Here is a 144,179-nt window from a genome sequence, read left to right as displayed (position 1 = left end):
CTGCTGTTACCTTTATAGATACAATATATCATATTAAATTCCATATAACTCGGTGCTATGTTTATGGGCACATCGAACTTCTTGAGGAACAAGATTTGGAGGTTTATGAGAAGCTATCCATTCCAGTCACAGCTACCTCGCCCAGACCTTTCCGTTTCTCTCGTTTTCCAGCCCCCCTGTTCCTAGCACTTCGCCAATCTAACTCCCTCCACTCTCACATCTCATCTGATCTCTCACTGCTCAACATCCTTCTGTTCTCATCCTGTGCCCCCCGGTTCCCTTACAGGCTCCCTCTCAGCTCTCGGTTCTCCGTTCCTTTCCTCTCCCCCTTTCTTTTTCCTTTCCCTCATCAGTTTATTGGATACTCTTGGATCAGGCAGGCCCTGACCTCTCCCTCTACCCCTGTCCTTTTATTTCTTCAAAAGTCATTCAGCTCCATTTTTCCCTCCTCTCAATCTTTTTGCAATGACCAAGAACTTTTGTGGATGGCGAAAGTAGATGGTAGAAAGTAGAAAGTAGCTCTTACTAGCCACTGAGAGTAAAGATGATAAGAGAAATTGTGAAAATAACTATGAAAGCAATTATAATCCCCTTTTTATTAGCTGCCCTTATTCCTCATTTTCTGCAGTTAATGCTGATGTGACTGGAATCACCTTTCAGGCTCCCAGGACGCAGCAAGCAAGAACCGGGACAGAGTCAACATCCAACACCAGCTGAGCCAGCAGGTGGGAAAATAAAGCCCCTTCTTGAAGAAAATCATCAAACACTCTCTGCATCTTGGAGAAAATGCACAGGGGATTTCTGTATGTCAGCTGGGGCCCAGATGCTAGGGCACATGACAAGGGATGTATGTCAAATACAGCCAATAACGTCCCAATATTTTCATAAGCTGGTCTTATCACGAGGCTCAGAATCAACACTTTTTGAAAAGGAGTTTGTTAAATGCAAGGGTATGGCACTGAACTGTTCATGAGAAATACCACTACCACATACCATGTCCAAAGGGCTAGGGCTACCGAAAAGAAGCCGTGCACAGATTCCTGTTGTGACATTGATTTGTAGATGACAGGCTAGTTTTCAGCTACACAGCTGGTAGTCTTGTCTTCTCCTCACTGAAAGGATCTCACTATCTCCTTATCCAGGTGTTCTGACATTTAATATGCTCTCCATAAAAGCAGCTGCTACCTTATACCAAAGCAGTTACGTGACCTGCCCAGGCCTGCTTCTCTGAAGTCCCCATGTACTAGAAAGTAGCTCTAGGAGCTGTATTAGTGCACCTGGCCAAACGCAAACCAAGAAGCAAGGCATTTGTGGTTGGAAGGTTGCAGTTCTTCCATGCCACATACTGCCATAGCCCCCATAGACTGCAGGGATGCCACCTCTTCGCTCCGAGGGTATTGCCTCTCTTCTAGAGGCTGCCAGCAGTTCTCAGGGCTTCACGGTCAACACACCTTATGGCTGCAGAGATTTCTTACAGTTAGCCCTTCAGAAGCCACTAAAATAGGTAAATTAAGCCCTGGGAATGAAATGTTAAAGTATGTGAAGGTTCTTTGCCTTTGGATGACTTTGGTCCCCTTCATAACTGTGGGCAAAGTCAGAGATCTGAATATCAACAGGAGCACAACTGATCAATGTGGATGTATACCATTCGTGTTCGGGATGGTCAGTCAACCAGACAATCATCGTGACAGCACAAGGAGATTAGACTACAAGGACTTTGTTGCATATTTTCCAGAAGACTATACTGGAGACATCTTTTTGGAGCTATGAAGCATAAAACTTTGCTTTGTTAAGAGTTGCATTTCCTGATGATGGATCATATCAAATGCAAAATAGCATATTCTCCTGCATAGCCCTTCTCAAAAGGACTCCCTTTGAAACAGATGTGTTGCACAAAGCGTACACTATGTGAAAGATACCAGAAGTCCTCCAGAGGTATGGAAGGACAGTTGATTGATAGCAGCATTTTTGGCTGAAGATCGGGTTTTAAAGAGTCCTACAGGCAACAGGCTACAGGGGTCCTATATGGAGGTGGAATGCTGACTGTATAGAGAAAAGCGTGGGGGTTTTAATCAGCCCTCATAAAATACAGACAATGCTGTAGAGCACCAGAAGGCCACACCATGCACTACCCTCTTTCCCAAGCAGGCAGAGCAGAAAGCTCTCATTCCTCCTGCCAACAATAACCTCACCCATAGCACGGGAAATCACAACTCACCGTCTTGAAAGTGTCTTTCCAGCCAACACTCCTTTGCCTTCCCCTTTTTACTCGCAGGCAGATTTCTGCATCCTTTTGTTGTGAAAAACCTCCTGGAGAAATAAAAGGACTTTCTCAGTTTTCCAAGGGATTCATAACTGACATTTTTCCTACCTGTATGTCTGGTCCCTCTCACATTGCACAAGTTTTCCACTAAGTCACGGGAGTCCTTTAGTACTGGAGACTCCTTCAACCATCTCATTTACATTCATGCAATGAGTATGGTGTAAACTGCCTTTGTCATATTATACATTTTTATTCTTTGTCATATGCCTTAATATTTTTTTTCTTCTGGTTGGTAAATCCCAAAATGTGTCTGGCTAATACATTATTGAAATAGCCACTTCTATGACAGGCATGCCCTGAGAACCCACCCAGGCTGTGCTTCCCTCAATACCATAGAAGTGCTCAGGAGGAGGCAACCTATAAATCAGAATCTCTAAATTTAGGTGAAGACAACACTAATGAAGATGGGAATTCTGAGAAGAGAGAATGAGCGTCATAAGGCCAAGAGAGGGTGCATATCTGCAGTCGTCCATAATTGACATGTTCAAAGTCTCTATTCTCTAAGATACACACAGAAAATATGAACAAGATCTGTATTGCCTGCAGAAAACTTGTATCATGTTTGCTAATTTTCGGGCAGCCAATTAAATCTGCATGTGAACTGAACACAACAGGGTCACTAATTTATTTGTGAAGTTTATGTAACTATTTGTATTCTCACTGAGCAAGCCAAAAGAATGAGTGATTTAATGTAAAAGCTGTGTTCAGATGAAATGTACAGTCACTGTACATACAAAATCATTGCCAGTGGAAACAACCCACACAGTGAACCTGCTAATTGCCCTAACTTCATAAACCCAACACGGCATCCAAGGTCTCCATGCTCAAACAGCTTGGCTTGGCTGCTCCACCACAGGTCATCTGACACGGATTGCGGCAAGGCCAACGCCGTGGCCGTGTCAGGCAGCTACAGGCACAGGCTCCCCTGCCACACAGCAGGTAAAGCTGGGGCCTTGTTTTCCACCGGAGGTGTCAAAAAGCTCTCAGGGAGGCTGGGGTCCCTTCAGAGAACAATGCTACCACGGACGGAGGTGCTGGGTCTCACCTGCCTGGCTTCCCTCTCTGCTCACTGGAGGGATGGGTACGCTCCCAGGGACCAGACCAACCACCCTGTGCAGTTACCCAGGGAACTCACACCACTGGTTTCTCTTCAGACACATGAAATCAATCACACGGGCCTGGATCCAAAACAGGACGGACACACCACGATTCTTATCTCTGCAACACGTCGTGTTTGAGGCACCTGAGTCCAGCATTGGCGCTCCTGAGTCGGACCTGCTTCTCCGAGCAGGTACCCCGGCAGCCAGCGCTGCACGCAAGAGACTGCCCAGGAAATGCACAGAAAAGCCACCTCCTCTCTCCCCAGTCCGGGCTGCCTGTTTGCTGTGAGGAGGATGTGGGGCTAATGCATCCTTAATCTCAAGTCCTGAAATTTTTGAGTAGTTGAGGATCTGTGTAAATTTATACCGGGTAAGTCCCAAACACTCCCAGATATTACCTTTGATGGGTGCCTACTCCTGATATGAATAATAAAGAGATAGGAAAATTAATATAAAATGACTGTTGACTTGCTATCAATAAAGATGTGTCTCTTAGACAAAGGTGTGAAATTGCTTTATAAATGTAAACAGTTCCAGTACCCTGAGAGGGCGCCAGGCTTACTTGATTTACCTAAGCGTCAGAAGCAATAAAAATATTTAAATGTTACCCCAATGTAGCCATTGATTTAATTACCAACTTAGTCCATTATATGTGAAAAGTGAGCTCAAATATTTCAAACAAAAAGTAGGAAAGGTTATTACTTATTTATACATTGAGGAGCAGTGGTAAAGGAAACCTGGACTTCATACGATGTTGTACCAAATAAACATCTAATGATTAATCTGTGCTATGAGTGTTCTTAAAAGCCTAGAGAGTTGCACACAGCAAATGCATCTGCTGTAATATGGCAAATACTCACTAAAACATTCTAGTAAATAATAAGGAAAAATTCAGAACAAGTAGATAGACCAGATACTGTATGGATGACATACATATATGACTTCGGTGTATTTCATTCTGTCTCTACTTCAATTTTTCTATCAGAGAGTGCAAATGAATAGAGTACGCCCCCCTTCTTACAATTGCTTGAAACAGATAAAAAGATAAATACAGGGGCTAAATATCACAATATTTATTTCACAGAAAAATTCAAAAGCTTTAGTTAATGACTCTGAGATGCATCTCGCCATTTGGATACGCTGGTTTGCTTTTTATTAGTAAATCAAGTTCATCTTGTCCAGGTTGTATTTCTATCCTACAGATAAATTCGTCAGAAGACAAGGAATATATAGCCATGCACTGGGCTAGTAGAAAAGCCTAGCACAAAAATAAGGAAAGAGTCAAAAAGAAGATTTATTTCAAAAGACGGCACTAAGCGGAAGAAACAACCGTATATCTTCACTCTTTCTCAGGAGCATGATGACTAGACAGTGTGTGTGTCTTATGCTTTTCAGGGTCTTGCAAAGAGGAATAATTCAGGAAAAAAAGTGCTGTGCAGTGAAATGAACTGCTGGTGGTTCAGGTTTTGTGCTCGGTACTCTGCATGCTAAGCTTTCACTTTTTATTGTAAAGATGAAGCACCAAGAGGGAGATTTGGATTGATTTTCCCAAAAACAGCAGCTGTGAGCAACAAAACTGGGCCAAATCCTGTCATCATATATACGTAACCAGCAAGATTCAAGCCCTACTTTCAGTTTGGTTGTAAACTCCTATAGGAGTGTTTGTGTTTGAGCCTCCCAGCCTTAAAGGACACGGGCTTTTCCCCATATAAGGAATATGAGCAGAGAAGGGGATTGCAAGCCAGATATTAAAAACTACTCAGCTAATTTGCTAAGAGGTTGTCAAGTTAGTAAGATTAAAGTTCATGCTGTCAACTTCATATTTGCACATTCTCCAAGTTTAATATTCAGTTGGATTCTAAAAATCATTCAGATTTTTTTCTCTTAATTGTAAGCGGTATATCCTTCTCTCACAGAAGTCCGGAAGCATCTTACAGTTGACATCCCAGCAACAACACGGGATCCTGACGTCAACTGCAAAAAAGCAATTTGAAGGCTGAGTGTTGCAGCAGTCGCTTACATGAGATCCCTCCCGAAATGCATGGAGAAATCCTACTAGGAACTTGTTTTAGAGATGTACGACAGTCACCTACTGTGTAGCTATGGTTACATTCACTTGGAAATAAATTGTTATTATTTAAGAAATAAAGTCAAAATCTGTTCAAGAGGAGACGACCTGAGAATTTCCTTAAAAACCAGCAAGTTGTCCAGGACATGTTTATGTGCCGTTGCTGCACAGCCAGAGAGGAGCACAGCCGAGGTAAAAACCATGAACCGAATCATCCCCATCACCGACAGAGTGACAGGGGATTAAAATTCCTTATAGGAAAGAAGCACTGTTTGTACCATCGCTGTCTTCCACCTAAGGCCCTGGAAGACCTGGCAGGAGACTCTGCAAGTATTTGCACCACTCTGTGTGTATCAGGAGGAAAACTAAGAACAAGTTTGGGGAGACAGCTTCCATCTCGGAAAAAAATATCACCTCTAATTAGGTATGGCAAAGGTATTACCTACCACCATGTGGGCTTTGGGAAGTGCTGTGAAGATGGCTACAGTGTGAGGCAGCCCTGGGCCATGCCTGCCTGCCTCTTTGGCCTGCCTCGGAGATGAGTTGGGACAGAAGTGGGACTGAGCCAGCCTGGCTCTGCCCTGGGAGCTGGTGCATGGTGGCTACATCACTAATTAATTTCCCATACTGGGCAAATCCTACCCTGAAGGAAAGGTTATAACATTTCCTTTTTCCCAGTGCAAGCTACTCCCTCCCAGGGGACCATCTGGGTCTGTTAATAGAACAGTCTATATTGTATAAAAAGTGTGTGCTCTTCACGAAGGCTTTTTTAAGGTTTTGCTGCCACTTTTGTGTACGTGTGCGTCCTCTTTCACGTGTTTATCTGATATTTTTATAAGATGCCCATGAAGCAGAACACATCCTTCCCTCTTCCATCGCCTCATGCACTATATGCAGTGCTTCTGTGAGCGAGTTCCCTCACACCTGGAAAGAAAAACCTCTCGGGTGACTGCAAGAAGCCACCTCACGCTGCAGCCAGCCAGGCTCCGCTCCCGCTTCCCCAGCCCGCACCGGGCATTGGCACTGGATACTGGGACAAGGCACTGGTGTCCTCACACGGGGTGGCCTTGCCCTGGCCCACCACGGTCCCCGATGTCCCCACGGACCCGCCGGGCGGCCGATGCCGGGCAGTGCGGCGGGGACGCCTCTAGGTGGGGCAGCCCGGCTGCCGGCCCCGCCGCTGCCGGTAACGGACGGGCGAGAGAGCCTCCTCCGCGGGGTGTCGGATACCCCAGCCGGGGGGGGTGGTGTCTCTGGTGAGCGCACGGAGAGGCACTTTACGGGGCACGGCGGGGTTTGGGGTTTCCCCGCTGCAACGTTGCACACGGCTGGAAAACGGCAGATCCGACACAATTATATGGGGTTTCGGCGGCTTCCAAACAGCGGGGAATAGGGGGAGGGGGGGAGGGGGGGGGGAGGGATGCGGAGCCCTTATCAGGGGTGGGGGCAACGTGGAAATCGTGCGGACATCCCCGTTTCAGGCGCTGCCCTGCCCGCTCGGCTGCCTCTCCCCCGACCGCCCCCCTCCCTCCCCCCCCGCCGGCCCGAGCCTTTTCCTGCGGGGAGGGTTTGCGACCAGTTTACACCACCAGCAGCACCACCCACGCTCGGAGGGAGCCCTGTGCCCGCCGCACGCTGTGGCCGGGCAGCCCTTGCCCCCCCCCCGCCGCGGGGCTGCCCCAGCTGCGGGCGGCGGGGAGCCGGCTGCGAGCCCTCCACCGGGGCGGCCGGTGCGGAGCGATGCCGGGCCGCCGCTCTGCCCCGCATCCATCCATCCATCCCTCCCTCCCTCCCTCCCGCTGCCCGTCTCCCCCGGCGGGGGCTGGAGGGCGGGCGCGGCGGGACCACCCAGCTGGCCCCCGGCCGCCGCAGCCCCGGCACCGCCGGCCCTGCCCGGCCTCCCTCCGCCGCCGCTGCTCGCTCTCCTCCCGGCCTCTTCCCCAGGCATTTCCTCCCCCCAAACAGTAGTTTTCTGCTGGGGAAGAAGGCGCAGAGATCGCCCCGGGAGGCGGGAGAAGGGAAAAAAAAAAAAAAAAAGAGAGAGAAAAAAAGAAGAAGAAGAGAGAAAATGAGGTGGCTGGGAGGGAGCTGGGTAAATTAGCGAAGAATTACAGCCATTGTAAACTAACCGCAGGTATTTCCAAGAGCTTGGACGCGAAACTTTGTAAATCAGGGACTTCGCGGGCTGGAAACTGGCTGTGCCGGAGCTCGGAGGGCGGCTGCGCCGGGGGGAGCGCCTTGTCCTCCCTCCCCCCCGCCGCTCCCCCGGCCCCAAAGCAGCCGCCTGTTCTGCCTCCTGCCCGGCGCTCTGCAGCACCTGAGCAGAGCCCCCCCCCCCCCCAAAAAAAAAGAAGAGGACGCCGGAGAGCTGCCCCGGCCAGTCCTGCCCGTCTCCGCCGTGCCCACAGCCCCGCTCCGGCCGTCAAGCCCCAGCCCTGCTCCCGCGACCCGCACCTCCAGCCTTTCCCCTTGGAAGCGCGGAGCCCTTCCCCTCTCCCCGCCTCTCCACCTACTCGTGTCCTCTGACCCCCCAAATTTCATCTCTCGGCTGTTTAGCACCCTTTAAAATGCCCGCCCAGGGCAGCCTTCCCACACCTCCTGTACATCGCCTCGTAAGTTGATTACTCGCAGCTTCCTCAAATGCCTTTTATTTCCCTTCAATTCCTAAAAAAAAAAAAAAAAAAATAATAAAATATATATATATATACCCTTTGGCTATCTCCTGAGTGTATCGTGGCACCTAAGTCTCGGGTGGCAGAAGCGATGGCTTTCCGGGGAAATACCTGGGTGGGAGAAAGGGATAATAAGTGAGCCCAAGCGAGGTTATTAAAACGGGCTGAATTCGTTCAAAAGGATAAAGCCTGTTCTCGCTCAGTCAAGCAAAGGTGCTCTCCGGCTTCGTGCTGCGTATGAAAGCGGGATTGTTTATTTTATTAATTTATTTTCCGCGCAAGAATGACGATTGAAAACGTTTAATTCGCGCCAGAGTCGTTGATAATCAATTACGGTGGCTTCGTGGTCTGCTGCGAACAGGCGCCCGTCTCCGTGGGATCGAGTAAGGAAATGTTGGAGGTGGCCGCTCGCCCGTGAAGGAGCAGGTTGCCACCCTGGGAATCGGGCTCGCCGAGCAGAGCCGAGTTTGGGGCTACCATTTTGATAAACCCCCCGTTGTCGCCTCCCCCCAGCAACTAATATATATATATATATAATTCAGGGCGGTTGAAGCGCGGGCATTTAATTTCTCGTGGAGCAGCTCGGCGCCCTCGCCGGGATTTTACTGTCAGCTCTGAGAATGGCAATAACGGCTAAAATAAAGACAAGCGTGACGCCTGCGGGCACGTTGGTGTTTTGGCGACGGGTCGCATTTATACCCTTCACGTGCGCGCGATAGGTTTCCCAAAGCTCCTCGTTCAGGGCCGTTTTCTTTCCGGGAAAGGATGGGTCCGGGGACGGCGGTCTGCCCTCCCGAGAGCGGTCTTTTAAAAGCCCCGTGGGCCGAAAGACCGTCCCTAATATAAAACTGGCCGCGCTTTTAAACAAACCGGGCGGTGAAAAGCCTGTTTTGTCACAACCGCTCATGGCGCTTTTTATATATTTTTTTTTAATATATATTTTATTTTGGCATTTACACCCGCAGAGCGGGCGGCCGACGGGGCTGGCTGGGCGCTTTCCCCCGCCGAGCCCACCATCCCGGCGCGGCGTCGCCGTCCCCTCGACAGACCCTGCCGTAAGCCGTGTCCCGAGGCTCAGCCTGCAGCGTTGTGTGTGTGTCGTGTCCCCCCCCTCCCCGCCACGTTTTCCGCCGTGACCGGACCCTTCCCCGCCGCCGCCGGGCTGCAGCCCTCATTGCCCGCGGCCAGAGGGGAAAGCACCCTGGAACTCTTATCCTTCGTTCTCCGGATGGGAACCACGGCTCTCCGCCGAGGAGCGGGACACTCGCTTCGAGGCGACCGGCGGGGAACGGGGAAACGTGGGCAGCCCCGCGGGCCACAAGGGGTTAAAGCGCGGCGCGCCCCCGCGGAGGCGCATCGCTCCGCGGCGCGGCGGAGGTGGGGGAGGAGGAAGGAGCCAATGGGCGGGCGGGCCGCGCGGGGGCTGCCCAATGGGAAGGCGCGGGGCCGGCGCTGTCACGGCGGCGTTGAGGGATGACAGCGCCGCCGGCAGAAAAAGGCAGAGGGCGGTCCGGGGCGGGACAGAGCGGGGCGGAGGCAGCGCCCGCGCCGCAGGGAGGGACCGGCGGTGGCGGCGCCCGCGCCCGGCCGAGCGCAGCGCGGCGCAGCGCGGCGCGGCGGCCCCGGCCCTATGGGCGGGCGGGCCGGCGGCGTAGAGAGGCTGCCCCCGCTGGCGCCCGCCCTCCAGGCGGCAGAGAAGGGCCCGGCACTGGCACTGGCACTGGCACCGGCACCGGCGCGGCCGCGGCCGGCGATGCGGTCGCCCAGCTGAAAAGGCGCGGCGCGGGACCCGCTGCTCGCCCGCCTGGCCGCCCGCCGCCGGGACATGGCCGTCCGCGGCGGCAACGCCCTGACGCCTTTCTCCATCCAGGCCATCCTCAACAAGAAGGAGGAGCGCGCCCGCCACGCCGCGGGGCGGCCGCCCCCACCCCCGGGGCCGGCCGGCGGCTGGCGGCTGTGCGGCGCCGTCGCCGAGGGCCCGCCGCTCCCTTCGCCCGCCGCCGCCGCCTCCCGCGCCCCAGCCCCGCGGACCCCGGCGGGCTGGGATTCGGACTCCGCGCTCAGCGAGGACCCCGAGGGCGAGCGGCGCTCCGAGGAGGAGGGCGCCGGTGGTAGCGCCCGCCCCGCCGAAGCCGGTGGCGGCGGGGGTCGGCCGGCGGCGGAGGAGGAGGAGGAGGAGGAGGCGCAGCCCCCGGAGGCGGCGGAGCGGGACGCCGCCGGACTCAGTGACAGCGAGATGTCGGCCGCCGTCTCAGGTAGGGGCGGCCCCGGCGGCGGCCCCTCTGCACCCGCGCGGGGAGGGCGGGAGGATCCCGTTGCGGGGATGGGAGGCTGAGAACGGGGGACATGGGGGCTTTCCGTCGGCCCCGCGGGCCTGTGCGACGGGGCCGGGCTGTGCCAGGAGAAAAAAAGCCCCCGAAACGCGTCCCGCGGGGCGAGGGGAGGCCGGAGCGGGTTGGGCCCTTTGCCAAGCAGAGGCCGCAGCCCGGGAGGGCGCCCGGAGGAGAGCGAGAAACCCCGGCTGCCATCGGCGGCTATCCCGATGGGGGGGCGCGAAGCGGCTCGGCGGGGCCTCCGCCCGCCCCGTCGCTGCAGGCGGGCGGCGAGGAGCGCGCGCGGCCGGGTTTGGGGCCTCGTAGGAGCGGGGGAAGGCGGGTATCCCGGTGCCTGCCGGCCCTGACCGCCGTGCTCTCGCCCTGCCCCGCAGATCGCAGCCCCCCGGAGGAGGAGGACGGAGCGGGCAAGTGCGGGAAGCTGCTGCCGGCGGAGGAGGAGGCGGCGGCGCCGAAGCCGCGGAAGAAGCGCTCCCGCGCAGCGTTTTCCCACGCGCAGGTCTTCGAGCTGGAGCGGCGCTTCAACCACCAGCGGTACCTGTCGGGGCCCGAGCGGGCCGACCTGGCCGCCTCCTTGAAGCTCACCGAGACGCAGGTGAAGATCTGGTTCCAGAACCGGCGCTACAAGACCAAGCGGCGGCAGATGGCCGCCGACCTGCTGGCCGCCGCCCCCGCCGCCAAGAAGGTGGCCGTCAAGGTGCTGGTGCGCGACGACCAGAGACAGTACCACCCCGGCGAGGTGCTGCGGCCCCCCTCGCTGCTCTCCCTCCAGCCCTCCTACTACTATCCCTACTACTGCCTGCCCGGGTGGGCTCTCTCCACCTGCGCCGCAGCCGCCGGCACCCAGTGAGGGGCACACACACATCCCCCCCGCTCCTCCCCAGCCCCCCCACCACACACACTGGCAGCCAGGAAACCCATCTCCCCTCTGCCACCTCCCCATCCAGCTTCTCAAATCCAGAGCCCCAGCTGCAGCTCTCAGTGCCTCGGACAGTATTTATTATTATTTTTATTGGTATTTTTATTATTAATATTATTTGGATGGTTCCTCACCCTCTCTTCTTCCAACGTAGGACTTCTCGGCCACCCCCGCCCCAACCCTCACCCCGTCCCCACCCTGCCAGCCGAGGACTCTCGCAATTCGGCACGACTAGTTCATGGTATCCATGTTGTCAGTGTATTTGGTGTAGACTTTTTGTTTGTTTTATTTTGCTTCGGATTGGTAGAGACTCGATCTTGTGTGGGAGAGAGAAAAAGAGAGGGGGAAAAAAAAAAAGAGAGGAAAAAAACCAACCAACCCTCAAAACCAAATGCAGCTCAGAAGAGGAGATCAAGGACTCTCTCGGTGGATTGTAAGGAAGATGATTTTTGACGTCTGTTTGAGCCCTTGGTCTTCCAACTCGTTGCAAACTGAGTGTGCCTTGTATGGTGCTGAATGTAAGGAAGCCTCTTTCAGATCCCCCCTGCTCTTGTTGCCCATGTTATTCCTGTACTCCATGATCCCTGGCAAAGGATAAATATGTCACAAAAGGGTGAGACTTATATCGAAACTCCCGACTTCTTCTTTTCCTTGTTTCCTGAGATCTTTCCGTGTTTGGGGAGGGAAGAGTTACGGATTTTTCGCACTTTCCAGTTGTATTAAAGTTGTTGTTGTTGGTATTATTTTTATATTCAATGTGAATATTTCTAGTCAGGCTTTTTAAGAAATCGATGTAACGGGAAACTTTAATACCATCAGTGCCTTTTACAGTTCTTCTGCAGACCTCTCCTTCAGGGGCGGGGATTTCTGATCTGCTCGGCAATGTAATTACAGTCTCTTTCTTTCAAGGTAACTCATTGCTTTTTTTCTTCTCCCCCCCCCCCCCCTTTCTCTTTTAATGGCACTGTGCACTCAACTAGATTATTTACTTCAAATGAATTGTGAATGTTTGTAAGCTACCCGCTGTACTTTTTTTTTTTTTTTTAATTTATAAACTTTAGTTTAACACTTAGCTCTGCCGCGTGTGTTGTTTCTGAGAGCGGACACGGATTTCCCCAGTGACTTTTTCCCCGCAGCAGACTTCGGGCTGTAGTTCAGACCACGTCCCTCCTTTTCCCACTCGCACGGAGGCTGGCAGTGGGCTCTGGTGGGAGATGGCAGCTCCGGCGGTGGGGATGGTGGGACCTGGCGGAGCTCTCGCCCTCCTGTCCCCGGGGCCGCTTTGCCCGTGGCGCAGCGCCGGTGCCGGTTCCCTGCTTGGGAAGCGAAGGGGCTATTTGATAACGCGTGCCGAGGCGGGAGCCATCCCCTCTTCAGCGGGAGAGCCGCGATCGCCGGTTTAATTTTCGGCTGCCTGGGTCACGGTGAGGATGCGGTGCGCTCGGAGGAACCGCGGGGACATCAAGTCGTTTTTCCCGGGCGAGGGCGGCCTCGCTGCGCGGGATGCCACGGGCGGCCCGGCAGTTGCCCGCTTCCACGGGCCGTGTCAGCTTAAAATCTTGGCAGCTCCCGGGGAAAGTGCGTGGATGGGCGGCCTTTTTTCTCTCGGCTGGGGGGGAGGCCGGGGCCGGGGGCCGCGGGCGGGTGGAGGCGCTCTGACCGGGGCTAGCGGAGATGGGGCTTCGCCGTCGCCGGCGCAAGGGCCGAGGCCGTTTGTATCCCGACACAGCCGTGATAGCCGCTTGGGGCAGCCTCCCGCCTTGGACCGAATCGCCTCCAAGCCTCCGCGGCCAGCCCGGGCCCTCGGCGCGGTGCCGGCAGCGCATCCCCGCCGCTGCCTGCCGTCCTCCGGCCCCCACCCGCCGGGGCCAGCGCTGCCAGGCGGGGCGGGCAGCTCCACCCGGGGGGCCGGGGCCGGACCCGGTGGTGGCTGCGGTAGATTTTCCACGACGATGGAGCCCTGCCGGGGGCCCCCCTTTCACAGGCGGCCGCGTTGCCTGGGCGCCGCCGATTCTCCGTCGCCGCCGGCTTCTTTCCTTCTCCGCTGGGTCGTACCGGCGTCCCTCTGGCTCAGAGGAAGCCCCTGCTGCCCCATCGCCCCCCGGCCGCTGTCCCTACGAGCCGCCCCAAGAGGCAACCGGGCTGTTTCTTCGTCAGCCCCCTCGCCCCGGCCCGCCCCGCTTGTTATTTCGCTCTCCCCAGGCTCGGGTGAGATGCACCCTCGGCGGAGAGAAGGGGGGCCGCGGCGGCGGCTTCCCGGGGACTGTCCCGGCCCCAGCGTGGGCTCGGGACGAGCTCTCCGCTCCTAAAGTCGTCAGGGCATCGGGGGGAATGCTTTGGGTTTGGTTGTGTTCCGCCCAGCGGGTCGGCAGTCCTGCCGGCGAAAGGAGCGCTCCAGATGTTGCGGTCCTGGCGGGAAGGGTCCTCGATAGAGCAGACCTTGGCAGATGCGGGAGGATTGACATTTATTAAGCCCGATCCTGAAACCCTTTTCTTTTTTTTTTTTTCTTTTCTTTCTTTTTTTTATTTTTTTTTTTTAATAAACTATTTCCTTCCGCCTTTCCCACCGCTTTCCCTCCTGGGAAAATGAACGTTTTGGATGGCAGGAGCAGGGCCCCACGCACTTGGGAAGGTGACAAGGAGCCCTTGCTGTCCCGCAGACAGCTCCGTTTTCTCCTTTTCTTGCTCCTGGGGATGTTTCTCTTGCCTGCGGCCCCGTGTGAGGTTTGCAACCCCACACAAGCCCTAAAACCGCTGATCCCCATCCCAGCTTCGATGGGACGCTTTACACCAGCGGGGGGGTTTGGCCCTGGTGGGGATGGGGAGGCAAGGAGGCGGGGGTGGATTTCGGGAAAGCTGGTTCTGGTTCCTATCGGGCTCTCTGTTCGAGAAAGAGGATTTTTTCGAAACCTTCTTTTTCCCGTAGGACACCGTGTTTTATTATTTTGCTTCGCGCTCGCTGACGGACGTAGCGCGGTTGGGAACCTCCTGATATGAAGAGTAAGCGTCGGTCATTAGAGCTTCCCCGGGGTTCCCCCGGCTGTAACTGGATGACACACGCAGGATAGAGCGTCGAACTATTTTCCTTTGAATCCGGTAAAACTAAGGTGCATTTTACTCGAGACAGAAGTTGCTGCAAAGGGTGATCCGAGTGAAGTTACTCGGAATTTTATTTATTGTGTTTAATATCGAATATTTACGCGCCGAGAGTTTCTTCGTTTGACGTTGACAAAATCCGATATTTGAGAAACGTCAGTATTTTGCATGGGGAAAATTTAATCGATAATTTAATGGAATTTTACGGGAAATTGGAGGCGTTTCTATTCCCGTTTTTATTGATAATTTTACGATTTGAAATATAAAGCAAACGCTCTGAAACTTTTTGTCTTTTCTTAATTAACTGTACCAAGGCCAAAGAAATCAGTCTGGATTTTCGGCATTTAAGTAATCACCAAAACCTGGGCTCTAACGCTCTCTCCGTCCCTCCCAAACACACATTCAGCTCATCCACGGCTGCAACATGAAAATAATCTCCCTAACGATATGTCCCAACTTCGGCCGCTCTCCCAAACCCCGAATCCATACGGGAGCCGTGAGAATCATTTTCCATCCGGCCATGGACAAGCTCCAGCCTTAAAGAGAAAACAGTCGCAAGAGAAAGAGGGAGAGAGAGAAAGAGAAACCACGGCAGCTACAAGACATTCGGCTGTTGAAATGTAATGTAAATTGTGTATATCTTCGCATATGTCTCCATAGGCGCTTGTGTTTGTGTATTAAACACTCGCACAGACGCAGACACCGACTCTGCAACTGGGAGACTGACTATATTTAGATACCTCCCGCTCGCTCGCAGGGTAATAAAACAGGAAACCACGTAGATTTCCAACACAACCTCCCCCTCCCCCCACACACACTTGCTTGTCAGGTAACCAGCGACGCTTCCCCGGGAGGAGGAGAAACGGCAGAAGATGCCGGAGCACCGGCAGTTTCCCCCCCCCCAGCCCCCGCCGGGGCAGCGCAGCACCTGCCCGGCCTCCCAGGGGGTCCCGGCAGCCGGGGGGCAAAGGTGGCCCGGAGGTTAAGGGCCTCTCCCCGGCAAGCCCGGGAGCTTTGGCAGGCACTTTTCCGCTCTGCTTCTCCTTCTCAGGGGGAAAAGCGACGCGCCCGGAGGGCGACCCCTGGGCTGGGGAAGCCCCGCTGCCCTCCTGCCGGCGGCTCCCCCGGGGCTGCAGCACCGAACGGCCGGAGCACCCAGCTCCGTTCGGAGGGCCCCGCAGCCCGAGGCAGGGATGCTCCTGCCAAAGTGGAGCCCGAAGCACGGATGCTCCGGCCGCGGCGGGCCGGGAGCGCTGGGAGCCCTGCCGAGAGCCAGGGCTGACCCAGGCGGCCGAAAAGCCCCGCGGCCAGGGGAGCCCTACGGCGGTGGGCAGCAGTGGCTCCAGCGAGGAGCCTGGTTTTTCCTCAGGTGATGGGGGGGGGGGGGGCAAGAAGAAAAAAAAAGGGAGGTCTTTCAGCCCCGGCCACATCCTCGAGGATGCTACTACTTCTCGCCTGTCCGAAAGCCTTCCCAAAGCAGGGTCTGCTTTCGGGTTGTTCGCTGCTGCGGGGAACAACGTGGTTAACCGTGGAGCAAATGAAACATTTCCCAGCCGAGGCGCAGCGCATTCAGCGCCGGGACCCCGCACCGCTCCCGCCTGGGCCAGCGCTCCTTCCTCCGGGGGCGAGCAGAGCCGCTGGTGGGCGCGGAGGCTCTGCCCGGAGACCCCGGCTGCGCCGGGCCCCCCGCACCGCCCGGTCCCCGGGGAACCGCCGTTCCCCCGCACCGCTGCAGCTCCTCACGGCGGCTGGCCGGTGCCTTGCTGCGGGATCGCGGGCGGGCTCTCACCCACAAGTGGGACTTGTCCTTTTTTTTTTTTTTTTTTTTACGTGGTTTGTGTTTTTTTTTTTTATTATTTTTAAAGGGAAGGAGAGAATTTCGGCAATCCGCACGCAAACCCTCGCTTTCTCCCCGGAGGGATGGAGCGGAGCGGGAGGGCAAGGCGAGTTCACGCCCGGGCCCGCCCGGGGTGGGGGATGTCGCGGTGCCCGGCGAGGGCCGGTACCAGCCCGGGGCCGGCCAGGGACGAGGGCTGCCCTCCTCCCGCCGCTATCGCAGACACCGCCCGGCCCAGCGCCCAGCCGGGTCCCACGGGCCCGAGGGGTAAGCCCTGGCCAGATGATGAGGGTTTTGACTCCTTGGGGCGGCTGAAGAACCATTCCCTCCTTTTTCCCCGGCTGTTTCCCCAGCCCTGTACTGGAGCTGGGAGAGGTGTTAGCCACAAGGCTGGTCCCAGGTGATGCTGGCGATGAGTGCAATTGTCGGGGCACTACTTGAAAAAAATAGCAGCGGGGAGTGGTGGCTGCAGAGCCGCAGGTTACGCCGGTTTGGGGCTCTCAGGTGCGCCCGTGGCTTTTTGCCTTAATAAAGATATAGATCTAGGTAATAGCGCTTGTAGGTATTTCAAACAATTTTGGTTTTCTTTCTTAAAAAAAATAAAAAAGCGTGGGAGCTGAAAAGGCTACATGCAGCCTTTTCATGCACGGCCGATTGACAACCAAAACAGTGCTTCCACATCAGCAAGAACAGCCAGAAAACCATAAAACGGGTGGAAAGGCAAAGAGGGGTCTGATTTTCAGCTTCCCGGGGCTGGACGGCACCGGCCTGCGAGCGGGGGAACAGGCGGGCCGGGGTGGCGGGAGAGGGTTGGGGGGCGGGTGGCCGCCGGGCCGGGGCCGGGGCAAGCACCCACGGGGCAGGAGTCGGCTGCTCGGAGGAGGGGAGGGGGAAGGGGGACTGACGGCTTACTGCTTTTATTGCTCTGCGGGGAAAGCAAATCCCGCGAGCCGTGATGGCTCTGAAGGACACTGTCTTCCCTGCCCGCTGCTTCAGAGCCCGACCTTACCTCTCGGCTCTGGCGGTTTGAGGACCCTGCTCGGCACCGATGATCTGCTCCCCGTTAAAGCCGCCCGACAGCGAGACACCCCCCCCCACCCGCTTTTTTCCCGGGTCGGGGTAAAATCATTTTGCCCATGGTCTTTGCGCTGCGCTTAAACCGGCCGGGGAAACTCTTTGTGTCGCAGAGGACTCGAGTGATAATTAGGGACGAAATGCGCGTGGAGAGGACTAATATTATTTTTGGCTTGTGCGGGAATAATACAGATTTGCAAATCGCACGAATAAAGCCGGGGTAGGCTGGGAGGGGATGGGGGGGGGAGGCAGTTCTGCTGGCTGCCGGCAGCACTCGAGCTTGATGCAGGCGAGGTTTGTGGAGGGCTTTTCTTCTCGGGACAGCGAAAACGAGGGACGGGGTCGTGTCCGGGATTTGTCTTTTGGCACTCGCGGGCGGTACCGGGCGGCGGCGGCGGTGTGTGCGGGGGCGATGCGGGAGACGGCAGGGGGGTTGGCGGGTGTGCAGCCCGACAGGCAGCCTCCGAGGAGCCGCGGGGCCGTGTTCCTCCGTGGGGGATGTCGTGAGCGGTTTTACCGGGGTGGCGGCGTCGCCACTCTGCTCTGCACGGTGGCACAGTATTTCTAAATGAACGTAATTTTTACTCGGCTAATTAAAAAAAAAAAAAAAAAAAAGATAATTCCAGCTTCTTTTATTCAGTTAAGTATTAAAAATAATCGGAAACGAGGAACTTCTACGGACATACTACATTTTCCCAGCGACCGCAACAAGAAAAGAATATATCTGCTTATTCGCTGGTTATGAACACCACTGTGTACCAGTGCAGGCTGTCATTTTGTCAAGTGACTCTGAAGGTTTCTTTCATTTGTCTAAAATTTTACTAATTTATCGGATTAAAAAAAAAATAACACGCCTGGAAGAAACTGAAGATTTTTCTCGCTTTTATGGAAAACGCTTTTGCGTGTTGCTGTAAAAAGTGCGGTCTGCGCCGAGGATTCGCGGATCCCGGAAATTTGTACTTAGATGTCTGTATCAGGCTATGGTCCGGGTGATCACAATGGCATAGTTTTACCAAAAATACCTCCAGAAGATGCGGAAATATCCGCTTCGTTTTTGGGAACAAATGATTTCGCTGAAGAACAATAGGGAACAAAGGGAGAGAGGGCAGAAAAAAATTATCTATCGCAAGCCCTCGCCGTAATGGGCGAACTCTAAGAGGAAAAAACGACATTTTATCTTAGAAAAAAATATATGCAATCTTTGCAACGTGGAAATTACTTGTAAACCGATCTCGCCTCGGGAAGAATCTCGTTTCCAGAGCGGTGGCAAAGCCCTTTTGCCAGGCTGGCGCGGCGGGGGTGAGCGGGGGCTTGCGGCGGGGCAGGGGCGCGCTGCCCCCCCACAGGAGCGGGGGAATCGTGTCCCCGGACGTCCCCTCCTGCCGAGGACTGGTGTAACTACGGGACATGGAGACGTGTTCCTTGCAGAGGGCAGCTTCCGGAATCCTCCCCCCCTCCCTTCCCCATCACTTGTCTCCTCCGGGAGGTGCTCGGGTAACCGCCCGCCGCCGCAGCATCCCGCCCGGCTCCCTGCCCCTCGCCTCCCTCTCCCTGCAAAACCTTCTCTGAACGACCGAGCGCCTCTCCCCTGTCCCCCCACCGTCAGCAGGGCCAGGCAGGCTCGGGACAGAGCCCTCGCCACGGGCCACCGCGGGCAGCGGAGCGGCATCGCCCGGCGGCCCGGCTCCGGCGGCGCGGTCGCCCCGGCGCCTCTCCCGGGCCCTGCCAGCGCCCCACCGGGCTGCTCCCGGCCTCCCGCGGCCCGGCAGGGAGGGTCTCCTCAATGCCAGGCCTGTGTATTTGTAGTTTGATTTCGCACGTCAAGGATAATTTCTTCATACAACTTAATGGACGCGGCTTGACATTCATAATGATCGCTAATCATTCAAATTATTTTTGCTAGCGCCCAGACATGTTCCAGTTGTTGTGATAGATCGCGTTTCACCCATAATGACGGACAATTACCATTTCTAATTCGCCGGCTTTTGACACCTAAATCCACCCACCATATGTGGCTGAAACGCGCCGGGCTCGGCGGCGAGGCCCTGATGACATTTGCAGCAAGCCCCTCTCCTCTGAGAGGGGCACCTGGGATGCCACCCCCCAATCTCTTCTTCCCCCCCCTCCCCCCCCCCCCCCCCCCCCCCGGCACCCTCGGCCCTTCCCCAGGCCGCTGGAGCTCGGCAGTTTGCCATCGCCAGCCCCCGGACGGCAGCTCGGTGGCCGTGGGCGTGAGTGGGGCGAGCCGGCGGGGACAGAAGTGAGCCCCCTGCGGAGGGGTTAGTCCCGCCGCTCGCCGCCCCGCCGCCCGCCCGGGGCTGGGCCCGGACTCGGGGGGTCACACACCTCGGAGAAGGCTCCGGCGGGGGAAGCGGCTCGATTCGGGAGCCCGAGGCGTCTCTGCGGGCTGTTCCCTTCCCGCTGCCCTCCCTTGGGCTCCCAAGGCGGCCAGGGAAACCCCTGCATTTATGGTGCTCTCAGCGCAGGCGAAAAGCCCCCATCCTCCTCGACGTGGGGACATACGGCCTTGAACCGAGCTCTATGGGACAGACAGAAAAGGGGGGGGGGAGTGGGCTCAGCTGTAAAAAGGGCGCGGAGCGCTTTCCGTCACATTCATCAGCTTTCCAGGGTCATTCACCTCCGCGGTTCCCCTGGAAATCCGATGCACCCGATGGAAGGTGTCTCTGCGGGACCTGGTGCACCCGATGGAAGCAGGACCGACAGCTCCGCCGCCGCCGCAGCCCCGCTGTGCCGGCCCGCCTCCGGCCGTCGGGGCCCCCTTCCCGCTGCGCCCCGGTGCCGCCGCCCCCCCCTTCCTCGCCGGGCCGGGTTTTGCCAAAAGCCACCTTGTGAGGATTTACCCTGGCTGATTCCTTTTTTAAATTTTGAACGAATGTAGCCGTGGTGTTCGGTTTTAACCCCTCCGCACAACGGAAACGCGCCGCAGCTGTCACGACACAACACCCCCGGCACAAGTCCCGGCTCAGCGCTGCAAGGCGACACACTCCGCGTATTCTACACATCGGCCGGCGCCGCTTTCTTTTTTAAGACCTAAACATTCCTGCCGCACTAACGGTTAACGAGCCACGCGAAACCTTTCCTTCGGCGGGGAATAATTCACTGTGGATATCCCCGTCGCCGCTGCAAGGAAGGGTCGAGAGGGAGCGACCAGGGTGGGCTCCTGATGCTGTGCTGCTCTCCCCCTCACTGCAGCGCTCACCGACGCAGCCCAAGGCCTAGTTAGAGCGACAGAGAAGCACAGACAGGGTCACGCGTGTCTCCAGCGGGACAGGCAGATCTGTCCGAGGGCTGGCGATCACCGGTGTGAGGGTCACACGCCCGAGCGAGCATGCCGCGGCATTACCCGGGGTTTTTCAGTGCCTTCATCCCCTTTCTGTGCCCACCTGAGCGCCTCTATAAAACCCACTCGTGAACTCAAGCCTCCCCGCACACAGCCGTTCCCCGCTGCCTTGGACATCGCTTCCCTTCATCGCAAAAGTTTAAAACCCACCCAAAACCGACAGCTCCGGTTTAATACCGTTTAAAAAAATATATTTTTTTTTTCCTGCTGTTTCTTCGCTGGGCACCCACGAAAAAGCTGCCGGCGGCGGCAGGGCGAGAGGATCGCCGTGCCCTCCCGAGGCGGAGCGGCCGGGAGAATGCTGCAGGGATGCGGGCGGGGGAGCTACCAGGCCAGCCGTCGCCGCCGGACACCCCCCGGATCCCCCCCCCCCCATCCCCATCCCCGGTCGGGGCGGCGAGAGGGAACTGTCGGCGGCGGAAAAGTGCTGAATTTGGCCTCACCGCCGCCCCGCACCGCCCCGGCCCCGCTCCTCTGCGGGGGGGATCAAGTCCTCACTCCCCCCCAGGAGTGACCGCAGCCCCGCGAAGAGCAAACACACCGAGCCCCGACTTGGACGGCTGCGGGTGAGGAAATGTGGTTTTCAGAGTCTTTTTAACGGAGAAAGTGGAAGGATTTCTCCATCGAGATGTTTGAAAATTAGGACTAGCGGGGATTGCCCGTCTGAGGTTTTCTCGGTTCCCGGCGAGGTATTTTGATCAGGGGTTTATTTCTAGTTAAACTTCCACAGCATGTCTGAGGTGTTATTGCCGTTTCCCCAAGAACTAAACAAAATACTTTCTCAGCCCTCGATTTCGAGGTAAAGACGACGGAAAAAAACTACCAGCCCACTTACGTGTTAAAAATTAGGGCACTGCGAGTCAGCTAGTACCGACTGACTATCAGGAGCGAGGGCTTCTCGCTTGGGAAAGGAAAGGCTGGTCTGAAACTCCCCCGGTCCTCAGGCGGACCCAAACACACCGCAGGGGAATCCGACGGGGCGGACGGGGAGTTTGGGAGCCGCTCCCTCCTCTGTATCCTCGCTGCCCCCCGCCCCCGGCATGCGGGACTGCAGCCCCGGGTCTTTGCCATCCCTCTCCCCGGGTGCTTTATGCCACCGGCCCTTATGTCCGCAGGGCCCCGAGTACCACCGTGTCTGCACCACCTGGATCCTCAAACACCTTCACATCCTCCCTCCCCTCGCCCCCAAGGATCTGCCCGGTGTTTGGTCAACGGGAGAGTGCTCGACTTGAGTGTTCTTGCTCAAGCAATGACACTCGGTGAACGTTTTGCTTGGTTGCACCTGCAAGGTTGGGGGGGTCCAGAATCACATAATGCAAAGGAATAGACCCTTGTTCCTCAGTGGGAGCAGGACCGGGGCTCGGGCGCTTTGGCAGTGCTAGGAAAGTCATCAAGGACACCACAGTAAGAATCCCCCAAACTCAGCAGAACAATAATTGCTAATGACCTTCACGGAGTTTGGGCATCCTGGTGTGATTAAAAGGTCTTTAAAGTTCCTTTCCCTGCAGAGACTCTGCCAGGTGTCTGGACTCCAGATAGCTCCATTTCTGCCAGGGGCTTTTGCCACGTTTTAGACCACATTCGCACATTCTCTACTCTGACCTTCCCGTGCTCACCCTCATTGATTATAGTGAGCTTCCTAAAACAGGCAACAAGACAAAATCATGGCATTTAAGAATTAATAAATGCATTTTCCTGTATGTCTTTCACAAAGATTAGGCTCTTACTGTATGTGTCACTCTAGCTAGCTACAGAGACTGGTGATAGATGAATTTGGGGCAAAAAAACCCCAACAAAACAACAACCAAACCCGAACAACCTATGTCTCTATTCTCCGTTCGGATAACCCCAGGGAAAGAAAAGCAATGTTCCAGCGACATAAGATCCGTTTTCCTTGACAACTTTGCAAGATACATTTTATGTCTTAACAGACCATCTTAAACGCGGAGATCTCAGAGGTCTGGGTGGGAGCCAGACCTGTCCGCAGAGAGTACAGTTTTTCCGTTCCTTCCGTAGGGTATTTTCGAGGTATTCTGGGAAGACAAAGGTCTCTTCGCTCCCTAGCAAGATTTCCAGAGGGGCATCAAGGAAAGCACGAAAACCTGAGTGCTGCTCGGTTCTGTTTCCCCCTCCCGAGAGATCCAGCTGAACCAGGCTGTAGTCCCCTGCTGCCTTGGTACGCGGTGTCTGACACTGCCATCTTGTGTTCTAGAGTTTCAGCTATTATTTACAAAATCAGAGTCTCTGGCACTACGTTTCAACGGAAAGGCGTAATTTGCAAAGGAAAAGGTGTAGCTGAGTCTGCAGACCGTTTAACACGTGCTCTCAAAAGGAGGTGCCAAGCGCCCGTTTTATTTAAGATGCTAAATCTCAACATTTCAGCTTCTAGCTAAAGAGCAAAGTTTAAGCCTAAGGGAGCCCGTTGGATCTTCTTGAAGGACAGCGGTGTTTTTTGTGTCTATCGTGGTACAACTTAGGCTTTGCTGATCTATCAGGTCTCTCCAGTAGCACTTTCCTTCTAGTTGTGTTTGCCACTCTCTAGGAAGAAACTAGCAGAGTTTATCTATCCTTTGTAGACACAAACATGAAAGTTATGGCAATAGTTTCCTGCATATTTTCTGCCTTTGCTACCACCGCTGTAACTGCAGGCAAATCTCTGCAGACTCACCAGGCAGTTTTGGTGAACGGCTTCACTAGGTAAAACTGCACAAAAGAGAAAAGCTACGGAAAATAATTCAAACGAGGCAGGGCAAGGAAGTTTTACCCTAGTTTAATCATTTGAACTGACTGGCACAGGTGTCTGGACCGTAAGGACAGATGGAGGTGAACCGAAGGTAATATACCTGTTTTATACCCACCAAAAACATAAAAACATTCTGGGGAGATGCAAAGGGAAGGGTAAAATGGAGACAACAGAGACATCTCTGGAAATGCAGAAGGGCTGTCAAACCATATCTTTAATTTTCAATTATCTGTTTTTTTTTTGTCCTTACAGAGAAGGCCTAGTGGCATGTTAAAAGACAATGACCCAAAGCTTATTTAATGTTTCCTGACTTTTTTTTTTTTTTTGGTATGTTATGACCTAGATTACTTAAACATGCTTTTCCTTTTTAATTAAAATAAGTATAGATTGCAAATCACTGTATCCTTTTAAAGTATTAGAGTCATATAAGAATGGTGTAATTAGAGTAAGTGATGAAAACTTTCTGGTCGGGACTTCAAAACATGTCAAATTAATAATGAACAACTTGAGTAAGGTGTTGCAAATAATGTTAATTAAAAATGTCCACGTGCAGTCCCTTTGAGGGCATGTGAATAAATATCTAACAGTTTCTATTGGGGTCTCAGTTTATACTGAAAATGAGGAAGTCTTTATAATTCATAACTATTACAGAGTCTTTATGAATGGTCTTTCTCATATTTCCCACTGGAAACCATTAGATAATCTGTTTTTATTATACAGAGCCAAACATTTGGCTTAATATTTTTGTTTTAGAACAGACCACAGAATCGTGGGGATATTAGCCATCTCATAATTTTTAGGGGTGCCTTAAAACCATGTACATTTATACCTGTCTTGAGAGTTTCTTAAAGTTACAATCTTTGATCCCTGTTCTCCTAAAAATGTTACCCAAGATACATATAAAACAGGCATTAAAGGAGTTTCCTACTCTATGTTTCTTCATTAACCATCTACCTTACCACCCACCGATGCTGTGGATTTAAGAGTCTACATAATTGAGTCCGTAAATTAACAAAAAAATCCAGACAGCTGGAGCAACCAAGCAGTAGATGGTACATTGGCCTTAATGTTCTCATATTAGCACATTAAACAAGCAGAAAGGGAGCTTTTAATTATGCCTGTTTTTTTTTTTTTTTTTTTATGGCAACAAGATACATGTCTTTCCCTGACCTTCCTGCAAAGTCAATACATTTTGGGGCCAAAGCTGAATTAAGAGAGATAACAAAAGTGTGTGGATTGAAGGATTATTCTGAGTATCGAAGAAGATTGTAAGTACAAAGCAATGAACTTCAAGTGCAATCCAAACTGGTGTTCAGTGTTCTAAACTATGAGTTATTCAGCATTTCAAACTGACAGCTTGTAAATGTACATTTTATTAAATGCAGAGTAATAAAATTTTGTAAGTTTCTGTCATTTTGAATTTTAGTGCCTCAGACTGAAGCCTCCAGCCTTTTAAATCACAACTTGTACGAGCACAGCTCTAAAGCATTCACCGTTCTTAAATGTGTGCTTTTCAAAACCTCATTATTGCCTTTGCTCACAAAATGTCCTCATCAGGATCCAGGTATGCATGTCTCATGTCAATGGTAGGCTGACAGGCTCGTGCCCTCTGTTGTGTTTACATTGTATATCGTATAAAGCTTTCTTCTCTTCATTCTCACTAGGCAGAAAATAAAACAGGGTTAGCAGTGATATCACCCTTCAGACCAGCCAGATTTTCTCCTTTGATCTCCAAAATATTTCTTTGCATGCGCATGGCAAGAGTCTGGCTCAAGGATCCTTGTTTAGCACTTGAGACAGACATCGAATGATTCAGGGCAAATGAAAACATTCTAACACCTATCAGTTAAAGCTGAAATCTAGCAGGGAATATTTTGGAAAAATTCTTGCATGACAGAGTGAGATCAGTGGAGATCTCTGGCAACATTTTAATGGATAACAGAGCTTGAGGAGAAAGCAGTTTTGTGTAGGCAAAGGATGGCAGGAACTTGGCTAAACAGCTCAGACATTTATGAGACCATTTTTTTTTTTTTTTCAGAAGATTACAGCTGCCACTGAAGCACCAAAGTGAAGTGACAGAATTGTGCAGCATCCAACAGGTTTGCAAATGCCAGCAGAGATCTAAAATCCAGCCACTTCACTTGATGTGCTCCAGAAGTCACAGATACATACGTCAGTGTGTGTGGCTGGGGGTGTAAGTGTACATTTGACCATTTAAAAGGAACAATATCACCTCAAATATTATATTTTCTTCTAAAAATGTGTACTCTAATTAAAAGTAACCATAGAAAATCAGTCGAAGCATTTCTAATTGTGTTGCACGGTGAGAAAGATTAAAGAGCCAACACATCTAATTGTAAGTCTGAATCTCGGTTCTCATAGATGTGTATTTTTCATAGTATTTCATCAGGTCCATGCAATAAGCTGTGCAAGCTCTTAATTAATTTAATATATTGACAAACTGAACGTGAATTTTAGTCTGTTATTAACCAGCAAGAACTTTGCCTGAGTAAAGTAAAGTAAAACCAATAGGATCTGATCTGATTAGATGCTAACAGGATACGTGGTGGAATCCTCAAGACACTGAAAATAATACCTAATCTCTCATTAGGAATAGTTGCATATTCTCAAAGCCTTAATTGCAAGGTTTCCGCTTGGTCTACTTGAGTACAGAATTAGCTATGCAAATTCTGTCACAGTTGTTGCTTTTAAATTTTCCTGGTGTTCTTCTCCTACCTCTCTCTTCCTTACTATTTTCTATATTTACTGAGTTACTAATACATCTCTATAGTTTGGCTAAACATAGGTCTGAGATAAACATGCCATAAAGCTCCTCCAGCTCCGTCAAGAACACCTATAGTTTTGGCAGCGGTAAATTAACTGCCCTCAAAGATGCAAAATTTCTGGGGAGGAAATTAGTTTGGGAGCACATAGGCTAGCATTGAGCAAAAGCGTTTTGGGTGAGTTGTATCTTTTGATATACATATCAAAAGAAGAAAATCAATACAAAGTAGGGTTTGGAAAATCAGTTATCCTAGATATGTAATTCTGCCGGTCATACTCAGTTATAGGTTACTGTCAGTTAGTTCTGATTTTAGGTCGACTTGTGCAACAAGAAAGATGGACAGGAAAAGTATCTAAAATTTTAGCCGTTTGTCATTCCAGCTGAGACACATTACCAGTGGGTTGTGAGCTTTAGTGTGTTAAATAATATAAGACAGAACAAGAGGGAATGGCTTCAAGCTCCAACAGGGTAGATTTAGACTGAACATTAGGAAAGAATTTTTCACAGAAAGAGTGGTCGGGCACTGGAATAGACTGCCCAGAGAGGTGGTTGAGTCACCATCCCTGGATGTGTTTAAGAGACGTTTAGATGTGGTGTTGGGGGATATGGTGTGGGGAAGAACTTTGTAGAGTAGGGTAGATGGTTGGACTCGATGATCCCAAGGGTCTCTTCCAACCTAGACAATTCTATGATTCTATAATTAATATCCAAGAGAGTACATTTATTAGACCTATGACAGGCCAGCTGCTAAATTGGACCATGATGCCCAACTGCCCAGCCAGGACATCAGCTCTCCAGTTTGCTGGATCTCACAGTAGCAGAAGTGGTAAGCAGGGACTTGTGCCCGGCCTCGCTGCTCATGTCACGGCTTAAGTCACTGATGAAGATGAGTTCACGTGAAGGCAGGAGGCTGTGGTGTGGGCGCACGTTCGTTTCTGCCAAATCTCTTGCTGTGGTGTGGTAGCAAGTAACAGAGGGGATGATAACATCGCAAACTGCTGCAGCTGTGTGCTCTCTGAATGTGAGTCAGAGCCTTCTGCCACACCGGGTAGTGACACGAATGCCCGTCAGGCACAATAGACATTTCAAAGCTGATTAAGACATGCTACATTTAGCTATTCAAACAGGGATCATTTCCTGCCAAAGTACACCAGGGCAGTGAGTGCTTCAGTCATCTCCGCCTTCATGCGCTGATGTGCTGCACTGAAATGGCACAGCTGATGGACGGCGGGCTAGTTTGTGGAGGGAACGCTAGGCTTCATCCTTTCTTACTCTGTATCTTATATAGTCTCTAACAGCAGTACATAGCTGAGTAGGAGGCTACGAAATGACACTTTACAGACATTTCAAATTCATTTTGGACTGGAATAGTTGTCTGCTCAAGAAAATCATGATCGGGTGTCTGCAATCAGTGCAAACCTACCTCTCCCACGAAAGTTTCACAGCAAAGTGTGCGTCCAGCTGAGAAATTCGAGACTGAAGTGTGCACCTGACTGTATGGCTCATATATTCACAGCAGCTAAAATCTGCAGTCAGGCATGAGGCTCTCAGTTCGCCAGGTGATGTACACAGGTATAGCCAATAGATCACATCTGTTCCTTAAAAATTGCAAATTGCCACCTAGGGTTAAAGAAAGAAACAGAAACTTGCCACAGTCACAGGGGAGAACCCAGAAACAATGAGACAGTTTTATTTAATATGACAGACAACTGTACTGGATCATCAATACCTTCCAGCTGCCAAGATACTTATAGACAAGGAGGTTGAGCAATGAAGGAGCGGAGAAGTAGGCTCTTGTCCCTTCACATCTGAGTCCCTGTGTAATCAGACTGGTAATGTTTTTTCCCATACAGTATGGGAGCTCCTTGAAGAGCTATGCAGATGCATAACCAAAATAATTTGAAGTCTAGAGAGATGTCTTTCTGGAAAAAAGCTCCTGGAATGGGGATTCAAGTTTTGCCAGGTGGATCACAACCCAGAATATTTTTCTATGCTATACAGAGACTAGTAAAATAAAGCCTAGGAGTCTGGGGAACTAATTAGGTTTGAGCACTCTGAAAGCATGGTTGGTATGCACTGCAGTGAACACATAGGTATAACAGTCACGACTATAACATCTGCAGCTTAGTGTAGGAGATAAATGTATTTTTGGAGAGGTTGAGGTAGGAAACCCTGAGCTCTAATCTTGCCTTTGAGGCTGATATCATATATGACTTTGAGCAGGTTAGTTAGACTTGGCAGGAGTGGGGGGGATTGCAGTGGGTTTTTCATGTCAAGATTGATTCAACTCATGTATGTGCAGTTCCTTGGATGGAGATCAATAGCGAATGATTATTGTTGGAGAAGCTGATCATAAAAATGCTTTAAGGGATATATTCACTATCATGGGAGTCTTAAAAATAATTTGCAATTAATAATTTATTCAGAAAATTGAGTATGTCTTCTTCTGAATTGTTCACAAGTAGATAATATCTTCACAGATTGATAGATTATATAAAGGCATTTACTGATGTACCTCCAAGGGACTTCTCTTGGCATGAAGTTCAGTGTGAAAAAAGAATAATTAATAAGGACCTCCAGGCAAGTGAAAAACAGGACACATTGCAGCACAGGTTTACTTCATCTGTCAGATTAACATGACAATTTGCTGAAAGATTTTTTAGACAAGGGCGATATTGTAGATACCATCTATGTGGACTTTGATAGAGAGTAGCTACTCTCTATCAGTCAGAAAGGTGGAAATCAGTAGATAAAGTGAAGATGGGAGAACTAGCTAAAGACAAAATGATGATGCATACTACTGAAAGAAGTATCAGGTTGCAGGGGATGGGCTGCCTCTATGATAAGCTTCAGGTGCAACTTGTGTAATGCATTTCTTAATGAGCAGCCCATAAAAAGCAGGATCAGGCTGGTTAACTGGTAAGAGGATGCTGGGAAGGTACAAAGGAGGTTTGAGACATTGGCTGAAAAGAAATGGATGACTGTGGGCTGAAACACTTGATGTGGAATAAGATTCAGCCATATAAAGCGCAAGGTCATACACCTGAAAACTAGTAACTAAATGTTCAGAAGATAAGACGAGACATTATAGCTAACAATTTAAGGGGAGAATGAGATGGCTACTAGATCTATTGGAAATGTGACTTTTTTTTTTTTTTTTGGTGAAAAAAGGCAAATGTAATTGCAGTGGTCAGTAATAAGAGCTGGGGCAAAGGAGGAGGAAGGGGCACACTTGAATGGTTATGCAAACCTGCAGTCCTAGATGCTAGAAAATAGTCCTAGAATTATTTTCCATGTTGTTATAAAAGGAAGAAAAAAATAATGGCTTTTTATTGGACTGGTAACAGGTCAAGACTGTGAGAAAGACAGCTTTCTCCGTTATGCTAACAAGCATTGTGGTTTGGAGACAAGGAACAGGAGTGATCCTCTATGTTCAGGTAGGAAACTTCAAATTTGCGTGGCCCTCTCAGTGGAAGTTGGATGTACTTGGTGTGAATTCCAGTAGCCTCTTCTCTAAATTAGTTCTTGTTCTGAAGGTCTTTTTGACTCTTTCTCTAACTGTTGTTATTCCCCCTGGCTGTTGCTGGATTTTCTACTCCGGCTTGGCTAGTGTGCTTTCCTTCAACATTGAGAAAAAGTGTTTACCACACTGAAAATGCGGTGTGGTTTTACTAGCAGATTCGGCTAGTGGAAACACCAGAGAACTTGTTTGTGCATTCACACAACTGGAGAGCAAGTTTCCAATGTGGGTTTTTCATGTTAGCTGTGGCCAGAATTGCTTTTCATGTCTTAAATACTAGCCAGGTGTCAGTTAGGTTTTTCCTTTTCCACAATGCAAGGAAAATTTAGCACCTTACACAAAGAAAAAAGCTACTACTTATTTTACTCTTCTCTCCACTGTGCAGACAGCGTAGAAGGAGATTGTTGTTTGGGACCATACGCTTTGGTCGCTTCTGCGGCAGGGAGGATGCGGTCAGCGTTCTCTTAAACATTTAGCTTGGCCTCCATAGTCCCGTGCTTGGTGAACCTCACTGGTCCTGTTTTACTGGGTAGTTTGTGGGGAACAGCTGGCTAGCGGTTCTTCCCTGTTTTATTAGGCAATGTAGTTCATAAAAGTTGCGGCCTTCAGTTTAACCATATTCCTATGTGGAAAGTCTTGTTCACTGCAGCGTCTGGGCCAGAGACGTTTACATCACTGTAATCAACAAGCACTTAAAGCAGTTACTCCTTAAATGACCTTAGGTTAGCAGGAAGCAAGATGGAAGCATGCCCTTCCAAAAGTAAGGATTTCCAGCTTGAGTAGGAACTGTTTTTTACATGTATAAAAACAAGTGATTATTTACCGTTTCCACTCAGTTGTCAGTCTCGTCAGCCGCATTAATCACCGAGTCTGACTCAGGGCACAGTAATTGAGCAGTGCAGAAGGAGAGACTATCTGGTAAAGGCATTAGAGATGATACTAATGAAGAAGCAACAGTTTGTTTTTTATTTGCAAATCCCTAGTGCAAGTAAAATTAACAGCTGCTTTCTACTCTGCTCCAGAGCTGAGTGGCAAAATCAACACAGTAATGCAAGCAAATATCTTAATATTTTAATTTTTTTTTTTAATGCACATTCCGCCTTTTTTTTGCAGCAATTTTGCTTTTCTTTTTAAGGACACTTTCCTTGTTCAAACAGATGTAATGGCAATTTCCACCTTGAAGAAGAGGAGGATCTATGGATCCCAGCTACAAAGACTTGAAATAGAAAAGTTGATATGAATGAAACGCAAAAGCAAATGGGTGTGTTTGTGTGAGCACAGGAAGAAACAGCAGAACAGAAGTATTGTTGGGGCTCGTATTGGTAACAGAGGACACAGCTCCTGTCGATCACTCTGAGAAATGTGTTGTTTCCATCAAGTCTTGAAGAGGACAGCAGAGATGACTTGCTAGCTAACGACCCTGCATTCCTGACAAGGATGGCAAAAAGTTTGCAAGCTCTCACACATGCCGTTCTTTTTCCTGTCAGCCCAGAATTCCACCTCATTCTGCTTGATTCACGGTTTTCCCCTGAGCCTGGGAGAAGCATACGTCTATTTCCTATGTAGGTAGTGATTTTTGGCTCTTCTGTAGGTACTTGCATGTAGGAAATGTAACCTTATACTATATTCTAAAAAAATTCATACATTGACAAAGGTTTAGTTTGCATTTGTACAATTTGCTTTTTCAAACATAGTAGATTGTGTATGCTGCAATTATTTAGCCAGGGTAACTTAAGAACAAGGGGGCAAAGGAACCAAAACTGGAACTGTGCTATTTCTTCTTCAAACTGAAACTGATTACCAAAAGTTGTTTTCTAATTAAATTGGAACAAAACAGTGTGGAAAAAAAAAAAAGTATTTCTGATTGCCAGCTCAAAACAACAGCAGAAATAAAAAGCAACGGCTTGCATTGAAAAATGTGACCAGGAGGGTGCAGGGGAAAATATGAGGGAGGGAACTGGTGGCCTCCAAGAGAGGCACAGAAATAAGCAGGGGCCAGGAAGGAAAGTTCTTGTAACCCAGATGAGGAGTGGGCTGGGTAGGTGGCCCTGTCTCCCGTGAGGGAGGAAGATGTTGCACAGGAGGTGTGGACTGCGGAGAGTGAATAAGAAGAGACTCCCACACTTGTCTCTGACCCTCAGAAATTCCCATACATTTTTCCCAGCACCAGCTTCCTACAACACCCACTCGAACCTTCCAGCCCTCTTTCCCTACCTACGTACAACCTCTGACTCCTCCACCGCTGCCTGTCTCCTCTCTTAAACCTCTCTGGCCCCTCCTGTCACGCTCCATTACCTCTGTCCACCCAAATTTACTCTGCAGTTGCAGTGATCCCACTTCAGGGGAGCTGCCAAGCCTTCAAATACTCCAGCCTTTTCTACTAAAACTGAACTGGAACAACTTCAGTAACAATCTGAAGAACCAGACCAAATGAAAACATTTATTAAACTCACTGCCAAGCTGATAAACATGGAATATTTAGTAGTGGCATACAGAGGTCTTATAGATTTACAGACCTTACAGGCATACAAGGTCTTACAGACTCTTAAAAGTCCTCAACTGAAAGTGAAAATCTGCATGGGCTAAATCTAAGTCTTCTGGGTTTGCTTTTCTCAGCACCCTTCCATGGAGTCCTGCAAGGTGTTTTCAAACACCCAAGGCTCCACTGATCAATAACTATTGGTTTAGGAAATTGAAATGAAGCCATATAGCTCTTCCCTCCCTTTATCCGAAGTACAGAGATAGCAAGCTGGCTATACCATTTGGTTTCACATACTAAAAACATTGATTTAATTCAGTAGAAAGTGCTCAAGCCAAGTAATAGGTCAAAACTTGACAGAGCTGGGGATACCATTATCTTCTTACTTAGAGCCTAAATGAAATATGGGGATTTTAAAACTGTTGCTGTCTCCTTTATAATTGACAATATTCTCAGGATTACCAGTGAAATTTCTTCATGGAGAAATAATATAAAGCATATAGAAAACAAAAGAAAAAATATCAAAATTCTGACTGGATGTCCCGTAAACAATATATATTTATTTCCTGTGTCATTGTGTGACCCAGCATTTTTAAGTGAAAGTTCTGTTCAAAGGCACTGTTCAAGGATTTTTTCTTATTATTCTAAAAATGCAGAAGAGTTTCAAATTATTGGCGTACTGTCATCAGTGAAAAAAAGTATTTGACTGCAGTGTGTTCAGTTTGTTAATTCCAGTGCTTTTCAACATGCTTCATATATTTCCTTTACCTTTAAAGTATGAAGTAGTCGGAGACTGACTTTCTTTCATCCATAAAAAGTTGTTCACATTTAGCAAATAACAAACCACTTATGACTGCAATGACAAAAACATTTCAATTTGAAAACCTCCCTGGAAGGGATATGCTGGTACCAACAATCTGTACCACTCCACGTAAAATAAGCACATCACACCACTAATGTGCTTGCTGAACACTGACAAATAAAAAGATTTGTAACCTGATTGTTTGCTCCGTTATGCTAGTATAAAGTGAAATAATGGTAAACAATGCTCTTTTGTATTTTTATTTTTAAACAAAGCTTTAACTCCAATGGACAGCTTTAATCTTGTACACTGATTTTTCATATGGTCAAAAAGGATTTTAGTACATCCCTGTTATCCATACATTTAACAACTGCAAGGAGACTCTCGGGGGTTGAGCTGTCCCGTTACACCACTATGCTGTCTCCTGGGGTAGTTTCCATTCATCCTTCTCGGCAGTCAACAGAGAACATGCATGTTTATCCATATCAAGTATTCTTTGTATTTCCAAAATCATGCCTTAATATATAAGTACTTAAATAGATCAGATATACAGCTTCAAGACAATTTTATGCCCATGAATGCCATATTGGAGATGAAACAGTTCTTTCTATATTTTTCACTCATTTAGATGATGATGATGCTAACTTCTAATAAGCTCAGGTGATTTGTGAAGGAATATTGTCCAAGAGTAAAATTAAGCTTGGGGATGTGCATTATAACACAGATGTTTCTTTGTTGTATTTCAAATGAGAATACATGTAGCCTGGAAACCTGGAACACCTTCCTCTCTGATCATCCTGCTTTTCGTACACAATCTGAAACTCATTACTTATCCTGGGGGGTTGAATAGAACCCTCCTTCTCCCCGGAAGCACTGGGAAGCTTTGAATTCATCTCTTACGTTCCTTCTTAAGGTGACTGAGGCAAAATCGGCAGGAATATGAACAGTTCCATAGATATTTCCAGTGTTTTATGGATTGCGTGTCTGCTCTGATGTCTAATGTCAGTTGTACAACCATTCAGTATGTCAGAAATCTTAAAGGAAAATTCCAAGTTTGTCCTTGTTGCTCTTCCTTCCAAGAAATGCTGTTCAGCTGAGCCCTGATGCTGATCTTGCTGAAGTTCCCAGTTGGGACAACTTGCAGTATAATTAGGCTAAAATATGTTTTGAAGTGGAAAATAGTTGATGAGTAATGTGTTTAATTTGTTTTGAAGCATGAAGAAAGTGACAAAGATGTGTGCCTGGTTTTCCATTAGAATTTAAGGTCATCTGCCTTTTTTTTCTTTTCTTTTTTTTTTTTTTTTTTCAGAATGTCACTGGGAAAGCATTTGGCCTCACTACTGCAAACACTTTAATACATGAGTAATAAAGAATCTTCTTGATTCTGCTGAGGATTGAATAAAACAGTGTAGTTGTAATATCGGAAATTTCTGACATCCATTTCAAAAAGAAAACCTGAGAGACTGAAACAGGAATGATTTCTGTTCCGGCACTATACAAAGCTGTTCTAAAAGTTCTTAGCTTGATACAGTACACCTATAAGATATAGTACATCTATACTTTAAGCAGCTTTAGTTGTCTCTTTTGTTTAAACTGTTGTATAAACTATGCCCAAAGAATTGTTATTGCTCATCCTATGGAAAGGATATGTCAAATAGGGGCTTGCAGAGATCTGGTACTATTGGATATCTTTATTAATGACTTTGGAATAGAGAATATGATTCTTAAAGTTGCAGATATAAGCATGCATTTTGGAGGACAAGACTATAAATAAAATTATATTGAGAAATTGTTCCTGGAATATAGGATGAAATTCGATGGGGACATGCAGAAAACACTACAGTTAAGCAGGAAGAAATACTCAAAGAAATTCTGATAACAGGAGGGGATTCAGAGTTTTTTCAGAAACAGTACGAGTCAGCAATGTCATACCGTGAAGAAAGCAAACATCATACTGGGATATATAAACAGGAGTCTCGTATGTAAGACACATGAAGTAATACTTCCAGTCTACTCAGTACTCCTAAGGCTTCAACCAAAGTACTGTATCCAGTTTTTGGCACACCACTTGGAGAAAGTGGAGAGAGGCCAAAGGAAAGCAACAAGAATAATCAGAAGTCTAGAAAAGACAACCCAGGGAAAGGCTGAACGAAGAAGAGTTGTTTAGTCTACGGAAAAGAAGACCGACTGAAGACATGCTCACGGTTTTCAAATATGTGAACGGCTGCTGCAAAAAAGGAGGTTATAAACTGTTCTCCGTGGTCATTGTACATAATAATGGTTTAAAATTCAGTTAGGGCTATGTACACAAGTTTTCCTACTAGTTGCCTAATTGGATAGAAGTTCTGAGTGGTGTCCCTATCAGGGGGGTTTAGGAGAAGGTTACGCAAAGAGCTGTCAAGAACAGCTGAGCTGCAACCTGGGGAAATTAGGCTGGGCTGGCAGCGGTGCTTGCTACCCCATTTGCTTTCTGTGTTAGCACATTTCTTTAAAAATACTAATGTATCTTGCTGCCGTGCGGAAGCCCAGCCAAAAAAAAAGGGACTTGGCCATGCAGGTGGACGTAGCCAGAATGCAAACACAGCCCCGTGCTGGAAGCGGATCACCCGCTGCCCGGAAGCACCGCAGACCACCGCTGTTACGCCTCCAAAGGAACTCCCTCAGGGAATTTCCCAGGTTTTATTTTCCAAATCTTCAAGCCGCCTGCAGGCCCCGCTTTCCCCGGCGGCCTGCACCCCGCAGCCCACACCCCCGGGAGGGCCCCACGGGGTCCAGAGGGACGGGCGGCCGCCCCTCGGCCGGGCAACCCCACGCCCCGCGGCCGGCGCCTTCGGGATAGCGGCGCGGCCCGCGACGGGCACGGCCGTTGGGGCCGTTAGCCCCGCCCCGCCACCTCTGACCTCCACGTTCCTTAGTTACCGCGCGGGGCGTCACTTCGGGGCCAAACCACCGCTGTGCGGAGCGGAGAGTCGGGCTGAACCATTCGCCCCTCCTCTGGGGGGGGGAAGGGAGGGAGTGGCGGGTCCCCCCTGCTTGCGCCCTTAGCGGCGGTTGGACTTGTTGCTGTAAGCGCCCGCCCGCTCGCTCCCCTCTCCCCCTTCCGCTTGTTGGTTTCGTCCCGTGCGGGCCATAGCGACGGCGGGCGCGCTGAGGGAAGATGGCGGCTCCGGCCTCTGCACCGCTGCCGGCTCTGTGAGCGCGGCGCTCGCTCCTGTCCCCCTTCCCCTCCTCGCTCCTGCACCCCGTCCTTCCCGGCTGCCCTCCGCCTCTTCTCCTTTCCCGCCGCGGGCGTAGGGACCATGTCGGACTCGGAGGAGGAGGAGAGTCCGGACCGCCAGCTCAAGCTAGTGGTGCTGGGGGACGGCACCACTGGCAAGGTCAGTGCCGGCCCCCGCCGGCAGCGCCCCTCTCCTCTCCGTCGCCGCGGTGCCCCGAGCCCCCTTCCTGGCCTTTCCTCTCAGCGCTCCTCCCGCCTCTCCCGCTGAGGAGCCAGCAGCCGGCGGCGGCTTCTAGTCTGTCGCGCTACCGTTGTCGCGATATTCGGCGGCGTGACGCCGACTGACCGCTCCCCCTTCACCACCCCGGCCCAGCACTTCCCCGTTCTCTCCCTCGCTCGTGTGGGGCGGGGGCGTAGCGGAGAGCCGGGACGAGCTCTCGTCGTTTGCCGGCCGGCCGGCAGGCAGAGGCGGGCTCTTCGCTCCGGGGCCGCCCGTGTCCGCTCCCCGCTCGGCAGCGAAACCCTCTCACGGGGTTTCCGTACCCTCGCGCACCCGAAGAGCCTCGGTCGGCAAACCAGGCGTATACGGCTCTAATCCAATTTTCTCCAGCCTTAATAAAAGGGGCGGCTAACAACGTGATTGCTATGGTGCTGCCTGGCATGGCGTTTCCCGCCGATGCCCCGGCGCGGCAGACCGGGCACTGGTGAGGGGGTGGATTGCTTGGCTGGAGCTGCCCTCGGCGGCGCAGGGGATGGGGTGGAGGCCGGGCACGACAATTCGCGGTTCCCGCCGAGACGACGAGCAGGGAAGGTTGCTTAGCTGGGTCTCCAGGCTCTCTTCGTTTCGGCTTCAGAGCTGATAACTTCGTGAGGTGGATAGAACAGTTTGCGTCTATTTAAGTTTCAGAGTTTGGAAGGACACTTCTGGGTCAATTTAGTTATTGTTTGTGACTTTTACGTGTTTTTTTTTAATCATCAATTAAGTACTACTTATAAGCAGTTTGTTTATAAACAAGTTACAACTGTCTCTTTAAAAGAAAAATTTGGACAAATAGAGACCAGAAAGCAAAAGACGCTTTCTTACCCATGGAGATAGTCACTGATCTTTACTTACATGTGTGAACATCTCTATTGTAGTATGTAGCCTGATTCTTTTGTGACATATGTACTAAATTAGTTATTTAATTGTATATTTGGGGAATACAGTTTTTCCTCTATCATTAACTTGAAAACATGTGGAGGCAGAAAATGTGCCTGCCTCGCAGTTCAGATGCAAAGTAGAAGTATTCTTAGACGTGGTGTAAATGAACTGCCTGTCGTTAATAGAAATAAGCTCTTAGTGAAAGTACATACATAGTTTTGCTCACTTATGCAGAGCTCTATGAAGAAACAAAACATCTTTTGTTTCCAGTGATTCTAAACCCAGTCTGAAGTGGTATTGTATTCATCTGAGTAAGTAGATGGACGATTCCAAGTGATTGTGTGATGAGAGCATAATAAATGCACAGGATTGACAGCTGAAGTGCTGTTTCTCTGGTGGCTTTCCTCAGGAGTTTTCCATTCAAACTGAGGAATCCTTTCACTACTGCTGTTCAGCACCTTGTGGCAAGACCTCTCGCCAAACATAGATTTTCAAGCGTTCTTGAGTTTTGATGTATATTCCTGCTGGTTCTTACCTCTCGCACGGGAGCTGCCACTCACTGAATCTCCTGCTGGCTCTAGGAATCCTGTGCTTCAAGTGCAGTTTATTTTGCATAAGCAGCAGCTATGCTGTGGTGGGCTGTTTTTCCTCCTGTCCCCCCTAGATGATGCTGTAATAGAGGCTTCTTCCAGCCATCCTGATGGCCTAGAAGCAAACACTTGAAATAATAGATTTATTGTAAGATCTTGTAAAAATAAAGAAGTGATTGGGTCATGGAATGGAAAGGTAAAATGTACCTAGTGCTATTTCAAGCACCTCAGAAGACTAAATCATTGGGGTTCCTCTCCTTTGTTGGCTACTCGTTCTGCTTACTTGTTGAAACATGGATATGTCTCTATGTTTTCAACTCTAAATAGCCTGCCTCTCACATCTGGTTCACAGCTGGTCTTTACACACGTGCATACTTAGCCTCTTATTTACTGTACAAGACATTGGGTTTTCTCTTCCTCTGTCACTGGGATCGTTGGGCAGGAGGAGTGTAGGAAATAATGGAATATGTCTTTGCAATATCGCACCTCGTGTTTAGTGTGAGATGTTCACATTTGACTTCTTTCCATTGTCTCCCCCCCCCCCCCTTTTCTCCCTGTTGGCCATGTGGGGCTGTCTGTCTTCAGTTCTTCAGGGGGAAAAAAAGTCTGTCTTTGTGAGTCAGCTGGCTGAAGGTGAAAACTTCTTTTTTTTTTTTTTTTCCCCTCACCCATTGTTTAGAAGCGATGTGATTCAGGTTCTGTGCAAGGGTAGCAGTTTAAAAACAAATTAGTGTCAGGTCAAGCTAATGGTAATGTTTGTGTTTTCACTAGCTAGGAATTACTCTATCCATGAGGCAAGGGAGGGACATTGTGTTTCTGTTCATTTGTTTTGTGGTGGTGGAATGAATAATTGGATACCTAGAATTTTAAGGGTAGGAATAAGTACTGCTGGAGCAAGCTCTAAGGAGATGAAGGGTAAAACGGGAAGAAGGAATGAGAGTGAAAGAGTGAGACAGAATAGAGTCTGGAGAAGTATTAAGGTAAAATAAAGACAGTAAGGAAATGGTAAATTGTTGAAAAATAGAGGAGAGCAAGATTGGTTAGTAAGAAGATAATGATAGAGAATTATTTTAATGAACTAGATAAACTAGGAAAAGAATTTGAAAAGAAATTAGAAGTGGTGACAGTGTGAGATGAAAATAAAAAGCAATTATTAACAGTACTTGGCTCTTTGATTTGCATTACGGTAGGGAACATAGATACACACAGCAGCCTTATGCACCTAGGTTTTAAATCAACCCACTCTCCCTGAATCAAAATGGTTTTCCATTAAAATAAACCAGCAGTACTAGTATGGATTGAAAAAAATGGCATTACAATCCAGATTTTTCTACTCTTGCTATGCACAGATTGACTTAATATTGAAGTATATAACGATGCTGATTTGAGCTAGAACTACTCTGATTTGCTACTGTTGAAAAAGGTTTTGCGCCTCTGGAAGCAAATCTTGGAGCTATTCATGGGAAGGGAGGTCCTGAAAAATAAGTGTGTGGGAGGAGCAAAGCAGATGAGGTTCTGTCTTTCTGCCAGCTGTTGCAACTGGGGCTAAAGTACGGTTGCAGAATCATCCTACCTTTTCCTTCTCCTCTTAACAACAAATGATGAGAATGAAAGAGCGAATGCTCAACCTGGTGTGGGAATTTGCAGGAGCTGAAACGTAGGCTGGGATAACAGTTGTGTCCTGCTTGCTTTAGGATTTTTTAGGATGCCAGATTTTTAAGCATTGTGCCAATTCTGGATCTTGTTGTCTCACATGGGCTCAAAAACCCATCAGTGATGACAAAAACATTGTCACTGTTCAGTCTTGCAAATGGAAAATTGCATCAAGTGTCCTGTGCAGATTGGCCTAGCTTCATAGATGCATACCTAGTGTCAAAAAGTCTTGATAATTTTCTCTTTTTCAGTGAACAAAGTTTCATCAGTAGTTAGGAATGGGGTGGAAAGACATCACCTTCAGATGACAGAACTACTTCCTTTGTTTACAAAACAAAGCAAGGCTAGACTGTTCTCAGTGACAAATGCTCTGTTGGACAGTTACGTGGTTTTATGGTAGTTAAAGCATTTTGTTATTTAGCCTAATGTTTCTTTTCATTTTTTTCTGTCTTAAAAACCTTGCCAGTAGGGATAGGACATGACCAAGGGGTGAATGTTGCTGTGCTTGGAGAACAGTATTGGGAGTGAAGGAAGGGATAGGTATGTGTTGCTTTTTGGAAAGTGGTTTCTCAACTGGCAGGTAAAGTTGTATGTGAATGGAAGTACATGTCTTCAAAACTATATGCTTGCATCCCACTGAATTTTCGTTCTAGTTTTTTTCTTACAACTATGATAGTACATTTTGGCATCACTTTCTGAAAGCTTTCTTCTATAGCATTTTACTCAAAGAATTGCCATTAGCAGAGTTTTCTCTATAAGTTTCCATATTGTCCTGGTGAGTAGTCAGTGTCAGTTAGAGCTGGCTATCATTGCTTGTTCTGTTTGACTTGACTGCTACTATTTCATAAATATTATTGGGTTTTTATCTATTTACTCACTACATAGGTACTTAGGAACAGCTTGTCAATTTATACTGTGAGTGGTTGACACTGAAGAATAGAAGCAAGAAATTGTCTTGCCTCATTGTGAGGTTTAATTGCATCTTCATTTGCTCCCCAAAAAACCCTTCCCAAATATGCCATTGTATTTTGCACTTAGAATACTGTAATTTTTATTTTATTATTTTTTTTACTGCTGTCTTGATTTCTGCATGTTAGAACCCAAAGACTTTTTGTTTGTTTGTTTGTCTGAAAGGAGGGAGTTCGTAACACCATCCTTTGATAGTGTATTGCTCTTCAGAACAGGATATACACATTTGCTTTGAAGTATTTAAGACAAATGTGTGAAGCTGCCAAACTGGGTCTAATGGAAAGTCAGCTATGGAAGTTGGTGACTTGGCTGTCTTAGTGCAGATGAGAAGGAACAAGGCTTTCTTGATATCATACTATCATCTGATCTCAAGATTAATGGCTGAAATTTTATGAATGGAGCATAATCTCTCTTTTTTTTTTTTTTTTTAATGGTCACTAATCACTTACTTATTTTTACAACTACAGTTCTACTGAACCGTTATTTAACTTTGGTTATGTTTTACATAGATTGTACTCAACATATCCTTACAAGCAAAACTGTCATGCAGAATCTTTTACGCCAGGCATGGCAGAGCACAATTTTGGGATTGAAGGGAGTATTTGCATTGTAGAGGTACTTGAATATGCGTTGACATAACTTCTCTGTTTACTGTTGTGGAGAAGTTTGAACTGTTGCTCATAGTATTTTGTGGATAAATGCTTGTTCTGTGAATAAATAGAGGATTCTAGTCTGGTAATCTAACACCTTCCTTGAGCTTTAACATTTATTGGAAAAAAAAAAAATTGAAAAGGAGTTAGTCAATGATTTTCTGCTATAAATTCCTTTGCATTCAAGAGCATGGCAGAGGAAAACTGTTTAAGAGAACTTTGCCATGCTGTTGATTACTTACTGCTCTTATTGGTTGGCTGTTAATTGACTGTATGTTGTTTATTTTTACTAACACCCTTAGAAGCCCTTAGGGAATATTGAGTGTCACAGAGTGATAAAGCTAATATTTACTGAACCCTTAAAACAAGAAGGGAGTGGTTGCTTATTTAATGGGGATCTAAATTAGTGTGTTAGAGAACATAGAATACTATGATATAGTCAGATGATATTTTAATCTGTATTTGGGTACTAGTTACTTTTCTGAAAAGGAAAATCTCAGAGAGAAGACTGTGTGGTTTATTCCTGCAATGTTCTTATTCTTATCTATGTATTTAAGGTCATGACAAATTAAAAATAATGTCTTTGTAATCTTGACATCTAACTATTGTGATGAAAATAATCAGTTCTACTGATTATTTATTTTTTTTTTAGTAGTACAGTCTAAATCTGTATTGAATTTTATTTTGTGCATGTTAGTATTATTGTCACATAGCTGTAGGCAGAATGTTCTCACAGTTTATCCTCTGTGGTCTTCACCCTTTCCACAGTGATATAAATATATGAGGATACATGTGCTATTTCTAGTTTACTTGCTTTTTTTCCCAATTATATATTTATTTTTAGTCCTCTTGGGGCTTGAGTTCAATTAAGTACATGAAGGTGTTGCTGTAGTCTTTAATTGATTTTTTTTTTTTTTTTATTACTTCCTAAACATATCTTCTGATATCAAAATATCATTTATTTTATGTATGTATGACAGTGATAGGAGTATAAATGTCATAAGATTTACTGTTTTCTTGTTTCTATGTGTTATTTACTTCACAGGTAGTTTAATAGTTGAATAAAAGTTTGCCTATTCATATTAGAATATTAATGCTGGAGGTCTGGTGATCATGCCGTCATACAAAAAAAAGAGCAAATTACCTTTTCTTTCTGTGTATGTTTGACATTATTAGCATAATTTAGATCTTTATTATAACTGTTCTATTAATCGAACTCACCTATTGTCATTTTTCAGAGCTATTTGCGTTATTTTGCTATGGCATTTTTAACTAAATGTGCTCTAACAATTTCTAATAGCAATTGATGTAACTCAGTTCTTTGGGTCTTGATGAATGAAAAGTTGGCAAAAAAATTCCTTCTTGCCCATTTTGAGTTTTCTCAGTGGAAGGGTTTTGTGTGAGTATTAGGTGTTTTCCCCCTATATATGTAAATGCATATTTAGATTCTTTTTTTTTTCCCTGCAATTACTTTTTTTTTTACATTTTCAGATGTCATGTCAACAAGAGATTTGTAAGTGTGCGCTACTAATTTGATGTAGGATGTATTTTATCTGTGACATTCACTTTTAATATAGTATTTAACTTTTTCCACAATACAAACTTTGTTTTCTTTATAATTGCTCTTATCTTTCCCCCTTTCTTTTTTGAAAATCTTAGACCGTGGGGCTTTTTTTCCTCTTTCTCTCCTATTTCCATTTTTTTTTCTTTTTTTTTGCCTTGCATGGAGAGCTTAAATTGCTAGTGAAAGAATATAAATGCCTTGCTTCGTTACTTTATGTGGGTTAGTTGTGTATCCTTTTAGCAGTATGTAATAAAAGCTGATTCTTTATTAGGTTAATAGTGTATTGGTCTACTTTCATAAATCCACAAAATATAAATTGAAGAAATAAGTTTCCAAAGTTCTGCTTAAAGGAATGATTCTGCAAATGTGCATTCTTGACATGAGTTTAGTTTTTTTCCGTGTACAAGAAATTACTCTTCCTATCTTAGACTTCATGTAATCCCTGATCCTGAAACTTTGATGTATAGTGGCAGGAATCCTGCCACACTTGGGAGCCCCTATGGGACTGTACACTGTGCAGATCTTTGTTCCCTCCCAGAAAGTTGGTCTTGGATCATGCTGTTCTGTACTAGGGAAGGACCCTTGTTTTGGAAATGAACGCTTTTTGAAAATAATAAACTGTTCAGGTATGAATAGTGTCACTTAGGTTTGTGTCAATTTGAGCATACTAATAATACCTTATTCAAATCTGTGTAATATTTTGTAATATGAGTATCTCAGTATCTTAGAAATAAAAAGAAATAAACACACCTTGCTGCTTTTTGCATAATTTAGTAGCCTTTGCCACCTACTTTTATTATGTTGAAGCTGGCTGGAATGCTTGTCAATCCAAATCCATGAATGCTGTCACCATGCATTGATTTAAAAAGTGCTTAATGGTATTTTGTACTTCTGGTTTAACATCAAATTTTTTGGTCTTTAAAATGATAAAATGACAACTTAATTTGATATTGTTCTGTTTTAGACATCCTTAGCCACACGTTTTGCCCAAGAAACATTTGGAAAACAGTACAAACAAACTATAGGACTGGACTTCTTCTTGAAAAGGATAATATTGCCAGGTAAGAGAATAAAAACTAACACTAAAAGGTTGGGCAGCAGTAAGACTTGCAGAAACGGATTCTTCAAAATAATGTATACTAAATAAGCTTAGTATAGTGCTTTTTATAGCAAACTAAATTAGGTTATTCAGAGAAAATCTTGTTAGTACGTTCTTGCCAGGTGACAAGGGTTATGCGTTTGCAACTTCTATCTTTAAATAAAACACTGAATTCAAATAAAAGGAATGCTATCTATATTCGTGACTTTTATTATCTGTGCTTGAGTTTAATTGCTGTCTGTGTAACATACAACAATGAAATGGAACTTTAAATATATTCATTGAAAAATTATGTGTGTTTTGAAAGAAATACTTTTTTTTTTTTTTTTTTTAATGAAATACGCAACCTGTATTTGAGTTGTGTGAGAGAAGCATAATGCAGCTATGGAATTGCAGTGCTCTAATATGTGAATGCTGTTTTATGCAAGGCAGCATGAAATTGCTGGCATTTAATAGACCACTAAAATTTAGGGTCCCTCGGCACTCATAAAAATACAGTTTGAGCATTCAAGATGTTTCACTTCATGACGGCAAAGAAACTATTTAGATGCCAATTGCAGCATACTGCATGGAAAATGCGAAGAAATAATTAAAAAAGAATAGTTGCTGGTAGAAGTTTGTCTCCAAACAATTGGGGCTTTAAAATAAGTCTTTTCATTCATTTGGGGTCACTCAGTTTCTAAATATGACAGTTTGTCATTAAATTCAATTTCTTCTGATTTCAGAAATCTGAAGAAGTTAGAAAAAGTATGTGCAATTATTAAAAGTTGTAGTGAGATTTGATAAAGTTGATGCAAGTTCTGTAGTTCTGTCTTTTTCCTTGTGGAGAGTGGGGAGGGAAACAAACCCAGAAATGAAGAATTTTAGCTATAACCTGAAGTTATAAGAAAATATATAAAGTTCCTGAACTTATTTTGTTAAAATTATATTGCCAATAACTTCTTGATTAGTTTATGTATTTTCTTAAGTGAAACAGAATAATCTCTTCAGACTATTCCTTCATTCACTATTTTGGTTTGGCCATTTTGCAGTACTTTTTTAGTATCTGGTGAGTGATAAAGTACCAAATTTCAGTGCTTATTTCTCCATAAAATCAACAGAATAATTTTTTTATTGTCCTGCTCATGGTTCTAAAAATACCAGTGTGCATAATACTTAACAGCAGTACTTGCAAGTAGAATGTGTACACAAATCATGCAGTGTGCATGCTGAGAACTTGTATTTTGCAAGTTTTTTTTCCAGCTGTTAAACATACAGAAGCTATTAGTACATTACTGGGATTCTAAATATTCTTGTTGAGTAGAAAACTTGGAAAATTATCAACTATTGATTCATTCATGTTTTACTTTCTTCTAGTTTATTTTGTAATAAAATCAGAATGTAGATGAAAATAGCACCAAACAGCAACAAAGTCCAGACCTTGATTTTCCTCATTTATCATTAACAAAATTGTAACATTTGGGGAATGTATTCATATTCAGGAAGAAGCACTTTTCTGTAGATTGTCATTCTGGTTTTGCCTATGCCTACATATGTGTTTAGGTATATATGGATTTCTGTGTTTACAGGTAATCTGCAGTGGTGGTGGGGAGTGAGAGGGAAGGAAGAGAAGGGGGAGGGAGGTAAAATTTCTAAATACTGGAGTGGGAAGCATTACTTAAGTAAGCGGATTTTTCTAATTTCTTGATTAGTTCTGGGTTTGCAGACCTGCTATGTTTACTTGAGAGGTTAACTCATACTACTGCACAGAAATTATAATGTGCATATGAGTAGGAAAAAAAGCCTCAATTTCTCTTATTTGGTAGGAAAATTGGTGAATAACTGTGGTTCATTATATGTATTTTTTCTCTCCTTTAAATGTAAGCGAAGATTTCGACAATTAAAATTACTGATTTCTAGAATTGCCCAGAAGTTTACATTAGGCTGCATTAGAAATGCATTTTAGCTTGTAAAATACAGTAGTTTTTTGTTATTTTTTTTTTCTTTTTAAAAATAAAAGCTGTATTTGTGTCTCGTTGTTTTAATAACTGATGCAGTTTTGGAGAGAAAAAAGTGAATATTTTACATGGCAAAACAATATGTTTTAATACAAATAGTTAATCCTTTAATTTTGAAAAATATGACTGTTCAACTGTTGACAAATTCTCTTCATGCAGTTTGTTCAAAATATTTTTTTCAAATGCAAATCAATTTCGGTGTACTTATTGATGCACTATCTTGTATAGTCTGGATGCAACCACGGCGTCGATTTTACTGCTTAAATAGTGTATCTGTTAGAGGGTCTGCTGATAGAGATTCTTGAGAGACATAGTTGAATGCTTTTAGGAAGGTTGTGGGTGCAGTCCAGTAAACAGGATTCTTCTGTTAAAAAGATTTTTTTAAGTTGTCAATGCAAAAAGTGGGCAGACTCGTGTTTTTAGTTCCATCTTGACTGTGCAGCACTTCAAGTAATGTTAACCAATGCATTGAGTATGCTTCTGCAGGACCACTACTGAATCAGCCCAGTGGCTTTAGTTCATACAAGAAACAGTCTAGATACCTGCACTGTATTCCCTCAGTTATTTTAACTTTGCACTTGTGTGCATTTTCTACAGCGTAAAGAAGTGCTAGTGTTTTCTTGTTCCTTATGAGTGTGTTGTGTATTATTTTCATGGGATTCTTCAGTTATGTTTATTGGTACATTAACCTTGTTTCTAAGAACTGCCTTATGCATAGTTTCTTTTTGTTTTGTTGTTATTCTGCAGCTTGTATGTTCCTCTTAAATCTATGAAAAAATAGAATATTTCAAACTCTTTGCAGAGAACTTCATGTGCTCGTCTCATAGTTGTTAATTAAATATTTGCTAGGCAAATTGTCCGGAGCTTTTCCTTTTGTCAGAACAATCCTAACATCCTTCTTTCTCCCCAAAAATCAATCTGAGTGCAATGCAAATGTTACAAGACCTAATTGAAAAAAAAGGGGAAAATTAAGCATTTTGCACTGGAGATGATCAGTATGGATTTCAGGAGTTAGTGAGGTCTTAATTAAGAACCACTTCACCTTAAATGAACATTCCAACCTTTTTTCCTCAGTTTCTTTTTTCTGTTGTTAGTAAAGGAAAGTAAATAATTCATAATAGTGGATTTTTAAGTTGGACAGACACTGTTAGACCATTTAATTTAACCTCCTGCGTTGAAGTTTCTCAGAAAATTTCATACAGTTATCCAGGTACTAAGCCCAGTATGCTGTGCATGATTATTATTATTAGGAAAAATGAAGTTAGAAACTTTTTAAAGCATTTGAACACACAACTAGGCATCTGAAATTTGTTGAGTTTGAAAGTGATAATATTTATAAAGCTTTTTTTCCAAATATCTGGCATGGATGACATGGTAGATTTCCAGTAGAATACATACAACCAAGTTAGGGATGGAATACTGCAGCATGGTGAGCTTTTGAGCATGTTTAGTTTGTTTACCCACTGAGAATGCATAGTAATTTCAGACTGAGTTCATGTTTATCCACACCAGATGCTTTATGGAAGACTTTTATGCATTGTTTGCAGTCACTTATGTTCTAAGCTTTAAAAATAATTAATTAATACATAGTATATGCACTGTCAAGACAAATAAGCTTTTTATTCTATGAAAGGTTGCCTTTATTGAGCTGGAGTGTTTACGGTGAATTTACGAAGCTCCATGCAGAAATGTTTTATCTTAGTATTCGATAAAAAGTGTAGTTTAAAAGTACTGTGAATAAATTGTCTCGCGTTCATCTCTATGTAAGTAGCAGTTTAGGAAATCTGTGCTTTTAACCAGATTAAAGCAAGATGCATCATTAAAATATAGTGTGGTATATTTAATACCACAAGTAGCATCTATTCAGCTATGTGGTTCTAATTTGCTGCTTACATTCACTGAGGGCTGGGGTGTATTTCCATGGAGCACACTCACTTGCATAACTAATATGAGTGTGTTAGTTATAAATTGGTGGCTGAATAGATCACATTGTGTAAAGTTGTTAGTAACATAAAATAGTTTAATTAAGAGTATGTCTTTGTTAGCAGCCCAAAATAATGTGTTCTTTTTCACTTGACTCAATGGTTGTGATGTGGAATTTGTTGCAATTTTATTTTTTAATCTAGGAATAAAATAAATGGGCAGTTATGGTTATTTGTGAGTATGTAGAATTGTTATTAACATGTAAGTCATGTGAGTTTTATGTAGATGAGAAAAATTTTCATCAGACTACTGATTAGAATTCGGTGCTTCCAGGTAATCTGTACAATTTTGAAAACAGTTCTCACCATGTAAAATGAAGCAAATTATACTTCAATAATGTTTGTATGCATGTGGTGACATACGTTGCTGTGTGTGTATGTTTAGTCTGTGGGTTTCCAAGTTGTTAGCTTGCAGAGTATGTATGACTTGTAGCATAGTAAATATTCTGTGTTTACACTGATTTTTTTGTTACTTTGTTTTTTAGAACCTGTTAACAGTTTCAACATAGCTTAAAGACTGTGTAGAGTAGAAAGATAGATCTATTTTTGGTGTAGATTCTTCAAAAATGAAACTATGTAAATCATGTTCCATTTAGTTCCCTGCTTTGGGGTGGTGGGTGGAGGAAATAATCGTAGTTTGCATCCTCAACTTAGATGTGTGTCAGTATTTCCATGTTTTAATCTGTCAACTATATAATTCTTCAACTGTACAGTACTAAGAGCATCACTACCAAAATTCAGTTACTGTGCAGATTTTCCCCACTTTTAGATTTGTAAAGAAAATTTGGAGGGGAGGGAAAGGACACAGAGTATGAAATAATGTGGTTGACTTGACATTAATTGTATTACCTTTTAGTTCCAAGTACTGCACGATAGAACTTTCTCTGTAAATTTTTACATGTTTCTTCAGTGAAATATGGCATATAATTTCTATTCAGGAATATTAAGCTTTATGCAATTCCAATTCTCTTCTGTTAATACTAAATATGTTAATATTTAGCTATGGTTTTACTGTATCTTACTGACTTAGCTGGACACAGGTGCCTTTTATCCAAATGATACGGTCATGTTTGTGTTGAAATTTAGTTACTATTTATTGTATACTTGTAAAAAGCTATTGCTGTTGATGTGCTAGAGCTGTATTGTCTGCCATGATAATGTGTCTTTAATTTTACTTGTATCTAAATTTTCCTGGTTACACAATATCTGTATCATTTTCTTTTTCAGGAAATCTGAATGTTACTCTTCAAGTGTGGGATGTAGGGGGGCAAACAATGGGAGGAAAAATGCTGGATAAATATATTTATGGAGCTCAGGTACAGTATAAATGATGATAATTGTACCCATAGTAATTACATAAAAATCACTGAATTTTTGTTCTTAAAATTATACATCTTACAGGTTGCTGTTTCGTAGATCTCAAAAATGTTGAATCTCTGCTTAACCTAAACTTAATTGGTGTTAATATGCAAGTCTAATTTTGGTATGTAGTTAGTTTTTTAGAGCTGCTTTAAAAGCAAAGCAAGGGTGCGCATTTGTAGATCTGAATAGCTCTCAAGAACAGATGTATGTTTTCATGCTTTGTGTCTTGAGTTAAGGAAAGCAATCATAGTAAATAGTAAAGGCTATTTGGATATCCACATGGTAGATATAGTGGCTGCTTTTAGAACAGATGCCTCCTGCGGGGAAAAAGTAGAAGGAGGAAATTAAGAGCAATCCTACACCATTAAACTCATACATGCAACTGGGGTTATAAGAGGGCAAACAAAAGGAGGCAACCAGGTAGCTAAATATTTTTGCAGAATTCCTATCCAATGAAAATTATTTCTGAGGTTAACTAAGCAACTTAAAGTGAATGGTTGGATTCAGTAAAAGCTAAATATTATAACAGTATCTTGAGTTATGAGATGGTTTAGGAGGATGTACACCAAACTTCTTAAACACGAGTGATCCTAAAATGTGCTCTGTTTGTTAATTTGGAGTTTGTAATGAGAACAATAGGCATAACGGCATAACATGTTTATTATAGAATGTTATATTTATCTGAAAAGAAAACAAATGCACCTATTTTTTCCCCCAATACTTTTAAGCAATCGGAAAATGGAATCCTAAAACTTTTATTGGACAGAATCTTTGTACTAATAAGTACAGCACAGAAATGGCTAATTAAGGAGATTAGGATTTATTAGTTAATAGGCTAAAGACAAACTTGTTAATTTAACATTTCAAAAAATGTCTGAATGTTCTTAGCTGTTGCATCTGTTTTTATTTTTTAATAAAATACATTTTTGCTGCCTTGTTAAAGACCTATCAAGCAACAGGAGAAAGTGGCTTCCATGACAGAGGAAATTTGATTAATCACAAATTGTTGCCATATGCCCAAAGTAAACTCAATGAAGGAAATAAAAGGCTATTAAGTTTTTCTGTATTTAATTTGGTGATAACTTATGAGTTTCTTATCAGCAATAGCAGGTCAAAAAGTTAATACCAGTGCCCTAAAGTAGTGAAAAATTTGGTGTCAGTAAACCTAAAGTTACAAAAGTTTGATATTTAGTCATTCTGAGCACATTAACAAAAAAACCCGACATCCAATCTCTTCTCCTTTAATCCTCCCCCAGCCCTCATTGTAACCCTAATTTTTTTTAATGAACTAACGGCTGTTCTCTCTCCCATTGTTGGCATATATTTTCTGTGTCTGTAATAGGCTTCTCATCATCAAAGCTGACTTGTAACGCACTTTTCTATTAGCTTTGTAACAGCACCTGTTAAACACACATAAAACTAACTTTATTTTCATCTGTTCATGGAACACCATGCATAATTTGGGATGGCACTGCTTTCAGCTTGTTTCTAGGCAGAAGCTTATTTCATGTTGAACATCTGTAGCTTTGTAGAAGAAAAAGAGGAAAGGTGAAGTAGAACAATTAGGAGTATTTAGAAAGAAAAATCCTTATAAGTACGTATAAAAATTCCTGTGAATGGACAGCAAAGCAGCAAGAAAGTAATTGGGAAGAGCTAGGAAGGAATTAGCAAGGGTAAATTGTGCCCAGCCAACTTGTTTGCCTTCTGTGGTTACATGATTGGCTCTGTGGAGAGGAGAGCAGTGGATGTTGTTTACCTTGACTTCAGCAAGGCTTTTGACATAATCTCCCATAATATTATTACAGACAAAATGTAGAGTTACAGAATGGATGGGCGGGCGATAAGGTGACTGAAAAACTGAATGGATGGCTGTACTTGAAGGGAGATGGTCCATAGCTCAATGTCTTACTGGTGCCTGGTTATAAGCCGTATTACTTAGGGGTTGGTACTGAGTCCTGTCTTTTATTAATTCTTTGTACAATTACAGAATGGTAGGGGTTGGAAGGGACCTTCAGACATCGTCTAGTCCAGCCCCCCTGCCAAAGCAGGTTCACCTACAGCAGGTTGGACAGGAACACATCCAGGTGGGTTTTGAATATCTCCAGAGAAGGAGATGTTGGAACAAAATGGAACAAAACATTGCTTGTAAGTTTGCAGATTACACCAAATTGGGGAGGAATGGTCAACATGCTGGAGAGTAGGGGTGTTATTGAGAGAGACCATGACCAACTGAAGCGATAGACCAACAGGAACCTTTTGAAGTTCACTGAAGACGAATGCAAAGTCCTGCATCTGAGACAGAATAGCCTTATGCAGACTGGGAATCAACTGGAGAGTGTCCAGCAAAGGGCCACAAAGCTGAATAATGTGCTGGAGCATCTCTCCTATGAGGAAAGGCTGAGAGCAGGTATTGTTCAACCTGGAGAAGAGAAGGCTCAGAGGGATCTTATCAATGTATGTAAATACCTGAAGGGAGGGTGCAAAGAAGACTGAGCCAGGCTCTTTTCAGTGGTGCCCAGTGACAGGCTGAGAGGCAGTGGGTACAAACTGAAACACAGGAGGTTCCCTCTGAACATGAGGAAACATTGTTTTTCACTGAGAGAGTGACCAAGTGCTGGCACAAGTTGCCCAGAGAGGTTGTGGAGTCTTGATCCTCAGAGATATTCAAAAGCCATCTGGACATGGTAAAAAAAGCAGCTGGCTTTAGGTGACACTGCTTGAACAGGGGCATTGGACCAAACGACCTCTAGAGGTCCCTTTCAACCTCTGTCATTCTGTGAAATGGCTTTTCAGAAAAGAAGGTGAAGGTCCTACTGGAAAAAAAGCAGTTGAATTGGGAGTCAGCAATGCACCCTTGCAGCAGTAAAAGCTAGCTGAATACTGGGCTGCATTAGTAAGAGTGAAGTAAGCAAATCAAGAAAAGTGATTATAATCCTCTCTGACATTTTTGAGGCTACATTTGGAGTCCTGTGTTCAGTTTTGGGTTCCCCAGTACAAGAAAGCTTTTAAAATATTGACGCAATTCTAGTGAAGGTTGCTACAAGAGGTATGTATAGCTATGGTGTGTTGCACTTGGTCAGCATGTGTGGTGCAACTGGGATTTTAAAGTACCTGTTTGTAAAGTACAAAAGCTGTACATATACACAGAGAGTAGGTGATTTGGACCTGTTGCAGAAATTGTGTTCATCTGCATGTATTCTCCAAATCTAAATTGTTAATTTAAATTAAATTTTAAGTACATGCGTAGAATAGCTTGCAGCATGTCTACAGCATGCGTCATGCTTTTATCCGGTACTGGCAGATGCCCATAGCCTTGAATAGACTTCCATCTGGTTGATCGTCACGAGATTCAGAAATCACGTGTCTGAATTCTTGGTTTTCTGCTCAGAAATCCAAATATATGGTAGAAGTACTTACAAAATACTAAGACCAGCTGGAGATGGAAGTTTTGAGACGCTACAGCAGCTGAAAAGGTTATCTTAACAGCAAGTCTGCAGTTCACTTGATCTTGGTTGAAATTTGATCAGGATACCAGGAGGAGTAAGTGGAGCATCCATCTATACTTTGCTACAAACCGTGCCACTGGAGGTTTCCTTCTGTTTGAATGAGCTCTTTTGATTAAGTTACTGTTAAGGTGCCATTTTTTGACTGAGGTCCCTAATTTCTTGTGCCATGTTTTAAAATGAGAGTGCCAGATTTGAGGATGAGAATATACTTAATTTGCTTATGTGGTTGCAGTTGGAGAAATTGCAATTCACTTGCTGTCTTGAAGCAATTTCTTTTTTTCTCCATTCCCCCCCCCCCCCCGGTGTTGCTCATCCAGAACAATATAGTTGCCGCATCCTATCTTGGTAGCTGAATTTCACTCATTGGTCAGAAGAACTCTGCAAGCTGGGGGTGAAAAGAGCTCTTTGATCGTTATAAATGAAAGGTGCTAATAAACAGCTTTCTCTCAGTATTGATTGAAACTGACACTTTTATCTCAGAATTGGGAGAGGCTAAGAGTAATCATATAGTCAGTTACCACAGTTGAGCTGATAGACAATAGCTCATTCAATTATGGCAACTCAGTTGCATATATTTGAGGGACCGTATCCTCAGCATCAGCAAAGACAACAGTGGTTAAATATATGTAGATTGTAAACTGTTTTCACCTGTAAAAATAGCATTTCTGCAGATGTGCAAGATATCATAATGAAGTTAATCTTTGCTAAAATGAATATTCTGTGACTAGAAAAAAATATTTTAGAATTTTGGTCTGACATTTCATGAATATTAATGAACATTTGAAAATTAATTTGGTTCCTTTGTACTGAAGTCAGTCATAAGTTGAGGGCAGCTGAGGATAAACCTGAAGAAGAAAACGTATGGTTTTAATTAGTGTTTTCTGTAGCTTTTTTTTATTGTGACAAATCTCGACATCAACTTGACACCTTCTAAATGTTGATTGTCTAGTGTGAATATATTGCCTGGTTACAACACTTCCATAATAGCAGTTCTGCTGTTATTTGAATGGTAAATATTTCAAAACTGCTTCCATCTCTTAAGTGTAATTGCTGCCCCTACCCACATATCTAGTTTAAAATATCTTTAAGAGCTGGCGTATGCTACCTCATAAATTGGCTTGTAATAGAATAAGAGTACTGCAAACTCTACCTTCTCCAGAGACCAGCAAATAATTTCTGTAATATTCTCAGTTTCCAGTGATCTGTTTTTGAAAATAATCTGTAATTCCAAAACAAAAAGCACTCACATATGCACTAATGTAGGCAAAATGTCTCGCTTGCCAGAGTACAATTGTGCAAGCAGGGTTTATTTGCCATGTTCCAGGAGACTAGAGAATTAACGTGCTGTTCTCAGCATGTTGTCCTCCATATGTTTCAAACCTTTTTCATATCAGGGAAATGAGCTACTTTTGTGTACAAAGGCCAGTGTTAATTTTCCGCCTTAATTCCTTATGCATGATTGGGAAATAACAGCTTTTATACTTTTGCTGCATTCTATATTCCATATACTGTAAGTTTGTGGAAAATATGATGTATTTTTGTGAAAGCAATGACGTCTATGTTGAATAGAAAAAGGTGAAATAAATTTTAGTTATGGATTTATGACTAGTCCTTCATTAATTATCTGTATCATACTAAGCTGCTTATAGAGTGCTGCTGTGGCAAAAATTTAAACAATAAGTGTTCTTTATGACCTGGATGCCATGCTGCTTTTCTGTTTGCATCTCTGAGATGTCATACCTGCCGTCTTTGCTTCTTAGGCATAGCAAATGTTAACAAGATTCAAAAAAAGAATGGTTAAGAAAAGAATACGCTTCAGAAGCAATGTTTAGTTTACGGAGACAGGGAGCAAATGGAAGTTAGGTGAGCTCTAGTTGCAAACTTTGTTCAATGATTTCTTTCACAGTAAATCCACTGTGAATACTCTTTCTTCCAAAGGTGTAGGTAGGCAGCGGCTGGCTGGAGGACATGTAGCAGAATAGCATTTTGATGAAGAATTAGAAGCAGAGTTGGCCAACCTTAAATGATCAGTTTCTATTAACTTTATCTTACATCTAACTCTGATTAAACTCTTTAGTGCTGAAGATGGTTTAGATAGTCTGCTCTGCTTCTGTAAAAAAGTTTTTTCTGCAAGCTGGTGAGAGAACTTGACCACTAGTGAAAGAAGTGTGCCATGTGCACTCTCATTTACAAATTTCAGCCTTACGTCTGTGTGTTTTTTTTAACCTTTACAATACCTGTCCTTCAGCCTGAGTTTCTTCTTTTCCACTGAGCGTTTAATAACATCAGTGTGTCCTTCCTAGACCAAGGCTTATGTTATGAAAGACATGCACGAGCATTTGGATAGTTATAAAAATAGTCAGGAGAAGTTAACTGAGATGCATAATTCTTAATTTCCTTGAAGGAACTGGTGGAAGCTGCTTCTCAGAAATTGATAGCAGCCATATAAATATAAGGAACAAGAACTCATTTTGCCAAGGAGTTGATGGCGTCAAAGGAAGAGATTTGTATTGCTGTCATATGGAAATCGGAAGTGAAGGGATCTCAGGATCTGTTGCCCTTCTCCAAATGTATACCTGTATAATGCCTATTTCATTTTTATTAACCTTCAGAAATCATTCAGTGTTGGCGTCTCTGCTGTCCTTCAAGGTGGTGTATTTCAGAGCTTCACTATTCTTATTGTTTACATGTGTTTTTTCTAGCATGTACCCTCGCTATAATCTTGCTGTAAGTTAAACCTGTCGCTACATGTTGTGTTGATCAGAGAATTGTAAGGAAGTTCAGGGTGGAAGGGTTCTCAGGAGGTCTTTAGTCAAACCTCCTGCTCAAAGTAGGGTCAGCTGTGAGATGGGACTAGGTTGCTCAAGGCTTTATCCAGTTCCTTCTTGTAAACTTCTAAGGATGGAGGCTGAGCAACCTCTTTGCACAACCTATTCCACTGCTTGAATCTCCTCATGATGAAAAAGCTTTTCCTTTTATCTAGTTTGAATTTCTCGTGTTCCAACTTATGCCCATTGTGTTTCATCCTCCTGCCATGCACTGCTCTAAAGAGCCTGGCTCCACCTCCTCTGTAGCTTCCTCATGTGTTAGAAGGCTGCTTTTAGGTCCTCCCGGGGCCACCTCCTCTCCATGCTGAAGAATTCTGGGTCCCTTAGCTTTTCCTCATAGGACAGACTCTGATCATCTTGGTGGCCCTTTGCTGAACTTACTTCTGTTTATTGATGTCTTGAGGAGCCTAAGACTGGATGTCTTACTTCAGATAAGATTTAACAAGTGCTGAGTAGAAGGGAATAGATACTTGATCTAGTGGCTGTGCCTCTGCTAATACAGCCCAGGATCACATTGGCCACCTTTGCTGCCAGGGAACATTGCAGATTCATATTTGGCTTGCCGTCTACCAAGACCTGCAAGTCATTTGCAGTTGCTCCCCAGCTGCAGGGCTTTGCATTTGTTGAATGTTGAAAAGTTCCCATTTGCCTGTTCCTTGAGCATGTACACATACCTCTGAATGGTAGCCCTGCCCTCAGGCATATTGGCTGGTCCTATGTCTTATAGTTTGCAGTGTCATCTGCAAACTATGTATGAGCATTTAAAAAGAGAACTCCTGTTATCTTCTCTTGAAACTTTTACCAGCATCATCATGCCTGTCATCACTCTTGTGTTTGTTGAAACAGTCCGTTTTTTTCAATTTTCTGATGTCAGTCATGGTTTCTAAACCTCCAATATTGTTGCTGGTCTTTTCTAGTCTAACCTTTTCTTGACATTCAGTGTCCAAAGCTGGATGCATTATTTCACCTAGCGTGTTTCACGCTAGTGTGATATTTTCCTTTTTCCTACAAAATAAGCTTGACATATTCAACTGTGATATATATAATATAACTCCTTGATCCTATTGCATAGAGCTTGTGACAAAGCCAGATGTTTCCTATTGTGCAGTAGATTATTGTTTCCTCTGAACCTGTTGCGGTATTTATTGAATTGCATTCTATTATTTTTAGATTGTTTATCATCATATAATCCAAATTCTCTTCAGATAATCTTGCAGTCTCTACCAGTTTGTTGTCATCTGTGACATTCATTTAACAAGCATGCAAATCTTTTTATGATCTAAGACACTCCTCATGAAACTGTCAAGTAAAGTTGGGCTCAGACAAACGCCTAAAAGAACTGACTTGAAAAAAATCTTTTCTATTGACAGTGGGTCATTGGACCAGCTAATTTTGTATACATTGTGTTGTTTTTTTAGAATATTTGTGAAAATTTCATGTGAAGAACAGTGTGCAGTTGTAGGGATTTTTTCCCCAGATGTGAACACCATGAGAACAAGTGCGACAGAAGCTAATTCTGACTTTATTTCCTCATTTACAAGATGCTTCCTTTATTAGGGTATAGTGGAAAGCAGGGGCAGAAGACTCAATAGTTGAAAGGAGAGTGATTTGTGAGAGCTGATCTTAGATTTATGGAGGAGAGAAGTTGGACATTTGGGCTGTTAATAGGCTGTGCTTCATAATATTGGATATTAGCTGTGAGGAATCCTCAGTAATGTCTGTTTTGAGTATTTGTTACTTTAGCCTAACCGAAAACCTCTGAAATACGTAGGACTCCCTTCTTTCTGACTTTTGACCACATTTTTAGTTTCTCCTTTGAAAGTTTAAACCTTGCCAGTACTTCTTGCTTGTCTTCTACAACAGTGGAGGAAGGGATCTGGCCTTTCTTCCCAAATGTGCAGAAATGTACGATTGAACTGCCTTTTTTTTTTTTTTTCAAAAGGGAACAGTGAAACTACAAATAATATTAGCTAAAATAAAAGTCTTTCTCCAGTGTGATTTTTCTTAATATTGGCCTGAAGTACTTTTTGGGTTTTTCATAAAGCATATGCAGTTTTGAATATTTCTAATATAACTATTGTGCTATTTACTGAATTGCCATTTTTTTTTTTTTCTGCCCTTGTAGTTCAGTTAGCATCTGAATTTAGAACACATGGAATGCAGGAAAAATAATAAAATGTGTTTATTACAGAAGCTTATAATTCCTTTGATAATTCCTCAAAAGAGGCAATGCCGTTATTTGTTAATGCTCTATTTTATGATAACAATAATAATTTAGACTGATGCAAATTTTACCATGTTCAAATATTTTTATAAACTGTAACATTTTAAATATATCTTTTTATTTAGGGTATTCTCTTGGTTTATGATATTACCAACGGCCAGAGCTTTGAAAATTTAGAAGACTGGTATAATGTGGTAAAAAAAGTGAATGAAGAATCAGAAATACAGCCACTTGTGGCCTTGGTTGGAAATAAAAGTAAGTTATTAATACTTAAATATTGATTGAAATACTCTGGACGTTGCTTTCTGTTGAAGAAATGGCACAGGGCATATATCTTTATTAAAATGAAACTACACACTGTCTTGTGTGTTGTTGCTGTGTATAGATGACATATTTGGGTGTACCTCAGGATTCTGGTTCTGGGCAGTTAGGTTAAGGGACTTGCTGCATCATGCTTTGCCTTGCCTGCAGGCTCTCTGCCTGTGTTTTCTTTACTTGGAGAGCAGCACACAGGAGTAGAGAGATCTCTTTCACCCATGTTTGAATTTGATAGGGCTTCAGGATATAGCCATGGCTTGCATCTAGAATGGAGAACTGGGAAACATTCCTGGACCTAATAACAGGTATATTTTGTGGTTCTGTATGCCAAGAGACAGCTAAATTAACTACTTGTGTAAATTATTTAAAATAACTACACTGTGCACTAAGCATAATATTTATATCGAGTTGCTTATTAGGCTTTTTTTGCATGCTATCTGTAGTTTAGCACGAGGTTACTTATTTCCTGTTGTTCTGGGATTTTTTTAACCGGTCCTCTTTTTGATCACGTATGATATAATGATTTTGTTGTGACCACCAAAATATGCCACTTGAAATAACATCACCTAGTTAATTTCCTATTTCCCCCATTTCCAGCTAAGAAATATTACAGAAACATCCTTATTAGCATATCTGAGGTCTTGGTCCTGGCTCTCTTACCTTTTTTCAATTGAAGATGATAAAAGAAACATAAAGCAATTTTAGAAACGAAGTGGTGGAAACAGATACAGAATTTTTAAAGAATCTAAATATGGTTTTTTTTGAACAACAAAAAATAGATTTGATTTTTTTTTTTAACTTTCCAAGTAATTTGTGTCTATGTCGCAATGTCCATATCATGAACAAAACTGAAAAAAAGACCTCATCTAGCAAGGTAGTATTGTTTAAAAGCATTTGAAAACAACATAGAGACAACACTTTCATTCAGAACCTTTAACTCTAGTGTTGCTACTGTGATGCTGTAACATTTTATGATATTAATGATGAAAGACTACTTATTTTCTGGGAAGAAAACAGAAGCTCTTAGAGTTACAATATATAAATAGCACTTCTGAAAGTATAACATAGACAGTGTTGTACTCTAGCAGACTAGAGTCAATAATACAGATTCTGTTGAAATTCAAATGAAAAATATTTTTCACTGATTTATATTTTGCCCCAAAATTGGACTTCCTAGCTGGAGTTCTGCAAATCTCATGGAGTATTTACAGTAAGATACACTGTAACATAGGATAAATAATGTTCTTTTGCTGGAATGACACCGTAGAGGTAGAAAATCAGACACTGGTTTCCATTTGAAGGAGTTTTATCTCTGTTATATACCTTAAGTATATATATCTTTCTGATATACATGCCTGCAATTCTTTAAAATCCAAGTATTTCCTTGGGAGCATCTGCAAGTAGGATATAGTTTCATAGAATCATCGAATGGTTTGGGTTGGAAGGGACCTTAAAGATAGTGTTCCAGCCCCCCTGCCATGAGCAGGGACACCTCCCACTAGACCAGGTTGCTCAAAGCCCCATCCAACCTGTCTTTGACCCACGCCTCCAGGGGAGACTGAGATTTTGTAGGTGAGCTTCCAGATAAAGGCTGACACTGACTAGTGAAAGGGCTTTCATTTTATGAAAATAGCAGGTGAAGGAACAGTGTGCTTGCTACCTTGTTTTCCTTCAGAAGCTGTGTGTAAAGAAAAAAGGCAACCTCTCCAAGGGTAAGTGTAGGGTACTGCATCTGGGGAGGAATAACCCCACGCATCAGTACAGGTTGGGGGCTGACCTCGTGGAGAGCAGCTCTGTGGAAAGGGACCTGGGAGTCCTGGTGGACAACAGGATGACCATGAGTCAGCAATGTGCCCTGGCGGCCAAGAGGGCCAATGGCATCCTGGGGTGCATCAAAAAGTGTGGCCAGCAGGTTGAGGGAGTTCATCCTCCCCCTCTACTCTGCCCTTGTGAGGCCGCATCTGGAGTACTGCGTCCAGTTCTGGGCTCCCCAGTTCAAGAAAGACAGGGATCTGCTGGAGAGGGTCCAGCAAAGGGCTACGAAGATGATTAGGGGATTAGAACATCTTTCATATGAGGAAAGGCTGAGGAACTTGGGTCTCTTTAGAGAAAAGAAGACTGAGGGGGGAATCTTATTAATGCTTTCAAATACTTAAAGGGAGGATGCCAGAGGGATGGGAGGAGTCTTTTTTCAGTGGTGCCCATTGATAGGACGAGGGGTAATGGGCACGAGCTTGAACATGGGAAGTTCCATCTTAACATGAGGAGGAACTTCTTCACTTTGAGGGTAGTGGAGCACTGGAACAGGCTGCCCAGAGAGGTTGTGGAGTCTCCCACTCTGGAGATGTTCAAAACCCGCCTGGACACTGTCCTGTGCGACCTGTTGTAGGTGGCCCTGCTCTGGCAGGGGGGTTGGACTAGATGATCTCCAGAGGTCCCTTCCAACCCTGACTATTCTGTGATTCTTGCTTTCATGTGATCCTAAGCATGTTTGTTGTTGTTGCACATGTCGAGCATGCAGGGGATGCTGCTTACTGAGGTAATTTTTTTGCTCTACTTTTATTTCAGTATGATAAAAATTAATAGCTCAATATAAATAGCTGAACTTCTTTACTCGGTGATAAGACAGTCGTACACAATGCAAGAACAATAATAGCTTTAAAGCCAAGAAAGCCATTTGATGAATTGATGAACGTATTTGACCTCACGCATCATACAGGAGAAATACTTTCAGTCATTAGTTTCTGTTTCAGGATTGTACTTGCTTTTTGAGCTATACATGTCTTTTAGGAAAATATCCAGGTATGCTTACTTAAAAACTAGAAATGTCTATATCCACAAGGAAGTTATTCTAACACTTAACTTTCTTTCTGATGAAAGTTTTTGAAAATTGCCAAGAATGCAGTCATTTTCATTCATAGCAACTGGAAAGCATTGGGCCAGTATTTAGATAAGAATTTGGAAGCCTAGCTGAAACCATTTGCCTACATTTAGTGCTGCTCTGTTAAGTATACTTAGCTTGGGCTTAGGCTCTCATTTGACTGTTTTCACTTACTAATACTGTCTGAAAGAAATGTGTATTTTTTTGTTTTGGAGTAAATACACTTGGGATCTCTGCTGTAGTGCGTCAGAAATAGGAATAAAGCTATAGTTTAAAAAAAAAAAACACTTGGAAGAAAACAATGAAAAATACTTTTCTTCACAATGAAATATAGAAAACTGTACCCATGAATCTTATTAGATGAGAATAATTTCTTTGGATAATTTTGTCATTGAAAGTAAATTACTTCAGGTATAGCAGTATATGGTGCATAATTGTGTACTAGCTGTTAAATTCTATATAAAACTCCATGATTTGTTAGTGGTTTTCTGTATCAATTTGTAGTCATTCTGTTAAATGTCTTAAGTTTGCAGGAATTTCTTCAGTATTCCACCAAACTTGAAGAAATCATTCAGTGCTGATTTAAATGAATCAGTGCTAGTTTTGACTATTCTATTGTACATTGCAATAGATTAGAAGCATGAACACAGTAAGCTACTGCATGTCTGTTTAAAACATGATAATTAACTTTAGAATGGTGGCAATTTATTAAAATGTCCTATTGTGCTTGTAAGAGATTGATTTACTTATGAAACATTGGAAAAGTAATTTCTGCATACAAAGCTCCAATCGGTCTCCAGTCTCTCATCCATCAGAAATTTATATGAAAATAATAGTAGCATGAATTGAGATCTCCTAAAATCTGGACGTCCCCCCTCCCCCCTTTTTTTATTTCTTTTTTTCTTTGGGACTAGCTAACATTAAGGAAGGACTGTAATTGCCTGCTAATTTATTAAAAATAATTGGGACAACAAGAGCTTTAGAGATGCAGTCCTCCTTTGTGAAAGCGGTACTTCATTTAAGGTGACAGTCTTCCTCTTGGGTGCTTAGTTTTATTTTTAATTCTTCCTTCCTTCCCTTAAACTTTTTTTCCATAACCTGACCTGCACATTTGGTTAGAGAGAGTAGAAAACTGATTTAAGTGAAGACCTTGCCCAGACCTGCTTCCTGCACTTATGTCCGATTATCAGTTAATTCTCTGTCTTTCCATATAATTTTGTCCGTGTTTAGTAAACAATAAAAGGAATTGTAAAAATTGATGTAGAATTTTTCTTTTTCATATTAGTTGTAAGTAATAAGATCTTAATAATCCTAAAATTTACAGTTTGCATTGAATCTTAAATTTAACTTTCCTTGTAACTACTTTATGGTATTTTAATCTTATTTAATAAAAGTATATTTGAAATGTGCTTATTTTTTATTTCTAATACCACTTAATTTGCACCAGAAATAAGGGAGTAAACCTTATTCTTAAGATTAACAAATGCTTTTGAGTTTCAATGCAGTAACCTAAAACTTTTATAGACATGTTGCTGTCAAATACTTTGACTTATATTGTATAGGGTAAATTGAACTATAGTTATCAATTGAATGAATTGTGCTTTGTGCACTTAAGGTCTTTGCTTAAATTTGGTATTGACAAAGTTCAGTAATCGTGGTGGATCTTTCAGTTGTTAGTGTGAATTAGAGATTTTACTGTGTTTTGTGTGACTGATGTGCTTCTTTCCTTTCTACCTTGACTACTTTACATATTTTCCTCTGCATTAATCTATAGGCAGACTCCTCAAGTGTTGTACCAACATTTTCAGTGGATATATTGTAAACAGAAAATTAACCCAGGCTGCATGGGAGCTACTCTTATTTTGATTTATAGCTACCAAGATGGTCTTAGGGCGGTGGTTATCTGTAGCTTATATAGGGGGTAGGAATTATCAGGTACCAGTGTATAGTGTATGGATGAATGATTTCTATTCTTAGAGATATTAACCAGATCCACTCCTCAATAAAGACTAATAACTCAGATTTTTAAACAGTCTTCATGACAGATGAGGGCACAGAGGAGAATGCATCAACACTAATGAAGAACGTTGACCGTTTGTTCGTCTTAGCCATGATTAATGGATCTTGGAGTGCTATCTCTGAACAGGAAGTGGTATGTTTTTACATTGGGAAGTTTAAAGGTTACATTTTAGTGTACCCTTTAACTTGCATTTACATACAACGTAAAATGTTTTTACCTATCTTATCTGAGCGCAGAAAGAAACATTTTTCAGCCCCAATACAAATGAATGTTTGGTGTACTGTGTACTAATGTGAATTTGGCTGGTAACAGGACATAACCAGTCTGTTTTGGACTCTGTTACTGCCTTATACACTTAGTCTCCCTGGTTGTACTCAGAAAATTTCTTCATTAATACTCATGCTGAGATTCTGGCTTATTAAAATTCAGAACTATGCATTCGTTCTCTTGTCTCTCCTGACCTCCCCCAGCTGTTTTCTGTTCTTGTTTCCTGTGGGCTTGCACTTGTTAGGTCCTTCACCTGTAATTAAGACAAGTGTTGAGCAGCAACTGCAAAGACCCCTGTTCCTTTGAGTCTTATGCCTGATTAAACTAAAGTTCCTGTATGCTTGACAGCAGGTCCAGTCACCTGAGCCTCACACATGCTCCTGGGATTGGAGGGTAAACTCCTTACATGTAGAGACTCCCTTAAAATGAAAACCTTGTCCTGTGCTACGGTCAATTTACCAACTCATTTGAATAAATGTAGAATGCTACCCTGTTTTAAAATATGTATAGAATGTTTGTCTCAACAAACTTGTAAGATTAATAGAAAATTGCAGTCTTATGGATTTGTTTGTTTCAATGGTCAGGTAACTTTTTAAAAAATTAGTTTTAACAAGAAACTGAAATCAGTGAAAGGGAAAATCACAGGTGAAAATGATCTTTTATTCATCATAATAATATATTTCCAACTCAGTGTCTGAATGTGCCTTATATTACTTTAGGGATGGGAGCAATCCAGAAACATACACATTTTCGAGTGACAAAATTACCTTGCTTGTTTGAGAGTCTGTCTTGCAAGATTTTGATCCTAAATCATGCCTGGCATAATAGAAATAGTGCTGGCTACCATCACTGCCAAGGTGATCTAGTTATGTCTGTTAAGTTACCGTGTGGGCAAGTCTACTAAACTGTGATATATGCCACACAGAGGTACATAAATGGAGCCTGAGCCTCAAGTGTGGTTCTTTAGAAAGTAGCTGAGCTCACAGAAAATTATACAAAACAAAAGAAGGAAGGTTTATTGATGTTGTGTAGTATTTACTTAGACATATCCCATTGGCTGAGAAGGGAAAACACCTGGCAGGATAGATCATCAAGGATCTGGGCATATGTACTCCATTCTGGCCCCAATCTCCATGTAATTCACTGTGATAAATGTATCTGTTGCATCTGGTTGCAAATCAGCCCATGTTTTACTTGGACCCTTCTTTCAGAATCCTTAATAAAATGGTGTCTTGGATGGGAAGTCACAGTAGACAGAGCAGCTGCTAAATAAGCTGGTTAAAGGCAGACTTTTAGACTTCTGGACTTTCTTCCAGTGCTGCAACCATTACTGGAGCATCTATACAGGGCAGATTTTGATGGTGGCTCCCAAAAGCCAAGTGGCCTGTGCCAGAGTACTAACAAATAGAGTAGAAAGGGGAAATCTTGTCTGTCATGCTGCTCAAAAGGTAATTAATGATCATTATCGTAATTTTCTGCCCTGCCTGTCTTAAGACCAGTTTCTGATGTTTGACATAGATAGGATTAGCTAGTAGAGAGCTTGGGTTTTTATTTATGTTCTGCCACAGTATGGGATTCAGTACAGGGATTGAGTAATACAAACAGCTTGCTCACAGAAGATATATTACTGTTATACCATGAGCTTCAGACTTGTACAGCTAGGCAGAGCCCTGATATAAACAGGTGTAATTCTATGAAAATCAATGAATTTGCATTCATTTGAACCAGGACAGATTAGGTATTGTACAAACTGTTTGCTGAAATGAATGTTTTCTCATTCAGATCATATGGTACTTTAACAAGAAAGTGAGGGTAGTTGTGAACTAGTCCAACTGATAGACTCTTCCTATGTTACGCTTTTTTACTTTAGTAAGTGTGAATAACTTGGTTTCTTCTTCCTGCACTTAAAATCTTGAGGCTGCACTTCAGTTTTTTTATTTGCACACATACGTTTTGCCTGCTAAGAGCAACCAAGAACTAAGACCAAGTTCAAGGACCTGGTAGAATATTGTTAGTGTAGTTGGAACTCATATGGCAGTGTGACAGAAGTGTCAGTAAATAATATATTCTCATTCACTAACAGTTATGCTTGAATTCAGAAAAATCTTTAAGGATGTCATTGAAAAATGGAAGTAGAAGTAAACCGTTTAAATACAAAGGTTAGAACAGTATATGTATCCTATTTTTATAATAATACACAAATGAGATGCTGAGAGATCTCTTACTGTTTCCATGGATTTTTTCTGTAGTTTATTTAGCAATGTAGACATAAGTCTAATAAAAAAGATGCTGCATAAACCATAGTCCAGGCTGAATGTGCTTCTGTTTTTGGTTTAGGTAGAAATGTTTTTTCTGGCTGCGTCCTTCATACTTAGGTCTTCTTACAACAAATGGAAAGCCCTTAATTGTACCTAAGGGAATAGTTAATCTACAGTGGACATATGGTGGACAAAAGCTGAGTCTAGTAAATGAAAAAAATTATAAACAGAAAATGTGTGAATGTCTGCACAGTCTGAGAGTCATGGGAGATATTGTACTGTTGAATTGTAGCTTATTTAAGTTAATTTGCTATTCTTTTCTGTTAGTCTATTAACGGAAGTCAGTGCAACGTAAAATATGTAGTTTTAAAACCCAATCAATTTAATGTCTGTTTCATTGGATTGAAAAAAATACCTGTTTTTTAGGCAGAATAGAATTTCTTTTCTTTGCAAGTTGTCCTGCTCCCACCTTTTCCGTATGACATAAATGCAATTTGATTTCATTTGTGGAGTGAAGCGCTCTGAAATTTTTAAAAGTTACAACACTTGATTGGGGGCAGTTAATCAGTGTTAACCCTGAGCAGCTCTTGGGCTTTATGGATTCAAGCATTATATGTGGTTGCACTGCTCCAGCAAAAGGTTAAGTATTAATGGAAAATGTTCACAGCTCTTTTACTCAAAGAAAACATGTTACTTGTAAGTTTTCTTTTGATTTTACTTTTACAGTTGCATTGAATGTCTTCATTCATTTAGCCATCCATAAAGCAAATATTGTTGCACATGCAGTGGATAATAAGTCTTTTTAGGACTACTTGTGTGGTATGTCACAGATCATTAACTGCAAGTAACCACCTGACTTGAGGGAAGTCTGGAAGCATCATTACAGTGAAGTAAGCTTTTATTTCTGTATCACTGCAGCACATTGATTTGTAGGAATGTCTCCATTAGCTACTGTGGAAATATATTCTCATATATTATTATTCAAGGAAGTTGATGAGAGAGGATAACCACATTTCAAGTGTGAATAGGGCATTAGTATTAGAATTTTGGACAAAGTGGGAAAAAGACAAGTGCTATTACAGCATTATTTTCTATTTAAAAGCTAGGTGAGTCAGTAAACTAACCCTTTTGTAGTGCTTCACAGTTTTAGAGTGAGACTAATAAGATATATTAACAGTTGTACAGTATGTGTACACTGCAACTTTGACTGAAATTGAATATGTTTACTACTCTGTACAGGCAGAAAGTGTGGAAGAGAAGTTTCTTCCTAATCAGCAGGGAAAACCTAAGGTTTTTCTATTTATTTCAATGAACATAAAAACGTAAGATTTTTGTTGGAAGTAACCAGTAATTATTTCAGCTCTGTTTAGAGGATGAAGGATAGCCTATGTTAATATGGTAAATAATCATAATGGATAACCTCCATTAACATGATTAAATAGGAGTTTGTAGTATGAAAAATGCAATTCTGAAACATTGTCCTGAAAATATTTTAGAAAATTTGAAGTTCTTACAGAGATTAAAGTTAAGATAATACTGTAGGGTTATCTTGCTGTGTTGCTGTTTTTTTGAAATAATTTGCTGTCAGATCCTTTAAGAGCAAAATACAATAGGAGACCAATAAATGAGTAGAGTGCTCAAATCATCCTCTCTTTGTCGCATAGTATGAACTATGTGCTTGCAGAGTTAAGAATGAAGAAGAGAAAATATGGGGAATGTATTACAAGTATATTTTAAAATTGTATAATTGTCAGGACATTATCGTATTTATTGGAGATTTGCAAGAGAAGAAGTAGAAAGTAACGGTACTGTTTCAAGTTTAGTCCACAGTTATAGCTCCATACACTTGATATAATGAGACATTCTGAGTTTATGAGGCCCATTTCAGTACAGGAGCATGTATACTCTGCTAAATGTGTGGCTTTTTTGATAGATCTTTAAGCATATTAATGTCTTCATGACATTATCACCTCTGGTTATGAAGTCTTCATTGTTTCAGTGTTTGAGATGGTATGTCCTGATGGGGTTCTGAATGAGCTGCAATTTCTTTGTGCTGTGTACTTTGGTTTATTTTATAGGTCATTTTTTTTTTGAGGGGAAAAAAAAGATATTTGAAAAAAGGTATTTCATTATTTGTCTGTGCAATATGAGACTGCGAAGGTGTTACCGTGGGAGTAGCTACTAAGCCAGTATCAAACTATGTTTGGTCTTAATAGTTCACTGAGATAAGCAGATAGTTTATATGCAGACAGCACTGTTATTGTTATTTACACTCTGTGCTTCCAGCTCTCATGGTATGGAGCACAACTTCAAAATATGTTTGTTGTTTTCAAAGGAGAGTTCTAAGATTCTGTACTGCCAAAAAATCAGTTAAAAATCAACTAAGATTTGCTGAAACGTGTTGATTAAGTAGGTGAAGTACAGTGATGGTGAATATTAAATTAGTAAACTAGTTTGTTTATTTAAAATAAGGTTTTAAAAAAGAAAGGCTTTTTATGTACATTGTACGTGTTTCTAATTAAAAAATACTGAGTTCCCTGTGAAATTTTCATGATCTATTTTAGCATTTTTAACTCAATTTTTTGCAGAAGTAGTGCTTTCAAAGCTTTATCTTCATTGTTTAATGATGCAACAGTATATTTGTGCATATGACAAGGGAATTATAAATATGTGCCAGATATGTAATTTCTGCTGTACCCTTTGAGAACGTTCAATTTCATTCTATCCACTGGTCCTTTGATGCTCTGAACACAAGGAGCAACCATCCCCTCTCATCCAGATTTGTATTTTTAACAAGTAAAAATTTTTACAACTGTGAAATGAGCCATATCACATTTGCTGCATTCTTTTGTTCGGTGTGGTGAATCACTGACCTTAAGATAAAAATTTTAGTTGTTTACATAGGTGTAAATTTAGAGTGTGTTTAGTGATTTTGGATGAGCTACTCTAAGTTTTATGCTGGTGTTGTCACGACTAGCCCCTAGATTATAGTATCATTTTGGGTGACATATATATATATATATATATATATATATATATATATATATATATATATATATATATATATACACACCATGTAGTCTTTCTTTTGTGGTAAGTATTGTTCAGTAGTTTTACTTAATTATGTGTGATAATAGGAATATGTCATACTAGTCTAATACTAGTATGTGATGGTAGAATTTGAAATATGTATGCAGAAAGAGGAATAACGTTATCTTATTCTGACTTTGACTAGAGAACTCATTCCTAAGCATTCCTACATAATAGCATTTAAAAACTGCCATCAGGATCATTGCTCTTTTGTTTCAGATGCTAAACAAACACAAATTCAAACAAAGCAACAGAATAAATAGTTGAATGGAACACACAGACTAGTAAAATGTCTTAAAGGCTTGCTTTTTTGAAAAAATACTGGGATATAATAATTATGTATACTGAGGGCAAATTTAACTTGAAAATGCTGGATTTTGCAATCTTAAGCATTTTTTGTGGTAGATAATTTAAAATGAAGGCTGGAAAAAATAAGATTTATACAGATAACACACCTGTGATACTGTTGAGAGACCCTCAGTTACTAAAGACTTACTTTATACGTTTACAGGAAAAGTTTGAAAAGTCATTTGCTGTAGGCATGCAGAAGGAAGAAAGGAGTGTCTAGGAGTTGTTGGTCAGGCTAAGTTGAACTGTTCCAAAAATATTTTTATGTTCTGCTGCCCACATAGAAAATGGTGGCATTTTGGAGTCTACTTTGCAGTCCCCCTTCAAAACCATTATGGAATAACTTGAAGTATTTTGGTTTGGAGGTGCCACTGTGATGTCTCGTGGGAAGTGTAGTGCTGATGCTTCTCTTCTCATTCCCATACAGGCTATGCGCCTGATGCTATGGATATAAAGACTGGTTTTGGTTTATATTTCCCTTTATGTCTTCCATGATGTATCACATCCTCTTAGATATGATAGGCCTTTGTGAGAGTAATACTTCATGGATACTGTCCAACTGGCAAATCCAAACTTGGGAGAAAATAAGAGTGTTAAGACAAACAAAAAATCCCTCTCATTAGGCACCATACTGATCTTTCTGAATCAAACTGCTCTTGGTTGGACTTTTTTTAGGGAGTTAGTTTTATATGGAAAAACGAACCTTTTTGAGCAGAAAAGGCAGTTTTCAGTGTAATAAAAAACCCCCTAGTAGTTCTGACTGATAATTCTGGATTAGTCCAACTGTAGAGAGTTTCCAGAGTTTTTGATTTTGATCCATTGTTCAATTCTAAGATTACTGTTGTAGTAGCTTATTTTAATAACATTACCCTATACTTGCAGATAATAGAGGAAAAAAAGCCTAGTCTGGTTATATTGCAATTCTGTAAGTTTAAAAATGGTTCTGTATGAAGAGTATTGACAGTTCTTTCACAGCAATATTCAGTAAACAATGCTGTAAAGAAATTTTCTAGAAAACACTGTCTAAAGCAGTTGTAAAATATGGAATACAAGTTCAGCCTATAGAAAGGTTCTGGGTTTTCCTAGAAGTTACTTGCTGCATTACTCTGTTAGTCCTTGTCATCCTACAGTAACTTCATGCTATAGTAACTGTAACTTTCTACAACACTACTGATGTCTATCAGGAACAAGCACTGAAAATGTCTGGACTTAATAATGTTTGAACTTACATGTTGTGTTTTCTTTTTTTTTTTTTTAATATGAAGGGTTTTTATTTCTTAAGTTGTCTCAAGCTACACCGTAGAAGTAAAGGATACAACGTAATAAAACAATAAAGAACAGTTATTGTAGAGATCTCTATTGCCAGCTGATGCACTGTCTAATTAATAATTAACAATTTTCTTGGGCTAGCTTTTTAACATACATATGTTAAGATGACTTCCTCTTACACCATAAGTTTTGCAGTTTTATTTTGTGAATGGTGTATCCAAAATGTTTTTAGAGAATAGTTACTAGTGTAGTTGCATGTTTAAGTGGTTGATCACTAGGGCAATAATGCTGGTTTCTGAGCACAGCCAGTACTTTTTCCAGCTGCTTTATAGTGATATCTTGAAGCTTAAAATGTAATCTATATGGGTAAGCCACAAAAGCCACTATATATTAAAGCAGACTCTGACAGTAAATCAAAATTGAACAGCTGGCAACACTACTAAACTCATAAACTTATTTATTAAAAAAACTAAACAGAAGAATTATATTAAAAAGAGAGGAATATGTTCTACAGACCAGTGGATATAGCTTAAAACCTGGAAAGTGCTGCAGATTAAGGACCCAATTTATGAACATCTGTTCTGGCAGTTTCTGTAAGATTCTCATGTTCTTTACAATAAAAGTGTGAAACATGTTTTCCCCCCCCCATACTAATCATGCTTTTCTGCAGTCCATAAAACTTGCATTGAGCCTTATGCAACGGGGCCTGTCTGCTTTACACACTTGCTAGAGTGATTACTATTCATGAAAGAGTAAGTACTCTAGCAATGTCACAGTCCCACAGTATACACTTATCCTGAGTTGTTCTAAGTGCTCTCATTGGCTTCAAAAGCAGTGAAAGAACACTGAAGTTTCCTTCATATACTTAAACTTAAAGTGTGGCAATGAATGGAGAGCAAAACGTACAGAAAAACGTCTTGCATATGGTTTCTCTAAAATTGAAGCATACCTACAGATCTGCTGTTTTGCCCTTTAACAGTCACCAAAACAACTGTTAACACCCCTTGTCTCTTAATTTTGAAATAAATCATCATAGAATGATTATTTTAATGACTATGTTTACGCTGAATAGTACCTTACATTTTTGTCATACTGTCAGGTATGTGGGGATAAGCTTTAGAATGTCTTTGGTCTGCTTTGAGAGGGAACTGAAAAACCCTAAATTCAAAACTGATTGTCTAGCTCCACTGTCAGAGGTACTTTTGCCTTTGACATCAGTGTGACCAAGATTTGGTTTGGAGATTTTAGCCACAAGTCCTGTTTGTACACAGGTCAATCAGGCTTGATCTGCGTGGCACAGGTCATAATATTTTGCTCTCTAACTCTTGCTTCATGTCTAGTAATTCGGACTGAACTGCAATAGATCATTGTGAAAAGGCCATCATTCTTGCTCTCGAGCAGTGCAGACTCTACTAACATCTCAAGCCTTGCTGCCATTAGGAGGCAAAGTCAGTCTCTCAACAAAGTCAGAGATTAGGAAACCAAGGTGCAAAGGAAACCCTGAGCAAATACGCAGTAAAACCACTTTCCTTGTCCTCAGCAGATTATATTGCTTTATGGATGAAAATGGTTACGCTTTCTTTCCGTTTGAATAGTTTCACTGTGTTTTGCCTTTATTTACTAGGTTGCAGAACCATATGCTTTTATAGTTGTTTAACCTGAGGAGAACATTTCCAGCTAAGAATACTCAAGACAGGAAAACCTCTGTTCTTCTTTTGGGAGCTAGCTTCTCATATGTTTAGGGTCATACAGACTGACAGGAGGGAAAAGAAACAGGATTTCTGATATGGACAAAAAAATATCTTCTGGGAAAAAGGCATTTTCTATTTCCAGGCCATCCACTTTTGAACATTTTTTAGTGTGGGTGCATCTCTGTGGTCTTATTTGTAGTGTGCATCAATTTCTGAGATTGCTCGGCAAATTATTTTTCAGCCAACTTGTGGAATATTAAGGAACTGTATTTCTGCCAAATGTATATTTCTCATTGATAGTTCCTTTTGTCTTTTCATTAAGCGATTGTTTATAATTGATTTATGTATATTTGTAGTGCTGAGGACAGTACTATCAGGCAACTAAACAAAAAGCGTCTTATAACCACTTCATAGTTATGGAAGTTGAATTTTCTTTCCGCTCTTGTCTAATATGAAACACGTTTTGTTAGTTGGTGCACTACGAATCATTTTATCTGTCAGTGGTGCACAGTGTATTAATCTCAGTTCTTAAAGCATGATTTTATTTGTAGAAGGTTCAGAAACATTAGTGCTATATTTGCTTTATCAGTGTATTTACCTGTGGTGAACTTTTATTTATTATGGTTGATGTGTTAAAGTGCACAAATGTAATTTATATACACCTGCATAAAATGTTTTACTTGTGCCTTGGGTTTCATTTGTCAAACTGTGCCTTGGATTCAGAAAGGAACTAACCCAACAGAAATCGGGGCTTCATATCATCAAAGGCAATATTAAGTTATGTCCCAGAGGAGCCCTAGGCAGGTATCCAGATTTTCATGTTTTTTTATTGGACCTGACTAGAATATTCTGGATTCCTGGTTTTGATTAGGTCAGATTTTCATATTTGTTATGAGTACTTTATTTCTCATCCTTGAGTCTCTCGCATGTGGGTGGACAAGGGAGGCAAACAGATGACTGTGTCACTAAATTTTCCACCTGCCTCCCTCTATTAGGCTCTGCTGTCCAGGATGGATTATGTCTCTTTTCTTGCACTTTTTTTATTGTCTCCATTCTATTCACACCTAGTCCCTTGTGTTTGGTGCAAAGGGAATGCTCTTAAATGTTGTTGATTTTCTCTTTCATTCATAGATCTTCTGGGAGTGCTGTTTAATCAGCCCGATATGGACACCAGGTTTTTGTTCTTCTTTTCTTTTAAATGGTTACTTTTTGAGAAGTGTGGGTTACTTTGCATACTTTTTCAGTATATTAGACATCTTATTAAAATTCTAGAAGCTTCTCTGGCTGAATAAATTTGATGGATGAACTACTAAGGTCTGGTTTAAATAGTAGCTGTAGTAGTACACTGGAAAAGATTTCTTTTGGAGCTGTTACAGTCTACAGGGTATATAATCCACATGGATTAATGTGGCATTTCCTTCATAATCCTTTGAATTTTCTGCCTTAAAAATACTTTTATGTTTTTCCTAAGCATTTTATTAGAAAGGACCCTTTAAATATGTGGTAATATCTAGAATTATTATATTGTCATTGTGTGCTTTTGTACTTAAAATGTACAAGTAGAAATAAAACGTGGCATTTTTATTCTCCTTTCTTTCTGTGGGTTTTCTGTTTGTTTGCTTGAATTTAGTATCTAGTGCTATGTATTAAGTAATTATGTCAAGAGGGCATAATTTTTGTGAATATGCTGGTGCTTAAAAATGTAGACTGCTGTCTGGTGGGATTTTCAAATGTGGTTAAACCATTGCTTAGTTGCCCAGTAGTTGCTTTGGTACTTTAAAAAGTCCCCCTAGGAATGCCTGCTTGCTTCTTTCAGTATCTCAGTACTATTGTAAATCTGATTCTAAATGTTTTAATTAGTCTAAAAAGACATCTCAATGCAGGGGAAGTTCAATTCTTTTGAGAACCAAAACAATAAATATATGGCAATATTAGTGAGTTAGTTCTGAGTTGTGTCTCTGAGTTTTCTGAGTTCCCGAATGTATTTGGGAATAATATTGGAATCTGTGAAGCCACTTTGTTCTGGAAGTAATTTTAGAATTGCTCTGAGGGAAGAGCATAGTAGATAGCCAAATTCTATTATATTTGCAAAATACAATTTAATTTAATTTTGCAAAACAATTCTCAAGAAACATAGAGTTAACTTCCCATTAGCTAATAAAATCACTTAAGCGTGGTGCATACTTAGTTTTGTGAAACTTGTGTGTTTACTCTACCTCACTTCTTGTTCTGGAATTCTTTTCCCTAGCATCAGCACAGCTGCATCATCCATTTCCACGGTCCTTTTAACCTCCACTTTTAATTAAAAAAAATTTAAATCAGATGCTGTTTAAAGCTTCCCCTTTAGTTTTGGGAAAATAAAAGTTCACATCTAGCTTAGGCGTGTGTGAACAGCTGTTAAAAGCCACAAGCAAAACGATACTTATAAAAGTGGTGCGGGGAATTTTAAGAGCAAGCTGCCAGTTTGACTGTACTTTTCAATAGTTCTTCACTTTCAGCCAAATGGTTTTAACAATAATTTTCTTTGAAAAAACCCTGTGTTTTATAGATGCAGCAGCCCAAGCAGTTAGGGCAGTGGTAATAAGAGGCAACTTGCCGTTTCTTTTTAACTTTTTATGAAAATTTTCTTTGAATCTGGGGAAATTGCTCATTAGAGAGGTTGCAGGGGCTGATGTCCACCCGTGCCCACCCACCATGTAGGTACATCTGTCACCATCTGACTCTAATGAGGGACCTTGTTCATTGAAATTCCCGAGTTCCAAGACTAAGCATAAAAGGATAATACTTCCCTCGCGTCATATTTTGCAGACATTATAGTCGTGCTCAAGATTTGAGATAATAATAGGATTTCTTTTTTGTCTTGATTTACCAAATTTGACTAATTTGTTGGACAGAAACATGCAGAGAATTTTTCAGATGTTGAATATTTAAGAGAAAGAGGAAAGATTTAGACCGTTCCTTGTTCAATCCATCTTCTGTACGGTAAGGAGCTTTTGGAGAAAAAAAAAAAATATAGTTCCTTCAAGAACATTTTGTCTTTACTGATGGGGGAGCTAGAGTATAAAGTGTTCTGTGACCCAATAGCCATGTGTATGTATGTCTGGAATTCATTTGGGCAATTTTCTTTGGGCCTGTCCTAGCTGGTCCATTTCGTAGGTGAGGCCTCATTGCTGCAGCGCCTTCCCAGATGTGTGGTGGCAGTCTGTCTGAACAGGCATGACCAGTCCCAGCAAGTTACCCTGTGGTAGGGGGACAATAAATTTGCTTAGCTCAAGCTTACTGTTTCAGTGTGCAGTAATACTCATTCAGAGCATGCATATGGATGTCTTCATACAGTTTGGAAGTCTGGCAGATACATGGCTGTAGCACAGGCCTGGACTACGTGTGGCATATAGATATAACCTTGTATGTGTGAGTGTGACGGAACAAGCTTTGCATGGTAACTTGTGACGATCCACTGAGGTGAGATGTCCCCTGTGCCACAGTTTCTAATTAAGACTTGACTTTTTTGGGGGGGCAGCAGAATGATATAACCATAAATGCTTTTGAAGTTTCTTCAAAGCTGCAAGTTTTTTAAAAAATAGAGGTTGTTCAGATGTCTGTTATCTTTTAATTTTACCTGGCCTGTATTAACTGGTGCTGTCACTAAAATGGTCCGTCTTGGTATTTGTTGCTTTGTTACACTTCTAACTGCTGTGTTGGGGTTTCCACACTTGGGTTATGCCTTCAGTATTACTTTTGCCCCTAACAGTGCAGCCTGCAGTGTGCAGCCTAATGTTTCGGCTTTGAAGGTTTGATAGACTTTTAGTTGACACACCTCTCTTTGCAACATCCCCGTGTTTTCTTTGCATGGGCAGCTAGTGAAGATGAGTTGTGTAGCCATGTGAATTCTTTTGAAGTTATTTTGTCGTTATTTTCTGCTTATATGCCTAAATATGTTATGACTTCATATTATTAGCAAGCAAGAACCAAAAAGTTTGTAAGTCACTTCCAATTTCTTAGATGTATCATTTTTGTGTTTTTAGTCAGAATTCCCTAAAAAATGTCCCACTATCATTTCTGAAAGAAGAAGAAACAAGGACACCGAAATGCCAAGTGAGTGATTTCCTTCATCACAATATCCCTGGTGCCAAACTGTAAAGGTCTCACAGGACTCTGTCTATGCTGGGACTGTAATTTTGGGTATAAATCACAGAATTATCCTCAAGAATTGGGAAAAGTTTAGGTGGTCCCAGTCTACGTGGTGTATATAGGAGGGCAATAATGACCAGAGGAATGGAAAAGCTTTTATATGAGGAAGGATGAAGTAAATTGACTTCCTTAGCAGTAGAAAAAAGACAAACGGGTGTATAAAACCATGAGACTAGAGAACAATTATATAGCATCTTTTCAATATAAATCCGAGGAAATCTCATGCTGTTTTATTAAAGAGCAAGCTTAAAATAAACAGATGAAATTACTTTTTCACACTGTGAATAATTAAATCCTGGAAGTCCTATTCATTGAGTGTTGTAGAAGCCAAAAGCGTGTATGGGTTCAGAAAGAAACCGCAGAGATTTGTGAAGGGCTGGTGCACCCGTGGCTATGAAACATTTCATCTGTATTTGTTGCAACTTGGAGATGTAGTGTCAGGCTGAGGAATGCAGATTGACTGAAAGTGAGGTGTGTATCAAGGAATGGTTATTGTAGTTGTACTGTTTCTTATTTTCCTGCTTCAATACCTGCTGTTTGACCACTCCTTGAGGTGGCATAGGTTGTACCAGACCTTCAAATACCAGATTTAAAAAAAAAAAAAAAAAATAAAAAAAAAAAAATCCTGAACTTGAGCAGTTACAACTCATGCTCCTCAACTCCACCCTCCAAAAAAATCCCCCAGAACAGTGAATGAAACACCTCCTTGCCATTTTGCCATCAGTGCCGTAGATTGTATAGCTGTATTTATATGTATGACTTTGTAGCAGCTTGGTTGAACAGTGCAGGTGAGAGAATGTGACCTGGATTCTTGTGGTTGCTCCACAGTCTCTCGTTTATTTTTCAGTACAACAGTCTTTGGACAAAGTAATTAATAAGTCTGTGGGATAGAGAGAGGCACTGAGTATCTGATTAATCCCTAGTGATCAATATTAGGCCCTCAGGGTCTTTATGATATCTGCTCTTAACAAATTCAGCTGTGTTAGTCATGCATACTCTTCTGAAATCCCCACTTCTTGCCTAGACTATGTAAAGGATTTTGTTTTGCTGAAAAGTTCAGAAAATCTAACAATATATTTTAAATGGAAGTATGATAGTGACACAATTTTTTGAAGAGCACTCAGTGATGGCCCAAACGAATGTTTGACCATTAACTAAAGTCTTTTTACTATACTAATTCTGAAAACTTCACCCATGGAAATTATGCCTGTGTAAACTCCATGCCCTCTTAATGTATGTTAGAAGAGGAGGAGTGTACTAAGTCGCAAAGAAACTAGGTCATCATCAGGGCTGTGCTAAGATTTTAGTAGATAATACCTTAGGGTTATTTATGAAGGACTTGTTAACTTCTTGACTCATATTCTCCCTTTCCTTTTCAAACCTAGCAAAGGAAGTGCTGCTTATCCTTGAGGACTCCTAACTATAAAAAGTAGAGTGGGTTTGTTTAACTGATTGAGGTCATGACTGACCAAATGATCTGGGAAAATACACTTTCGGAATCTAAATTCTGCTGTAAGTCAGATGTAGCTGATTTCTCTAACTTGAATAAAAATTGAATGAAGCAGAAACTGTTAAAATTGTTTTCAGTTTTGGGAAGTTTTAGGAAAAAAAAAAGTGTTAAAAGTTTGCAAAAAGAAGTCCCAGGTGAACCCTAACTTGCTTGCTTAATTTTTCAAATTAAAGTGAATCTTGACAAAAAACTTTCAGACTGCCTACATGTGTAGGCAAATTCAGTTATTCTCAGTGTTGTATTCCCCACAATACTCAGCCTGGTCTGAGGAGGCTTTTGTCAACTGTAGTTGTGGTAGCACTGTATAGAGAGTTGGTTCAGTTCACCAATCCAACCTAAACTGAACAGAGCAACAGGAGGAGTTCTTGTTTGAATGAACTCATAGATTCCTTTTATTCTGCATTGGTACTATCACATGAGAATGTTTGGAAGTGTTTGGCCAGGAGCACGGAGAATGCCAGGACCGTCCATTTGATTTGCAGTTACATTAGCTTAAGCTGCTGAAGAAATTACCACTTTTCTAACTCTAGTTTCAGGCCAGCCCCTCCCACTAAACCATCTACTTTCTTGATAAAAGCTGTTTTGGTGTAGGCTTTTATTTGGTTGGTTGATTTTTTTTTTTTTTGTTGGTGTTTTGGTGGTGTGTGTGTTTGTTTTTTTGTTTTTTTTTGTTTTTTTTTTTTGTGTGTGTGTGTGTGTGTGTGTGAGATGGGATGAGGGGATTGGGTTGCTATGGACAGCCAGATGGCCAGGTTAGCTCCAAGAAGAGTATGGACCTTGCTTTGTTAGATCTGTAACAATAAAATTATGCACAAAATATTTTCTTATTCCTTTGAGTCCTTTATGCATTATGTAGCTCTAAAGTCTTGGATGAAGTTGTTAATGATTTTTGTTCAGTCCCTTGTAGCTAGCCTAATGAGTTGGATCCTCTTGCTCATCTGAGACAGGTCAATATTGTGAAGTTGCAGTATTAGTATATTCTGTCTTAGTGTGTCCACTGTTCAATGTTTTTAATTTGTTTGGAAAAACAGTAGATATGAATATTGTGGAAGAACCTTTTGTAGCTTTTTCTCAGTATCTGAATAAATTGTAGCTTTCTATTAAGTTAATGAAGTTTTGGACTGAAGTGTTCATATGATAAGAGATTTATGTCAGGAAGAAAGAAGCTACATGCTTATTCTACTTGGAGGCAAGAACAGTTATTCAATACAATGATGAATCAATGATTGATGTATTCATTGAATTTCAGTTTGTTTTTTTTTTTTTTGCCTAGGTGACTTGTTAGTGATAAAGAATTATGTGAGTTGGAAAATGTGAGAGGTTTGTACAGTCCTACTTACACTCTCTGGTTTGAAATCATCATGTTGTTGAAATATAAATAGTTTGAATTCATTTCTTTGTAGTCTTTGAAATGTTGTGGCTCAATTTAAGAAATAGCTGATAAATTTACTATCAGTGATCTGAATATGTTTGGGTTTTATTTCTCCTTTTACAGTTAATTGAAGTATGTTGTTATTCTTTACTAAACTGTCTTACTCTTTTCTTATAAAAAGTAATTTAATATAAAGTGGAGTTGTACTATTAATTTTTTTAACTGCAAGTTGAAAACAGTTTGTTTTTTTTAATAATTAGTTACAGAAGCTTCCAAATGGAAGAAAAACTGGGCTGATGTCAAACAGGATTTGGTACACATGGAACAGTTAAGCAGTAATAAATTGCTTAGTAACTGAGTAATTTCACTCAGATATGTGCCAATCTTGCCTCTACATTGAAAAAAGTTTGGAAGAAGAACTGATGTTTGAAATTGCTTAATGCTGGAGGTTTATTGTAATAACAATAATACTGACTTGGCCTGATCTTTGAACAGTTTAAGGCTTGTTTTTTATATCCCAGTGAATGATTTCATGTTCACTTATAATTTTTATTGTGGGAGAGCTCCCAGAGGGGTATGTAGGAGAAGCACTAAGTGTCTCCAACTCTTTATTACATCTCCTGGAAGCAACAATGGAATCGGGCATGGAAGGGCCCTGGAGCTGACCTGGGTTGGCTCTGTTAGGAGCAAGTAATTCAGAATATTGGATAAAAGCATCATGCTCGAGAGGATAGCTAGTTTTTTAACATGGCTGTTTGGCATGAAATCAACAGAAGGCTACCTGTGGAAACAGTCTATATAGATGGATGCAGCAGCATCTATCAAGAATGCTGGAGTGGGTCCTGTGAGGAAGTGTTAGTTATTCGGTAAATGCTTTTTACAGGAAGAAGTTTTGTATTAATTTTTCATTTCTATGGCTTCATGAAACCTATTACTCTGAGATATATTTCTATGCATTACTTTAAGAGCACTCTTTTAGGAACTGCTATGCAAGGATAAAGCTTTTCACTTGATGTTACAGTATGTCCGGACTTAGTATTTTTGGAATAAATTACTTGTACAACTGTGCCTAAGCTTACAAGGCTGTAGAATGTTTCAATTATAGGCAGAAATGCAAATGTGTCTAACATTTTGGTGGGGGGAAGGTAGGTGGGGTGGGTTTTTTTTGTATTCTGTCTATAATTACAGACTGCATCTAATCTCTTAATAAGGAGGTATCTGCCTTTAATAACATGAAAAATTTAGTTTTTCCTATGCACTGGTGAGACTGACTTTGTTAAATTGCCTTTTGAGTCTTTTTGAATGCTGACAAGGAATTTGGCCCTTCCGAGCTCACAGAGGCTGCAGTTTCACAATCGGTTGCTTTTGCGGTAAAGCTGGTTTACAGCTTGAAGTTAGCACCGCTGCCCCACGGGAAATCGGATCTGTGACTTGATCTGGGCTAAACAGAACACTGCAAAAAGAAATGGCTATTTTTAACATGGATTAGCTCATTGACCTTCATAAGCTCATACAAGTTGTATGGCCTTCTAAGTAGGTGAGGAGAGAATAGTGCGCCGTGGGAATGAACAACCAGGAGTGGGACAGAATGGTGAGATTTTCTGAGCTTTGGTGCTGGCATCAGTCTTGAAACTGTGACCAGAAACTCTCGCTCTTGACTGCAGAAACAGATGTGAGTGACTGGAGGTAGGACCTAAGAAATGTGCGAGTTTTCATTAAGATCCCAAGACCTTGAGTTGATGAATTGTAATGAGCTTTATATTTTATGGCTGTCAATCCAGTAAATCTTTATGAATTTTAGAATGATAAATCATTTAGTAGTGTTCTTAGTATTTAACTGAAGATGATTGTACCTTGTCCTGGGATTGACAAATTCCGTGATGATGTAGTAGATACATCAAAATTAGAGAAAATATTTGAGAGAGATGAAGAAAAGCTGATCCATCTATGGCTTGCAGATACATTGGACTAGCACCATCTTCTGAATGTTTAGTACATTACAGCTTTATGTCCTCACTACGGTATTAAAGAACATTTAAAAAAAAATATTCACTCAGCTTTGAATTTCAGTAATCACAGTACTTGTAATATCTTTTTTACACTCTATAGAGTTTATGAAATAGTTAAACTAAAACAAAGAATATCTATAGTTGAATTAATGAGAAATTAAGATGAATTTTTTTTTTTTTTTACACTTTAGCCTCTGTCCTAAAAAGTACATTTAATATTACAAGGAGGGAAGTAATTTTGTTAAAAAGCTGCTGAAGTCCAGCTATTGTCACTAGTAGCTCAGCTAAAGAAATAAATTTAAGCAGGTTTTTGTGTTGTTTCACTAATCCTGATAAAAATAATTTCATGTTGAATCAAAGAAGGGTCTGTTGTTATTTTTCTGTCAGCAAGTTTTGTTTCAAGAGTGCTTGGGCAGTCATTAAAGTTCAGTATAGGGAAGTTTGGCAACTACTATAAAAAATGGTAATGTGTAATCTAAAGAGAAACATATTTTTTTAAGTTAGGCTCACAGAAATTCATTTGTCCAGAGGAGTTCATGTGAACATTTTAAAATACACATATTGCAGTTATCGTAGTGTTAAAAAATTTTCTTACAACATTATGAATCAAGTAATTCTGTGTTTCTCATATGTTGCTCTCTGAAGGGTACTGTTACATTGGTGAGAGAAAAATGTAGATTCTAAATGGTATAACTTTTTTCTTGCTAGTGTCGCTAAAACATTGGCAATTAGAAAATGACGTATCACTTGAAACTTAGGGTTTTTTTTTTTTCAATGTTTGTTTAGTTACTGTGTGTGTGAAGGATACTGGATCCAAAAAGTGAAATACTGTATTTATTGCTTGTAGAAACTCTTAAGAATGTGACAAGAAGAACTATAGTTGCAGAGATACAAAATAATTATTACATATTTTTTATGCTTTCTTGTGTTTGAGTTATGGTACTTAATTAACGGAATTGCCATTTCTCTGAGATGGTCACCCTAATGCTGTTACTGTGTCAGTTATAATTTCATTAGACATTTCATTTGTAATGCCAGTGTGTTAGAGCATGCCTCTGGGGACTGGAATTCCAGCTGTTGTTGGGCATCCTGGGTTGTGGTTTGTGTGAGTACAGGTTGGTTTGTTTTGTTTTCTCAGTGTTGTTCAATAAATAAGCCTTTCCCAACTGTGTTCCTGTGCTGTGCTGGTCACTGTGACTGCCCAGTGATTCTTACAGTTGAATTAATATAGCAAGAAAAATCCAGCTGGAGAGATTTTTACATGGGTGTTCTCCTGTTCCAGCCATTCTCTCTCTTCTCCTTGTCTCCAGGAAACAGCTATTTATAAAGATGTTTGAGTCCAAATTAACAGCTTTAACTTAGCAATTCATTTTACTTCCTTATTATCAGATTTTTCATTAGCACAAAGATTAGGAAGCCTGAACACAAGTGTTAAAGAAGATGAAAGATGATTTAGTGCACAAAGCAATAACTTAATGGTTCAGTGAAACTTTGTGTGATCTTAAGGAAGGCTTTAAATTTGTCTTTTCATATGTGGTTCATTTTTCCATTTATAAAAATAAGAATAGTATGTGCCTAATTTACTGGGAAGAGAATTAGTCAGCAAATGATCTGTTAGTAATTGCGAAGTGCTTATAAACTGGCAGTAAGGGCCAGACTGGATAAAAAGCGACAGTGAACAAACTTGCTTTCCACGAGGAGCTTGTAATCTTAGGGCACATTTCTCTGTGGAAAGTAAAGACTAATTAACCAAAGGTGTGAAATTAGAGAACATTAAAGTCCTGTGAGATGATGCTTTTGAGAGTGTGGCATTAATTTGCTGAAGCTGGACTGTTCATTCTCCGTACGAGCATGCACGAAAGTGTTTCATGTTCTTTCATTCGCACCCCTGCTTGATTTGTTAATCTTACCCTAAGGGCATGTTTACTTAGGTCTGTACACTGCAGACAGTAAACAGAGATACGTGGTAAAATCATCTGCACAGAAGTCTGTGCTGCCATATCTAAACTCCTTGTGCCCAGATTAATGCATTTCAAGTTAGCTTGGTCATCTCTTTCCTATGCCACGAGATATATCTTCAACATACTTAGTCACTTGAGTTGCAGGGTGGGGAGATGGCAGTCACATGTGCCTTGCATTCTCCTCTCCTGCTCTCTGTGTCCTTGTGACACCCTTTTAAAAAGGCAAAAAAAAGGCAGGATTGTTCCAATTGTGTTTTAATCCTAAAATGATCCTACAAGGTGACTTACTTGTTTTTACTGTATTTGTTTAATAATATCATCTTTTTTGAATACTTGTTCCACAAATGTCTGCATTAGGGGTAGGGGTAACGAGTACCGGTACCTAACAGAAGGCATCAGACTCTGACTGTCAGTGTGATCTCAGTCTGTTCAGTCAAATGATAAATGGCTGAAATAATTGCTGCCAAAAATTTATTGAAAAATGAAAATGGGAAATGTCAAGCTGAGAAAAAAATATTCTTATTTTCTCTTTAACTGTCTCTTCAAGCTTTGCAAGCCAGTCATCTGTCATCTTCGTTTTGAAAAGAAACTTGGGTGTATTGTTTTTTTTCTTCATAAGAAATTTCACTTTGGTATGAAGATGCCTGCTGTTTGCATTTGCAAAGGTTAACATACCTTCTTAAAAACGACCTGTCATTGATCAAACATTCTACATGCTTGTTGTTAGGCAAGAATCCTGTCACACTGTGTCCTCTGTAGTTAGCTGCACTTGGTGTGCTGAGATGGAGATGTTTGCTTCTGGCTGCTCTTCTTGCTTTTTATTGAAACCTATTTTAAATCTTGGAAATGTTAGCCTTATTATTTTTTTGCCTTCCAAAGATGAACAAGAACTGCTACGTTCTATAGCTTTAGAAAAAAATGCTGTAATCCTTTATTTAACAGTATTTGAAAGTCTCATTTAATATGAGATGGTTTTATGTAGAAAACTTCATATAAAGACTACAGCTACTTCCATAAATACAAATCAAAGAGAACTTTTCATGCCAAATACGTTCATTCTTTTTCTTTTTTCTTTTTTTTTTTTTTGTGTTAGAACAACCTATTAGCATCATCAACCTGATTTTATTGTGTGAAGGATCCTTATTCTAAGAAGCTTATTACAGATTTTGTGTCTTCGTATATCATTCTTTGAGAGGAAAGTGAATTCCACATAGGCTTTGTACAAATAAGTGGAAGCCAATAAGAGAGGTATGCATAAAAACAGGCGAACCTCACTCACAGGCAAGATGCCTTTCTGTTTTTTACTGGAGACCTTTCATTTCCCATATTAGGCATACATTTTCTTGTCTTGCATCTGTAGGAATTTGTCTTTTGGTTTAGAAGGAGCTCAGATCACAGATTTGGCATTTAGAAAGTTGTGTTTTTCTTTAATAATTGACAAGCATATTTGCTGATAATTTCTAATTTTTTTAGAGGAGGAAGTGTTAGTGTTTTGTGTAAATTACAGGAGTTTTTAACCTATCAATTTTTTTTTGTAAAATTTTTTTGCAGTAATTTCCTGTTGTAGCTGGAAATGTTAAGTAGAGTTTTTTAAGTATTAAAGTGCAGTACCAGCTATTATTATTCTGCCTTAGCAAGTCTTCTAATACAGCATTTGATTTGTTACTATGTCCTCATAGGGAAGCATCAGCAGTAGAGTGTACATGACAGTGAGAAAGTAAACACATGCTTGCAATCAAATTAATGTATTTCATCTGTCTTCAACTAATAACAATCTGTCATGCTATCTATCTGAGAAGGGGCATAAACAGTTTATTTTGTGTTTGGAATAACTTCCTGGAGGTAGTTAATGTGACACGTAGTTTGTCTGACATGAGTATAACCAGATCAACACTCTAGATGTTTTCTTGATAACCTAAAAAAATTACTGAGAAAATCTGTACTGGAACTATATTTATATTCGTTTTGAGCTTCCTTAAATCAGAGTAGTGGCATAGTTTTCAGGACTTCTATGAAAGAGTTTTCTTTTCTTGGCAGTTACACAATTTTAGTGTGAGAAAAAGATTTAAATTATTAATAAAAATTTAACTAGAAAAAGCTGCAGTTTGCATTCTGACATTTAGGTCTGAATATTCGAGAAATATGTGCTGTAGTAATTTAAAAGTACCAAATCAAAACTGATTTTAAAAAGCTAGGTAATACAGAAAGTCTGATAGTACTGCAGACTTCGTACAATTTGTTTTCAAATTAATTTATTATTATTTCTGCGTAATTCTGGTTATGTTACTATATCAGATAATAATAATTGTTATTAATAACATCAGATATTTGTTGTATCAGATGAATTTTTAATTGGCACAGGAAGAACCTTTGTGTCTGCTTAGAAAATGAAAGTGCATTTGCTTGAAGTTCTAAGTAACCCATTCAAATATTCTTTAAAAACTAAGGCGTAATGAAATAGCTCCATCTTTTAGTGGGAAAGCAGTAGGTCACTGCTAAGCTGAACAATAAAAAGCTAGGGAGGTTTTTTGGTTACTTTTTTCCCTATTTTCTTTGGAGTCATGGCAGAGTTAAAATTAAAACTGGGTAGTATTGCTTATGGCAGAAGAGGCCTGAGAGGGGTTCCTTGTGGCCAGAGCTGTGGGACCTGTCAAGCTATGCTCTGCTGAGGTGCTATGGGGCAGAGGTCTGATAAACTGGGCAGTAAATCCGGTTACCCAGAATGCTACTGCCAGTATTCACCATGATTTCTGTTTTATTCTTTAGAATAGTTGATGTTAGGGCACGTCTTAAGAAATCCTATTTTTATTCCCTTTTTTGTGCACTTTTGCATGGGGGAAGCAGAACCTTCATGCTCTGAAATGAAACTGACTGTGCTTGTTGAACAGTGTATGCTGCATGGAGATATTACTGTATAACAGTATTGTCTTCATCACTCTGTTAGGTTTTCAGGTGCTCAAGCTAGGTTTGTTGTTAGGAAATCAGTCTGGAATAATACCAAAAAATAGGATGAAAAAGAGATCATCATATACAGCCCCCTTTTTTATGACCCTGGAGTATTTTCAGAAGAAAAAATATGTACATAATTTTAAGCACATGTAAATCAAATTAATAAATTATTAAAGCATTTTACTTGTCATGTCTGTGTGGCCTAATCGTGATAGCTCATTATTTAAACATTATGTAATTTTATACCTTGTGTGAACAGCTGCAAATACTTTGCAGAAAGATTTATACTTCTTTTTTCACGGCATAGTATAAGAGAATATATTTTTGTGTAGTACCATAGATTAATATAGGTGTTTACTTATAACTTTAAAACTATCCTTGATTATATTTAAATGTGAAATAGTTATAATATGCATGATAACTACAAAACTATATAGTTTTAAATTCAATTGTGTTTTAATATCAATTTTAATAGCAAACACTGTAAATATCAATAAAAGAAAAAGTTTAGTTTAAACAGAAGAACCACCCCTATGTAACAGATTCCCTCGCAGTTATTACGATTACAAGCTTTGAAAGTGAAAGATGGGCAGATTTGGGTGGAGAGGCATCTCTTTAGCAAAATTCTCTGAACTATCTCTTTCATGTTACTTTTCATACATATGGTTTAGAAAATGGTTAGGTTAGTTATCACTGGTATAATCATTGAAAATGAGAGTATAGTGCCTTATAGTTTACAAGTATAATCTCACGATCCAGGAGGAATGCCAACAAACTATTAAACATTCAGGCTTGTTTAACATGCATTATGCATGCCACACAGCTGTTTATGCCATTCTGAACAAGTACTGTCACTATTTTTTTAGCTGAATGGAAGTACCTGTACAAGTTATGTATGTGTTTCTTCCAGAATTATCTGAAAGGAAGATTCATGCAAAATAGATGTTTTCTGACTTCACAAAACTGTAGTTTTACATGGAGTTCTTCTCCAGTGTTGTTATGAAAGAAGAGACTGGCAGCCCTATGGGAAAGGGAGATAAATAGCATGAGTAGCAGCCTTTACATTCTGCATAAATGATGTTCTGTTGTCTTTTTAGAGTATGTGCAGTTATTGGCTCGAGTGATAATATTTAAATAAAAACACACTAATACTACATTTTTGGCATTTTGAAAGATTATAAAACCAGAACATTCATCATTCTTTTAACTGATTGTACATATTTTAAAATACTTACTGGCTTCATGTTTGTACCAGTAGTATTACTTTGGTAAATTTTTAAATACATTTTTATGTAATTAAATTAAAGATAATGCAGCTGTGGGACTTGATATCACACTGTATTCCTTGAAGCAAGCTCTGGCAAGCTGATTATATTTGTTCTAGTTCATTTCAGTGAAGCAGGTGAGCTAAAGTATTATTTAAGCAGTTTGACTATTTTTTCCACATATGTATGGTGTAATGGAATAGAAATGCTTGTTTGTCCCCGTACAGTCGTGCTATGTGGCTTGTTGCAAGCCTTTTTTATCTTGAAGGAATGGCATGTATATGTAAATAGTGTAAGAGAAACAAATATGGCATTAATTCATTTAGCATTAGTGGTTTCAAAGTTTCAAGTCAAAAATAGCAGAATTATTCAATCAAGACCGAATTCCTATTGAATGGCTGTGTGTGGGTAAAGTACCCATTTGTGTTTTACCTAGCACTTTCTAGTGTTTTTCTATTCCCTTGCTACTACCCAATAACTTAAAATTTCAGTGATTGACTCTTAATTTCTCAAGTAAAATTATAAAGAGGTTTGACTACAAATAACTATTTATGCTGTCTCAAGTGTTTACTCAGAATTTTTCTATGGTTTGATACCTAGCCTTGCAGTCATTTAAAATACAATTTCCTTTTCCATTTTGAGTTAACATTGTCTATCAGCTTTTCACTGCATATAAGCGATGTATAGCAGCAATTCAAAGCGTGATGAAAATGTTTCCATAAATCACCTGAAGATGGGATCTAATCCAATCTCTCTGGTCCTAACTTAAAACAACTATTTTGTCCTTGCCTTAGAATCATAGAATAGTTTGGGTTGAAGGGACCTTTAAAGGTCATTTAGTCCAACCCCCTTGCAATGACCAGGGACATCTTCAACTAGATCAGGTTGCTCAGAACCCAGTCCAACCTGACCTTGGATGGTACCAGGCATGGGGCATCTACCACCTCTCTGGGCAGTGTGTACCAATGTTTCACCACCATCATTGTAAAAAAAGTTTTTTCCTTATATCTATTCTGAATCTACGCTCTTTTAGTTTAAAGCAATTACCCCTTGTCCTGTCACTACAGGCCCTGCTAAAAAGTCTGTTCCCATCTTTCCTGTGCGCCCCCTTTTGAAAGGCCACAATAAAGTCTCCCCAGAGCCTTCTCTTCTCCAGACTGAACAACCCTGACTTTCTCAGCCTGTCCTCATAGGAGAGATAGGAGAGGTGCTCCGGCCCTCTGATCATCTTCGTGGCCCTCCTCTGGACCCACTCCAACAGGTCCATATCCTTCTTATGTTGAGGGCTCCAGAGCTGGATGCAGTACTCCAGGTGGGGTCTCACGAAAGTGGAATAGAGGGGCAGAATCACCTCCCTCGACCTGCTGGCCATGCTTCTTTTGATGCAGCCAAGGATATGGTAGGCTTTCTGGGCTGCAAGTGCATGTTGCTGGATCATGTCCAGCTTTTCATCCACTAGTACCCCCAAAGTCCTTCTCATCAGGGTTGCTCTCAATCCCTTCATACCCCACCCAGCCTGTGCTGATACCGAGAGTTGCCCTGACCCAGGTGCTGCCCTTGGCCTTGTTGAACCTCATGTGGTTCATGTGGGCCCACTTCTCGAGCTTGTCTTCTTTGAAATGTCAATTGCTCTCCACAGAGGTGACCATGATGGTGTTTACATCTTTTTCCTTACAAGGATTCTGCAGTTTTCTTCTCACCTGTTTTTTTTTCCTCACATCTTCAGGAATGCCTTAGAGGGAGTATCTTTGGGATTTTTGTAGGAGTTACATACTTGTCTCTGAGATTCCGTTTTCTTTTTTCACCACATTAGATTTCTGTGTAGTCTCACCTACAAATCAAAATTGAACTCTCCAGAGTTCATGAGAAACAAGTCTTTCAGCAAGCCTTACCCGTTTTTGCTACAGCAGACACTGATCTATGCTGGTTTCATCTACAAGGTGAGATTTTTCACTTTGATCTGCCTGGCTTGGTGGAAGTCATGTCTGGATTCCTGAAGTTCCTAATGTATTTTTATTGTGCCAGTATCTTTATGGGATACCTGTACGTACAAAGGTATCTAGATCTGTTAGTTATGGAACAGCAATTTATCTTGCTAGTTTTAATTGAAATGATTCTTCACACGAGACAAGCACAAAGGTAGATGTTTGGTTTGGTTCCAGAGAAACAAAAGGTTAGAAACAGAGTTGCAGAGGAGGACAACTAAGACAATGGAGATAACTTTTGGAGAGTATCTGGCAACCATGTGTTTTTTGTAGTTGTCACACGAGCTTTTTAGTGTGTATTTCAGGCATAAAAGTGAGCAAATGGCAGCAGTCCATGCTGAGGATGCTTTTTTCTTAGAAAGCAACTTCAAAATTACTTTGGGGATGATGAGCCCCTTTTTCTGTCTTCATCAGGCCAATCAGGGAAACAATACTATGACCTCTCTCTCTCCTCCCCATTGCTCATGATGTCCCTCTGCTTCTCCTGATTTCAGTTTTCATGCGGTTTATTTAAGTATTCCATTTAATGCAAATATACTAAGTGACATTTTAACTGTTGCTTTGCTAGCTTCTACTTTAACTGCCATTCCTGTTGGTCCCATTTTTAAGACCTTTAGAATTTTAGAAAGGATACATCAAAGACATGCTGTCCCTGCATTCTGTAAAGTTTACACATCTTGGGGTTGCTTTAGCTTTTCATGACCAGAAGACATAATTTATGAATGTAGATAGCAGTTTGTATCCAAGCACTTAATCCAAAGTACTGGTTTGTGTGCTTTAGCGATTCACTGCTTGCAAATAGTTAAATCTCTTTTCATTTTTTAAACTGAAATCCTTGTGTGTCCTTTAGACATCCCATTGTGAATTTCTAGCCATCAATTTAAATTCTACTTGGTAAAAATGGACCTATCAATTTTCCCCTGTCTTTGACATTCACTTCAGTTGAGGAGGATGACTGTACCATCTGGCACATAAACTTTGTTTTGGGCCTTTCCCTAAATGTTTGTATTTGATGTGTGTCCAAATCTTGCAGATTCTTTCTTTGAGACCTTTGTTAGATATGACCTATTATAACCTTGTAACACAGTTAAAATGTTCTTATTTTGCATCTTAATTTCTGTAATTCCTTTTTCTTGGCCAATGCAATGTTATCTAGTCATTTAGAATATTCTGCAAGATCATTTTCCTGCTTTATACAATCAAACTGTATTTATGTATCTGATTCGCTTTCTTTCTATCCAAAACTTATTTGTCTTTGCCTTTAAACTTTTCGTGGCTTAAGTGCATTCTAGTATCATCCTTCATCCCATGATATCTATTCCTGCTGTTAATTGGCTCATCAAACCAGCCCACATTGGCCAGCTGTTAGTTTTCTTTCTATAAAGTCCCTGCATTCCTTATAAACATCTTTTTAGAAAATCATTTTTCTCCTCCGAATCCCGCCTTAAAGTCTTTTTGCTGTGATGTCTAAATGCAAGCTGGACAAGACTTATCTCCTGGTGTGCTAAGAATTCTGCCTGTCGAGCTGACCAATGTCAGATGTTTTAAAAAAAAAAAAAAAAAAAAAAAAAAGGACTGGAGGGTAACTATTCAGTGTATTTTAGCTGATCTTCATTAACTGTCTATGATTGTGTCCTTAGCCTGTGGCAATGCAAAGTAATTTGAGTTAGCATAGTCGTCTTTCATTGACTGCAAACTGCAACTTTTTATAGTTAAATATTTATTAACTCTTGAAACCCTTTTCTTGTACTAAAACTGTGCCCTCTTTCATTGAGAGCTAATGTAACGTGAATTGCCTTGCATTTACCGTGGGCTGAGAGTGTGCACATGGACAGTTACCTGGCACTCATCTAGCATAACAGTAACCGTACAGTTCACAGCAGACTGTCTATAATTCAGAAGACAAGGTGAAATGCTTGTGAGTGGGGAGAGGGACTGAGAATTACACAACATTTGGAAACATAATATCACCTTGATTTTCACTTCCAGTCTTTTAGATTCTAGGATCTTGTGTGCTTTTAATTTCTTTACTGTATTAGAGTATATGTTCCACTGACTGTATTTTATTCTTGATGTTTCTTCAAATAGAAAATAGGAGGCATGTGAGGATATGATTTCCAATATGGCAGTGGTATTTTCTTCCTGAAAGAACATAACAGGTTGATGAATTTTCACTCTATTCTTTCCTTTCTGGGAAAGAGTTTGAGAGAGATTGTAACTTGTGAGCTTGTCTTTATGGACTTACATAACCATGTTATGGTATTTTAGAGGGATACGCTGTAAATGTTATCTATCTATCTATTTATTTTTATTGTAACCATGTGTACGTTTTTGGAGTTTGGGTATAGTTGAAGAAATACAGTGAGTGAAATTTGGAGGTGGGGTTAAAATTCCTTTAAGAGCTTGTCAAATAAAAATAAAGAAAATATGTATTTATTTTTCCCCAAAGACTAATCTCACTGTTGTGTTTTCCAGGCTGCACTTAAAGCTAATATGTGAAGAGTAAAAATAATAATAATGATACGGTTTAGGCAGTATGCTGTATTTGATTCTTAAAAGCGTTGCAACAGAGGCTCGCTTCTGGTAGTTATTTTTCAGAGAAAAAAGTTAAGTAGCTGTTATGTAGACTGCATGAGTTTTTAGCAAAATTGTTAACGACTTTAGATTTTATCTTAGTAAATGTATTTGTCCTTCCTATTCTTTATGAAACTATATATTCTACATTTAGTATTATGAAAACCTGTACTACAAACACTAGTGTTAATAGCTTAGTATTTTAGTCCTTCACAAATTAATGCCTGTGGTAACTGGATGATTTTAGGCCTGTTCTTATAAACAAGGCCTTACTGATGTACAAGGAACAGTAATATGTGGCAAAAACTCCACATTAACCAAGGTAAGCAGTATAAATGGGGTGTAGGAATCCCCTGCTAGACTAAAAATCTCCAAGAGAAAATCTCCAGAGCCTACAAATTAAAGACCTCCAATATCATTTTAAAATAAAGCCTTTTATGTAGTAGGAGAGCATTTTTTTCAGCTGATAATCAAATGACACTATTATGCAGGCTTACTAGATTTGCAAATTTACAAGTTTTTACAAGTCAGTTGGGTCCCTTCCTCAGGAAATCAGTTTAAGGTTTTTTTTCCTGTATTGACTCAAAGAGCCTGGTTGTCTTTAAATCCTTCTGAATATATTTGCCTTATAATTTGACGGCATTGAGTCAACACCCTTATAGGAACTGTAATGCAATAAAAAGAGAAACTGTTCAATATAGTTTCCAGTTACCTTAGGATCAGATTTGGAGAAACTGGAATGTACACAATAAAACCTGTGCAAGACTTGAGCTCCATGTTGTTTTGGAAGCAACTAGTGCTTTTCAACATAAAATACCATTTGAAAGCTTTGCTCTGCTTCCAGTGGTTGTAAAACGATAAAAACGAAAATGCGTGTGACACTTGAAATATACATTTTGCTGTTTTTAATTTTCTGAACCATACCTTTGTGGAATTGAAAACTTCATATACAAGTAACTAAGCATCAATGGGTTTACTCAGTTCATTTTTTTTTTTATTATAGTGAACATTTTTGATCTACCATGTTCTACAATAAAAGACTTTATACCTTGTTTACATTTTTTACTTAGGAAAAAATGCGTAGATTCAGATGCGCTTGGCAAACTCTATTTTGTAAAAGTCTCTAGATTACACTGGAATCTCCAATATGCATGATGCTTGCAAACAGAATGTGCAAAATTTAGTTCTGTCTCAGCTTTTTGTATGTAGTTAGCAGTAAAGTTGTTAAAAATTTCTTGTGGGTATTTGGAAATAAATTTGTCCTAAAATTAATTTGAGGTAATTTTGAGGTTTTTATTTTGGAAAATGATTATAAAAAAGAAACTTGTATTTGCATACATCTGTGAAGGAAAATATTACACCTGATGTGTTTACAATGAATAATTTCTAAGACATGTAACTAAACGGGGTCAGTTGTACTAATTTTCCTTTTTTCAACTTATTTTCAGTTGACTTGGAGCATATGCGCACAGTGAAAGTTGACAAGCACCAACGATTTTGTCAGGAAAACAATTTCAGTAGCCATTTTGTGTCAGCCAAGACAGGAGATTCTGTAAGTAAGACAGACTTTCTTGTAGATGGTTTTTTTTTTTTTTATTTATTTTATTTTTAAGAAAGCCATTATTCTGGGATATGATGTAGCAGCTTTATTATACTTCACATATGAAACTACTGAGAGCTTTGGCTGCTGCAGGTCCTTTTTCCCTACATACTTGTGTGAAAAACAGAGCTTTGTATAGTTGTATATGTTCTTTATTAATTACAGTGGCTTCTCATCTGATTTGCAGTTTGAGGTCTAGATTTTAATATGGAAATGGTCTAGCTTATTCATCAGCATGAGAACGGAGACCAGCTGGATGTCGATTTGCTGTCAGCCAAGTAGTTAAATGTATTTCTTCAATCCAGGTGGAGTCCCATCTATGGACCGTCAATACAGAAGCTTTCAACAGTTGATAATGTCACAAAACTCTGTTACAATCAAAGTTTTTAAAGTTGGCCCTGAGCTGTGAGAGACACTCTCTCTGCAGGTCCATTGAAATGTGAACATTCTGGTATTTGTAATGCTTTGCAGAGCACATTTTTGAACAATCTTTTGACTGAGCTAACTGGGTTATTTGTTTTAGTTGGAAGCCTATGGAAAAAAAAGGTTCTTTTTCAGCTGACTGTATCAGTCAAATTAAATCACATTATATTAGGTTGCTTGATTTCTGTCACGTGCCTAAAGACTTTGCCCTTCCCATTAAACAATCCTTTATGTCTCCTATTTATGACAATGTAATTTATTATGTTATTGAATGGTAAGACCATGTTCAATTATTTGGAAGTATAATTCTGTAACACAAATGGAATCACTTATTTTAAGATCTTTGAAACTTCTACACTGGACTGCCTAATTTTATAATAAAATGGTTATTCTGTGAAGTCTAGCAATACTGTTGTTACAAATGCAGTGAATTCTGATTCTCCTTATAGTTTGTGTTAAATTTTTGGCATAAATTTTTGTTTAAAGCGTGAAAATTCAAGCTTTACATGCTAGAAACAAGAAAATAAATTGTAATACTTTAGCCAATGAAGTGTGAATTTGATAAAATATATTCCTTTCTCAAGGAGATAACCTTTTTGTGGAATTTGGTAATAAGAAGAAAAAGTAGTTCTTTTTATAAGGTTGATAAATTTAACATTACAAATTATGAAAGAATCTTTATATATCTTCTTAATTGATTAATGAATTACAGCAGTGTCCCACTATATATATTGATTGTAATTTTTTTTTAAACTTGCTGTTTAAAGCCAAAAGTAAATCTGAACATACCTAGAACGCATTGACTAGAAATCTCTGTTTAAATATCTACTAACAAAAGAAGGTATGAGGTGTAGTTTGCAGTGATTCATTTTTAGTTTCAATATAGATTTGAATTAACTCTTACCACACACTGACCTTTCAAAATCTTCATGTATTTGGGTAGTTGTGCAGGAAAGACAGGGTGTTTACCCTAGACAGTGATTTCAGAAGAGGCCGTCCACTGCTACTGTGGATATAGACTAGAGGAGTCTTAAATACTCAGTGATTTGTTTTGTTTACCTCAGATTTTTTGAACAGATCATATGCAAAACTTTACGTACGCATTTTACGTACATAGTGAAGCCCAAAATGTCTCCTCAGAGGAGAAAAACTTTCATGAAAGATTCAGTATAGCTAACTGTCTTACTGTGTATCAAATTGCATAACTAAAGCACTGGACTCATGCCTGATGTTTTCTGCACAAAGCATCCTCATGGCAGGTGATCTAGCTCAGTACACCTGAGAGCTTGGTGTGGGTTAAAGTAGGTATCTGGAAAAGGTAAGCCTGGTCAGGATTTCCTTTCTTGCTGTGTGGATGCTAGTGAAATAGACCAGTAGTAGACTAAGTAGCTAGAGAAAGAGAAATTATTTTGGAAGTTACCATGGCTTGTTTGTTTTGCCACCAATTCATTACTAGTTTCTATGTCAGGTGTAAGAATAGATTGTGTAAACGGTATTTTTTTGAATTTTCATTGAAAATGATTAAAAGCACTTCCACAGGCCTTACCTTTTGGGGATGGCAGCTGCATGATGAAAAGCAATGTTTGTTAGTAGTTTAGATTGTGAGCTCAGTCAGGTAACTATGTAGATTATATGTAATGTGTAGCTTGACAATACAGTGTTCAGCAGCAGTGCAAGCTTAAGATGCTCCTCTGCTCCTCTTCAACATCTGTTGTGTTCTTTAATCTCATTTAAAATGCAGCTGCCTAAAGAGGAAGATCGGTGGACTGGATTGAGATGAAGTAAAGGAGTTATTTAGATAACATGGGGTGGCAAGTCTATCTGTCAAACCATGTCCAAAGTCTAACTCTGCTAGGCTAGTGCATGCTGTACACCATCTTGCTTGTTTCCTAAATAACTTCTGTTCAGTATAACACTCATAATGTTTTGCAAGACTCCTCAGAACAAATGTATCATTGCTTGGCTTTTGTATCGCAAATGTTTTTTAAATGCGTGCAGTAGAGATTTTGGTGATGTTGATCCACAGTTCTGTTCTCAATTTCAGAAACTTGCATCGCTGTTGCACAATACACTGGTAATATATTTTTGTGCTAAACATTAGTGAATACCCTTATTCATATTTTATAGCACTGAGAGTAGTATTTGAGAGGTGGGTTGTGTAAAAGCTTGTTTAAACTTAGGTCTCTGGAGGCAGAGTAGAAGTGTTGCTTAACAATCCAGCATACTGTTCTCTTCTTGTACCATTGTTGAGTTATTTTTTCCAATTTTTAAACAAAATTGAATGTACCAGATGAAGTTATTTTCGGATCTGTTTTGCACAGGTCATAATTTTGTATATCTCATTGTTTACAGTTCAAGAATGGTTTGATATATTTGAAAGAACTTCAAGGATGTCTGTTTTTAATCATTTAAATGCAATTTAATTTTTTTCCATAGGTCTTCCTGTGTTTTCAGAGAATTGCTGCTGACATACTTGGCATCAAATTAAACAAAGCAGAATTGGAACAATCTCAGGTGATTTTCCACAAATACATGTTTTCTTATAGTATTTTTTTTTAGTATTAAAAAAATAGTCTCATTGCAAATTAACAACTGTCCTTTAAAGCAAGCTGCATCTATTGTTCTGAAGACAATTATTGACTTTCACAATAGCTTTTTTAATATAATAATTCTTTATTTATCCATCATGATAAACTTGCTGAAACAAGAAAAATTAGTAAAAAACTTCAGTGTAAGAGCTGTTTGTTTAAAAATAGTGCTCAAAATTGTTTTAGAAATTAAAACCTCTCTATACGTGTGCATATACAGGTATCATGGGAGACTCTTGTACATACATTAATTACTGTACATTGATGTCAGATACAGTTGTTATGATAATTGTTCTTTTTTAATTCTTTACATATTTAAAAACAAATTTAATTTTAGAACACTACAAATTCAGTGATAGAAGGCATAAGCTTCTGTGAGTGGAAATGTTCTAAATCAATCTTCATTGTAGTCATACAGGAAAAAAATATTATTTATCAGCCACAGAGTCAAGAATTAACTATGTCAAATCCTGTGTTTGGTTAGTATCAGATTTCAGTTTTCATTGTGTGCCTGTATAATACAGGACAGGAATACTTTCCTTGGTAGTGACTGTCTGCCTCAGGGAAGGAATACTAACTTTGTAGTCACTGTTTCCCATTTAATTCTGATGTGCAGATGAGAAATGAATCCTATTCTGGTTCAGCATACCCATTCCCAACAGCGGGCAGACCTGTGGAATTATGTGTTTGGGTAGATACTACGGCTCCCTGGGATCTGCAATTATTTTTTTTCACTGTACCAGTCCCAAATAATCTCCCCCGAAAGGAGCTGCATAGTTTCTGCCTTTGCATTTTGTGTTTTGTTCTTTGTGTTACGAGTGTTATCTTGGGGATTTTCTCTTATTTCCTGTGCAGTAAGAAAGGGCTGAGAGATCAGAATGTTTCCCGGCAATAGGTGGGAAGGTCAGCAAGAAGATTGTCCCCATTCTCTTATATTGGTTACCAGTGAGTTATGGATGCGACTGTAGTGATTTCACTGTGAACGCATGGCAGAACCCTGCTCCATGTCCTGCTCTGAACTGTAGCAGAGCTTTGTTGCAGTTCATGCTGTTCAGTAATTGAGGTATGCAAAATAGCTCTAATGAGGACATGGTTTTCTGACTGTATGAATTAGCGAGGAAAAGAGGTTTTCACTGTTTTTAAAAAAATTGAACTATATATTAATTAAAACGTGAGTACTTGCTTAACTGTATCTACCAGAGTTGGAAGTCACTTAATTTTTATCAGTGATTTAGGAGATCAGAACTGTGTTAATTGTTCAAATAAGCAATCAAGCAAGAGGTTTTCTAATATAGACACTTTTTCCTTACCACCTCCTTCTTCCTAGTTCCTGCTTCTAAAAATAATTTTCTTGCCAGGAAGACTGTGTGCATAGGTTTAAACCAAAGTTTTTATACCAACAGTGTTTCAGAAACTTCGAAAACAAAGATTATGCTACTGAGGCAACCCTTCCTATATAATGATGTTTGAGATTACAATATACTTATTTTAAGTTTACTTATTGAACCAAAAGGTAGCTGTTCTAGTGGTGTAAAACAGTACCACAAAATAAGTCAACAAGTTTATTTAAAAGAAAGGCAAAACATTTCTTATGTACAGCTTGGTCTCCTGCTTTTTGAAATATACAATAAACATGTAATTTCTGAAAGTATTTTGCCACAGCAGTGTTTACAATCTGAGTTGAAGTGGTTAACTAGAAAAACTGTATTGCAAACAGTAAAATGGTAAAATATACTTGTAGTGTGTACCTAAAAAGCAAAGCTAAGGAGATTCGAAAAGCTGTAATTTATAGGTAGAGAAATACCATGTCTTTTCAGTGATCTTTTACTTCTGAGGCGCAATCCATCTATTGTTCTGAGCTTTATGGTTATTTGCATATAAATAATTCAGCATGTAGAGAGTTCTTTAATTTTTCTTTGGTTGTTTAGCTAGCACTGGAACATCAGTCTTGCACCTCTCTGTCCTGTGTGGTGGTGCGTTCTGGTAACTCAGGTGTAAGCTTGTAGATAGGTATGCAAATACCTTAAATGAAAAAGAGAATATGAGAAATGGGGTTATACAGAAAGTTCTAGCTTTCTAAAGAAAGTGTCTAATTTTAGGTTGTTTTTTAAAGTTAGAACCTCCATATAGCCCTGACTCAAGAGTACGCAACTTTCTGTGTCAAATTGGTATTGGCTTTAAGTAGGCTTATTCCTACCTTAGTATTGTAATTACAGGTTTTAATTTTGTTGAGAAGATCAATGGAATATGTAACATATAGAGCATAAAAAATTGATATTATGCAAATTGTATAGTAGTAGCCTATAAATATTTAATATGCATAAATTACATACTCGCTGTGACCTACACATTGCTGTTAATGTGAATCCAAGCTATAGTGATTAAAAAAAAAAGGTTTAAAAACCCCTGAAAAACCAAGAACAACAAAAAAAAAATCCCAACAAAAGTGGAAATGAAGGTAGTAAATGGAGTTGGACAGAAAAGAAACTTCAATGTTGCTCTTGAGGTGCAGCAGAAGTTACTATGTAGCGCTACGCTGTGCGTGGAGCTGAAGAGTGAGAGCTGGAAAGCAGCTACCTGACTTTGCAAGGTTCTGTTAATCAAGCGTCATTTCAGTCTATTCTGAACAAGCAATAGTTCTTTGTTATCAGTAAGACATTTGCTTCCTTTCAGAGTGCTATTTTGAGTGGGCTGTAGGAATTGCCCAAATTTAAGTCTGTGAGAAACCAATGGAATTGTATTGGAGTGTCTGTCTGTTAGCTCTGTCTTAAGGTTCATTGTTGCATGGAACCAAATACCTTGGTCACTTCTTAAGACAGAAAAAGTAAAGTCTCTATATAAAACAGGAGAAGGAAAACTTTAACCTTCATATCCTCAGGGAGATGAATAGAAGGACATTTCTTGCGAGACATTTATTAGTCTGCAGTGGAAAAGACTAATTGAAATAATGTGGTGATGCTGTTTCCCAAAAGCATGGAGCTGGTCTTTTGGCTGGAAGGAGGTGGTGTTAGGTGATGTTGCCATTACTAGATTTCTGGTTTACCACAGACTTTTTGTATGACAGGTACGGGTTCCTTAGTGGGGTGGGGTGCTGGGGTTGGTTGGTTTGTTTGTTTGTTTGTGTCCCCCTCCCCCCCCCCTTCACATCTGTAAGATAGGCACAGGGCTTCCTTAAATGGTGGAACAGTTATGTGAATGTGTTCCTTGAAATTTCTAAGTGTTTAAAACTGTAGGTATTGAACTATAAAAGTAGATAGATAGATAGATGGATGCTAGATAAATACTGTAAAGAAACAAATAAAATACAATAGTAAGCGTGACATCCTTATATCAGTAAGTGTGCAGGTGTTGGCTTAGGTTTAATTTTTAAACAAAGAGTAAAATACATTTTAGTTTTTACAAATGTGCACTATTTCTATACTGGATTATATCTTTGAATTTTCCATATTTTGTGTAATATGAGGTTTCCTCATTTTGAAAAATGAGAAGGTTATTGCTTGAATGTGTTTGTCTGAGAACATCAGATGTCTTCATTTAGTCTAGGTCATAACAAAGTAAAAGATAAAATACTGAGCTTGCGTAAGAAGCCAACAGTGAAATGCTATATGTGAATTATATTTTATTATGCATTTTTTCATTGTTGCTGATTGTCTCTTTAAAAATTATTTCTCTCATTTTTGATTTTATGCCTGAAGATCATATTTCTTGTGTTTAAAATATAATTGTCACAGTCACTAGGAAGATCTTAGAAGTGACTCACAGGTGGTTAGAAGTGAGTAACAGGAATCCCAAACGCATTATTTTAACTTCTATGAATTTGTGGGCTTGACTCACGCCTTTTGAGCTTTGGCTACTGGCAGAACTGCAGAAGCCGCTGTGAAAAGTGGATGGGGTTCTTGGTCCCCTTCAAATTAAGGGCAAAACTTGTGTTAATTTAGGTGCAAGAACAAGCCTTAGAAATTTAATTACTTACCATGCATTGTTTTTGAAAACAGCTGCAGCAGTTTAAGATCTTAATGCAACCCAAGCTATTTGTTACTGCCCTTTTGCTGGAATTTATCACTCCCACAGCAGAATCAGAAAATGGAAGGTGATCATGTGCCTTGGCCACATCAGGGTGAAGTTGAGGAGCTTAGCTTAAACTGCTGCTGAAAGTTGTTTTTAAGTGGAGCTGCCAGACTTTGTGCTGAAGCGGATGAGGTGCAAGTACACATTACATTCCACCAGCTCTCCTTTGGCAGCAGTGATCTCCAACAGAGGAATAGGACAGACATTTGGGGGTGGTAAGTTTTTAAACTGTCTCAGCTAGAGCTACTAAACCTTGTCTGTTAACATGCTGAGATGAATGTTAATCAAACCTCTGTTTGGTCAAAACTGTGGTGAAACAACGAACTAGATTACTCTTTATGCGTGACTGGAAAGTAGAGCCTGTTTTTGAAGTGAAACAGTTCCAAAGTAAGAAAATTGCAGATTCTGACTTATTTTCAGTCCTCAAAATCACAGGGGTCTGATGAAATTTGAGGAAATAGCTCCTTTACTAATCAAATGTTTTTCTTTCTATATTTTTTACTTTCAACCGTAGTGTAAAAACTGCATGGGGTACAGCTTTGTTCCTTGGCATTGGCAAGAGCTAGCATTTTTGTAAGTGATGTGTAGTTTTCTCTTTAACTAAATGCCAGTTCAGCAAACTAGGGTGTGTGTGCGCCAGCTTTGTACAATAAAATGTTTGGCAAATAAGTCAGATCTGGAATTCAGAGCACCTGCACCAAGAAAGGTTATTTCTTGTTATTGACAGTGGTTTGAACCATGGCAATGATACGCCTGACACAGAAACTGATATGAAAAAGCCCAAGTTTTTAATTACCGTGAGGTTAATAAAAGAAATGCTGCAGTGGTATTTTTTTTTTACTCTTATTTAGATGAAATTCCTTTAGAAAATCCAAGTCATTTATGATAGTCAGTCTCTTGCTACAGTGTGCCTAGCATGGGTCACTAACCTGCCTGTGTTTACAGGATGGGATTTAGACCACTGTTTTGAGGAACAATTAATTGCCTACTGATTGCAAGAGTCCCCCCTGCGCCCCCCAGCTCTAGTCAAAAGATTGGTATGAAGAAACTAGGTCCTGTGAGGTCAGATAACACTGTTTAATGCTAAAACTCCTACTAGTGCCTTACATGGGATTTGGCAACCTTTCCCTTGATAACATCAGGCCAGGAGTCCAGTAAATCATGAGTGTTGTCCACTAGATAAGATAATATGAATGTGATCAATTAAACTCAAGAAGAGTACATCAGCAGCTAATAAATCGAGATCCTTTACCAGCCAATTCAGTTATTGTTGCTTGTTTGACACACAGGTTTTATTTACAGAGGTAATCTTTAACATACGCTGTTTATATACTCATATAATCCAGTTTATGGATTGTTTCCTTTCAAAATAATGATATTTGTTCGTTTTTCCATTCATTTTAACCTTGAAAATATATTGTATAAAAGTTGAAATATTTAAGACAAAATTACTAAACTGGTTTGGGGTATCTTTCGAAGCAAGCCCACCTCTTACTACTTTTTTTCTGAAATTGTTCTGTGAATTTTTCTCCCCTTTGCATGAACACTGTATTAATAGTGAGAAAACTTTCAACAGTTTTGTTTGTCTTCAAAGGGAAAACTGAGAGCCTTTTATTTTCTTACATGAAGTAAAGAAAAAGAAAAGCTTTGCAGCACTTAGATGTCAGGTTGTTAATTTATGTCACAAAATTTATTTTTGATTACATATTTAGTTATAATGTGATAGTTGTAATGGAAAGATGCATGTGTATGTCTAATGCGCTTGTTACAGTTGGTGATAGGAAGCTGCCTAATGTGATATTTCAGTACCCTAGACTTAAAGGAATAGGCCATTGTCATCTTTTCTTCCACTGGATTGCCTTCCTTTTTATTCTCTCCCTTCCTTCTCTTGCTTTAATACAGTTCAATTGATTGCATGTATGAATATTTCACTTTGGTGCTTTGAAAGGCCATATATTTGAAGAAGCTTGAAAAGCAGCCCTGATGCTGACCGTGATGCTTTCAGCTAGACGTGTTGCTCTCGTATCACCATAAGGCCTGAAAAGAAATGCACTTTTGTTTTGCTCTGCATAGTCGTTTTATGTCATTCATTCATTCTTTCAAACTACTGATCAATCTCTCCATTTTTTTTTTTCCTTCTCTTTTCTTTTCACATTCTTCTCCTTGCCCTCTATCCATTATGTTGATACATGATTAACAGCATGTTGTCAGGGCAGGACTAGTGAAATATCCTGAAGAAGATAACCAACATCACAACACTTCCAACTGCCAGAGCAAAGTCTGCTCAATGCAGTAGTTCAGGTATTGATGGAAAACTTGGTTTTTTTCAAGCTGCATTGCTTTTACATGAAGTAACAACTGTTACAGTAAGTTCTATGGGGGAAAAAATATTTTTTTTTAATCTGTAAGCTCTTGTAATACTTGACCTATTAATTTCAGAACTACGTATACAATTACATGGTGTTTCTAATAACCAGATAGTTCATAGAAATTTTGAAATACTTCATGTTACTGTATTAGGAGGATCTTTCCGTGTTCTGTATTCAAAATGTTAGATAGCTGCCTTGGATGGAAATGGACACAAAATTGGAATCTCATTTCCTCCTTCTCATATAGGAGGGGCCAACAGTCTTATCAAATGCTTTGTAAATAGAATGGATAATATCTGTTGGATCTCTATTAGAAAATAGAACCTCTGCATACCATAAATATTTATTTGTGTTAATTTAGTCTGTAGTCCGTCTGCCTATTAAAGCTTTTTTGAAATATGGTTGTATTTGAAATTTGCTTTGTATTCTGTCCATATTTTTCTGTGAAGTGCTTGGAGAAAAGACGGAAATACAAACTTACGCACAATTTTCAATTACAATTTAGGCAGTTATGCTTAAAGAATGCATACTATAGTCTTTGTAAACTAATATTGTTTTATTATTTCCATGCAAAACAATTTTCATGGAAGTAAATCTGTATTCATTGCTTTTGCAAAAAAAATCATGTTCTATTTGTAGTGTTGTGAAAACTTACCAAGGCACTTGCTTCTGCTTAGTGTGGATAAAATGGTATATACAATGAGAATTAGCACCTGATAAGACTTTCTGTAAGGTAATGAAAAAAACCCTAAACAGTGTCTGTTTTGTCTGTGGTTTTTTTTTTTCCCTTCATATTTCATAGTAAAATATCTGTTGAATGCTTTGCCAGCACAAAGATTATATTTTTCTGATTGTTACTGTGTTTTCTTTTGTGACAGAGGGTGGTGAAGGCAGATATTGTCAACTACAGTCAGGAGCCTGTGACAAGAACCGTTAATCCTCCTAGAAGCTCAATGTGTGCAGTTCAATGACCATGCTATTCTTCTCTGTTTTGATACCTTTGGCGGTCCTCCTACCTGGACACAGGCTCTGGGATTACCAGGAACTTTAACAGCGACCATTGCAACGATGCAATTAGAGGTTTCAAAAAGGTGTTGCTTCATTGTACGTTGAGAAACAGCGGGCAGTTTTTTTGACTGGGCAACATTCAAACATGAGACCACACACTTTGAAAAATTAAGATCTATATTCTTTTAAATTATATTTAAATAAAGCAGTATAACTGTGTTTATGTTTCCTCCTATCTATTTGACTTATACCGGAATAAAAATGGATGAAGAAGTCCTGCATTCAAAATACTTTTAAAGATATTGCCGTGGAAGGGTATTTTGCCAAAGCAATTTGTAAATTTTTTTCTCTTTTTTGTCTCCTGTGATCTGAACTAACACTCAGCAAAATGTAACTTGGAAAAGCTATTGCTGGAAGAATTTTAAGCACATAATATATTTTATCTAGGGATAATTTGGAAAGTATTCCATTAATATATATACATAGAGCAAAATGTATAAATTGTATCCAGTAAGAAACAGTGCTTGAAATAAAGCTGTAATATAAAAATAGTTACTTTTCGGAAGTCTCAAGTTGTCTTCATGGATGCTCTGAAAAATGGTACTGGTTTTGTGTATTTTTATTACCACATCAGCATTTCTTCTTGCAGTAGTAGATATGCTCATATGTCTTCATGAATATGGATGAACCTCAGTCGACAGTTTGGGCTGTAAATGTTGAGTGATATATTCAGCATGCATTAGAAACTGTTGATAGATCAATTAGGATCAGTCATTTTTAATAACTAACTGAATGACTTTTAGCCTGGTACTCTTTTCTTTCTAGTTCAGAGTAAATGACAAATAAAGAGCTGTCTGCTCTGTGATCATCACATTTCTCCTCTGTTTCTTTTCTAGCAGTCTCTTTTAGACATGCAGTTCTCTGCTGCCACATCTGAATAGAAAGCTAAGGAGAGAGAGAAAATAAATAATAAGCCAACTTGATTCCAAACTAGAAATCTTTTCCTGTTTTAACTCTAGAATGTGTTTTCTTATAAAGTACAAAAAACATTTGGAGATTTAGAAAATTAATGAGGCTGAGTGAAGGAAGCTTGTATATCACAAGTGAAAATGATAAGGTCCTTCAAGTGAGTGTTCCTATTAAGCTCTTCAAGCAAGTACTTAATAGTTGGAACTATTAAGCTATTAATGGTTTAATAAAATAGTTAAACTATTTTAACTATGTTAAAAAAAAAAGATTGCAGATGCAAAAATGTTATTTGTTATTATTTTGTTATGTTCCAAGTTCATTGAAAAGCTAAGTTCATTTTTAAAGCATTCAACATGCAGGTTGACACATAGTTTTATAACTGCATGATAATTACTTAGTGTTGTTAATATTTTATCTTTCAAACGTGGGAAATTCTAAGAAACAAGCTGAGATAGAGAAATTATTCTACACTAAGGTAGGTGTGAATTTGCAGTAAATTATTTATTCTAGGGTTACAGTCTGTGTTCTTGCTCCTGTCCCATGGAGTTCACGTCTCACTTCATAGCTTTACCCTTACAGTTCAATCCAGCAAAAAGGTGAACTATCTTCTGCTGCCATCAGATGAGAACTTCTGTTCAAACATTTTTTCCGAACCAGCTGATGAGTGTTTGAGTTTATGCCCTCCAAAGCATGCGGTGAGTTTTTTTTGAACCCTTGGATTTCTTGGTGTGCTTGTGTCCTGCACTCTGCCCATGTGTTAAAATGTTCATGAAAACTGCCCCCTCTTTGAGGAGCTGCGCACAACCTGGCTCATGGAGGCTACAGCCACCTTTCTCTGGTGCATGCGAGTCAACTTCATATTCCTGCCTCCCAACTAATATGTAGCATGGTCTTAAAAAAAACAAATAGTGCTTTTCTTTTAAAAACTTCTGTAATCTTACTTTTCAAAGGAAAATGCTTTTTCATAACTTGATATGCAAAGCCTGTTATTGTTCTGAATAATAAAAATCTTTTGTTTTCACATTTGGGGTAATCCTGCAGTATGAAGGCTGCGATACATCCCAATCGAAGCTATTTTACAGATGGATTTTGTTTCTCCGTCTCATCACAATCTTTTATTCTCGGTGCCTGTTTTTCTAGCTGTCGTTGATGTGCGCATCCTTTTGTATTTTTTTCCCATTGATCTTTTCACCATTTTCTATGTTAAAGCCCTACCTCCTCTGAAGATATTTTTGTTTACATTTCTAAGCTGCTCTCATTCTTCCTCCCTAACATACATGTGTACTATTTATGCTAACCAGGAATCTCTTGTCTTCTGTGCCCCCAGCCCTGCCTTTTGCTGCCCCTCTTAACCTCCTCGGATTTTCTGCGTTGCATACTGACTTCCACTCTCCCTGGCTTTCCCTACCCTAGCTGCCCCATTTAGATCCATTACCTGTCCACGTTTTAATCCTTACAAACGAGCTTTGCTCTTTTTGCTCAACCCTGGGGACCGCACCCTGAGCCTTGGGATTCCAGCTGCGGTCTAAATCCTTAACTGTGGTAACTGCCTTTGAAGTGCTGCAGCAGCTGTGGCTGAAGATTCAGGGGCGCCTTTGCCATCACTGTTGCCCAACTTCCACCAGGCTGAGCAGAAAGGTCAGAGATAATTCTGGAGGATTAAGCAACATGGAGAGCGGGAGTAGAGGCTGTTCTGCAGGGAAGGCACAGGCTACCTGGAGGCTGAAGGGATAGAAACAAATTTAGTCGGAGAGGTGTGCAGGGGGGAGGCAGGCGAACCACCGCCCTGTGCCCGGTCTCCCTCCGTAAGTAATGATGTCCCACTGCCGATCCACATGATTCACATACGGTAAAGCTTAAGCATGTGCCGTATTAATGCACTTAAAAGTTTTTTTGCAAGGTGAAAAAAAGGTTGCAAGCAATTCAACAAACAGTAACGAAGTTAAATAATGCAACGCTTTCCAAAAGTGAGGCGACATACGCTTAATGTCCGTTGACGTGGGGAGCGGGCTGGGGCAGGGGGAGACAAGTTTTTTGCTGAAGCTGAGGCCAGATGAAGGGAAGAAATGTGTTCAGGCCCTGATCTTACGCAGATCCACGCTGGTGAAGTGATCTGCCTGCTCGGAGCTGTTGTAACTAATCATTTCAGTAACAGCTCTGCAGCTAAAAGTTGTTTCTAAGTTCAGCTCCTTGCTAGGGTCAGGCTGGTGTGATGCGGTCAATACCAGTAGGTGCGTGGTCTCTGGCTGCACGTTAGATTACCAGTGCTTTTAAAACAGGTATTGGAAGCATTACTGAACTCATGCAACTTCTTTACCTCTTGTGGTGCTAAAATTTGGTGGGGTGAAATTAAGTCTCTCACAAACAACAGTGTGAAGGTATTTTCCCTTACGACCAGCTGCTGTGAGTGCCACAACCTGCAACGGGTTCATGATCTCCTCTCTGAATATGTCGTTCTTTTGACGGTTCGTAAGAGTTATGAAAACACATGAGGCTTCTTTTTAACCAGAATAACTTTTTTTTTTAAGTTGTAAAGGACACATACAAGGTCAATAGAAAAAAATATGTGAAGTGTGCTCTTTTGAGGAATTTGAAAATCCTTGGTGTTATCTATCTGTATCATCTATTTACCAAAAAAACCCTGTTCCACAAAGCACTGTTGGGGTTTCACTGAAACTAAAGCGCTTTTGGATCAGGCGGCTTCTAAATACAGAGCTAATTTGCTTGTCAGAGTAAATTTGCAAATTCACCTGATATCAAACCTGGTAGCCAAAATTTTATAATAGTTTTATATATTACTAAAATATTTTTCATTGTAAGTTGGCTATTATTTTGCTTTTCATGATGTTGGCAATTTAAGCAAGTCGAAATCACCTTTTTGCTTTTTACATTTATTTTATATTAGGAATATGGTTGCTTTTTCCCAAAAGAAGGTTTGTAATCTTTGTTTCATGGTGATCACGACCTTTTCGTACAAGTTGTGGTAGAGAGTACCGTTGAGAAGGCGTCCCTGTTTCAGCTGTCCCTGTTTCATGTGTTGATCTGAGACCAAAGATTCGGGTGTCGCTGGGAAGAGCAAGTGGCGCTGAAGCCTTGTGGCCACGTACCCCTGCCACCTTTGGATCCCTGCTCTGAGCTGGCCCAACAGCTGTCACTGACTGAAAGCAGAGCAAAACCCCCCATAACTTCTCGTCTTCAACCCTTTTGAAATAGATCTTGGTATATCTAACTGGAACTGTACTGTCCTGTTTGTTTTGTCATTGACAGAAGACTAAATTGCTGTTCCCTAACATAATTAGCAATTTTATAATAATGGGAAATTTTCTGCAGGAGGTTTTTTTTTCTTATTTAGAATACTTGCATTCGTTTCTGATGTAGCTGAGGGGTTTGTATGAGGGGCCTGATAGATGTATTTAAAGTGGCATTAACCTTTATAGAAATTATATTTACAAAGCTGACATGATTAACTACTTTTCCTTCTGGAATTTGATCATTATTTCCCAAGCAAAGAGGTTATTCTACAATATTGTGTTCTTTTCTTTCTCAGTTCAAGTACTACTGCTTAACATATTGTCTGATTTCTTTAGGCTGTATTTATTTAAAACCGACTCATAACCACTTAAAATGTCGAACTAGCTGAATGCTGCTGAAAAGAAAAAGCCAAAATTTATCCGTGTTTGCATAGGGGTAATGGCATACATACGAGATTAAAATTCCAGTCCAGATAATTATCCGTAGGAAGCAAATTTGTACTCTGATTTCAGATGCTATGAATAGAATGTGATTAGAATTTAATGTGCTACAGTTTTATTTGCAAAATACACAGGTCCTGTATAAAACCTCTTTTTATAAAGTGCTCTCTAGAAGCCTTGGGGATCCCTGTTTAACTTGCAAATGCCGAAGTTTGATCTTCCCCAAATAGAAGATAGTGAAGCTCCTGAGTTCCACGAACTGATTTCTATTTTCAGATTCCCATAGAGAGCTGACTGTTCAGCCAATTTAAACTTTTTTTTTTTTCCCCTACTCCACTTCATCTTCGTGCATTTTGGCACCATTTTGAACTGGAAAACTTCCAGTTAGCTAATTGGCCATTTGCCTTGTTTTATGTGGGGGTGATGTCAAGTGCTGAAATAACCAATTGACTGAAAGCAATCTTGTTTCAAAGGTCGGTCGGAACCAAACCTCAGAAGGTACCAATTTCAGGTTTGTTTTGTATTCAACCGCTACACAGGGTTCCTTATCCTAGTGGACGAACCTCGGAGAAGAATATAGATTTGAGGTCAAGAGCCTGTGTTTGCTCAGATACCACATTTAGAGCACTGAATTCTGCAGGAAATAGGAATCCAGATCTTTTTTTTTAATTTCACTTTCAGGACTTTCTCTACCTCTACTCTCTAATGTCATATTGGCAATCAATATTTTTATAAAAATATTAATTCAAGTCCCCATTTAAAACCAAAATGTGGTAGTTATACATTGGTTCAGAAAAGCTTTTCTTTTAAGGATGAGTGGACAAAACTGCTTATGTTGTATGAGGTTTCACTGGCACAAGTGAAGGTGTTTAATGCACATTAATAATCATCTTGACTTGTTATGATCTGCTAAGTATCCTATGTTCTGCTTTCTGCTTTTCTTATTTAGAATATTCCTTAGAATGAGAATGACTATAAATACCGAATAAAATACCGAACTGATTTTAACTAATTTGTGCCTCAGAAAACTGGATCCTGCAAACTGCTCCAGGCAAACATTTTTTTCTTTGCCAGCTCAACTCCATTTCTGTCCTTTCCTGGGCTGATCCATACCAGGTAGCTTGCAGGATCATGACCTACTAATCCTTTTTGATTTCTGGTGAGCTTTTAAAAACAAAGTAGACCAAGAAACATCAAAGGAGGATTTAAAAGACACACACCGTGCCCTGAGAAGTAAATGTTGCTTTGGAAAGCATTCCCTCCTTCACAAAGAGGTGAATGCTGTGGTTCAACACTATTCAGCAAAAGCACTTAAGCATATGCTCAAAATTAAGCGTATATTTAAGTTCCCTTGAAGTCTGCATGATTTAAGTACACACTTGAAGCTAAATCCATTCTGGCATACTTTGCTGACACAGAAATCCTGGCTCCATTGAAATAAATGCCTTTGAGGCTAATGTTCTTTCGGGAATTTCAGCGTTGTTTCTTAAATTTTCTACCCATTGTGAAGGTTATGAGCTAAAGCCACTCCCAAGTTAAAAAGAAAAAAAAAAAAAAAGAAAAAAGGTATTTCTCATAATTCCGTTGCTTTTCCGATAGTTTCTCCTAGCGTGACTGATAAAGAAGTTGGGGGGGAGGGGAGGAAGATAATGAAATGTGGTTCAGTTGTGTGATCAGCGCATTTACTTGACATTGGGGCGAGTTGCTGTTTTTGGAACAAATGCTCCTCAGATCCATAATGAATTGAAACCAGAGAACGGAATCCGGAGCCGCTTGGCAAGCCTCATTGCAAACCGAATACCGGACTGATAGGGCAGGAAAACATATCAAGCTCCCATTTGTAGTGTCTGAATTGCAGATCTGGCGCAGAGGATAAACAAGAGCCGGTACTTCTTGCTCAGATTTTGGAGGGGTGTTTGGTCACCATCTTGGAAAAAATGAAGTGTGATTTCTGGATATATTCCAGTATTTGTCAAAGAATGGTGAGGCAATGTTTAACTGCATAATGGAAACTAGAGAGAAATTTTGACATCCCACTCATCAATCCAATTGCTTTTTTATCTCCCCACTGTCTTGGAAAGAGAGCAAAGTGTAAACCAACATTTGGCACAAATGGGCTGTCTGTGCCATTTAGCAGCAATTTGCATGTAATTGGTAACAATTATATGGACAACCCATTTATAACAGTGAGTGAGCTCACAACCTAGCATAAACTACAAGAAAACCAGTCACATCCCCCAGGAATCACACACTGATGTAAGAAAGGAAATGGAAGTCTTTCAGTTTAGCCTCTTTCCTGGTTTTATCACCCAGAAATTTAGGGCTATAAATAAGCCGGTACACAACATTTACAGTTACACATTCTCAAATTAAAAGCTCAATTTGTGTTTGTGCCAATTAAGCTTGAGTATAATCAAGACACTTAAGAGAGTGCTCCCTATCTTTTATTTTTATTATTATTATTATTTATTTATTTATTTTTACCACTATGGTTCTGCTAATCTTTCTGCCCCCAATGGCCAACCTTTGAAAGTCAGAGTTTAACTCTGGCTCCATACAGTCAAGAGCTGAGTTGATTAGATGGCTGCCCCATCTCCTCCATCAATAGCAGCTGCTGGCCAGCCAGGTCCCCAGCAGCAGGGATGGAGGACAGCCAGCGGTGATGCTGCAGCACAGCAGAGCATGCTTGGAGGAAGCCCAGCTGGATTTTACAGTCACAGAACTGCAAGTTAATTGCTCGAGATACAATTTGTTTGATTTGTACACGTCGCCAGCAGTTGAATTTCTTCCATTGCCTTTTGGATAAGACGCAATCTCTTTTTTTTGGTAGGTGAGTGCAAGTTTACTGTAGTTGTTTAGTTGTGACACCTGGTTGGATGTTTCTGCATCCTCCTGGGTGTGGGCAGCCTTTTCCTCTTTGGTTGAGAAGTTTGTTGCAGTGCAGACTCACCGTACTGGTTCAGGTTGGACACTACCCAGGTTGTGGAAGTCTGGAAATACCAGATGAATGTTCACATTCCACGTGCAGAGCAAATCCAGTTCCCTGCAGCTGTTATATAGGTACGTACCGGAGGCCCGTGCTCTTGTATTATACCTGATGCTGTCTGCTATTCGTGCTGTCTGTGTATGCACTGCAAAAAGATATATTGGAGTTCATATAATTCAGTCCTGTTAATAGCGTTTCATTAAAATAAATATAGGGGGGTGAAAACTCAGAGTGATTGATACTGGGGAGTGGGAAATCCATGCCTCCAGAGACAAAGCAGACTCGAGGAAAATGCAACAATTTCAAAATAAAGGCGGGTTTTGTGCACATCTGCCTCATCTCCGTAGTAGCATAAATCATGCACGTGGGAGAAGGCTGTGGCCGGGGTCCATGCAGGGTCTTCTGTATCAAGAAAACCCTTCACTGATCTGTGGAGCGGCCGTGTGGAAAGGTAGAGAAATGCTGGAGATGGGATCAGCACAAGAATTGTGCTCTTGGCTCTGCATTTAGTTATAGGATAAAGTCCTGTAACTCCTTTTGTATCCGCATGCTTCAAAGTGACCACTTATAAATTATTACTACCCTCTGTGCACACGAATCTCCATTATTCAGTAGACGTTTCTCTCGCAGGGCACAGTTTGTGGCTTTTGTGAACAAAAGTTCAGGTTTTTTAAATCAGATTCTCAGCATTTTCCAGTTTCCTAGGCTGAAGTAGCAACGGTGAGGCCAAACCGCACTCCAAAAGAGGAAAAGAATGTTGGTTTTAATGTCTGTTGTTCATCTGAGGAGGAAACAGTGGTACCACGCTCCAAGGGTGCTTTGAGATATTCGCCTGAACAAGTAAATGCAACAACTTTCAACATTTACTAGCAACTGACTGGAAAGCAGTGTAAGAGGCACAAATCTGCGAAATAACGGCACAGATACTTGCAACCGTGCATTGGCCTGGTCTGGCAAAATGTTTATGCTGCCAACAGAAATATGGTACATTATGGCAACTGTAGGGTCCACAAAGATCCCCAAATCATTAAAAATGATCTGCTACTGGTAAAAATGCTCTTTGTCATTCCGCACATGAAAAACAACTTTCCTGTGGGGTTGCAGAGGGCTCTGTGCCAGCTGAGCTCTTAGGAGCATCGTTATTTGTTTCTGGGTATGAAGTTAATCAAAGCTGCGTGCTGTACCTAGTTTGAATCATCAGCAGGGAACTTCACTGGGAAGAAAGAAGGGGGGTAAAGGTGCTTGGCAGAGATCAGTTTACGTGTGGAAACTGCACTTTGCAGCTTATCTACATTTCTTTTCTGGAATTTTACAGAGCTGGAGATCTGTTACCGCGGCAGCTTTGTCAGACATTAAAGATTTCCTGCAATAAGGAAGTTTAATTATTCTCCAATATCAAAAGTATTCTGACCATGACCGCTGAATTTGTCTCAGCTTTGAGAAAGTTTGAATCGGGGTCCTTGTGCAGGCACCGACCTCATTAACCAGCTCTCGAAGTAATTGTAGAAGCTGCAGTATGCGTTAGGAGAGGATGGTATTGAGTAGCTGGTAGTTGTTCTGAGCTTTGTGATTGTTTCTCTCTTCTTCCCACCCAGCATGGTGGAAGTGCTGGGCAATGAAAATTGATGGATTGCTGGATATTGGTGGGATTTTAAAATTTTTTTTTGGTTTTGGTGGTTTTTTTGTTTGGTTGGGTTTTGGGATTTCTTTTTTGGCTGTTTATAGAAACTTACTGATCTAATTGACGCTAACCTATTCACCAAGAAATTCAAACGATAATGTCTTTGAGGTTATGAGGAACTGGGCTTTGCAGATGAGTGTTTTCAACAGAAATTGTCAGCGTGGCATCTCTGGCTCCGAGTTGGAAGAAGCACAAGCACTTCTTGTGTGCCTTTGTACAAACCGCTTAAGCTGCCTGCGTCTCGGGACTCTTGTCAGGGTGACCATCATAATTCACGTGGCAGGGCTGCTATGGGCTCTTGTGGGAACGTCCTGTGCTTGTGTACGGTGGTGGTGGAGTTGTAGTTTTGACTGATACCTTGTCCAGGCATGGGAGGCATCAAGCAGTGTTATGTAGGGTTCTTGTTAATGCTTCCATTGTGCAGCTGTGCAGTCTGACCGTGTTCCTCTTATAGCCAAATACACGGGGCAGACCTGGACCAGGTGTATTTCGGGTAACGAATAGGTTCAAGTTTATAAAATTTTTCCCAGCAAGGTTAGCTGATTGTTTACATCGTACAAGCAATAGACATTAAAAAGTGTTGTCCATTTCTGCTTAGAAGACACACAAATGACAGCTGAAGGCAAGTGATCACTAAGGTATTTTGGCAAAGCCTGGGGATGGATGAATGCTCTGCCTGCCTGACTAGTCACATAAGTCAGTCTTGGGATTCTTTTGAATTAAAAAAAGAAAGATTAGTCCAAAGCCACCTTTTTTTTTTTTTTTTTTTTTTTTTTTTTGTCTTTAAATGTTCAGCTCATTACAGCAGTGGTTTCTGTTGTATACTTGGCAGCTGCAGTCATCCTCAATAGCGACCGTGCATCTCCCTTCTGAGCATAACTCATTCTTTTATTGCTATGTACTTTAGTAGGACATTATATTGCTTACACACACATGTACGTCTGTGTGTATACAAATATATAAACCTGCATGTACTTGTGCACATATACATCTTGGTAGTTGGTGCTTGCCACATTTTAAGTAGATGTTTGGTTCTCTCCTCGCCTGTCTATCTTTACTCTTTTAACCCAGATGTTTCAGTACGGCTAGAAGCACATACTAAGTCACGTGGCTAAAACTTGGAGATACCTACAATTATTAATATTATATATTTAATAGAGTTGTCTCTAGGCTATGTTGGCTACACTGATAGAGTAAATTAAGCAGGTCCAAGGAGCTCTGCAGGGTGCTGGAACATGGCTGCTTACACCGCTGCGGTGCAGAAGTGATGTGCCTGCCCAGAGCTCACCTACTTTTAATTACATGGTGCAATAAGAGCTGTGGTGGGAAGCAGAGAAATGGGAAGACGGATGGAGAGTAGATACACAAACCAGCTCTTGTTGTCATTTCTCCAAAGTGCTTGGAAGTTCCCAGTAGTATCAGCCTACAGTATTTTAAATCCTCACTGCACTCTGCTGTCACTAAGGCAGCACAATTACTTATATGGCCGTGTTATAATCTGGACTAGGACAATGATCCAACTTCAATGTGGAAGAGGAGCATAAGAGCATCAGTTTTCATTAGAAAACAGGATCGATGTGGCCTGGCACAGGTTTTTTAGGCACAGCTGAGGGGACAGTGCGTGACCTGTGGCACAGAAGCACCACCGGTCAGTGTTTGGGTGAAGACAGCTTCTCATGGAATCACAGGCCTGGGAAAATGTATAGCTCTTTATGACCTACGTTCCTCACACCGTGCAAAAGTTGTAAAGAAAAGCGACCTTTTTCTCATCCTTCTCACCACTGTCTGACCTCCTCTTGACATCGATTCCCACCTGCAGAAAGTCAGTCTGCAAACATGTCCTTTCCTGGGCTCCCAGATACTCAGTTCACATTGTTTGGCTGGTATGTTGCTATTAATGGCAGAAACACAGAAGACAATAATGATTTGCAAGAATTCCCCCCCCCCCCCCCCTTTTTTTTTTTTTTTTTGCCAAGCCAGCTGCCTCATCAAAGAACGTCTGGCACCAAAAGACAGACCTGACTGTGTTTCATACAGGGGATATTTCAGAGATGCCTAAAATGAGACACTGAATACCTCATTGAGTCCTAGGGTTACCCCAGGTTTTGAAAATGGATTTTTTCTGTAATTTCTTTCTCTGTAAAATAATGTGGTGGTGTTTTTTTTGTTTTGTGGGTTTTTTTTTTTTTTTTAAATTCAGTTAAGAAAGATTATTACCTTAAGAATAAAACGACCTGCCCCTTTACTGTACCTCTATAGCGGTTTCTTGAAACAGCAGAGGAAAGAGGGAGGAAATGCACTGGGGTGCCCTTTCAGCCTATCTGAAATCTGTTGCAAAGAAATACTTTACATTCCTCTCTGGGTTTTCTGGCATTTTTTTTTTTTTTTCAGGAAAGGAGCAGTTGCTGTTTTTATCATACCTGGCTTTTCTCTCCTTCTTCCATCTGATGGTAAGTGACTTGTGGAAGGGTGTGTAACATAATGGCAAAGCAATGCTGATGAGAAGCTTTCTCGTGTAGTTTTGCTCCTGGCTCAAAACCTTCCCCGTGTGAGAAAGGCGCCTTTGGCATATGGCTGCAACTGAAGCTAATGTAGTTGTGCCTACCTGCATCAAAGCTGAAGTTGCCCCCTTGTGCAGCAGCTATAATCCCTAGGCATAGCCTGTTAATTTATATTTGCAATGTAAGTATGTTATGTATGTAAGTGCTTATGCCATGTCAATGATGGTCAAGTCATTCAAATCTAAGCATTCCTCTCCCATTTGTGTGTTGGGTTTTGTTTTTTTTTTTTTTTGTTTGCTACGGGAAACATGGAAGAATATTTATTTGCTATATTTATCAAAAAGTGGTAAAACCTCAACTGTGACCTGGAATCACGGAATCTTCAGAGTTGGAAGGGACCTCTAGAGATCATCTAGTCCAACTCCCCTGCCAGAGCAGGATTGCCCAGAGCACATTACTCAGGACTGCATCCAGGTGGGTCTTGAAAATCTCCAGAGAAGGGGACTCCACCACCTCCCTGGGCAGCCTGTGCCAGTGCTCTGTCACCCTCACCGTAAAGAAGTTTTTCCGTGTATTTGAACGGAACTTCCTATGTTCCAGCTTGTGCCCATTGCCCCTCATCCTGTCACTGGGAACCATTGAAAAGAGCCTGGCTCCATCCTCCTTCAGCCCACCCTTTAGATACTTGGAATTTCTGTTCAAATGCAGAAAGAAATGATGGCCTCACCCAAAGAGCTGCCATCATAAGTAGGGCTCAGGAGCCAAACGTAGATGCAGAAAGTAAAGGGCTGATTGAGGTATGGTGCACTTTTAGAAGTGGAAACGAGAAGCTCTGTAGATTGGATTTTGACAAAGGTAACAGCCCACTGTTTGCACTATCCGTGATTCTTGGTGACACTGATTTTGCTCATTAAAATTACTTATTGGACTCTGGTAAAGGCTGAGTAGCCTTTCTGTTTCCGCTTCTCAAGGTGGAGGCCAAATGAGGCCTCCTGAATTCCCAGAGAGACCAAAGGGAGTCTGTCCTCAAATTCCTACTATTCAGAATGGTACATTCATATATAGTGTAAATGGTAATATCCACAACGTATGTTCAATGTCAAGAAGCTGCACGGTTTGGGTGCAACACCTTCCAAGTAGAAGGCAAGAGCTGGGGGCATGACTTGCAAATTTGCTGGCATCACCTGTGCCATCACTGCTAGGTTCAGAGAATGCGTTAACTGTACGGGAACTTCTGTGTTATTGACTGAAAAATTTACGCTTTGGCGGTTGATGGTGGTGTTGAGGCAGATATCCAGTTGGAAAAGCAATTGTGGATAAATGCTGGCAACCAGGCATTTAAAAAGAGAGCCAGCTTTCGTGGATGGGGCCCTCAGATTGGGGCCGGGACACACGGGCTTCTCTCTCTGGTTCTGTTATGCACAGGCAGTAATACTTCGGGAAATCCGTACGTGTTGCGTGGCGAGATTACAAGGTTTCTTTTACTTCAAGCCTAGATTAACACTTCACAACCCAAGGAGATAGCTGGAAGTGTTATAGGGAGGTTTACATCCTTCACCTGAAGAGTGCCCATTTTAGAAAATGTTAAAATCGCAAGCAGTACAACTAGTTATGGCACAAAAACAGAGGCTCTTTGATTCAAGGTTATTTCCACACTAAACTGGTCTGGCCTTCAAAACATTTGCTGAATTTTAATAAATAATAGATGCATAAAGGACTAAGGGTTTATCCATGCAGTTACACAGTTCTTAATCTGCTACTTAATAAAGTCAGGAGATGGGTTTCATAATAGTTGGACTCCTGCCCTAGATTACTAATTGGTTACCATTTACACTCACAGAGTCGTTGACCTTTCAATTTGTAATTTATGAGAGAGTCTTACATCCGATGATCATTCAGAATATTTTAGATCTTACTTTTTATCCAGACCAGCTGAATAAATGTTCTAAAAAGTCACTGGGATTTGATAAAGCTGAGATAAACCCAAGCCCATTATTTTTTTTTTTTGTCAGTGTGCTGCTAAATTATTATTTTTTTTAACTTGAGACATTTTACTTGTTTTTGAAGTTGCAAGTAGGAAAAATTGATCTGCCTTGGTCTCTGATGTTAGGAGGTGGGGAGACTTCACATGAAGACTGAGTGCTCCTGCTTGCTGTGAGATCTGTAGAAGCTGACGTTGCAGGGGTGGTTCTTCTATGAATTATTTGACAAAAGAAAAAGTTAATTTTGCCTCACACCTTTAACGGGGGTTTACTACCAGGGCTGATACTGCACAGTGGAAAACCGGTACCTCTATGCTGTCACGAGATCGCTTGGTCTACAAGGATGAAACTGCTTTGCTGTTGTCCATGTGAGCATGTAGAAGGTTCTCAGCTGCACTGCCGTCCTACAAAGAGGAGCTTCGAAGGTACAACAGTGGCCGAAGGGGTACAGACTGGCCTCCAGTCTCAAGCATTTGGCTCAAAGGCCACCGGCCTTGGCCCTGGGCATTTACACTCAGATGGTGGACTCTCAGAGGAGGAGACGGTGCCAGGACTTTCTTCTGACTCCAAGCTGCTGGGGACTCGGTGTTTGAGAGGCTAACAGAGAGCAGACCACTAGGGTTTAGGACAGTAAAGATTTAAATTAGCGTAGTATTCCCCACGCGGCGCTCTGGTTTCCTCTGAGGAGCGAGTGCAATTTGTGCGGAGGAGATGTGTTTGACCCAAGGCACGCAGCCACGGCTGCCTTGGCTGTGTTGTCCAGGTTGTGCCCTGCAATGCAGCTGTGTTTGTCGGGGTGAGGAGAACCTGTAGAAGGGGATGGAGAGAAACACAGGCTTTACAAAGGGAATCTGGGTTTGTGTTTGTCAGTGACCAGCTCATCAACACAGGCCCTTCCTCCACGTGCCGGAGTGGGCCGATTTGACCGTCAAAGCGGGTGCTAATGGGAGAAAATTTCCAAGAATATTTTTTGTCAATTACTGTAGAGACAAGAAGTGTAACATTGTGTTTAAACTCAAAAGGAAAACCCCCAGTCTTGAAGCGTGATTTCATGTTACTGTTATTTTTAAAAAAACCTGAGGTCTGCGAAGATAGCAACAGTTATTTCAGAATATGTAATATATCTTGCTTTTTGGAAGGGTTCAAAAATACACATAAACAACACTTTTCATTACAGCTGTTAACATTGCCTGCTTTTCATAAGATTACCTTCCTCTCCTGGGCACGCTTTGCTGGGAACAAGCCCTTAAAGCAGTGCAAAATGAAGCAGCACTAACCTTGAAAGTGGCCTTTGCAAGGGAGTACTTCTCTCTATTCCGGGGGGTGATTTTAACCCCATGGGCTTTTGCTTTTTCTTTTTTTTTTTTTTTTTTTTTTTTCCCTCAGTTCAGATTCGTTTTCCCTAGAAGCTGGTGTCGTCTTTTATAAAAACCATTGGCAGAGCTGCCGCAAAGATTTACCAGGTGACATTACCCCATTCAAATTCCCTGCCTTCAGTTCGTAAAAAAAAAAAAAAAAAAAAAAAAAAAAAAAAAAAAAAAACACAAAAACAAACAAACAAAAAAAAAAAAACCCAAACAACAACAACAACAAACCCCCCACCCCAACAACAACAAAAAAAAAAACAAACCAAAAAAAAACCCACAAAAAAACCCCTCTGATGAACTCTGGCTGTTTGGGCTGGTGTTTCTTCTCTCGAGTGGGTCTCAGGAGTCAGAGAGGAGCTTCATCAGAAGGCGTTCAAGGAAGTCAGGGTTAAAGCCCACCTTTTAAAATTCTTTTGCCGGAGTTACGACTTGGATGGAAGCCTCATTCCCTAGGTGTGGCTGGGACTGAGATTACGTGAGGAATTGGGTGACTGGGGCGTGGGAAAGTGTGGAAGGCAAGAGCCTGCCAGAAGGATTGGGACCAAGCGGAGTGACGGAGGATGGAGACGGGGATGTTGTGAAAATACGTGCGTGGCTGAAGCGCTCGGTTACTATGGGGATGTGCAACACCCCATTCACCGCTGCCGAAAGGAATCCTGTCCTCACGGCGCGGCTTTCGTGCAGCAAATAACAGAACGTGCCGCACCTTTCTGGGTGAGGGAGGGAGAAAATATGCAATATCTGGGGGAGGGTTTCTTCAGGGAAAAGAGTAAGCGGTCATGTAATGGGAGAGGGTGTCAAAATGTCTATGCCGGAGCAGGCAGTGCTATGGCGGAACGGGCAGCTTGAACTCTGGCTTTTTGCTAACTTTTCAGTTTTTGGCTTTTGCAGCCTTAATGTTCTTCCATGTGGCTTTTCTGAATATAATATAATATAGTATAATATACACTGAATATAATAGACATGTATAAATAAATATACCGTGGTGGAACCAAGGCTGCCATGTGACATTTAGTAGAGTTTAAAGCAAATTATCTTACGTCTTAATTGGGTTTTCAGTTAGATTGAGCTAGCAATGTTGTAAAAAGGGACCTTTTCAGCTTCTTAAAATACATCCCTCAAGATTATTCCAAGTTCCCACAGAAGAATTGCATTGGGAATGTATTCATGTTCTTAATATTCAATCGGTAATCTGTGTAAATTCACTTTAGGCTGTGGTTTTTTTTTTCTTACACCGGTTGCTGCAAGTTATTCATGCCATAGGATCATTCCTTGGTTTTGCACGTTATTCTTTTTGTTTCCTTATGGAAAGCTTAAGACTGAAAAATGTGCTACCTTGTTCTCCATTTCCAAGTTGCTTAAGGATTTGTAATGGTTATTTCTATGCTGTGAAACAAGAGCTTCCCCCCCCCGCCCCGTGAATGCAAAGCTTGCCTGCGCGTACCCATGGCTGGCGTGAGAGGATAGCTTTCGATCCACGCGTAGTCCCCCTGGCTGGCTCCGTGCGAGCAGTAAGTTGTGAAGATAAGCGCTAGCAGGATCCCAGGCCTAAGCAAACAAGCAGGGTGCAAATACCGGTGCAGTGAATCGGCGGAAGAAATAATCGGCGAGGGAATAGTATTTGCAAATAAAACTCGATGTATTGGCCTAGCACTATTGCATAAAAGATCTGGAAAAATTAACTGCTGTGATCATCTGACAAGCGAGCAAAATTGCCAATAGTCACTACCAGTTAAGCTTGGAATTAGTTAGTCATAGCAGACTTGAAGGGTAAAAAAAAAAATTAAAGTACCAATATGAAATGCCAAAAATAACTGCAGATAAAACAGAATGTTAATATTTTTTTTCGCTTTCTCTGGCTTCCTTGCCCCTCCCCATCTGGTATTAATTTTGATTCGATTTTAAATAATCTTTAAGACATCAAGGGCGTTAGGGCTTTGTAGCGTTAGAGCACTAGGTCTGCTTTTCACATTGAAGTGAAAAGAGTGCACCTTTGAAGTACGCTCGTGGGTCAGAAAGGAACACCCCCACCCCCTCTTTAGAGTACAGCGAACCTCAGATGTGTTTAAATATTGGCTTGATATATTAAGTTTGAAAATGTTTTGGAGCAGTTTTGTTTCCTCTTGAGCTTTGTATCAGCCTTGAGGGGGATGCTGCTGACTCAGAGACAGATGGAAAGATGTATTTAACAAGTGGAAGATTTAAATGAAATTCTTGCTCCCACCCAATCCTACACTGCACAGTCTGGACTGCGCTGCGTGTTGCCTGCTCCTTAATTATCGTCAAAGCTCCTATTACCTCTCAGAGTGCAGAATGATGAAGGTCACAACCAAGAAACTATGTTTTTATGCCAGGCGAGCTTTCTTCCTATGGCTTCTCTCGCTCACGGGGCTTTACAGAGTAAGAAGGTGATCTTAAAGCGCACTGTGCCAGCAGCATGGTAGCATGCTCTGCTAGTGAATAAGGTTTTATTTTAGAGGTTGCCTAAATTGTGAAGGGATTAGGAATTCCACTTAGACATAGTGCTCATTCTCATAGCAGGGGAGAGGCGCAAGTTTTGTTCTTTTTTTTTCTTGCTGAAGCTGTTTAAGCCATTATTCAGGATGCCATTACTCGGCTGATCAGCAGCAGCTCTGGCCGCCTCTACAAGGCTTGCAGGAACTCAGCTGGAGCAGGACCCCCTTCCTTGGTGGGACCAGCACTTTGTCAGGTGTCTCACGCCGCCGGGGGAGGATGGCAGGGAGTCCCGCGGGTGCTGCGGCTCTGGATGTCTCTGCTTGGCCAAGTGGGCACACGGCACTGCTGAGAGTAAGACAGTGGTGACACGGCGACCTGCTGCAGACCATCGCGCTTCAGCTACTGGGTATTTTGATTACTGGGGGGATGTGAAGCAGTGAGTTTGCTTTTCCTTCTGAGGGCAGCTTGGGAGGTCCGGGCAGGTCTAAACTGAGAGGCTTTCAGCCTGTACAGCCAGAGATGTTCTTGGATGGCCGCCTGGAGGTGGGCTGAGCCCTGGTATTGTGGTATGAGCGCTCAGGAGATGGTGGAGCAATACAGAGTCGCTGGCTGGGGCTGCCAGGAGCTGCCTCTGCGGGAAGTCGATAATGCGGTGTAACAGGGAGGGTCAGCAGTGACATAGTTCTCTCTCCTTCCCGTACAGCACAGATCCTTTACTAGAGCCTCTCCCAGAGTAATACCACCCCCCTGGTCAGGTTGTGTCTTCATATCCCCTTTTTCTTTTTTTTTTTTTTTTTTATGTTAATGGGAAGTATGAGGTCAGGGAAGCATCTCTGATAGCATGCTGTGATATTAGATGGTAACGGCGGTGTCTGCCTTTTGGGATATTTCACTGTTTGCTCATCAGTGTTAATGTGAACTAATTTGCAGTAATGCAGGGCTATGAAGTTCTTTATATGAATAAAAAAAAAAGACTTAACGAGAATAATACATGTTTTAAACCTGTCCTTTCTCTGTCACGGTTAAGAATGCTGAGTCATCAATATTCGCTGTGTAGTAGATAGTTTTATGAGGAAGGGAGCTATTATAAGCATAAGATTTACAATTCCTTTGTCTAACTTTGTGAAACAAATTAATTTCTCAAGCTACTGCCTGAAAGAAGACATGCCACTGTTGATTTATTGCCTTTGGTCAAATACTCGCATAGAGTTTGATCCATCTGTTAGATTGTACAAAGTTTTAGAAAGATTAATTGAAGCATGTAAATTACATCTTGTTGAGGTTTCTCCTTGTCTAACTATGTGTCTGTCAAATAGATAATTACACTGATTAAATTTGTCAAAGAGAAGGAATTCTATCCAGATGTATGAATAAATGTTTTGTGCTGTTATAGCAATTAAAATCTTCAGTTGAGGTAACAGCTTAAGGAAGCATTGAATTTATTAGACTTAATAAAAAGGGGGTGTTTCCATGAAACCACCTGTGAGATTTTACAGCAATGAGAATATTTAAAATATTTGTTACATTTCATTACAATAGTTTATTTTTTCACTACGTTTCTTTCAGTGCATAGAGAAATACAGTGCTTTGAAAAAAAAGTTGTTCACCTGTTTTTGGTAATCACATGTTCAGATGGGTAACGTCAGACCTGTGGTAATGTTATACATAAATACGTTATACAACGGTAAGTTTATAGATTGAATTGCTGTATTTATTTAGGAAGCAATGAAGTCCTTAACTAATAGCAGAATATGAAACTACGGGAATCTCAGACTCTCATACCCTATGGAAAGCAGATGGGCCTCATAGACTCTTTGCATAAATTCTAACTCCATAAAGACTGATCTAAACTTCTCAGCAAACGTTTAATACATCCTGCGTTTCCTACCATGACGTAATTTGCTTATCAGACAAATTTTAGAGCAGCTTGGTTCCAAGCGAGGACAGAGTAAGTCTGGGATTCACAAAGACTAAAAACTCATGTGCGTAACTTTGCCGTTTAGAGAGTTGTACTGGGGGAATGCAGCACGGATGCGTTAAAGCACAGGAGTGTAGTAGGCGTGCGGAGATCAAGAACGCGGAACTTCTAGTGCTTTCGGAGACAAATCTTTCATGAGCTAGCACCGTGTGAATTTGGTTGCCTTCAGTTAGAGAAAATGTCCTAGATCTGCTGTCACATCGTAAGTAGTGTCAACTACACACGGGGACCAGTAATTAAGTAACAGGTAGGAGCTGGGATTGCTTTTGTTTGAACTTTGTTTCTTTGTGCTAATCAGAAGTATGTCTTTACCTTCACTTACTACACGCAAGAACATCTCTCCAAAAGGAACTTTATTTTATATTTGAATGTAATAAAAAAAGAAGAAAAAATGATTCTGTGGAGCAGTGAGAAGGTAAAAGAATAAAACAAACAATGATAATTGTACTGACTTCTTCATATGTGGATGTGAATAGTTCCAGTAATTGCAGTGAGACTGCTTATGGTAGTGTGGTAGTGAAGTGTTTGTCTGCACACTATGACTGTGTTCATTTATTCTGTGGGCATGCTTTTGGAGCTATACGAGACATGGGAAACGTATATAAGACACGGGAAATGTAAAGCTATCCATTGTATATTCTCAATATTCTGAATTTGAGTGGGTGTCCCCCTCTCCCCCCAATAAACCTGTATTGAAAAAATGCCTTTAAGATATATAAAATTCTAAATTCACCTACAAAAATATAAATTCACTATGAACATAAAGTGAACGTTTTAAATTCACCACGGACGCAGTTTGGCTAATTCAAAACCTACGTGTTTCTGTTGGACATCTCTAGAAAGTGAGGACAAAACTATTGTCTTGAGCAGATGTGAGGAGAAGCTTAGCAGAACCTAGCGATTTCTAAGGATCTAGAAATATTTAATCTCCAAATTTTAGTGGGAATTAGCATAGGAATTTGGATATGAGCAGATAAACACTCTTGTGGAACTGGCCCCAACTGAATTTCAGAGAAATAACTGAAAAAGTGCGTGCTAACACAACAGATCGTTAGGTATCATCAGCTGGATGTATGCATAGCGTAAGAGCTCAACAAAAATAGGCTTAAAAATTTATTATTCAGTTGGTTATTTTGATTTAAAAATAGTACGCTTATGTTTGTGACTGTGTACATCGGCAGAATTTCAGACAACTGACCCAAATGCTGTAACCCCCGAATTGTTCTAGAAGAATACAGGATCCTGATGTTTGGATGCTCAGAAAACTGAGGAAAATAGTTATTGCTTTTACTGTAATTCAGCACTGGGAATGGAATATTGTGTTTAGTCTCACAACTGGTTTTCATCAAAATGACTTAAAATCATATAGCTATATCCATTTAAGGGAAGTGCTCTTTTGGGGGCTAGTTTTGAGTTTATTTCAGCGCTGGGGTAACTCCACCTTTAATAGTTTAATGATTTGTTGTAATCTGTCTTCATCCTTTGAGCAAAACTAATCTTTATTGAAGCACCATGTCAGGGATATGCATCACCCAATATTTATCTTACGTTTGTACATGCGGGATAATAATAATTCCTAGCTATAATTTTATTATTATATAGAATTCAGGAGTTTGTAGTCCACTTGCTTGTAATTCATGGCACGGTGTCCTGGTTTGAGGTGAAATTTAGTCTTGCTGAATAACCTCTTGCTGAATTGCTCAGCGCTATTTCTGGATAGAAGAACAGAAGAATTGGAGTCAATTGGGTTTGTACTGTAAACTTGAGAAACACTCAGCTTCTAATAGAAGAGTGACTATAACTAGATTATTTCAATGTGCCTAACAGTACATTTAAGACAAATTAGTTATTTTTAGTCCTGTCTATCATAAGGAATTTTACATGACAGCTGGCTGATGAGGCATGAATTGGCATTCTTCAGTGTAACCGAGACGACCCTTCCTTGCTTCCAGTCTTTGCAGTCCCTCTGCTAATCTGACAGCTCAACAAAGGTGACCGGTGTCTTTGGCTTTTGAAAGAGTTCAGGTGATCTAAGCCCAACAGCTGTGTGTTTTCTCCCATGAACATCTGGCACTCATCCTGGTATGTATTGTTGTATGTTTTGTTTCACGTGTGCCAATACTGCCTTAAAGCTACTAGAAGGCCAAAGTTTATTTTGGCTGAGTAGTCAACTATTTAGAATAGACAATAACATAAAACTGCTCGTTTCCCTCCAAACTCCTACAGCTGTTTTGATAAGTTATAAAGCAAAGTGGAAAAACTAGACATGACTGCAACTGGAAGATGGATTCTCTGGTGCATCTGCAGTGGGCTCACAGCTTGGGTGGTTGCAGGTCAGATATATAAAGGAAAAGGGATCGTTTCACACTGGTATCCATCATTAGTAGTAACTTAGGACAAATATTAATATTAGTGAAATCAAAGCTCCTTGAGTTTTAAATGGGCTAGTTACATGTAATAAACTACTTAAAACGTGATGAATAGCTTTACAATTGTAGCCTCTTCAGCAATTAAAGGTCCATTAATTAAATTTCTGGATCTCTTTTCTGGATCACCACAATTAATCCCCTAAAATTCAATATATTAAGATGAATCCATCAATGGCAGTAAGGGTAAACCTGCCGCTGGTTAAAATGTGGAAGCTTTTTCTGAGCAATGACGTGACAGAAAGATGATCCTGATGTATTATTTTATTATAATAATTTCTAAATAATTTGTGACTGTAATGACTTCTCTAATATAGGAAGAAAGGACAAATTTTTAAAGCAAGTAAGAATCTTGACCAAGATCGTAAATTTATGCAACTTTAATCAATGCGTTAAACCTTCAGTCTAAATATGATCCCTGAAAGAAAAAGGTTAAGTCACAAAAGGTCTGCTAGTGGGTCACGAAGGAGAAACTATTCCTGTCTGTTCTGCAGAAATTCACATTTAATGTCTCGGTACAAATTTAGTCAGTGGTCTGCAATGGAAACTTCAGGCGGTACGTTCCCTTGTTCGCTTTCACACGTTCATCACAAATTACAGAACTGCTCAGTTCTGTGCAAGACACAAAATGGCAACAGTCCCTTGCTCATCGAGTTTAGCGCTTAAAGGTGGAAAAAGAATACGCACTGGGAAACCCACTGGAAGGATTAATTTTCAAGTTATGTATTTAGGCAGAGGAAGATGGAATTAATTCAGAAGTGAAGGTGGCATCTTATTTATCATAAACTCCACTTTTGTTTCTCTTTTATGAAATGCCTCAAGCTGTCTGTTGGACCAGCCATTTCAGGGTGTTAGGCCCTATAGGGCCTGCCATCTTTGTGTACGCTTTAAGACAAAAAAAAAAAAAAAAAAAAAAGGCAAGTCAGCGTAGTACAGAAACCTGCTAGCAATTATATGTAGCGAGGAGAAACTAGTTTGAGACAGAAGAATTTTTGAGAGGATTCTGCCCTTTCTAGTTGGAAGTTCCATTAACTTCAGGGTAGTGTGGAAAAAAGCCAATCAGAAATAAAGATGAGATGGGGCAGCTAGAAGATACTGCTCTCTGGGCAAAGGAATGAGACGATTGTTCAGTGGTGCCTAGAAGGAAACGACAAGCTCTGTTTTTGTTGAAAATGCTTAACAAAAGGGTGTTAGGGGAAAACAGTTTTGGGTGTTTGAGTTAAATGGACTGTAAGGGAGAGGCATGGGAAAGTTGGGTGTGTTTTAAGTGTTTCTGCATCGTACTTATACTTTCAAAGCTGTTATCCTGCCTCTTGGGTAAGTAATATTTAGAAAATATTTATAACATATGCAGTCAACTTGATGTTTAGGTCTTTCAGAGCCTAGGAAAAAAAAAAAAAAGGAAGTAGCAGCAGTGTTAACGCAGTTCAACCCTTGTGTACTTAAATTGTAAACTCATGGAGGAAGAATTGTACAGGGCTATGTTTGCACAGTGCTTGATACAGTGGGGTCCTGGCTTCTGTATCTTATTATACTACAAATAGCAGACAAGAAACATAACTACAATACACTGTATTTTAGAATTTTAGTTCAGACAGTAGTGATCAAGCCGGTGGTAAAATGGGATTTGCACATGTATAATTTGAAATTAAATCCTCAAATAAGCCAGGAGAACTATAGCTGTAGGGGGAGTAGATGATCAGAGATCAGAGGCCAGTTAGTTAGTGGGAGGAAAAATGGGCTCTGGGGTTTCCTTTGTTTCACCCATATATATCCGTAACCCATACAGCTGCAAAATTACCTTAGTTTGGCCAACTACTGCCTCCCTCTTCTCTCCCCTCTCTAAACACATGGTTTCTTTCTACTCATACAAACTACAGCTGCAGAGCAAGTAGCACGCAACACTAAGGCTAGTGTTACACTAGCCTTGTCATTCCCATTCTTATTCTCTTCAGTACCTGCGTGTAGCCTTCGTCCTGGGAAGTAAAGGCGTCTTCTATAGCCTGATCCATTTGTAACTGCCTTTGGTTGCTATTCTTAACACATACCTGATATATTATATTGAAAGACACAGGGCAGTATCTTTCCTTATCCAGCAAAAATGTTTGTTTGGTTGGTTATTTATTTATTTTTTTTAAATGATAAAATGAGCAGATAAAATCTTGGTGAGTTAGCACAATCCAGCTATGAAATTTGTTCACAAGCTTTTCTTGTTCTTCCATCTTTATGACTGGAACATAGGATCCTTGCATTTTTGATGCTGGAGGGAGGTGAATGTTTCAATGGTAATATCCATTCTGGTCTTCTTGGGCAGCCTTGTTAAAATCCAACTTCTTCCCCTCAGGGATCGCAGAGAAGATCTCGGCTCTGCTATTCTGCCTGCTCTGCTCGAGTGGGAATCCCACCGCTTCTGCCTACAGGAGGAGAGCAAACAGCAGCAGAAATGAAACCCAGCGTGCATGTGTAAGAGGGGAATTTTGCTTAAGGCATCCGAAGTATCGTGGGAGGCTTAAGATAAAAGTTGTTTTTGTGTTTGGAGTGCAGCTGTAGAATATCTGACCTCAGGCTCAATAGCTGCTAGGCACTTTTAGCTTCATCATTTGATGGTATGAAGTTTCAAGAATGTTGATTCTGTACCGCTAGCATTTTAGATGCAGTGGATGCCGCCTCTAGTTCTTCAGCTGAATTCGCTGGAGGGCATGAACTCAAGAATTTTTCTCCTCATTTTATTGGGTGGAAGAGACTGATACTAACTTTACGTGAAGGTGAATTTTAAGTATCACTTATTAAACTTCTTTTTTCCACAAAGCCTACAAAGAGAGTCGCAGGCACCTGGCAAGCTGAGACTGCTGCACTTCAGGATGACCAGTGCCATTTTCTTCGTAGTTTCCATCTGCCCATCTGCGTTTGTCTGTTCCTTCTTGTCTGATACTGGAATTGCAATGTGTCTGTTGTGGGGGTCATTCTTCTGCTCAGGGTCAGGCTCCACCTAACACACTGATGTCCATGCTCAGCACTCGTTTTCCCCGCAGCTATTTAAAACACAAACAAAAATGGGTTTAACAACACTTCGGGAACAGCAGTCAGCACCTCTTGCTCTGCAGATGCCTAGGACTGCTGTTGCTTACACGCACAGGCTAAATCAATCCTCACCTATATATATGTATACATATTTATGCTCACGTCACTCTCGCCACAATGCTTCACAGTGCCAGAGGCTTGGGACTATATTCTTTTCAGAGGAGATCAAAAAGATATTCCCTGTCTCAGTGTGATGCGCTGCCTGAAGAGATACATTTTGCCAGATCAGGCCAAACTGCAAAAATGTTTTGTCTGTGGCTTCGCTTTGCTTTTTTTATAGCCATCATGCAGGGGTGACGTTAGCTGGTAGGCTGATATTTTAAAGAATGACTATATTCTCTAGGAGTCCCAGATGAACTATGAGCTCTGTATGAGCTCTCACAACACCGGACGCTTGCATTGCAGTAGGGTACGAAATCCTTCTGCAATGACTCAGTATCCCAAATACTGCACGCATTGCGTGTAAAAATATTCTGTGCCGTTTGAAAATGGAAGTCAGTCCCCGTATCTCTGTAAGCAGGTTGACATCTTCTCCCAAGCATTTGAATGAAGGAAAGGAGAACTCGTTTTGTCTAATTTCAAACACACTCAGATATCATCGCTTTCAAGGTTCAGCTCAAGTTTGAACATTACTGGGTTCCTGTTTCAGTTCAAGATTGTGGTAAAGGGGCAGGGGAAAAAAATCAGTGAAAATATAAAGCGAAAAAGACAATGGAGAACTTCTCTCTCTGGAAAAACAAATATGGAGGTTGAGAGTGATAAAGAAACAGGACTAGGAAGGGCAGAAATTTTTATGAAAATGTGAACATTCTCTGTACTACATGGGCCAGTCGCTGTGCTGGGTTTCGAGAAGTTTCTTTATCCACGAAGAACAGGTTTCCATTTAACATTGCAGTTAAAAAAATAAATTTCCCCTAACATAATAAAAAAAGTTTAAAGAGGGAAGAAAGAAGAATTTTGAAAACTTTGGTCTCGCTTACTACCAGTATTCACTAGGAAGATTTTTCACAAACTTTTCAGCTTGGGAAAACTTGTCCATCTCTTCCCATCAATTTTTCTTTATTTCTTCAGTGTTCCAATTGAACAGTTGCTGCATGTCCAAGTCTGGCTGGCTAAGGTGTGATAGTACTAACTTTCAACACTTACTTTACAGTCTATCTCTTTTGCCTGTTTCTCACCCCTCCTCACTGCATAATGTGATATGCGGCAAATCTAGTACTACTTGTTAAATTTCCTTGGTAAAACAAAGATTTGCAAGTATGTTTTGCTTGCTTGCTTGCTTTTTTTCTTGCGGTATGTTTATTGTATTCCTTACTTGCAAAAATTATGTCGTGACTTGCTGCTTATACTGTCTACAGTGTAGCTGTATCCAAAGGACTGGCTGGGAACAGCTGAAGGTTGGAAAATTTGTTCTGCTTTCAGCTGAACTTTTCTCTGAACTTTGCTTTTCCTTGCGTTGCAGGATCCCTCTTCTGTTCAGGTGCATAGCCAGGGAAACGTGGAGCATGGAAGCTCTTGGAAAGAAGATCGGAAAATTTTCTGGGATCGATACTTAAGTTAATGCACCCAGTTCTTCTCTCTCCAAAAAGAAATCTCATTTCTGGATGTTAATAATTTCTCCATTTTGTAGACCAAACTAGTTGGGCAGGATTGCCATTTTGTGTCCACATCTACTGATTCTGTACCCGTGCTAGCCCGGCAGGAGAGTTGACAAGAACCATGGTTTTTGACTTCCAGTGTCAAAATATCATAAGGTTCATTAATCTTTTCCTCCCATTCCTCTAGATTTTATTTTCATGCTATATTTTAACTGACTTGTAATATAACAACGCCCCTCTCTTTGTATGGACTCTAATCCAGTAAAGGTATTTGGGCACAATGGTGCTCTGATTAGCTTCCAGTGGTGATCAATCCTTCCCCCCCCCCAAATGGCAGTTGTTTATATCATTGGTAGTGCTCTCAATTCTGACCAGCCTTTTCTTATCAGTCAAGTCCTTTTTCAACACCTGGACCTGGCAATGGATTTCATGCATCTATGCCTAAGAGCTATTTTAGAGCCATTAACCACACCAGTGCTTACAAATGTAAATGCTGCACTCTCGAAGCAGCATTCTGCTTCCCAGTCCCCATATTCCACTTCTTTCTCCTCCTCTCCCTGTCCTTATCCCCTCAAATTATTTTAAAGTAACCCTGTGATTCAGACCAGGCTGGGATCTTCAGCACTCTGTCCTGCCTTTCCAGTTTCCAACCTCACATTGACTTCTAGTAGGAGAAAAAAAAAAAAAAAAAAAGGAAAACAGAAAAAGGGTTTTTACTTTACTGAGGCTGGCTTTAACATCTGCCTGCTGTTGGCACTGGACCAACCTGGATGTTTAACAATGCTGTACTCTGAGTTGGCCAGTAGGTGTCAAAATAACCTGTCATTTGAACAACTGCAGCGTGTTACTGATGGGAAACTGATAATCTTTTAAGAAACTCTAGACAAGACTTAGGGTCATCGAGTGTCTTGTGTCTGTACCCAAGAGCAGAGTTGATGTTGCAGCAACTTATCAAGAGTTTGGCGCTGTTGTAAATGACAGTATTACAGATGCTGTCTCAAATCTGGTGAAACCAGTAGATGTTGAAAGTTTACCCAGGCTAGTAAAGCTGCGCAAAGCCATACGCTTCTCTGACTGCCTTCCCTCTCCCCCAGTAATACTTAGGACACTAGACGTAGGCTCTCTAATGGTCTGCATGTAGTGCTGCCATAAATTGAGATGAACACTTCATTTTGCTGGTCGTGTTGGCTCTGTTTTCAGTCCTTTTGTCCCATCTGACCTTAACCCGATTTTTCTGAATGTCTTGTGCCTGAAAGCAGACCCGACAAGATGAGTTTTGCCCTCAAGGGTGCAAGGTGGCTCTGGCTGACTTTAGCACGCAATGACCCTGTGAAGTAAAATAGTGTAGCCATTGCATTCAGCACCTCACTGAAAAGTTAGGGAACCCCTGTACGTACTCAGGTTGTTTGGATTATGAACAATTCTTATGTTTTTTGAGCACTTTGGTTTAGAAGACAGAGAAATAGTTGATGGTTTTGTATTGTCTTCAAAGTCAACAGCTCATATAACATTCATGTATGTGTTTATTCTTTTCAGCCTGAACTGTTCATACTTGCTAATGCGTATGGGTACATTCCGTGGTCTCAGTTTACCAAGATGAAGGTAGTCACAGGTTTGCTACCCTGAAACTTCACATGCTTGTACAATTCTCGTTTAGTATTATGAAGGAAAAAGTTTACGTGGCTCTATAATTGTAGATTTTATAAACCAATTTTTGTGTTTCAATTTACCGATGAAACAGAGTAGAAACATAAGCAATGAACAGAGATTTAACCTGTCTCCTTTGAGGATGGAGTTTTATCTGATTTTCTAGTTTCCTCAAAGTGCTGTATGTGAGTCTGTATTTGGATGACTCAATCTTTGTGAAGGGCGCTGTTACTATTAATTTCAGTTTATTTCAAGTTTGGTCACCCACATGTGGCAAAACAGGCAGCCCTTTGGCTGCAAGGAGGATTCCAAGCACATGGCTCGTTGGAAGATTGGTCCCCTGAAAATCAGCCCTCTGCCTCTGTTCAGGATGGTGATGCAATGAATTAGCTACAGTAAATGAAAGAACTAATGACTTAGCAGAAGCTTCACTGAGAAAAAAATCTGCATTTATTTGGGATTTTCACAGAAAGAGAAATTTAAAGCTGAGAACTGCAGCGACATGAACAACAGACAGATATATATTGGTCATAAAAATGCAGTCAGGCTGGAAATGAGAAAGTTCCCACCCCTCAGAGCAGTGATTTTCTGAAACAGTCTTTTAACAGAATGAATAGGAGAAACGCAACCCATGAAAACCAAAGCAAGGCACAGATTATTTGAGGTGAATTATATAAAATCAACTACCGGAATTGGTGCTTGTGAGAGCCAGGGCTGGATCTGACTCTGATGACCCGAAGGGTCCTTCCAAGCCTGTTTCCCTTGAAAGCAATACCTGAGGCCACGTGTTCCCTCTCTGATGCTACAAAAGAGCCTGTGTTCATATCACAGGATTGCCTGGTGCTGGGTACCACGCGGGCTTAGGTGAGCAATTGGTTGGAAACTGTTGGTTCCTCTCTGTCAGTGTGTCACACTGGCAGAAATGGGACGCTGAAACATCTCACCCAACAGTGGGCTGCTTGTCAAAAAAAAAAAAAAGTGGTGTTGGTTTGACCATGCCAACTCTTCAGCTCATGGCTCATGATGGTGGGGGTTCCTCCTTACTGCTTTATGTTCATGGGTTATTGTGGTGAAAAATTTGTTTTCAGCTAGTATGAGATCAAACCCAGTAGGAAACACTAAAGTATGGGGGGAAAAATTAACCCTGGAGGAGTCCAGAAAGTACCTTGGGGAGGAGGTGTACAAAAGCACAAAGGCCGGTCAAAGTGGGTCTTTTCAACAGAGCAGAGTGGTCAGGCGGGATTTGGTTTGAACTGGAGAGCACTAACGGTTGAGATATTAGACGACGCCACACATCTGTGGGATCTGTTGGTTCCTTGGCCTGGTGAGTAGAACATAATTTATTTTAGTAAGATTTTAAATTGAAATACAATGTATGTTGACTCCTGCCCTTTCAGCTTTCACTTATTTCAGATGACTTTCTGATCCTTAATACCACACTATAGTAACAATAAAAAAGTCTTTTTAATACCTTATAGTAGCTGCCAGTAATAACACTGGTTTATAATGAAGCCAACAAATACTGAAATTTGAACAATTTGTGAAGTCAGTAGAAAATGTGTAACCACATACTCAGGCAAATAGGCTTTTCTTATATAATAATCACCCTACTCTTATAAAAAGCAGATGCAATTTCAAAGCAATAGAAAATATATGTGCTGCATATTGGAACACGCTTGTTCAAGAAATTATCTCTTAAAAGTCCATGGCTTCATGTGTACTGTCTCTGCCTCTTCCTTTTTCTCAGTGAGGTTGTTTTCTGGTCCCCCCCTCGCCCCCCATCGAAGGTGCACACCACCCACCACGATCATGCTCCATTAAGCTCTTGTGCTAAACAAAAAAGTTCTACGGAGCTTTCATTTATCAACCTTCCCCCAAAGTGCTTTATGCATTTCATCAGGGATTTGCAAAACTATTCACAGCTTCGAAAGCGCAGCACTGGAGCACCGTGATAGATGGGAGAGGAATTCGATAACCGCCCAATGCTGTTGGGCAATCCTGGGCAGTGGTTTGGGACAGGAAGTGAACGAGCAAAAGATAATGAGCTGAGGTAGTTGATTTGGTCTTCGTTTAAAATGTGTTGGGATTTTTAAGTGCTCTTGGCAGTTAGAGCCTCACTTTTAAGTCTCGTTCGAAGAATGTTATTTTTGAGAAAAACATAATTTAACACACTGCTGGGTATTGGTTCAGGCCTGTCTCAAGTAGGTTTTTTACCTTGCAAAGGCAAGTAAAGGGGAAAAATGTATCATTATCACAAAATATCTCATTTATATACACTGATTTTATAAAGATGATGTTCCACTGATGGACAGTGACAAATGCATGTGTAAAACCTTACAAAAGATGGAAAGTACTGCTTCAAGACAGAATGGTCCCCTGTAAGCACAAAGCCTTGTTACCTGGATTTACCTTTGCGCTCTCCATCTGAATACAGTCACAGTTTAACACTGCATATCTTAGCTAGCCTGTTAATTAAAATAGAAATGCCTTGTAGGCAACGTTTCCCCTTCTCTCCTTCACAGCCAGGACCGGTGTAGTGTGGTGTGATCTTTCAGTCCTGGAATAAGAGGGTTTGTTCTTGCGAACAGCTTCGGAGGGTGTCAGTCTGAGCTCCTTGATTCTGCACTGTAGATGTCTGGAAAATTGCCGCGTCTCCTCAGCTGGGTATTCTCATTGCTTAGCACATTCCCTGCAGCCCCTGACAAGAACGTTACTGTGGGAACAGGGGAATGTCCAAAGCACACGATGTTCTGGCAAATCCCAGCTGGCAGGCAGCCCTCTGGGGTCACAGCTAGCCAGATGTGACGTGGGCTGCTCTAAATCAGACCATTGGCAAGCGCGAAGGACCAAGAAATTTCTTGCTGCATCCACTTACCCCCAGCAGATACTGGGGCAGCTGAGGTTAGAGGCTAACATAGTGCTTCTTAGCAATTTTGAGGTGGAACATCGATCACCGGTTTCCACGAGGAATTAAAAGGTACATTTGGTTTATTGACATGAGAGGCTACATAAAAACATGTTCTCTCGTACACAAGAGAGAAAATTATGATGCTTAAAGCATTCATTTAATTCATAGTTTCTGTCACAAAAACAAGGGGCTGACAGCAATGCTGTTTGCAGTTTTATTTAACTTGGAGTTAAATGGGACTGTTCTTGTGGATGGCCATAAATAATGATGCAGTCACTATAATTAAAAGTTAAATTATTTCTGAATTTCATAATCAGGATTGGGGTACTGTTGTGCTGGGTTATTTATACATGGGGAATAGAAAATTCTTTCTGATCATTTAAGGGCAAAAAAGGACAAGACGTGACATGGACATGTTACCAAAGAAAAAAGGGAGTAACTAAGTGAAAGTGATTATAAGAATGAAGGAGATGATCCTCACACCTCTATGTTAATACCCCTTTTCACAATCATAGGTGAAATTGTAATTACTATGAACAATCCATAGCTGGTTTTTAAAATGACTATGCATTGTATTTAAACAAAATACTGTTGGAATGAGGACTCTGCAGAATTTTATTACATTTCCTTCATTACAGTTTGTTAATTCTTATGCAGACTGTATTTGTCTTATGTTTTAAATGGTTATTTGCCATATATTCTCTCATTTCATTAAAGCAGCCATATTTTTTAATGTCTTGTAACTTTCTTTGAGATGTTTAGTTTAGTTGTGTTTTAATCACAACCCTAGTCAAGTGGTGAAGAATAAATAGTAGATAACAATGATGAATGAAGTTGAGTACCACAGAAAATAGGTGTCTGATCCCACTTCTGCTGAAATTCAGGAATAGATTCCTATTTACCATAGCGACAACAAATGGATAAATGATCTTTTGATTCAAGTTGCAAGGTTTATGAAAAATTAGTCTGCATAGTAAAACTCACATAAACCCTCAGACATGAGGCACAATAGTACTGTATGTTTTAGACCTGAAAGGAGTTATTAGTTAAAAAGCAGTTTTATTCGTCTGAGAATAGAAGAGGTGTCCCTTTATATTATGGATTATCGGTAACTTAGGAAGACCTGGGTGGTCTTACGAAGGACGAAATAAATTATGACAAGAGTATAAGTATGTGTAGATGAGGTATAACTGTATGGCATACCATATATCAGTGCCATATGACAGCGAATTATATATTGCTATTTTTACTTATTGCCTAAAAATACTACAAAATTTTTCAGATGATAATTTTAGATGATAAGAGAACAAGAACAGAAAGAAAGAAAAAGAATGGTTCTATGTCATTCTGTGCACTCTGAGAGTGCTGCTTATTTACAGAATGTAATGCTACTTATTTTGAATGTTGATGAGTTTGCCTCTCATACACAGCTGATGAAATCGTTCTGCTCAAGATCTTTGTCTGGATTGCAAATGTAACTCTAGTTGCATTCTTCTGTTTCATGAAAGAGATGTAATTTAATACTAAATTGCTTTTTTTCTGACCAATCTCTCTGAAACTTATTTGTTTCTAGCTGGGAGACAGAGTATTTTCCTGCATATACCCGTGGGCTATACAAAACTCTTGAAGTTCAGTTTGATAAAAAGCAGAATTTATATATAACTGACCTGTTTTCATGCTGAAGACTGCACCAACTCTAGGAGAGTAGTTGAGGTGAGTGTTGACCAAAGGCTCTTTGACAAGTGGCAGAAAATTAGTGGAAACAGCAAAGACATGGAGTGATGGACGCTTGAATAAAGCTCTTGATGAATCAAAACCCAAATAATATTTTGATGATGTAAGAAGAAAACACTTTAGGCACATACATTAGATGTATAACCTGGCCACAGTGAAAGTTACTCCTACGAACAGGTGAAGGACATGGGAACTTGATAGAGATAGCAGATTTCCCCACAAAAGAAGGCCATCCAGTAAGTGTTTTCAGACAGCTGAAGGCAACTCTGTAATGGGGCTGTAGACCGGAAAGTTGAGATAAAAATGACAGATAAAAATAGGTATGGGAGCTGAAGGAGAAAAGGTATAGGCAGGGGATGGAGTCTTGGGATTCTTTGTTGAAAGTGGGAAAGAAAAGGAAGGAGAGATGTTGAATAACATGTTGAATGCCTAATTAAAAGGCAAAAAGCAAAGGAAGGATGGATGTAAAGATGAGAAGCATGACAAAGAGTTTGTAAAAGCAGATGAAAGTTGAGGGACAGTGAAAGCAGAGTGAGAACACCTAGATTTATGTAGGTGTGCCTCACCGCATCTGGAAGGATGTAATTTCAAGGGAGAAGTCAGACTGGACTGAGTGAAGGATGAGGTCAGTGGTGAAGAATTGAGTATGACTGATCATGGCAACTGTTGAAAAGACAGGATAAAAGGATGGAAGCCAGAAGGGGTTTTGTGCCTTTCTTCTTCATACAGTGTAGGAGAATAAGGCACATCTCTCTAAAGTGTGAGGAAACTAACGAGAATGAGAGGTTAAGGAAAGGCAGGGAGAGTAACAGGAGAAGCAGGGAGGATGGAGTGGGTCACTGTCTGACGGTGGGAGTTAGAGGGGTAGTAGCAAGTCCTGCAGTTACTGTGAGTAAAGGAGGAATAAATTTAATATTAATAGCCTTCCCTTCAAAGGTGCTCTTATTTCTGTAATGGCTTTGCTGACACTGCCGATAGCCTCCTGACTCTCCCTGATGTCAACAGACAAACCTACACACAGGCCATAGGCTCTTCTCCTGTTATGCACACAATGCAGACTGTGTTCCAGTGTTGTGTCCAACACTAATGTTAAAGGAAGGCTCTGCTTTTTATTTTCAAGGACTTGAGCTTTCAAGGCTTTGGACTGAGTGCCAAAACCAATTCATCAGGAACGCTTTACAACTCAGCAATACAAAACCTGTTAGGATACAGATCACCCACAAGACAGAGTTTGGGGAGGAAATATGTAAAGCACTGGTTGACCTCAGCATGATTAATGGTTTTTAACACATTGAACTCTGTTGCTTATGCTGTGAATTTTACGCTGGCTCACCCATGGTTGTTTATTTTTATTTTTTGAAGGAGGGGGAACCTCCATTTGTGCAACTTTCATTCATATAGAAGTTAATGACAGTCCGTATATAACAGCAAAATATTTATATTGAGACACAACTGTCCCAGCTGATTCTACTTCTCCTCAGCAGTTTGTTCCCTTCAAAAGCAGCCTTTAAAAATTACAGGCCTTGCAGAGTTTGTGTCAATCATCTCTGTCCTGAAAGGATCATTTACGGCACATGAAGCTCATTTACTGGACTAGAGCAATGAATGAGATCTCTTCTACAGCTACGAAGCCACCCAGTCCCAGCTCCTTGGGTTAAGAGTGTCCTGAGTTGGAAGGGATCCCCAAGGATCATTGAGCCCAAATCCTGCCTCTACACAGGGCAAGCTAAATATTAAATCATGTGTCTAAGGGCATTGTCCGAATGCTTCATGAACACTGACAGGCTTGGGGCCTTGACAATTTCCCTGGGGAGCTTGTTCCAGTATTTCAGCACCCTCTCAGTGAAGAACTTTTTCCTAAAGAAGATGAAGTATTTGGGATTTCCTGGGCTAGCGCAGGCCAAGCAATGGTCAGTAGGCCTGATTAGGCCAGTGGGACTCATAGAGCCCCTTATTTGTGAAAAAGTTATTAAAGTTGCATTTGGTGCCCTACATCTGACTGACATCTGGTGTACCTGTATGTTGCTAGGTGCTCGTCACCAAACAGCAGCTAGTGCTCCATGATGAAGAGACTCGCCATCTCGCCTAATTCAATCATTCCCTGTACTTGGTGTTGCTGAGTCCCTGACACACGGGACACAATTTCCAGTTACAGACAGTGCCCTTCCTTCTGGTTGCAGCAGGTCCTGCATCCAGAGGCTCTCGGTCACCTGCACATAGCATGTGGGGTTTTCTGGTGATGTGCTGTGGCTGAAATGAAGAGGGCTGAGCCCATTTCTGCTCACAGTGGATGGGATCCTGCTTTTCCTATGTCCCTCTGGGATGAGGCACTGCGGCAGCTGGCAGAATGAGAGCTTCCAGCCTGTGAGTCCACCACTCTAAGGCTGTCCTGGACTGTGCACTGGCCATGTGCTCAGGTGTCTTGGTGCCGGGCACACGAGACTTGGACATGCTGCGCAGTGGAGGGAGTGCCGCTACTTACACCTTCTAAGCTCATTCATCATCTTTTTGACAGGACTCACGAACTTTCAAAGCCAAAGGACTCCTTGCCTTGTCCTAGTTTCAAGGAGACCAAAGAGATCATAGTTAGCTGCAAAGGTTTAGCTGCAAAAGGGATATGCTCTCTTTCTTAACAATATTGAGAAGGGAGAATACACCAGGGGACAGCTGTGAATCACATACACAGTCAGCTGGAGGACTGCTTCTCTTCCAGAGGTTTCTGCATCAGGTTGAAGAATTAGAGAAGAATTAGGGGAAAAGAAGGAAGGTGGCACCTGTTTCATAAGTATGTACCTTTAACCTAGAGCTACAGCTTTTTTTCTGGTTGACCCTTTATATAAGCAAAAAGTCCAGACCCGTTTCTGTCAGCTTGTACTGTCCATTCATCACCCCAAAAGACAGTCTCCATATTTCACCCTTGCTCTGACTAGTGTTACTTGTTGATCCTGAGCTAAGTTTAGAAGAATGAATGTATTACACAAGGCTTATACTGGCTAGTTCAAATCCTTCAGCAGCTGGTAACTTTATCAATTCACTTAATGAAAGAGAAAAAAAATATTTTGACTGTCCTTCCTGCTTTTTTTCTTCTTGCAAGTGTTAGCCTCCAACACTTTACTTTTCTTCATATATGCATTAACATTTTTCATAATTGCTTAAGCGCAAGTTCAAAAGTTACACATTTAAGCTCCTTAGAAACAAAGATGTTTTTAGAAACATTACCTAATATTTTGGAGGGTTTATTGCCTGCTCTTTTTCTTATAGAAATCATGCAGCTGGAATCTGAAAAGTGGTTATCCACAGGAGTATCCACTTGCTATTTTGAGGTGGTAATTCAGAGTCATGCCACTATGACACAGTATTGAAAAATATTAAAATTAATGTAGAAAAAAATACTGTTTTTCAAGTAGTTAATACTGCCATCATCATTTTAGCATGTCATACCTGTATTCTACACAAACCATCCTAACCATGCTATCTACATTTTAAATGCCAGTCATAATCTAGAAAGAAATGATATTACATAGAAATATTTATATGCTCTTAGCTGGCCAAGGCCAAAGAATAATACAGTGTCTCATCAGACCTACAGCAAATTGTTTTCCCTAGCAGCAAGACGAAACACGCACGAGCCCCCCAGACTCCTGAGTTTTACCATGTCTTCTGCCTTTCTTTCTGAAGGTTTCCCTGGACTCCATGTTCATGCGCAAACGTGAGGTTAATGTCTAACGAAAACATGAAGCGTGCCTGTGGAGACAAGGGGAATTGGTGAGAAATGTAAATTTTGGCAAGCAAAGAAGATAATGGAGGTGCTGAATGAAAGGTCACGTTTCAGATGAGGTAATTGCCTTGTGATGTCAGCGTGCAATGGGATGGCTTTGGGGAAGGTAGGGAAGAGGGGAGAGCATAGTGCAGGGGTGATGTCTTTTGAGGCCCATTTCAGGAGTTAGCAGTTGATTAAGACAACTCGCTGCTCTTTTAAGCTCTGACTCCGGTCAAATATCTAGGTTCATCTCTCATCAGTTCTGGAAATGACAGTTATAGCTCATTAGATATATTCTGATTAGACATTTATTGTTGGAAAACAATAGAATAGAATGGAAAGCAAATCAGCTGATCTAAAGAATAAGGTTACTTTGAGTAGTACAATTTTAACAAAAAATATTTTTTTTTTTCCTGTTTAACCATTTTCCAAATTAAAGGGTTTTTTCCTTTCACTTCCAATGCAAAGTAGGTTTGTTTTGAAACTTTAGTTGAGTTGATAGGGGAAAAAAATCTGTATATTTAACAGGTAAAACACCAAACAGCATGAGCCTTTCAATTGACGCATATGCTATTATTTGTTTATTAAAGTTTTCAATGATGTCATGGCTTTTCATCCTATTTTGGGCTAGCCATTTTGTTGTCTTCGTGGAGCACTTTTAGAAGATCAATGACTATTTAGAGAGGTTCTGTTCTACTTGTGCTTACAGCTCCTGAGTTTGTACATATTTGATGCTTTCTGAAGCAAAATAAATGAAAAACCTTTTTCTTTGCGTTACCTGCTGTGAAGAGGATAGAGGTGTGACAGGTATTACAGGTGAATGGACGTTTTAAATTCCAGAATATCCTTTCTTTTGTTGTTGTTACAGCCATCAGAATACATAAGAGCATAGTTTGGTTTCTGGTGTCCATTTGTAAATGGAGGGTGGACACAGTGGCATAATAAAGATAACACATCTTTGGAGGTCACAGAATGCCATTGTGGCACGTGATACAAATCCTGTCTACTTCTGGTTGAAACGTGGCACTGAAAACAAGAGTAAGAGCAATGCTGTGTGTCTGTTCCCCTCCTCCCTCTGTGTTTCATAGTCTGAGGTCACCCAAATTCAGTGTCTGGGTACTGCTGAGCCCTTGCAAAATGGGGAGGTTACTGGTTGATGCCAGACTTAAGTGTTAAGCAAAAGGTGTTTCTCCCAAGAGTCTGATCGTGCACCATGAAGACTTATGGAAGTAGATTTCGGCCCTGGTTTACAGCTGTAATTTCTCCAAAATACTGGGCTTTCTTTCCTTGTAAGTCTCCCACCTTAAGGTTGATCACGTTAACTATTAATTCAAAATGAAACTCTGGCCCACTATGTCTGCTTCAGGAAAAGGGAAGGAAAAAGGAAAATAACTGAAACCTGAAATAGAGGATTCACTTCCATTATTGAATTTTATAAGGTGATATGTGGTATATAAAAGTCTGTATTGGTAGCTTGGGATCACATGCTCGTGTTTCTGCTCTCTCTCATCTGGAATGAGCTTGGACTATCTGTGTTATGGTTTGGACTGGAGATGGTTTTTCCCTTTCTCTTAAATTGGTGACTACAGGATGTGGCAGTTCTGATTATACTGAAAATTGCTGTAATTGTTATCAGGCAATAAACATTCAATATATTTTTGTAAGATGTAGAGCTTAGTGGAAGTTTTCCAGTGTTTGAGAAAATAACTGGAAGCAAAATGGTAAGGATACAAATTGAATTTGGACGTCGAATACTGAGAAAGTTGGCCTGCCTTATTCTGTTAAGAAACTGAGGATTACTGTAACACTCACAGCAATGCAAGACATGTTCTCAGCTAAGAATTAATATGAATGTCTTTTTCACATAAAACCACATTGTAAGCTGTGCAGGAATGCGTACCTGTCATAAGCATAACTGCTGTACAGAAAACAGAACAGGAATGTGAATTAAATGTTCTTACAAAGGACATAATTTTCCTCTTCAGTTCTTTCATAGGCCATATATGGGAAACTTCTATCAAACGAGCCTGCAATAAAAACCGTATTGTGCATTCACCTTTAAAGCAACCAAAAGATAATGCTTGTATAATTTAGGTGAGAGCTCTTATTTATTACTCTGAAATTATAGTACTTTTTAAAGTACTCCATATGTGTAGATGGGAGTGAAGATTCTTAAGTTGTTAACATTTGGTCTCCTGTTATAATTAATCAGATCCAGAATGTAGCTTAAATAATGTGTTTATACAGTGTTGTCTAAGAGTTTTACTTACAGTCTTGCTTTGAAACTGTCTGTATTGAATGGGACTAAATATAGGTGCACTCTCTTTCCTTTTGATAAAACACATTTCCACCGGATATTCCTCTCACTTTATTTTAAGAATTGATGATTTTAGAAAAAGTAAAGCAAATTCAGAAATCCTGTAAGTATTTTATCGGCCTAGTAATGTCCATAACTCAGTCACTTGAAACATTGCAGGATGGGAATTAGGTTCTTGGATTAAAAAGCTCCCTTTTAAAATAAACAGGAGGAAACATAGAGGAGAGACAGAAGAGTGTAACTTGTTTAACATTTAACAAGCCTCTTGATCCATTTTCTGGACCAGTTGCCATGCTTTTGAAGATAAAAGCGATTACATTAGATATGGGGGTGGTTTTCATGCACCAGAGGTTGAGAGAATTTTGGTTCTTTACAGAAGCAAGAATGTGAATGCTTGGCTCTGCCTCTAGGGTGATTTTTTTGACCATTTTTCTGCATATGTCTGGGAGAAATCCAGACCTCACTGAAATCGGTGGGACTTTGCTCATTGCCTTTAACAGGGCCAGGATTTTGCCTGTGAATGTTGAAGCTTTCAGTCACTGGCCAGCTCCAGTGGAGCTACAGTTAAGCTTTTCTTTTTTACTACTGCAAGTTGCCTCATCCTGGCCCTAGACTGCAAAATAACTCCCAAGAAATTTTCTTTCTGGAAAGTACATTGTTGATGATCTTAGCATGGACTCTTGTTAGCTGAAGTGCACCAATATTTTGATGAAAGACTGGGGGCCCAGTAATAAAGTCTGAACATGTGCTAGGCGGCGGATTATATTAGGCTGAGATGGGTTGAAGCGGTGTCTTGTAAATCTTGGCCAACCAGTGGGAAGCTTCTGCGTGGGATCCTAATGTTAAACAGAGGGCCTCGGTCCATGTTGGGATCCCTGAAAATGCTGTAACAAAACTAGCACTGGTAATGGATCTTGCAGGAGAGGAGATTTGAAATCTGTGGGTCTCTAACTGAATGAGGGTTTGCTTTATACTACCTCTGCAGAGAGACACGCGTGCACACAACTGATGTAAATTCATTTAGCTTGGTCCTCTGACATGTGCTTGTCTCCACAATGGTTTGAAGGAAACAACTTACAGAAGTCAAATCGGAGATGTAGGAACTTAAGACATGTTTTTCAAAGTCTCCATGGTGTTTAGACTTGACCTTATTGCTGACCAGTGGATTTTGAGGTCCTTGATGCATA

The 144,179-nt window shown here is 41.0% G+C and overlaps 2 protein-coding genes across 3 annotated transcripts; both read left to right on the top strand.

Moving 5' to 3' along the window:
• Nucleotides 1-9,988: 9,988 nt before the first annotated feature.
• On the top strand, nucleotides 9,989-11,417 carry NKX3-2 (NK3 homeobox 2; the record flags this gene model as incomplete). The annotated part of the gene is made up of 2 exons (XM_082482262.1): nucleotides 9,989-10,418; nucleotides 10,871-11,417. The coding sequence occupies 2 exons, from the start codon at nucleotides 9,989-9,991 to the stop codon at nucleotides 11,344-11,346; spliced, it is 906 nt and encodes a 301-aa protein (XP_082338388.1). The 3' UTR covers nucleotides 11,347-11,417.
• A 24,851-nt stretch (nucleotides 11,418-36,268) lies between these two features.
• RAB28 (RAB28, member RAS oncogene family) lies at nucleotides 36,269-104,707 on the top strand. Of its 2 annotated transcripts, XM_082482654.1 has the most exons (8): nucleotides 36,269-36,489; nucleotides 43,861-43,957; nucleotides 49,202-49,290; nucleotides 58,020-58,149; nucleotides 93,301-93,404; nucleotides 96,312-96,389; nucleotides 102,732-102,832; nucleotides 103,779-104,707. In XM_082482654.1, the coding sequence occupies exons 1-7, from the start codon at nucleotides 36,412-36,414 to the stop codon at nucleotides 102,825-102,827; spliced, it is 672 nt and encodes a 223-aa protein (XP_082338780.1). In that variant the 5' UTR covers nucleotides 36,269-36,411; the 3' UTR covers nucleotides 102,828-102,832; nucleotides 103,779-104,707. The 2 variants fall into 2 exon arrangements, with proteins under 2 accessions (XP_082338780.1, XP_082338781.1); XM_082482655.1 differs by lacking the exon at nucleotides 102,732-102,832.
• Nucleotides 104,708-144,179: the final 39,472 nt, after the last annotated feature.

This window comes from Vanellus vanellus (assembly GCF_965231255.1).
Source record: "Vanellus vanellus genome assembly, chromosome: 4".
NCBI classification, from domain to species: Eukaryota; Metazoa; Chordata; class Aves; order Charadriiformes; family Charadriidae; genus Vanellus; species Vanellus vanellus.
Note: the sequence above shows the minus strand (reverse complement) of the source record. Positions and strands in the feature narration are given on the sequence as shown.

Bases quoted from the DNA above. Each gene is read 5' to 3' on its own strand.
- RAB28 (XM_082482654.1), top strand. From the start codon at position 36,412: ATGTCGGACTCGGAGGAGGAGGAGAGTCCGGACCGCCAGCTCAAGCTA. The intron at 49,291-58,019 runs GTACAGTATAAA...CTTTTTATTTAG, and splicing joins AATATATTTATGGAGCTCAG to GGTATTCTCTTGGTTTATGA. The intron at 58,150-93,300 runs GTAAGTTATTAA...ACTTATTTTCAG, and splicing joins GGCCTTGGTTGGAAATAAAA to TTGACTTGGAGCATATGCGC.